At 51.5% G+C, this 142,633-nt stretch overlaps 1 protein-coding gene across 1 annotated transcript; it reads left to right on the top strand.

The window, feature by feature from the left end:
• The first annotated feature begins 42,499 nt into the window (after positions 1-42,499).
• LOC144817666 (sphingomyelin phosphodiesterase 5-like) lies at positions 42,500-127,069 on the top strand. Its single transcript, XM_078674396.1, has 8 exons — positions 42,500-42,669; positions 65,540-66,947; positions 83,553-83,625; positions 93,750-93,890; positions 100,012-100,101; positions 106,704-106,767; positions 125,207-125,360; positions 126,583-127,069. Exons 2-8 carry the CDS (start codon positions 65,727-65,729, stop codon positions 126,682-126,684), a joined length of 1,845 nt encoding a protein of 614 aa, XP_078530522.1. The 5' UTR covers positions 42,500-42,669; positions 65,540-65,726; the 3' UTR covers positions 126,685-127,069.
• Positions 127,070-142,633: the final 15,564 nt, after the last annotated feature.

Below are 142,633 nucleotides of genomic sequence, written 5' to 3'. Positions count from 1 at the left end.
TCTGTGTGTGTGTCTGGAGGGCTCTGTGTGTGTGTCTGGAGGGCTCTGTGTGTGTGTCTGGAGGGCTCTGTGTGTGTGTCTGGAGGGCTCTGTGTGTGTGTCTGGAGGGCTCTGTGTGTGTGTCTGGAGGGCTCTGTGTGTGTGTCTGGAGGGCTCTGTGTGTGTGTCTGGAGGGCTCTGTGTGTGTGTCTGGAGGGCTCTGTGTGTGTGTGTCTGGAGGGCTCTGTGTGTGTGTCTGGAGGGCTCTGTGTGTGTGTCTGGAGGGCTCTGTGTGTGTGTCTGGAGGGCTCTGTGTGTGTGTCTGGAGGGCTCTGTGTGTGTGTCTGGAGGGCTCTGTGTGTGTGTCTGGAGGGCTCTGTGTGTGTGTCTGGAGGTCTCTGTGTGTGTGTGTCTGGAGGTCTCTGTGTGTGTGTCTGGAGGGCTCTGTGTGTGTGTCTGGAGGTCTCTGGTGTGTGTCTGGAGGGCTCACTGTGTGTGTGTCTGGAGGGCTCTGTGTGTGTGTCTGGAGGGCTCTGTGTGTGTGTCTGGAGGGCTCTGTGTGTGTGTCTGGAGGGCTCTGTGTGTGTGTCTGGAGGGCTCACTGTGTGTGTGTGTCTTGAGGGCTCTGTGTGTGTGTGTCTGGAGGGCTCACTGTGTGTGTGTCTTGAGGGCTCTGTGTGTGTGTCTGGAGGGCTCTGTGTGTGTGTCTGGAGGGCTCTGTGTGTGTGTCTGGAGGGCTCTGTGTGTGTGTCTGGAGGGCTCACTGTGTGTGTGTGTCTGGAGGTCTCTGTGTGTGTGTGTCTGGAGGGCTCACTGTGTGTGTGTGTCTTGGAGGGCTCTGTGTGTGTGTCTGGAGGCTCTGTGTGTGTGTCTGGAGGGCTCTGTGTGTGTGTCTGGAGGGCTCTGTGTGTGTGTCTGGAGGGCTCTGTGTGTGTGTCTGGAGGGCTCTGTGTGTGTGTCTGGAGGGCTCGTGTGTGTGTGTCTGGAGGGCTCTGTGTGTGTGTCTGGAGGGCTCTGTGTGTGTGTCTGGAGGGCTCTGTGTGTGTGTCTGGAGGGCTCTGTGTGTGTGTCTGGAGGGCTCTGTGTGTGTGTCTGGAGGGCTCTGTGTGTGTGTGTCTGGAGGGCTCTGTGTGTGTGTCTGGAGGGCTCTGTGTGTGTGTCTGGAGGGCTCTGTGTGTGTGTGTCTGGAGGTCTCTGTGTGTGTCTGGAGGGCTCTGTGTGTGTGTCTGGAGGGCTCTGTGTGTGTGTGTCTGGAGGGCTCACTGTGTGTGTGTCTGGAGGTCTCTGTGTGTGTGTGTCTGGAGGGCTCTGTGTGTGTGTCTGGAGGGCTCTGTGTGTGTGTCTGGAGGGCTCTGTGTGTGTGTCTGGAGGGCTCTGTGTGTGTGTCTGGAGGGCTCTGTGTGTGTGTCTGGAGGGCTCTGTGTGTGTGTCTGGAGGGCTCTGTGTGTGTGTCTGGAGGGCTCTGTGTGTGTGTCTGGAGGGCTCTGTGTGTGTGTCTGGAGGGCTCTGTGTGTGTGTCTGGAGGGCTCTGTGTGTGTGTCTGGAGGGCTCTGTGTGTGTGTCTGGAGGGCTCTGTGTGTGTGTGTCTGGAGGGCTCTGTGTGCGTGTCTGGAGGGCTCTGTGTGCGTGTCTGGAGGGCTCTGTGTGTGTGTCTGGAGGGCTCTGTGTGTGTGTCTGGAGGGCTCTGTGTGTGTGTCTGGAGGGCTCTGTGTGTGTGTCTGGAGGGCTCTGTGTGTGTGTCTGGAGGGCTCTGTGTGTGTGTCTGGAGGGCTCTGTGTGTGTGTCTGGAGGGCTCTGTGTGTGTGTCTGGAGGGCTCTGTGTGTGTGTCTGGAGGGCTCTGTGTGTGTGTCTGGAGGGCTCTGTGTGTGTGTCTGGAGGGCTCTGTGTGTGTGTCTGGAGGGCTCTGTGTGTGTGTCTGGAGGGCTCTGTGTGTGTGTGTCTGGAGGGCTCTGTGTGTGTGTGTCTGGAGGGCTGTGTGTGTGTGTCTGGAGGGCTGTGTGTGTGTGTCTGGAGGGCTCTGTGGTGTGTGTCTGGAGGGCTCTGTGTGTGTGTGTCTGGAGGGCTCTGTGTGTGTGTGTCTGGAGGGCTCTGTGTGTGTCCTGGAGGGCTCTGTGTGTGTGTCTGGAGGGCTCTGTGTGTGTGTGTCTGGAGGGCTCTGTGTGTGTGTGTCTGGAGGGCTCACTGTGTGTGTGTCTGGAGGGCTCTGTGTGTGTGTGTCTGGAGGGCTCTGTGTGTGTGTCTGGAGGGCTCTGTGTGTGTGTGTCTGGAGGGCTCTGTGTGTGTGTTGGAGGGCTCTGTGTGTGTGTCTGGAGGGCTCTGTGTGTGTGTGTCTGGAGGGCTCTGTGTGTGTGTCTGGAGGGCTCTGTGTGTGTGTGTCTGGAGGGCTCTGTGTGTGTGTCTGGAGGGCTCTGTGTGTGTGTCTGGAGGGCTGTGTGTGTGTGTCTGGAGGGCTGTGTGTGTGTGTCTGGAGGGCTGTGTGTGTGTGTCTGGAGGGCTCTGTGTGTGTGTGTCTGGAGGGCTCTGTGTGTGTGTCTGGAGGGCTCTGTGTGTGTGTGTCTGGAGGGCTCTCTGTGTGTGTGTCTGGAGGGCTCTGTGTGTGTGTCTGGAGGGCTCTGTGTGTGTGTCTGGAGGGCTCTGTGTGTGTGTCTGGAGGGCTCTGTGTGTGTGTCTGGAGGGCTCTGTGTGTGTGTCTGGAGGGCTCTGTGTGTGTGTCTGGAGGGCTCTGTGTGTGTGTCTGGAGGGCTCTGTGTGTGTGTCTGGAGGGCTGTGTGTGTGTGTCTGGAGGGCTCTGTGTGTGTGTCTGGAGGGCTCTGTGTGTGTGTGTCTGGAGGGCTCTGTGTGTGTGTCTGGAGGGCTCTGTGTGTGTCTGGAGGGCTCTGTGTGCGTGTCTGGAGGGCTCTGTGTGCGTGTCTGGAGGGCTCTGTGTGTGTGTCTGGAGGGCTCTGTGTGTGTGTCTGGAGGGCTCTGTGTGTGTGTCTGGAGGGCTCTGTGTGTGTGTCTGGAGGGCTCTGTGTGTGTGTCTGGAGGGCTCTGTGTGTGTGTCTGGAGGGCTCTGTGTGTGTGTCTGGAGGGCTCTGTGTGTGTGTCTGGAGGGCTCTGTGTGTGTGTCTGGAGGGCTCTGTGTGTGTGTCTGGAGGGCTCTGTGTGTGTGTCTGGAGGGCTCTGTGTGTGTGTCTGGAGGGCTCTGTGTGTGTGTCTGGAGGGCTCTGTGTGTGTGTCTGGAGGGCTCTGTGTGTGTGTGTCTGGAGGGCTCTGTGTGTGTCTGGAGGGCTCTGTGTGTGTGTCTGGAGGTCTCTGTGTGTGTGTGTCTGGAGGGCTCTGTGTGTGTGTGTCTGGAGGGCTCACTGTGTGTGTGTCTGGAGGTCTCTGTGTGTGTGTGTCTGGAGGGCTCTGTGTGTGTGTCTGGAGGGCTCTGTGTGTGTGTCTGGAGGGCTCTGTGTGTGTGTCTGGAGGGCTCTGTGTGTGTGTCTGGAGGGCTCTGTGTGTGTGTCTGGAGGGCTCTGTGTGTGTGTCTGGAGGTCTCTGTGTGTGTGTCTGGAGGGCTCTGTGTGTGTGTCTGGAGGGCTCTGTGTGTGTGTCTGGAGGGCTCTGTGTGTGTGTCTGGAGGGCTCTGTGTGTGTGTCTGGAGGGCTCTGTGTGTGTGTCTGGAGGGCTCTGTTGTGTGTGTCTGGAGGGCTCTGTGTGCGTGTCTGGAGGGCTCTGTGTGCGTGTCTGGAGGGCTCTGTGTGTGTGTCTGGAGGGCTCTGTGTGTGTGTCTGGAGGGCTCTGTGTGTGTGTCTGGAGGGCTCTGTGTGTGTGTCTGGAGGGCTCTGTGTGTGTGTCTGGAGGGCTCTGTGTGTGTGTCTGGAGGGCTCTGTGTGTGTGTCTGGAGGGCTCTGTGTGTGTGTCTGGAGGGCTCTGTGTGTGTGTCTGGAGGGCTCTGTGTGTGTGTCTGGAGGGCTCTGTGTGTGTGTCTGGAGGGCTCTGTGTGTGTGTCTGGAGGGCTCTGTGTGTGTGTCTGGAGGGCTCTGTGTGTGTGTGTCTGGAGGGCTCTGTGTGTGTGTGTCTGGAGGGCTCTGTGTGTGTGTCTGGAGGGCTGTGTGTGTGTGTCTGGAGGGCTCTGTGTGTGTGTGTCTGGAGGGCTCTGTGTGTGTGTGTCTGGAGGGCTCTGTGTGTGTGTGTCTGGAGGGCTCTGTGTGTGTCCTGAGGGCTCTGTGTGTGTGTCTGGAGGGCTCTGTGTGTGTGTGTCTGGAGGGCTCACTGTGTGTGTGTCTGGAGGGCTCTGTGTGTGTGTGTCTGGAGGGCTCTGTGTGTGTGTCTGGAGGGCTCTGTGTGTGTGTGTCTGGAGGGCTCTGTGTGTGTGTGTCTGGAGGGCTGTGTGTGTGTGTCTGGAGGGCTGTGTGTGTGTGTCTGGAGGGCTCTGTGTGTGTGTGTCTGGAGGGCTCTGTGTGTGTGTGTCTGGAGGGCTCTGTGTGTGTGTGTCTGGAGGGCTCTGTGTGTGTCCTGAGGGCTCTGTGTGTGTGTCTGGGAGGGCTCTGTGTGTGTGTGTCTGGAGGGCTCTGTGTGTGTGTGTCTGGAGGGCTCACTGTGTGTGTGTCTGGAGGGCTCTGTGTGTGTGTGTCTGGAGGGCTCTGTGTGTGTGTCTGGAGGGCTCTGTGTGTGTGTGTCTGGAGGGCTCTGTGTGTGTGTGTCTGGAGGGCTGTGTGTGTGTGTCTGGAGGGCTGTGTGTGTGTGTCTGGAGGGCTCTGTGTGTGTGTGTCTGGAGGGCTCTGTGTGTGTGTGTCTGGAGGGCTCTGTGTGTGTGTGTCTGGAGGGCTCTGTGTGTGTCCTGAGGGCTCTGTGTGTGTGTCTGGAGGGCTCTGTGTGTGTGTGTCTGGAGGGCTCTGTGTGTGTGTGTCTGGAGGGCTCTGTGTGTGTGTCTGGAGGGCTCTGTGTGTGTGTCTGGAGGGCTCTGTGTGTGTGTGTCTGGAGGGCTCTGTGTGTGTGTGTCTGGAGGGCTCTGTGTGTGTGTCTGGAGGGCTCTGTGTGTGTCTGGAGGGCTCTGTGTGCGTGTCTGGAGGGCTCTGTGTGCGTGTCTGGAGGGCTCTGTGTGTGTGTCTGGAGGGCTCTGTGTGTGTGTCTGGAGGGCTCTGTGTGTGTGTCTGGAGGGCTCTGTGTGTGTGTCTGGAGGGCTCTGTGTGTGTGTCTGGAGGGCTCTGTGTGTGTGTCTGGAGGGCTCTGTGTGTGTGTCTGGAGGGCTCTGTGTGTGTGTCTGGAGGGCTCTGTGTGTGTGTCTGGAGGGCTCTGTGTGTGTGTCTGGAGGGCTCTGTGTGTGTGTCTGGAGGTCTCTGTGTGTGTGTGTCTGGAGGTCTCTGTGTGTGTCTGGAGGGCTCTGTGTGTGTGTCTGGAGGTCTCTGTGTGTGTGTGTCTGGAGGGCTCACTGTGTGTGTGTCTGGAGGTCTCTGTGTGTGTGTGTCTGGAGGGCTCTGTGTGTGTGTCTGGAGGGCTCTGTGTGTGTGTCTGGAGGGCTCTGTGTGTGTGTCTGGAGGGCTCTGTGTGTGTGTCTGGAGGGCTCTGTGTGTGTGTCTGGAGGGCTCTGTGTGTGTGTCTGGAGGGCTCTGTGTGTGTGTCTGGAGGGCTCTGTGTGTGTGTCTGGAGGGCTCTGTGTGTGTGTCTGGAGGGCTCTGTGTGTGTGTCTGGAGGGCTCTGTGTGTGTGTCTGGAGGGCTCTGTGTGTGTGTCTGGAGGGCTCTGTGTGTGTGTGTCTGGAGGGCTCTGTGTGCGTGTCTGGAGGGCTCTGTGTGCGTGTCTGGAGGGCTCTGTGTGTGTGTCTGGAGGGCTCTGTGTGTGTGTCTGGAGGGCTCTGTGTGTGTGTCTGGAGGGCTCTGTGTGTGTGTCTGGAGGGCTCTGTGTGTGTGTCTGGAGGGCTCTGTGTGTGTGTCTGGAGGGCTCTGTGTGTGTGTCTGGAGGGCTCTGTGTGTGTGTCTGGAGGGCTCTGTGTGTGTGTCTGGAGGGCTCTGTGTGTGTGTCTGGAGGGCTCTGTGTGTGTGTCTGGAGGGCTCTGTGTGTGTGTCTGGAGGGCTCTGTGTGTGTGTCTGGAGGGCTCTGTGTGTGTGTGTCTGGAGGGCTCTGTGTGTGTGTGTCTGGAGGGCTGTGTGTGTGTGTCTGGAGGGCTGTGTGTGTGTGTCTGGAGGGCTCTGTGTGTGTGTGTCTGGAGGGCTCTGTGTGTGTGTCTGGAGGGCTCTGTGTGTGTGTGTCTGGAGGGCTCTGTGTGTGTCCTGAGGGCTCTGTGTGTGTGTCTGGAGGGCTCTGTGTGTGTGTGTCTGGAGGGCTCTGTGTGTGTGTGTCTGGAGGGCTCTGTGTGTGTGTGTCTGGAGGGCTCTGTGTGTGTGTGTCTGGAGGGCTCTGTGTGTGTGTCTGGAGGGCTCTGTGTGTGTGTGTCTGGAGGGCTCTGTGTGTGTGTCTGGAGGGCTCTGTGTGTGTGTCTGGAGGGCTCTGTGTGTGTGTGTCTGGAGGGCTCTGTGTGTGTGTCTGGAGGGCTCTGTGTGTGTGTGTCTGGAGGGCTCTGTGTGTGTGTGTCTGGAGGGCTGTGTGTGTGTGTCTGGAGGGCTGTGTGTGTGTGTCTGGAGGGCTCTGTGTGTGTGTGTCTGGAGGGCTCTGTGTGTGTGTGTCTGGAGGGCTCTGTGTGTGTGTGTCTGGAGGGCTCTGTGTGTGTCCTGAGGGCTCTGTGTGTGTGTCTGGAGGGCTCTGTGTGTGTGTGTCTGGAGGGCTCTGTGTGTGTGTGTCTGGAGGGCTCTGTGTGTGTGTCTGGAGGGCTCTGTGTGTGTGTCTGGAGGGCTCTGTGTGTGTGTGTCTGGAGGGCTCTGTGTGTGTGTGTCTGGAGGGCTCTGTGTGTGTGTCTGGAGGGCTCTGTGTGTGTCTGGAGGGCTCTGTGTGCGTGTCTGGAGGGCTCTGTGTGCGTGTCTGGAGGGCTCTGTGTGTGTGTCTGGAGGGCTCTGTGTGTGTGTCTGGAGGGCTCTGTGTGTGTGTCTGGAGGGCTCTGTGTGTGTGTCTGGAGGGCTCTGTGTGTGTGTCTGGAGGGCTCTGTGTGTGTGTCTGGAGGGCTCTGTGTGTGTGTCTGGAGGGCTCTGTGTGTGTGTCTGGAGGGCTCTGTGTGTGTGTCTGGAGGGCTCTGTGTGTGTGTCTGGAGGGCTCTGTGTGTGTGTCTGGAGGGCTCTGTGTGTGTGTCTGGAGGGCTCTGTGTGTGTGTCTGGAGGTCTCTGTGTGTGTGTGTCTGGAGGTCTCTGTGTGTGTCTGGAGGGCTCTGTGTGTGTGTCTGGAGGTCTCTGTGTGTGTGTGTCTGGAGGTCTCTGTGTGTGTGTGTCTGGAGGGCTCACTGTGTGTGTGTCTGGAGGGCTCTGTGTGTGTGTCTGGAGGGCTCTGTGTGTGTGTCTGGAGGGCTCTGTGTGTGTGTCTGGAGGGCTCTGTGTGTGTGTCTGGAGGGCTCTGTGTGTGTGTCTGGAGGGCTCTGTGTGTGTGTCTGGAGGGCTCTGTGTGTGTGTCTGGAGGTCTCTGTGTGTGTGTCTGGAGGGCTCTGTGTGTGTGTCTGGAGGGCTCTGTGTGTGTGTCTGGAGGGCTCTGTGTGTGTGTCTGGAGGGCTCTGTGTGTGTGTGTCTGGAGGGCTCTGTGTGTGTGTCTGGAGGGCTCTGTGTGTGTGTCTGGAGGGCTCTGTGTGTGTGTGTCTGGAGGGCTCTGTGTGTGTGTGTCTGGAGGGCTCTGTGTGTGTGTCTGGAGGGCTCTGTGTGTGTGTCTGGAGGGCTCTGTGTGTGTGTCTGGAGGGCTCTGTGTGTGTGTCTGGAGGGCTCTGTGTGTGTGTCTGGAGGGCTCTGTGTGTGTGTCTGGAGGGCTCTGTGTGTGTGTCTGGAGGGCTCTGTGTGTGTGTCTGGAGGGCTCTGTGTGTGTGTCTGGAGGGCTCTGTGTGTGTGTGTCTGGAGGTCTCTGTGTGTGTGTCTGGAGGGCTCTGTGTGTGTGTCTGGAGGTCTCTGTGTGTGTGTGTCTGGAGGGCTCTGTGTGTGTGTGTCTGGAGGGCTCACTGTGTGTGTGTCTGGAGGTCTCTGTGTGTGTGTGTCTGGAGGGCTCTGTGTGTGTGTCTGGAGGGCTCTGTGTGTGTGTCTGGAGGGCTCTGTGTGTGTGTCTGGAGGGCTCTGTGTGTGTGTCTGGAGGGCTCTGTGTGTGTGTCTGGAGGGCTCTGTGTGTGTGTCTGGAGGGCTCTGTGTGTGTGTCTGGAGGGCTCTGTGTGTGTGTCTGGAGGGCTCTGTGTGTGTGTGTCTGGAGGGCTCTGTGTGTGTGTCTGGAGGGCTCTGTGTGTGTGTCTGGAGGGCTCTGTGTGTGTGTCTGGAGGGCTCTGTGTGTGTGTCTGGAGGGCTCTGTGTGTGTGTCTGGAGGGCTCTGTGTGTGTGTGTCTGGAGGGCTCACTGTGTGTGTGTCTGGAGGGCTCTGTGTGTGTGTGTCTGGAGGTCTCTGTGTGTGTGTGTCTGGAGGGCTCTGTGTGTGTGTGTCTGGAGGGCTCACTGTGTGTGTGTCTGGAGGTCTCTGTGTGTGTGTCTGGAGGGCTCTGTGTGTGTGTCTGGAGGGCTCTGTGTGTGTGTCTGGAGGGCTCTGTGTGTGTGTGTGTCTGGAGGGCTCTGTGTGTGTGTGTCTGGAGGGCTCACTGTGTGTGTGTCTGGAGGTCTCTGTGTGTGTGTGTCTGGAGGGCTCTGTGTGTGTGTCTGGAGGGCTCTGTGTGTGTGTCTGGAGGGCTCTGTGTGTGTGTCTGGAGGGCTCTGTGTGTGTGTCTGGAGGGCTCTGTGTGTGTGTCTGGAGGGCTCTGTGTGTCTGGAGGGCTCTGTGCAGAGTCGTTTGAGTGAATGGGCAAAGCGGTCTCTGGTCCCGGGCCCCAGCCTTCCAGGGGCCCCTGATAGGGCCAGCTCTGTCCTGCAGTCTGACCCGGGTGGCCGGAATCCCCCCACACTGATGGGTTTAAATACTATTTCCTGTCATTTATTTTTCATGTGTGTGTGAGAGTCTATTTCAGACAAATGCAGTCACGTTTGTTTATTTCATGCAAGATCCATACAAACTAGTTCAGTTTAGCTGTAAGCGGGACCGCACGTGATCGATAGGATGGGGGTGGGGGGGGCAGGGGTCCGAGAGGTTATTGTGAATCTGCCTTCTGCTGCATTCCTTATTTACACCCCTCTCTGCTGACGCTTTATGTTAAGTGATTTCCTTTGCGTCGATCTTAGTGCGACAGTGCCCGGTCCAAGAACCATGAATAGCGCCAAGTGTGACCTCGAGGCGCATTCTCCTCCCCTGGAATGAATCATAGTGGTACCTGCCCCCACCCTCACGCCACGCCTCGTCGGACCCCCTCACACTCCACAGACCTGACCCCCCCCTCACCTCACGCAGCTACAGCCCGCCGTGGAGCGACCCTCGCGGCATGTATGTGGGGAGTGTTTTGTAAACTCCCCCCACACACAGGTATGTGATGGTGACGTGAGAGCATGATCCCAGCGCTGTCCCCGTGCCCTATGTGTGATCGTCAGCAGCCTGCCTCTTTCCCATTCAATCAATCAATCATGGGTTTGTTGAGCGCGTCTACTCACCCGTGAGGGTCTCAAGGCGCTGGGGGTGTGGGGGGGTTCGCAAGTTCCAGTCCATCAATGAGGGGGTCTGTCGAAGAGCCAGGTTTTGAGGTTTCTCGTGAAGATGGGGAGCCATGCTGTTTATCTGAGGTGGAGCGGAAGGTTGATCCAGGCTCTGGCCGCGAGGAAGGAGAAGGAGCGGCCTCCCGATCTGGGCTTTCTGGTGCCGGGGACCACAGCGTAGGAGAGCTAGGATGATAGTAGGGTCCTCAGGGGTGCATGGGATTTGAGTCGGCTGTTCAGGTATGCTGGTCCGGTGTCATGGAGGGTCTTGTATGCGTGGGTGAGCATCTTAAAGGTGATTCTCGCCTCGACGGGGAGCCAGTGGAGTGTGTGCAGGTGCTGGGAGATGTGGCAGTGTTTTGGCAGGTTGAGGACCAGTCTTGCGGCGGCGTTCTGGATGTTCTGTAGCTTGCGGATGAGGTTTTTGTTTATTCCGGCGTAGAGTGCGTTGCCGTAGTCGAGTCTGCTGGTGACCAGGGCGTGAGTGACTGTCTTTCGGTGTTCGAGGGGGATCCATTTGAAGGTCTTACGAAGGAGGCAGAGGGTGTGGAAGCAGGAAGATGAGACAGAGTTGATCTGGCGGTCCACTTTGAGCTCTGAGTCCAGGATGATTCCCAGGTTGCGTGCGTGGTCCGTGGGGGTGGGTGGGCTTCCGAGGACGGGGGCCACCAGGTGTCGTTCCAGGCATCAGAGTTTGGACCCATGATGAGTACTTCTGTTTTGTTGGTGTTTAGTTGTAAGCAGCTGTTTTCCATCCATTTGGCGACAGCTCCCATGCCTTCTCGAAAGTTGTGTCTGGCAATGTTGGGTTAGTTGGATAGGGAGAGGATGAGTTTGGTGTCGTCTCCGTATGACACAATGTTGAGTCTGTAGGTTCTGAAGAAGGTGGCGAGTGGAGCCATGTAGAAGTTGAAGTGTAGGGCTGAGGGAGGACCCCTGGGGGACTCCACAGGTGCGAAGTGTAGAGTTCAAGAGGGAAGGGGGGAGTCTGACCCGCTGCGTTCTGACACAGAGGAAAGAGCGGATCCAGTCGAGGGCCTTGTCTTGGATCCCTGCCTCATGTAATCTGCGTATTAGGGTGCGGTGAGAGACTCTGTCGATCGCCGCTGAGAGGTCGAGGAGGATGAGGGCTGCTGTTTCTCCTTTGTCAAGTAGGGAGCGGATGTCATCTATTGCAGCGAACTTCTTGCCCAGGTCCTCCCATTACCTTTCCACCTGCTCCCTCACACTTGCACTGCATGTCCCAGCAGTCCTTGCACTGGGGCTTGGATTCTGCTGCAGCCCTTCTCTCTGGACACATTGCACAGACACTGTTGTTTCTCACAATGGTGCCTCTAACTTCAGCCTGTCGAAGGCTCAGAGTTCCTGACGTCTCGCTGCCCCACCCTGATCTCGGTGCATGAACCCCACGGGTCCAGCTAGGCTCAGGTGAGTTGGCTGCTGGGACTGTCATGTGAGCTCCCAAGGCTGCCGGACCTGTCAGGTAGAAGCCCCCTATGCCGGCCTGTGGGCAGTGCTGCGGCTACTGTAAGAGGGCACATTTACAGCCACCGATTGGTCCGAGTGGGGCAGTGCGTCTGATTGGCCCGAGTGGGGCAGTGCGCACATCCATAATGCAGCCCCAGGTCTGGTATTTGTAACTTTATCATTGGAAATGTGTCCAGAAAGTGCACATCTGTGTTTTGCTTTTGCATCCGGGCTTTTAAAAATAGTATCACAATAGTCATGGTTTTCTGTTTGTGTAAATGTGGTTTTACACATACATTAATTGGAAAACAATCTTTGATGCCTACATTTACTTCTGCAAATAAAAAAATGTTTTGTTTGAGGGTCTCGATGCTGTCACTTGTGTCTGGCAGGACGATAGCCTTCCAACCCGACCTTGTGACGCGGAACATTACATTTATCCTAGAGGTGTTTGAATAGCCACCAAGGTGAGAGTATTTGACTGGCTGAAGATGTGCAGGTGACTGACTGGCTGCAGATGTGCAGGTGACTGACTGGCTGCAGACGTGCAGGTGACTGACTGGCTGCAGACGTGCAGGTGACTGACTGGCTGCAGACGTGCAGGTGACTGACTGGCTGCAGACGTGCAGGTGACTGACTGGCTGCAGACGTGCAGGTGACTGACTGGCTGCAGACGTGCATGTGATGAACAAACCAAGCCTCCAGCAGCAGGGCAATCCAACGATGAACAACGCAAGCCTCCAGCTGCAGGGCAGTCCTCTGAGGAACAAGGCAGTACTTCCCTTTGCCATGCCTACAGGACCAGAAGTGTAATGAAAAGGTGCGCTGAACGTTCAATATTTACATCTGATACCAGTCTTTGAAGTGAGGGGTTCTTTAAGGATACTCCCTCATCTGGTTCTGGAGACAACTCTTTGGAGTGTAAGTGGGAAAGGGAACCGCTCCACCCCAGCCATCCTGGCCAGGGTAGCCCTCTCCCAGCTACACCCAGGTCCTATACTTCATTGTCTGGGTTCAATACGGGTTCCCAGTGGGGAGCCATTGACGGGCTCAGGCTGCTGGAAACACCTAGAAGGCTTCAGCATCAGCAGGAAAATACCAACTTTCTAAAAGCAGCATTTTCAAAATTGTAATCTAAAATCCTACTTTACCATTAAAGAGAATTTAAAATTAGAATTAATTTGCGTGTAAACAGGATACTTCTAGCCGCTCCTAATCCAAAGTTATCACTTACTAATTGTAATAAGGTAACCCAGTGTTCGTCAATGGGAGAGATAGTTCTTGCAGCAGTGAAAAACGGCTTTAGGAGTTTTTCACTTCTAGGACATTTAAAACACATGTAATATTTTCTAAGAACAATGCACACTACCCTATGAGCCTTAAGGGCCTACTTTAGCTTGACTCGTATGTATCAAACTGGAAGGAAGACATGCAACTGCTTGACTGCCTGCTGACGTGCAAGTGTTCGAATAGTCACAGAAGTGCAAGTGTTTGAGTGGCCGCAGACGTGCAGGTGCTTTAATGGCCACAGACATGCAGGTTCATGAATGGCCACAGATGTGCAGGTTCATGAATGGCCGCAGACGTGCAGGGGCATGAATGGCCGCAGACGTGCAGGGGCATGAATGGCCGCAGACGTGCAGGGGCATGAATGGCCGCAGACGTGCAGGTGCATGAATGGCCGCAGACGTACAGGAATGTCCTCAGACGTGCAGGTGCTTGAGTGGCTGCATACGTGCAGGTGCTTGAATGGCGGCAGACATGCAGGTGCAACAATGGCTACAGATGTGCAGGAGCATGAATGTCCGCAGATGTGCAGGAGCATGAATGTCCGCAGATGTGCAGGTGCTTGAGTGGCCGCAGACGTGCAGATGCATGAATGGCAGCAGACGTGCAGGTGCTTGAATGGCGGCAGACGTGCAGGTGCTTGAATGGCGGCAGACGTGCAGGTACATGAATGGCCGCAGATGTGCAGGTGCATGAATGGCTGCAGGCATGCAGGTGCTTGAATTACTGTAGACGATCCAATTCAACATCTCTACTGCCCCATTACCGGTGGGATGGTACGTAGGATCACACCATTAAACCTCTCTACAGCCCCATTACCAGCGGGATGATACCCAGGATCACCCTATTAATCCTCTCTAAAGCCCCATTAAAGGTGGGATGGTGCCCAGGATGATCCAATTCAACATCTCTGCAGCCCCTTTAACAGTGCAATGGTACACAGGATCACAACATTAATCCGCTCTACAGCCCCATTACAGGTGGGATGGTACACAGTATCACACCTTTAATCCTCTCTACAGCCACATTACCAACGGGATGGTAAAGACAGATACATTTGTGTTTGATGCTGTTGACAGCCAACATTTTGTTCACCACTTCTGAAATAAATTAAGCATTATTGTCAATAAGAACTGATTTGGGGAACCCTTTCTACTGGGAGACATCAAGAAGCTAATACCATTTTGGCATCGGCTCTGTCTACAGTTCAAATCTCTGGCCACCTGGAAACAAAAATCAAGCATTGCAATAATGTATTTGGAATATCTGTACTATTCAGTACAGATTCAGAATTTTATCCACAAGGCCTCCCAGACAGGGTCCATCAGGGCACTGCAACAGACTCAAGTGGGGTTTTAACATGACTTGGGGTTTGTCAGCACTGCCACACTCCATACAACTCCAAATCATCTTTCCAATAGACGCGTCCCTCGCAGGGTGCTAGTATCGGCCTGCACTCCTCCGTGCTTCTAATGATGCCTAAAGGACCCTCGTGGTTCATTTCCAAAATGTTGTCACACAGAATTGTGGAAGGTATTACACCTCAGCCTCACATTGAGACCAGGGCTTCTTCTGTTTACAACTAAACAGAATGCTGACGTTCACAGATCCTCTCAAACCATCACATATGATGTTTACAGCAGCTTCAGCCTCAGAATAACAATCCAGCCATTCATCCTTGGTGATCCAGTTCATGCACCCCCACAGAGGCAACTGAATACTTCTCCCACTCACCCTGTAGACTCTCATTTAAGGGCAGAGGAGCCCTGTGCAAGAAATCCCCTTGTCAGTCTCTTGTACCCGAACACCCCCCACTTTACAGGTGCAGTCCAGCAGTCACCTGGGCACCCTGGCGACGCACAGAGGAGCTCTCGCCAAACATCTGTCCTCAAAGGTTTAGGTAGCAGTTTATGATCAATTTATTTTATTTATTTATAAAGTTTTATATAGCGCTGTTAGAAAGGCGACCCCGGGGGAGGCAGAAGAGGTCTGACTGACCACCCCTAGGTCCACCCCTCCGTCGAGAAGTAGCCGAGCGTTACCGAGAGGCCTCCTGAATGAGGGCCCTCTCCTAGGATCGTACAGCAGAGTAATCACAACACTACAAACGGACACCACACAGGAGGTCAAGTTCTCAAGCTTTTATAAGTAATAAAGGTTGCGGGTTCTTGGCAGTATATATACAGGCGGATCGAGAGATCCGTAAAGTCTCGAAAAGGGGGGTAAGGTAGCGGGACAGTCTAGCTTCTGGGCGGAGGAAGGGATACCCTGCGCACAGCTCTCAATCCTCGAGCTGGGGGGTTCCGAGAGGTTCGAGCCGCGGCAGCGCCAGCAGGCTTACAAGGTGGTTCAGCGAGGTAGGCCGCGGCAGCGCCAGCAGGCTCTCAGATGGTTTCAGCAAGGTAGGCCGCGGCAGCGCCAGCAGGCTCTCAGATGGTTTCAGCAAGGTAGGCCGCGGCAGCGCCAGCAGGCTCTCAGATGGTTTCAGCAAGGTAGGCCGCGGCAGCGCCAGCAGGCTCTCAGATGGTTCAGCAAGGTAGGCCGCGGCAGCGCCAGCAGGCTCTCAGAAGGACGTCGGGTTACAGGAAGGATGAGTTCGTCTGGTGTCGGCCGTGACAGCGTCAGCAGGGCTTCCAGTCCAGGATACAACTGGCGTCCTACTCCGGGGCTGGCCCAGATATAGGACGGAGGTCCTTTTATGTCCGGACCCTCTCCCCTGGGGGGTCAGAGGGGCCGGGATGATGGTGTCCAGACACCCAGCAGGGGGGTGGAGCCAGCGCCCAGGGAGGCCGGAGGGCGATCGATACCAGGCGTCCGGGGACGGCTGGAGGGCCATCGAAACTCCTCTCCCTCCGGGATCTGTCGAGTGGCCACTCGACCACCTGGGTGGATCTTGGTGCCTCGATGTCGGGGCTTCGCTGGGGCCTGGGCCTGGGCTGAGGCCACGTGGTCGTGACGTGGGGGACCCAAGATGGAGTCGGGCACGGCCTCGTGCTTAGGTCGTGATGGGCCTACGCTGGAGCCAGGCCGGTGATGGGGATCCGGGATGGTAGCCGGATCTGTGGTGTTGGGGCGTGCAGGGTCGGGCCGAAGGGGCCGCCCGATTTCCGGAGGAGGGTTGATGTCGTCCTGGGCCCGCCATGCGGGAGGGGTAGGACCACGCCATGAGGCCGGGTCCAACACGCGTCCCCCCCCCAGCTGAAGGCAGGGGAGAGTCACCCATCTTCTTGGGGGTTCTCCTCGCCGAGGCGGAAGAATCTGGACAGGCCGTCAGCATTGGCGTGGTCGTTGCCGGGGCGATGCTCCACAGTGAAGTCCATCCCCTGCAGAGAAATGGACCAGCGCAGCAGTTTCGGGTTTTCTCCCCGCATCTGCATCAACCAACGCAGGGGCTGGTGGTCGGTCTGGACTCGGAAGTGGGTGCCGAAGAGGTAGGGCCGGAGCTTCTTGAGTGCCCACACCACGGCAAAGGCTTCCCTCTCGATGGTGCTCCACCGCTGTTCTCTTGCCAGGAGGCGTCGGCTGATGAAGGCCACAGGCCGGTCGATTCCTTCGGGGTTAACTTGGGACAGGACCGCCCCGATGCCGTGCTCTGAGGCGTCGGTTTGGACCTTCTGGGGTAATTTCTTTGAGGTCAGTTCTGTGAGGGGCCCCACAATGCTCCCGTAGTCTTTTTTATAAATCACCGATGGTATCCGGTGAGCCCCAGGAAGGCTCGGACAGCGGTCTGGGTGACCGGGGGCTCCCAGGCCCGGATGGCGTCTATCTTTGGTTGGAGGGGAGCTACTTGGCCGCTCCCCACTTGGTGTCCCAGATAGGTCACTGACCCTTGGCCTATCTGGCATTTGCTGGCTTTGATGGTTAGTCCGGCCCGCCGGAGGGCCGTCAGGACCTTCCAGAGGTGGGTCAGGTGCTCATCCCACTGAAGGCTGTACACCGCAATGTCATCTAGATAGGCGGCGCTGTATTCCTCTAGTCCGGCCAGCACCTGGTTCAGTAGTCTCTGGAAGGTGGCCGGCGCATTTTTCATGCCAAAGGGTATCACTTTGAAGTGATAGTGGCCATCAGGGGTCGAGAAGGCCGATCGCTCTTGTGCACCAGGGGTAAGGCCGATCTGCCAATACCCCGCCGTGAGATCGAAGGTGCTGAGGTATTTGGCGGCCCCTAGGCGATCGATCAGTTCATCCGCCCTGGGGATGGGATGGGCGTCGGTCCTGGTGACTGCATTCAGTCCCCTGTAGTCAACACAGAACCGGAGCTCGGGAGCTGTTCCGGGGGAGGCGGCTTTAGGGACCAGGACAACGGGACTGGCCCAGGGACTGTTGGAGGGTTCGACTACCCCCAGGGCCAACATCTTGGCCACTTCCGATTGGATGCAGGCCCGAACCCGGTCGGGCACTCGAAAAGCTCGGTGTTTTACAGGTGGGCTGTCTCCGGTGTCCACATCGTGGATACACCACCGGGTGACCCCCGGCGTGAGGGAAAACAGATCCGCAAACTGCCCCAGCAGCTTCCGGCAGTCTTGTTGCTGCTCTGGGGTCAGGGTAGAGGAGAGCCGGACCCCTTCGAAGGAGCCGTCTTTCTCGGTGGTGCTGAGGAGATCTGGTAGTGGCTCGGAGTCATCTTCAGCTCCGTCATCGGTCGCCAGCAGCAGACTCAGTTCAGTGCGTGCAAAGTGCGGCTTGAGCCGGTTAGCGTGTAGAACCCGGAGGGGGTTCCTGGGGGACTCCATGTCTACCAGGTAGGTGACGGGGCTCTTGCGCTCCACCACTTTGAAGGGCCCCGTCCATTTGTCCTGGAGGGCACACGGTTCAACCGGGGACATGACCCAGACTTGCTGGCCCGGCTCGAACTCGATGGACGAGGCGTTCTGGTCATACCAGCGTTTCATCTCCTCTTGACTAGCCTCCAGATTGGCCTCGGCAAGTTCCCGGAACTTCCGAGTCTGATTGCGGAGTGTCAAGAGGTACCGGTAGACATCCGGTGGGGCATCTCGAACTGCTGTCTCCCAGCCTTCCTTGACCAGGCTGAGGGGGCCTCGAACCGGGTGTCCGTACAAGAGTTCAAAAGGGCTGAACCCCAGGGATTTCTGGGGTACCTCTCGGTAGGCGAACAGGAGGCAGGGCAGCAGGACATCCCATTTGCGCCGGAGGGGCTCTTCTAGGCCCTTGATCATCCCCTTCAGTGTTCTGTTAAATCGTTCCACTAGTCCATTTCCTTGGGGATGATACGGGGTGGTGAACTTATAGGCGACCCCGCACTGTTGCCATAGGGATCGCATATGCTTCGAGATAAAGTTGGAGCCCCGATCACTCACGACTTCTCGGGGGAAGCCGACTCGGGAGAAGATGCTCATGAGGGCTCGGCCCACCACGGGGGCCGTGATGGTTCGGAGGGGGATGGCCTCAGGATAGCGGGTGGCATGGTCCACCAGGACTAGGATGAAGCGGTGTCCCTGCGAGGTGCGAGGGTCCAGGGGCCCTACGATGTCTATTCCTACTCGCTCGAAGGGGGTGGTCACCACGGGGAACGGCTGGAGCGGGGCTTTGACTTTCCCCCCGCTCTTCCCGCTGGCTTGACAGGTCGGGCAGGTTCGGCAGTAGTTATGCACATCAGTGCGCATTTTTGGCCAGTAGAAATGGGTCACCAGGCGGCTGTAAGTTTTGTCCTGCCCCAGGTGCCCGGCGAGGGGCACATCATGTGCTAAGTTCAGGAGGAAGTCTCTGAATCGGAGGGGTACGACCAGTACCCGGCCGGCCCCTAGCTCAGCAATCTTCTGCTCACTGTAGAGGAGGTCGTTGTCCCAATAGACCCAGTGGGACCCCGCGGGGTCTCCAGCGGCCTGAGTAGCGGCTTGCTGTCGAATCCCCTCGAGGGAGGGGCAGGTTTTCTGTTCCTGCCGGTACTGTTCGCGGGTGGGGCCACCTTCTTGGCGCCATTGAGCGAGTTCTGGGAGGTGGTTGAGCTCGGTGAGATCTTCTTGGTCGGGCCCTTGGGGGCCGTGTTCGGGGTCGGCGTCCTCGGGGACGACGGGTGGCGGAGGTGCGGGCCACTCTGGTTCCTCGGTCGGAGCTCCCCCCGCTGGGGTGGAGGCTCGGGCGGACATGGAGCGGGTGGTCGCACAGACCCACTCGGGAAGGCCTAGCATCCCCAGGTGCTCTCTTCGTTCGACGCCAGCCCATGGGGAACTTTCCAGGTCGTTCCCAAGGAGGCAGTCCACGGGGGCATCGTCGCGGACAGTCACTTTCAGCATGCCCGACACTCCTCCCCACTAGAAGGGGATGCAGGCCATCTGGCACAAAGTCTCTGAGTTATCTGCGGACCGGACTGGGCACAGGACGTTAGGAAGGATCTGTTCTGGGGTCACCAGATGGCAGCGGACCGCTGTCACGCTGGCTCCGGTGTCACGGAGGGCTTCGGTCCGGCGACCATTGATGGTGACCCACTGGCGGTATTTCTGGGTGTTGCCGGGGATCGGACCTCGAGGGATCAGGTCGTGGGTACCCAGGCATGCTAAGGTCATGGCGGCGGGCTCCCACTCGGCCTGTTCGTGGTCGTCGTCCTCTTCCTCACTTCTTTCTTCACCCAGGGCAGCTGCCGTGATCTGGCGGGCTGGGGGCCCGGTGGTGCCGGGTCGCTGGTTCATCAGGCAGAGGGGGTCATTCGCATAATGACCTTGTCGTTGGCACCTATGACACGTAACGTTTGGGCGGGGCCCCGGTCTGGCTGGGGGGCCCCCTCTCCGGCCCAGGGATGGCGACGTGGAAGTAGGGGAGGACCCCTGGGGGGCGTCCCGTCCCCGGCTCTGGCCTACTCCGCCGCCTCGTGGTCGGTGGGTCCCCGGGGATCCCCGGCCGTAGTCTCCCATCGTGCTCCGGGGTACTCGGGTGCTCGCCCATCGATCCGCCTCGACAGCGAGTTTTCGTGGCTCCGTCAATTTGCTGTCGAGGAGGTGCTGCCGGAGTTCGACGAAACAGTTATTGGACAGATGTTCCCATAGAATGAGGTCGACCAACTGCTGGTAGGTGGTGACCTGGCAGCCCCGAGTCCACCCCTCGAAGGCTCTACTGTAATAGTTCACGTATTCCACCCACGTGGTACCGGGGATTTTTTTGCAGTCTCGGAATCGCTGCCGGTACATCTCGGGGGTGAGTCCGTAGCGAGTGAGGAGGGCGGTCTTCATGTGCTCGTACGAGGTCATCTCGGTATCAGGGAGCTCCAGCAGGGCGTCTCTCCCTTCGTTGATAAACTTCCCCCACAGGCCGGCGCCCCAGTCCTTGAGGGGTACTCGATGAGCGGTCATGGCGACCTCGTAGGCTTTGAACCACTGTTGGATGTTGTCGTTCTTATAGTACTCTTTGACGACATCCTTGGGTATGTGCGCCTTCGTGTCCACCGGGGGGGGTGAGGTCTTGGCCCCGGCGGTGCCGGTCTCGTTTGCCTTGGCTTTAAGTTCCCTTTCTTTGAGGACGCGCTCGTGCTCGAGCATGAGTTTTTTCTCCTCGAGGGCTAGCTTCCTTTCTGCCAGTTGGATTTCTCCTTCTTGTCGGAGTCGAGCCAGATCCAACTCGTGGAGCCGGGTCCTCTCTCGTTCTCGGGCGTCTTCGTGGGAGAGGCCCGTGTTTGGGGTTGCGGGTCTCCCTCCCGCTGGGTTCACCTCAGCCTCCGGGCCTCCGTTCGGGCCCGGGTTATCTTCCCTCGGAGGTGGCGCCTCGCCAGCGTCCACCCAGGCCTGTAGGGCCGATTTAAAGTCTTCTTTGGTGCTTAAGCCAGTGGTAGCGATGCCTAGTTCTTTGCAGAATTGCTTTAGCTCCTTGTGACTGTAGTCTTCCATTTTCTCTTTCTGGAATTCTGTGCTCATGGTCGTAGTGGGTTTTTCTTGGTAGCGAGTGAATCACTCTCTGTACGATCTGCGTGGGCTCGGATCCCACCGCTGCCACCAATGTTAGAAAGGCGACCCCGGGGGAGGCAGAAGATGTCTGACTGACCACCCCTAGGTCCACCCCTCCGTCGAGAAGTAGCCGAGCGTTACCGAGAGGCCTCCTGAATGAGGGCCCTCTCCTAGGATCGTACCGCAGAGTAATCACAACACTACAAACGGACACCACACAGGAGGTCAAGTTCTCAAGCTTTTATAAGTAATAAAGGTTGCGGGTTCTTGGCAGTATATACAGGCGGATCGAGAGATCCGTAAAGTCTCGAAAAGGGGGGTAAGGTAGCGGGACAGTCTAGCTTCTGGGCGGAGGAAGGGATACCCTGCACACAGCTCTCAATCCTCGAGCTGGGGGGTTCCGAGAGGTTCGAGCCGCGGCAGCGCCAGCAGGCTTACAAGGTGGGTCAGCAAGGTAGGCCGCGGCAGCGCCAGCAGGCTCTCAGATGGTTTCAGCAAGGTAGGCCGCGGCAGCGCCAGCAGGCTCTCAGATGGTTTCAGCAAGGTAGGCCGCGGCAGCGCCAGCCGGCTCTCAGATGGTTTCAGCAAGGTAGGCCGCGGCAGCGCCAGCAGGCTCTCAGATGGTTTCAGCAAGGTAGGCCGCGGCAGCGCCAGCAGGCTCTCAGATGGTTTCAGCAAGGTAGGCCGCAGCAGCGCCAGCAGGCTCTCAGATGGTTTCAGCAAGGTAGACCGCGGCAGCACCAGCAGGCTCTCAGATGGTTCAGCAAGGTAGGCCGCGGCAGCGCCAGCAGGCTCTCAGAAGGACGTCGGGTTACAGGAAGGATGAGTTCGTCTGGTGTCGGCCGTGACAGCGTCAGCAGGGCTTCCAGTCCAGGATACAACTGGCGTCCTACTCCGGGGCTGGCCCAGATATAGGACGGAGGTCCTTTGATGTCCGGACCCTCTCGCCTGGGGGGTCAGAGGGGCCGGGATGATGGTGTCCAGACACCCAGCAGGGGGGTGGAGCCAGCGCCCATGGAGGCCGGAGGGCGATCGATACCAGGAGTCCGGGGACGGCTGGAGGGCCATCGAAACTCCTCTCCCTCCGGGATCTGTCGAGTGGCCACTCGACCACCTGGGTGCATCTTGGTGCCTCGATGTCGGGGCTTCGCTGGGGCCTGGGCCTGGGCTGAGGCCACGTGGTCGTGACGTGGGGGACCCAAGATGGAGTCGGGCACGGCCTCGTGCTTAGGTCGTGATGGGCCTACGCTGGAGCCAGGCCGGTGATGGGGATCCGGGATGGTAGCCGGATCTGTGGTGTTGGGGCGTGCAGGGTCGGGCCGAAGGGGCCGCCCGAGGTCCGGAGGAGGGCTGATGTCGTCCTGGGCCCGCCATGCGGGAGGGGTAGGACCACGCCATGAGGCCGGGTCCAACAAGCGCGAACGTGACCCACACGGGTATCCGAGCGCTTTAAAGTATTAGAACATAAATGGATGAGGTGGTATACATACATTCAAAAGTGTTAATTCGTACAAAAGAAATATAAAATATAAGAATAACAAACTTAGAGGCCTGTGAAACTGCAGGATGTAGTACAATAGACAGTTAATTGTTAGAAAGGCGACCCCGGGGGAGGCAGAAGAGGTCTGACTGACCACCCCTAGGTCCGCCTCTCCTTCGAGAAGTAGCCGAGCGTTACTGAGGGGCCTCCTGAATGAGGGCCCTATCCGAGGATCGTACAGCCGAGTAATCACAACACTACAAACGGACACCACGCAAGAGATCAAGTTCTTAAGCTTTTATGGGTAGTAAAGGTTGCTGGTTCTTGGCAGTATATACAGGTGGATCGAAGGATCCGTAAAGTCTCGAAAAAGGGGGGTAGGTAGCGGGACAGTCTAGCTCTGGGCGGAGGAAGGGATACCCTATGCACAGCTCTCAATCCTCGAGCTGGGGGGTTCCGAGGGGTTCGAGCCGCGGCAGCGCCAGCAGGCTTTCAGATGGTTCAGCAGGGTAGGCCGCGCCAGCAGGCTTTCAGATGGTTCAGCAAGGTAGGCCGCGGCAGCGCCAGCAGGCTCTCAGATGGTTCAACAAGGTAGGCCGCGGCAGCGCCAGCAGGCTCTCAGAGGGTTCAGCAAGGTAGGCCGTGGCAGCGCCAACAGGCTCTCAGATGGTTCAACAAGGTAGGCCGCGGCAGCGCCAGCAGGCTCTCAGATGGTTCAGGTTACCGGAGATGAGTTCGTCTGGTGTCGGCCGTGACCGCATCAGCAGGGCTTCCAGTCCAGGATACAACTGCTGTCCTACTCCGGGGCCGGCCCAGATATAGGATGGAGGTCCTTTGATGTCCGGACCCTCGCGCCTGGGGGCCAGAGGGGCCGGGTTGATGGTATCCAGACACCCAGCAGGGGGGTGGAGCCCGCGCCCAGGGAGGCCGGAGGGCGATCGATACCAGGCGTCCGGGGACGGCTGGAGGGCCATTGAAACTCCCCTTCCTCCGGGGTCTGTCGAGTGGCCACTCGCCCACCTGGTTGGATCTTGGCGCCTCGATGTCGGGGCTTCGCTGGGGTCGGGCCGGGACCGAGGCCACGTGGTCGTAACGTGGTGGGCCCAAGATGGCGTCGGGCACGGCCTCGTGCTTAGGTCGGGATGGGCCTACGCTGGGGTCAGGCCGGTGACGGGGGACCGGGATGGTAGCCGGACCGGTGGTGTTGGGGCGTGCAGGATCGGGCTGAAGGGGCCGTCCGAGATCCGGTGGGGGGCTGATGTTGTCCTGGGCCCGCCATGCGGGAGCGGTAGGACCACGCCATGAGGCCGGGTCCAACACGCGTCCCCCCCCCAGCTGAAGGCAGGGAAGAGTCACCCATCTTCTTGGGGATTCTCCTCGCCGAGGCGGAAGAATCGGGACAGGCCGTCAGCATTGGCGTGGTCGTTGCCGGGGCAATGCTCCACAGTGAAGTCCATCCCCTGCAGAGAAATGGACCAGCGCAGCAGTTTCGGGTTTTCTCCCCGCATCTGCATCAACCAACGCAGGGGCTGGTGGTCGGTCTGTACTCGGAAGTGGGTGCCGAAGAGGTAGGGCCGGAGCTTCTTGAGGGCCCACACCACGGCGAAGGCTTCCCTCTCGATGCTGCTCCATCGCTGCTCTCTTGCCAGTAGGCGTCGGCTGATGAAGGCCACAGGCTGGTCGATTCCTTCGGAGTTAACTTGGGACAGGACCGCCCCGATGCCGTGCTCTGAGGTGTCGGTTTGGACTACAAACTCTCTGCTGTAGTCGGGGGCCTGGAGCACAGGGGCGGTGCACATGGCAGTCTTCAGAGTTTCAAAGGCTGCCTGGCACTCGGGGGTCCAGTGCACCTTCTGTGGTAGGTTCTTTGAGGTCAGTTCTGTGAGGGGCCCCACAATGCTCCCGTAGTTCTTTATGAATCGCCGATAATATCCTGTGAGCCCCAGGAAGGCGCGGACGGCGGTTTGGGTGACCGGGGGCTCCCAGGCCCGGATGGTGTCTATCTTTGGTTGGAGGGGAGCCACTTGGCCGCTCCCCACTTGGTGTCCTAGATAGGTCACGGACCCTTGGCCTATCTGGCACTTATCTGATGTCGAGAAGGCCGATCGCTCCTGTGCACCAGGGGTAAAGCCAATCTGCCAATACCCAGCCGTGAGATCGAAGGTGCTGAGATATTTGGCGGCCCCTAGGCGATCGATCAATTCATCCGCCCTGGGGATGGGATGGGCGTCGGTCCTGGTGACGGCATTCAGTCCCCTGTAGTCAACACAGAACCGGAGCTCCGGAGCTGCTCCGGGGGGGGCGGCTTTAGGGACCAGGACAACTGGACTGGCCCAGGGACTGTTGGAGGGTTCGACTACCCCCAGAGCTAACATCTTGGCCACTTCGGATTGGATGCAGGCACGAACCCAGTCGGGTACTCGAAAAGCTCGGTGTTTTACAGGCGGGCTGTCTCCTGTATCTACATTGTGGACACACCACCGGGTGACCCACGGGGTGAGGGAAAACAGATCCGCAAACTGCCCCAGCAGCTTCCGGCAGTCCTGTTGCTGCTCTGGGGTCAGGGAAGAGGAGAGCGTGACCCCTTCGATGGAGCCATCTTTCTCGGTGGTGCTGAGGAGATCTGGTAGGGGTTCGGAGTCGTCCTCAGCTCCGTCATCGGTCGCTAGCAGCAGGCTCAGTTCAGTGCGGGCAAAGTGTGGCTTGAGCCGGTTAGCGTGCAGAACCCGGAGGGGGTTCCGGGGGGACTCCATGTCCACCAGATAGGTGACTGGGCTCTTGCACTCCACCACTTTGAAGGGCCCCGTCCATTTGTCCTGGAGGGCACAAGGTTCGACCGGGGACATGACCCAGACCTGCTGGCCCGGCTCGAATTCGATGGACGAGGCGTTCTGGTCATACCAGCGTTTCATCTCCTCCTGACTAGCCTCCAGGTTGGCCTCGGCAAGTTCCCGGAACTTCCGAGTCTGATTGCGGAGGGTCAAGAGGTACCGGTAGACATCCGGGGGAGGCTCTCGAACTACTGTCTCCCAGCCTTCCTTGACCAGGCTGAGGGGGCCTCGGACCGGGTGTCCGTACAAGAGTTCAAAGGGGCTGAACCCCAGGGACTTCTGGGGTACCTCTCGGTAGGCGAACAGGAGGCAAGGTAGCAGGACATCCCATTTGCGCCGGAGTGGTTCTTCTAAGCCCTTGATCATCCCCTTCAATGTTCTGTTAAATCGTTCCACTAGTCCATTTCCTTGGGGATGATACGGGGTGGTGAATTTATAGGCGACCCCGCACTGTTGCCATAGGGACCGCATATGCTTCGAGATAAAGTTGGAGCCTCGGTCACTCACGGCTTCTCGGGGGAAGCCGACTCGGGAGAAGATGCTCATGAGGGCTCGGCCCACCACGGGGGCTGTGATGGTTCGGAGGGGGATGGCTTCGGGATAGCGGGTAGCATGGTCAACCAGAACGAGGATGAAGCGGTGCCCCTGCGAGGTTCGAGGGTCCAGGGGCCCTACGATGTCTATCCCCACTCGCTCAAAGGGGGTAGTCACCACGGGGAACGGCTGGAGCGGGGCTTTGACTTTCCCCCCGCTCTTCCCGCTGGCTTGACAGGTCGGGCAGGTCCTGCAGTGGTTGAGCACATCGGTGCGCATTTTTGGCCAGAAGAAATGGGTCACCAGGTGGCTGTAAGTCTTGTCCTGCCCCAGGTGCCCGGCGAGGGGCACATCATGTGCTAAGTTCAGGAGGAAGTCTCTGAATCGGAGGGGTACGACCAGTACCCGGCCGGCCCCTAGTTCAGCAATCTTTTGCTCACTGTAGAGAAGGTTGTTGTCCCAATAGATCCAGTGGGACCCCGCGGGGTCTCCAGCTGCTTGGGTAGCGGCTTGCTGTCGAATCCCTTCGAGGGAGGGGCAGGTTTTCTGTTCCTGCCGGAACTGTTAGCGGGTAGGGCCACCTTCTTGGCGCCATTGGGCGAGTTCGGGGAGGTGGTCGAGCTCGGTGAGATCTTCTTGGTCGGGCCCTTGGGGGCCGTGTTCGGGGTCGGCGTCCTCGGGGACGACGGGCGGCGGAGGGGCGGGCCACTCCGGCTCCTCGGTGGGAGCTTCCCCCGCTGGGGTGGAGGCTCGGGCGGTCATGGAGCGGGTGGTCGCACAGACCCACTCGGGAAGGCCTAGCATCCCCAGGTGCTCTCTCCGCTCGACGTTAGCCCAGGGGGAACTTTCTAGGTCGTTCCCAAGGAGGCAGTCCACAGGGGCATCATCGCAGACCGTCACTTTCAGCACGCCCGACACTCCCCCCCCACTCGAAGGGGACGCGGGCCATCTGGCACAAAGTCTCTGAGTTATCTGTGGACCGGACTGGACACAGGACGTTAGGAAGGATCTGTTCCGGGGTCACCAGATGGCAGCGGACCGCTGTCACGCTGGCCCCAGTGTCACGGAGGGCTTCGGTCCGGCGTCCATTGATGGTGACCCACTGGCGGTATTTCTGGGTGTTGCCCGGGATCGGGCCTCGGGGAATCAGGTCGTGAGTACCCAGGCATGCTAAGGTCATTGCGGCGGGCTCCCACTCGGCTTGCTCGGGGTTGTCGTCCTCCCACTCACTCCTTTCTTCACCCAGGGCAGCGGCTGCGATCTGGCGGGTTGGGGGACCGGTGGTGCCGGGTCGCTGATTCATTGGACAGAGGGGGTCATTCGCATAATGACCCAGTCGCTGGCATCTGTGGCACGTAACGTTCGGGCGGGGCCCCGGTCTGGCTGGGGGGTCCCCTCTCTGGCCCAGGGATGGCGACGTGGAGGTGGGGGAGGACCCCTGGGGGACGTCTCGACCCCTGGCCTGGCCTACTCCGCCACCTCGTGGTCGGTGGTTCCCCGGGGATCCCCGGCCGTAGTCTCCCAGTGGACTCCGGGGAACTCGGGTGCTCACCCATCTATCCACCTCGACAGCGAGTTTTCGTGGCTCAGTCAATTTGCTGTCGAGGAGGTGTTGCCGGAGTTCGATGAAGCAGTTATTGGACAGATGCTCCCATAGAAGGAGGTCGATCAACTGCCGGAAGGTGGTGACCTGGCAGCCCCGAATCCACCCCTCGAAGGCTCTACTGTAAAAGTTCACGTACTCCACCCACGTGGTTCCGGGGATTTTCTTGCAGTCTCTGAATCGCTGCCGGTACATCTCGGGGCTGAGTCCGCAGCGAGTGAGGAGGGCGGTCTTCATGTGCTCGTACGAGGTCATCTCGGTATCAGGGAGCTCCAGCAGGGCATCCCTCCCTTCGTTGATAAACTTCCCCCACAGGCCGGCGCCCCAGTCCTTGAGGGGTACTCGATGGGCGGCCATGGCGACCTCGTAGGCTTTGAACTACTGTTGGATGTCGTCGTTCTTATAGTACTCTTTGACGACATCCTTGGGTAGGTGCACCTTCGTGTCCACCGGCGGGAGTGAGGTCTTACCCCCGGCGATGGCAGACTCGTCTGCCTTGGCTTTAAGTTCCATTTCTTTGAGGACGCGCTCGTGCTCGAGCATGAGTTTTTTTCTCCTCGAGGGCTAACTTTCTTTCTGCCAGTTGGATTTCTCCTTCTTGTCTGAGTCGAGCAAGATCCAACTGTTAGAAAGGCGACCCCGGGGGAGGCAGAAGATGTCTGACTGACCACCCCTAGGTCCACCTTTCCGTCGAGAAGTAGCCGAGCGTTACCGAGAGGCCTCCTGAATGAGGGCCCTCTCCTAGGATCGTACCGCAGAGTAATCACAACACTACAAACGGACACCACACAGGAGGTCAAGTTCTCAAGCTTTTATAAGTAATAAAGGTTGCGGGTTCTTGGCAGTATATACAGGCGGATCGAGGGATCCGTAAAGTCTCGAAAAGGGGGGGGTCAGGTAGCGGGACAGTCTAGCTTCTGGGCGGAGGAAGGGATACCCTGCGCACAGCTCTCAATCCTCGAGCTGGGGGGTTCCGAGGGGTTAGAGCCGCGGCAGCGCCAGCAGGCTCTCAGATGGTTTCAGCAAAGTAGGCCGCGGCAGCGCCAGCAGGCTCTCAGATGGTTTCAGCACGGTAGGCCGCGGCAGCGCCAGCAGGCTCTCAGATGGTTTCAGCGAGGTAGGCCGCGGCAGCGCCAGCAGGCTCTCAGATGGTTTCAGCGAGGTAGGCCGCGGCAGCGCCAGCAGGCTCTCAGATGGTTTCAGCACGGTAGGCCGCGGCAGCGCCAGCAGGCTCTCAGATGGTTTCAGCGAGGTAGGCCGCGGCAGCGCCAGCAGGCTCTCAGATGGTTTCAGGTTACCGGAGATGAGTTCGTCTGGTGTCGGCCGTGACAACGTCAGCAGGGCTTCCAGTCCAGGATACAACTGGCGTCCTACTTCGGGGCTGGCCCAGATATAGGACGGAGGTCCTTTGATGTCCGGACCCTCTCGCCTGGGGGTCAGAGGGGCCGGGATGATGGTGTCCAGACACCCAGCAGGGGGGTGGAGCCAGCGCCCAGGGAGGCCGGAGGGCGATCGATACCAGTCGTCCGGGGACGGCTGGAGGGCCATTGAAACTCCTCTCCCTCCGGGATCTGTCGAGTGGCCACTCGACCACCTGGTTGGATCTTGGTGCCTCGATGTCGGGGCTTCGCTGGGGCCTGGGTCTGGGCCGAGGCCACGTGGTCGTGACATGGGGGACCCAAGATGGAGTCGGGCACGGCCTCGTGCTTAGGTCGTGATGGGCCTACGCTGGAGCCAGTCCGGTGATGGGGATCCGGGATGGTAGCCGGATCTGTGGTGTTGGGGCGTGCAGGGTCGGGCCGAAGGGGCCGCCCGAGGTCCGGAGGAGGGCTGATGTCGTCCTGGGCCCGCCATGCGGGGAGGGGTAGGACCACGCCATGAGGCCGGGTCCAACACGCGTCCCCCCCAGCTGAAGGCAGGGGAGAGTCACCCATCTTCTTGGGGGTTCTCCTCGCCGAGGCGGAAGAATCTGGACAGGCCGTCAGCATTGGCGTGGTCGTTGCCGGGGCGATGCTCCACAGTGAAGTCCATCCCCTGCAGAGAAATGGACCAGCGCAGCAGTTTCGGGTTTTCTCCCCGCATCTGCATCAACCAACGCAGGGGCTGGTGGTCGGTCTGGACTCGGAAGTGGGTGCCGAAGAGGTAGGGCCGGAGCTTCTTGAGTGCCCACACCACGGCAAAGGCTTCCCTCTCGATGGTGCTCCACCGCTGTTCTCTTGCCAGGAGGCGTCGGCTGATGAAGGCCACAGGCCGGTCGATTCCTTCGGGGTTAACTTGGGACAGGACCGCCCCGATGCCGTGTTCTGAGGCGTCGGTTTGGACCACAAACTCTCTGCTGTAGTCGGGGGCCTGGAGCACAGGGGCGGTGCACATGGCAGTCTTTAAAGTCTCAAAGGCTGTTTGGCACGCAGGGGTCCAGTGCACCTTCTGGGGTAATTTCTTTGAGGTCAGTTCTGTGAGAGGCCCCACAATGCTCCCGTAGTCTTTTATAAATCGCCGATAGTATCCGGTGAGCCCCAGGAAGGCTCGGACGGCGGTCTGGGTGACCGGGGGCTCCCAGGCCCGGATGGCGTCTATCTTTGGTTGGAGGGGAGCTACTTAGCCGCTCCCCACTTGGTGTCCCAGATAGGTCACTGACCCTTGGCCTATCTGGCATTTGCTGGCTTTGATGGTTAGTCCAGCCCGCCGGAGGGCCGTCAGGACCTTCCAGAGGTGGGTCAGGTGCTCATCCCACTGAAGGCTGTACACCGCAATGTCATCTAGGTAGGCGGCGCTGTATTCCTCTAGTCCGGCCAGCACCTGGTTCACTAGTCTCTGGAAGGTGGCCGGCGCATTTTTCATGCCGAAGGGCATCACTTTCAAGTGATAGTGGCCATCAGGGGTCGAGAAGGCCGATCGCTCTTGTGCACCAGGGGTAAGGCCGATCTGCCAATACCCCGCCGTGAGGTCGAAGGTGCTGAGGTATTTGGCGGCCCCTAGGCGATCGATCAGTTCATCCGCCCTTGGGATGGGATGGGCGTTGGTCCTGGTGACTGCATTCAGTCCCCTGTAGTCAACACAGAACCGGAGCTCTGGAGCCGTTCCGGGGGAGGCGGCCTTAGGGACCAGGACAACGGGACTGGCCCAGGGACTGTTGGAGGGTTCGACTACCCCCAGGGCCAACATCTTGGCCACTTCTGATTGGATGCAGGCCCGAACCCGGTCGGGCACTCGAAAAGCTCGTTGTTTCACAGGGGGGCTGTCTCCGGTGTCCACATCGTGGACACACCACCGGGTGACCCCCGACGTGAGGGAAAACAGATCCGCAAACTGCCCCAGCAGCTCCCGGCAGTCTTGTTGCTGCTCTGGGGTCAGGGTAGGGGAGAGCCGGACCCCTTCGAAGGAGCCGTCTTTCTCGGTGGTGCTGAGGAGATCTGGTAGTGGTTCGGAGTAGTCTTCAGCTCCGTCATCGGTCGCTAGCAGCAGACTCAGTTCAGTGCGTGCAAAGTGCGGCTTGAGCCGGTTAGCGTGTAGAACCCGGAGGGGGTTCCTGGGGGACTCCATGTACACCAGGTAGGTGACGGGGCTCTTGCGCTCCACCACTTTGAAGCGCCCCGTCCATTTGTCCTGGAGGGCACAAGGTTCAACCGGGGACATGACCCAGACTTGCTGGCCCGGCTCGAACTCGATGGACGAGGCGTTCTGGTCATACCAGCGTTTCATCTCCTCTCGACTAGCCTCCAGGTTGGCCTCGGCAAGTTCCTGGAACTTCCGAGTCTGATTGCGGAGTGTCAGGAGGTACCGGTAGACATCCGGTGGGGCATCTCGAACTGCTGTCTCCCAGCCTTCCTTGACCAGGCTGAGGGGGCCTCGAACCGGGTGTCCGTACAAGAGTTCAAAAGGGCTGAACCCCAGGGATTTCTGGGGTACCTCTCGGTAGGCGAACAGGAGGCAGGGCAGCAGGACATCCCATTTGCGCCGGAGGGGCTCTTCTAGGCCCTTGATCATCCCCTTCAGTGTTCTGTTAAATCGTTCCACTAGTCCATTTCCTTGGGGATGATACGGGGTGGTGAACTTATAGGCGACCCCGCACTGTTGCCATAGGGATCGCATATGCTTCGAGATAAAGTTGGAGCCCCGATCACTCACGACTTCTCGGGGGAAGCCGACTCGGGAGAAGATGCTCATGAGGGCTCGGCCCACCACTGGTGCCGTGATGGTTCGGAGGGGGATGGCCTCAGGATAGCGGGTGGCATGGTCCACCAGGACTAGGATGAAGCGGTGTCCCTGCGAGGTGCGAGGGTCCAGGGGCCCTACGATGTCTATTCCTACTCGCTCGAAGGGGGTGGTCACCACGGGGAACGGCTGGAGCGGGGCTTTGACTTTCCCCCCGCTCTTCCCGCTGGCTTGACAGGTCGGGCAGGTTCGGCAGTGGTTATGCACATCGGTGCGCATTTTTGGCCAGTAGAAATGGGTCACCAGGCGGCTGTAAGTTTTGTCCTGCCCCAGGTGCCCGGCGAGGGGCACATCATGTGCTAAGTTCAGGAGGAAGTCTCTGAATCGGAGGGGTACGACCAGTACCCGGCCGGCCCCTAGCTCCGCAATCTTCTGCTTGCTGTAGAGGAGGTCGTTGTCCCAATAGACCCAGTGGGACCCCGCGGGGTCTCCAGCGGCTTTAGTAGCGGCTTGCTGTCGAATCCCCTCGAGGGAGGGGCAGGTTTTCTGTTCCTGCCGGAACTGTTCGCGGGTGGGGCCACCTTCCTGGCGCCCTTGGGGGCCGTGTTCGGGGTCGGCGTCCTCGGGGACGACGGGTGGCGGAGGTGCGGGCCACTCTGGTTCCTCGGTCGGAGCTCCCCCCGCTGGGGTGGAGGCTCGGGCGGACAGGGAGCGGGTGGTCGCACAGACCCATTCGGGAAGGCCTAGCATCCCCAGGTGCTCTCTTCGTTCGACGCCAGCCCATAGGGAACTTTCCAGGTCGTTCCCAAGGAGGCAGTCCACGGGGGCATCGTCGCGGACAGTCACTTTCAGCAGGCCCGACACTCCTCCCCACTCGAAGGGGATGCGGGCCATCTGGCACAAAGTCTCTGAGTTATCTGCGGACCGGACTGGGCACAGGACGTTAGGAAGGATCTGTTCTGGGGTCACCAGATGGCAGCGGACCGCTGTCACGCTGGCTCCGGTGTCACGGAGCGCTTCGGTCCGGCGACCATTGATGGTGACCCACTGGCGGTATTTCTTGGTGTTGCCGGGGATCGGACCTCGAGGGATCAGGTCGTGAGTACCCAGGCATGCTAAGGTCATGGCGGCGGGCTCCCACTCGGCCTGTTCGTGGTCGTCGTCCTCTTCCTCACTTCTTTCTTCACCCAGGGCAGCTGCCGCGATCTGGCGGGCTGGGGGCCCGGTGGTGCCGGGTCGCTGGTTCATCGGGCAGAGGGGGTCATTCGCATAATGACCTTGTCGCTGGCACCTATGACACATAACGTTTGGGTGGGGCCCCGGTCTGGCTGGGGGGCCCCCTCTCCGGCCCAGGGATGGCGACGTGGAAGTAGGGGAGGACCCTTGGGGGGCGTCCCGTCCCCGGCTCTGGCCTACTCCGCCGCCTCGTGGTCGGTGGTTCCCCGGGGATCCCCGGCCGTAGTCTCCCATCGTGCTCCGGGGAACTCGGGTGCTTGCCCATCGATCCGCCTCGACAGCGAGTTTTCGTGGCTCAGTCAATTTGCTGTCGAGGAGGTGCTGCTGGAGTTCGACGAAACAGTTATTGGACAGATGTTCCCATAGAATGAGGTCGACCAACTGCTGGAAGGTGGTGACCTGGCAGCCCCGAGTCCACCCCTCGAAGGCTCTATTGTAATAGTTCACGTATTCCACCCACGTGGTACCGGGGATTTTTTTTGCAGTCTCGGAATCGCTGCCGGTACATCTCGGGGGTGAGTCCGTAGCGAGTGAGGAGGGCGGTCTTCATGTGCTCGTACGAGGTCATCTCGGTATCAGGGAGCTCCAGCAGGGCGTCCCTCCCTTCGTTGATAAACTTCCCCCACAGGCCGGCGCCCCAGTCCTTGACGGGTACTCGATGAGCGGTCATGGCGACCTCGTAGGCTTTGAACCACTGTTGGATGTCGTCGTTCTTATAGTACTCTTTGACGACATCCTTGGGTATGTGCACCTTCGTGTCCACCGGCGGGGGCGAGGTCTTACCCCCGGCGATGGCAGACTCGTTTGCCTTGGCTTTAAGTTCCATTTCTTTGAGGACGCGCTCGAGCATGAGTTTTTTCTCCTCGAGGGCTAGCTTCCTTTCTGCCAGTTGGATTTCTCCTTCTTGTCGAGCCAGATCCAACTCGTGGAGCCGGTTCCTCTCTCGTTCTCGGGCGTCTTCGTGGGAGAGGCCCGGGTTTGGGGTTGCGGGTCTCCCTCCCGCTGGGTTCACCTCAGCCTCCGGGCCTCCGTTCGGGCCCGGGTTATCTTCACTCGGAGGTGGCGCCTCGCCGGCGTCCACCCAGGCCTGTAGGGCCGATTTAAAGTCTTCTTTGGTGCTTAAGCCAGTGGTAGCGATGCCCAGTTCTTTGCAGAATTGCTTTAGCTCCTTGTGACTGTAGTACTCCATTTTCTCTTTCTGGAATCCTGTGCTCATGGTCGCAGTGGGTTTTTCTTGGTAGCGAGTGAATCACTCTCTGTACGATCTGCAAGGGCTTGGATCCCGGCGCTTGCCACCAATGTTAGAAAGGCGACCCCGGGGGAGGCAGAAGATGTCTGACTGACCACCCCTAGGTCCACCTTTCCGTCGAGAAGTAGCCGAGCGTTACCGAGAGGCCTCCTGAATGAGGGCCCTCTCCTAGGATCGTACAGCAGAGTAATCACAACACTACAAACGGACACCACACAGGAGGTCAAGTTCTCAAGCTTTTATAAGTAATAAAGGTTGCGGGTTCTTGGCAGTATATACAGGCGGATCGAGGGATCCGTAAAGTCTCGAAAAGGGGGGTGTCAGGTAGCGGGACAGTCTAGCTTCTGGGCGGAGGAAGGGATACCCTGCGCACAGCTCTCAATCCTCGAGCTGGGGGGTTCCGAGGGGTTAGAGCCGCGGCAGCGCCAGCAGGCTCTCAGATGGTTTCAGCAAAGTAGGCCGCGGCAGCGCCAGCAGGCTCTCAGATGGTTTCAGCGAGGTAGGCCGCGGCAGCGCCAGCAGGCTCTCAGATGGTTTCAGCACGGTAGGCCGCGGCAGCGCCAGCAGGCTCTCAGATGGTTTCAGCAAAGTAGGCCGCGGCAGCGCCAGCAGGCTCTCAGATGGTTTCAGCGAGGTAGGCCGCGGCAGCGCCAGCAGGCTCTCAGATGGTTTCAGGTTACCGGAGATGAGTTCGTCTGGTGTCGGCCGTGACAACGTCAGCAGGGCTTCCAGTCCAGGATACAACTGGCGTCCTACTTCGGGGCTGGCCCAGATATAGGACGGAGGTCCTTTGATGTCCGGACCCTCTCGCCTGGGGGTCAGAGGGGCCGGGATGATGGTGTCCAGACACCCAGCAGGGGGGTGGAGCCAGCGCCCAGGGAGGCCGGAGGGCGATCGATACCAGTCGTCCGGGGACGGCTGGAGGGCCATCGAAACTCCTCTCCCTCCGGGATCTGTCGAGTGGCCACTCGACCACCTGGGTGGATCTTGGTGCCTCGATGTCGGGGCTTCGCTGGGGCCTGGGTCTGGGCCGAGGCCACGTGGTCGTGACGTGGGGGACCCAAGATGGAGTCGGGCACGGCCTCGTGCTTAGGTCGTGATGGGCCTACGCTGGAGCCAGGCCGGTGATGGGGATCCGGGATGGTAGCCGGATCTGTGGTGTTGGGGCGTGCAGGGTCGGGCCGAAGGGGCCGCCCGAGGTCCGGAGGAGGGCTGATGTCGTCCTGGGCCCGCCATGCGGGGAGGGGTAGGACCACGCCATGAGGCCGGGTCCAACACCAACTCGTGGAGCCGGTTCCTCTCTCGTTCTCGGGCGTCTTCGTGGGAGAGGCCCGTGTCTGGGTTTGCGGGTCTCCCTCCCGCTGGGTTCGTCTCGGCCTCCGGGCCTCCGTTCGGGCCCGGGTTATCTTCCCTCGGGGGTGGCGCCTCGCCGGCGTCCACCCAGGCCTGCAGGGCCGATTTAATGTCTTCTTTGGTGCTTAAGCCAGTGGTAGCGATGCCTAGCTCTTTGCAGAATTGCTTTAGCTCCTTGTGACTGTAGTCCTCCATTTTTTCTTTCTGGAATTCCGTGCTCATGGTCGCAGTGGGTTTCTCTTGTTAGCGAGTGAATCACTCGCTGTACCATCTGCGTGGGCTCGGATCCCGGCGCTTGCCACCAATGTTAGAAAGGCGACCCCGGGGGAGGCAGAAGATGTCTGACTGACCACCCCTAGGTCCACCTTTCCGTCGAGAAGTAGCCGAGCGTTACCGAGAGGCCTCCTGAATGAGGGCCCTCTCCTAGGATCGTACAGCAGAGTAATCACAACACTACAAACGGACACCACACAGGAGGTCAAGTTCTCAAGCTTTTATAAGTAATAAAGGTTGCGGGTTCTTGGCAGTATATACAGGCGGATCGAGGGATCCGTAAAGTCTCGAAAAGGGGGGTGTCAGGTAGCGGGACAGTCTAGCTTCTGGGCGGAGGAAGGGATACCCTGCGCACAGCTCTCAATCCTCGAGCTGGGGGGTTCCGAGGGGTTAGAGCCGCGGCAGCGCCAGCAGGCTCTCAGATGGTTTCAGCAAAGTAGGCCGCGGCAGCGCCAGCAGGCTCTCAGATGGTTTCAGCGAGGTAGGCCGCGGCAGCGCCAGCAGGCTCTCAGATGGTTTCAGCACGGTAGGCCGCGGCAGCGCCAGCAGGCTCTCAGATGGTTTCAGCAAAGTAGGCCGCGGCAGCGCCAGCAGGCTCTCAGATGGTTTCAGCGAGGTAGGCCGCGGCAGCGCCAGCAGGCTCTCAGATGGTTTCAGGTTACCGGAGATGAGTTCGTCTGGTGTCGGCCGTGACAACGTCAGCAGGGCTTCCAGTCCAGGATACAACTGGCGTCCTACTTCGGGGCTGGCCCAGATATAGGACGGAGGTCCTTTGATGTCCGGACCCTCTCGCCTGGGGGTCAGAGGGGCCGGGATGATGGTGTCCAGACACCCAGCAGGGGGGTGGAGCCAGCGCCCAGGGAGGCCGGAGGGCGATCGATACCAGTCGTCCGGGGACGGCTGGAGGGCCATCGAAACTCCTCTCCCTCCGGGATCTGTCGAGTGGCCACTCGACCACCTGGGTGGATCTTGGTGCCTCGATGTCGGGGCTTCGCTGGGGCCTGGGTCTGGGCCGAGGCCACGTGGTCGTGACGTGGGGGACCCAAGATGGAGTCGGGCACGGCCTCGTGCTTAGGTCGTGATGGGCCTACGCTGGAGCCAGGCCGGTGATGGGGATCCGGGATGGTAGCCGGATCTGTGGTGTTGGGGCGTGCAGGGTCGGGCCGAAGGGGCCGCCCGAGGTCCGGAGGAGGGCTGATGTCGTCCTGGGCCCGCCATGCGGGGAGGGGTAGGACCACGCCATGAGGCCGGGTCCAACACCAACTCGTGGAGCCGGTTCCTCTCTCGTTCTCGGGCGTCTTCGTGGGAGAGGCCCGTGTCTGGGTTTGCGGGTCTCCCTCCCGCTGGGTTCGTCTCGGCCTCCGGGCCTCCGTTCGGGCCCGGGTTATCTTCCCTCGGGGGTGGCGCCTCGCCGGCGTCCACCCAGGCCTGCAGGGCCGATTTAATGTCTTCTTTGGTGCTTAAGCCAGTGGTAGCGATGCCTAGCTCTTTGCAGAATTGCTTTAGCTCCTTGTGACTGTAGTCCTCCATTTTTTCTTTCTGGAATTCCGTGCTCATGGTCGCAGTGGGTTTCTCTTGTTAGCGAGTGAATCACTCGCTGTACGATCTGCGTGGGCTCGGATCCCGGCGCTTGCCACCAATGTTAGAAAGGCGACCCCGGGGGAGGCAGAAGAGGTCTGACTGACCACCCCTAGGTCCACCTCTCCTTCGAGAAGTAGCCGAGCGTTACTGAAGGGCCTCCTGAATGAGGGCCCCCTCCGAGGATCGTACAGCCGAGTAATCACAACACTACAAACGGACACCACGCAAGAGATCAAGTTCTTAAGCTTTTATGGGTAGTTAAGGTTGCTGGTTCTTGGCAGTATATACAGGTGGATCGAAGGATCCGTAAAGTCTCGAAAAAGGGGGGTAGGTAGCGGGACAGTCTAGCTCTGGGCGGAGGAAGGTATACCCTACGCACAGCTCTCAATCCTCGAGCTGGGGGGTTCCGAGGGGTTCGAGCCGCGGCAGCACCAGCAGGCTTTCAGATGGTTCAGCAGGGTAGGCCGCGGCAGCGCCAGCAGGCTTTCAGATGGTTCAGCAAGGTAGGCCGCGGCAGCGCCAGCAGGCTTTCAGATGGTTCAGCCAGGTAGGCCGCGGCAGCGCCAGCAGGCTCTCAGATGGTTCAACAAGGTAGGCCGTGGCAGCGCCAGCAGGCTCTCAGAGGGTTCAGCAAGGTAGGCCGCGGCAGCGCCAGCAGGCTCTCAGATGGTTCAACAAGGTAGGCCGAGGCAGCGCGAGCAGGCTCTCAGATGGTTCAGGTTACCGGAGATGAGTTCGTCTGGTGTCGGCCGTGACAGCGTCAGCAGGGCTTCCAGTCCAGGATACAACTGCCGTCCTACTCCGGGGCCGGCCCAGATATAGGATGGAGGTCCTTTGATGTCCGGACCCTCGCGCCTGGGGGCCAGAGGGGCCGGGTTGATGGTATCCAGACACCCAGCAGGGGGGTGGAGCCCGCGCCCAGGGAGGCCGGAGGGCGATCGATACCAGGTGTCCGGGGACGGCTGGAGGGCCATTGAAACTCCCCTTCCTCCGGGATCTGTCGAGTGGCCACTCGACCACCTGGGTGGATCTTGGCGCCTCGATGTCGGGGCTTCGCTGGGGTCGGGCCGGGACCGAGGCCACGTGGTCGTAACGTGGTGGGCCCAAGATGGCGTCAGGCACGGCCTCGTGCTTAGGTCGGGATGGGCCTACGCTGGGGTAAGGCCGGTGACGGGGGACCGGGATGGTAGCCGGACCGGTGGTGTTGGGGCGTGCAGGATCGGGCCGAAGGGGCCGTCCGAGATCCGGTGGGGGGCTCATGTTGTCCTGGGCCCGCCATGCGGGAGCGGTAGGACCACGCCATGAGGCCGGGTCCAACATTAATGAACATTAGGTGATTGTGCTAGCAAACATACATAGTATAACCACGATCGAATCACAATGGATATCATGTGAATAGATAACACCAAGAGGAACCCACCACCAGCTAACCTTTGCGCCACATACAGTTATTGAGCAGTAGGGGCTGTGGTATTAGTCTTACATAAAATACTCATCCATTCCACCTGAGATAGGCATTGGTATTCGGATCATAAAGATGACTCGGTGACATCCTCGAATTACAACTTAGGGCATGAATTTGTTCATTAGTAGTATTTTTACTTCTTTTTTGAATGTGGTAAAGGAAGTGATTCCAATCACTAGTGGAGGTAAGGAGTTCCAAATCTTTGGTGCAATCCCTGAGAAAGCTCTACAGCCAGTTCTCTTCTTATGAAAGGATTGAGGTTTCAAAAGGAAAGTGCTCGCACTTCAAAGTCGTCTACAGCCTTCAGACCTTTCCAACTTTAGGGCCAAGTAACTGGGTGTATTGTTGTAAATTGCTTTGTGTGTCATGCACGCCCCTTTAAGGTGTATTCTTGCCTCGTAAGGCAGCAATTCAGGGCTTTCAAGGTTTGGAGAGATGTGACGATTTCTTTTAGTTCCTGAAACCAGTCTAGCCGCAGCATTCAATGCTGCTCTCAGCGGAGCCAGCTTGTATTTAGGGAGGCCGCAGAGGGTGGTGCTTCCGTAGTCTAATCTTGGCAGTACTAAGGCTTGTACTGCCATTTTTAGATCAGCCTGAGGGAGGAAGGGTTTGAGTGTCCTTAATATACCCAACTTGTGATTAGCTCCCTTGGTGGCAACAGAGATGTGTGACTGTATATTCAGATGTTTGTCTGTGGTGATTCCTATGGATTTTGCTGAGTCAATGATGAGGGGGATGTTAGAAAGGCGTCCCCGGGGGAGGCAGAAGATGTCTGACTGACCACCCCTAGGTCCACCTCTCCGTCGAGGGGTAGCCGAGCGGTTGCTGAGAGGCCTCCGGAATGAGGGTCCTCTCCTAGGATCGTACAGCAGAGTACTCACAACACTACAGATGGACACCACACAAGAAGTTAAGTTCTCAAGCTTTTATAGGGAATAAACGGTTGCTGGTTCTTCGCAGTATGTACAAGCAGACCGAGGGGTCTGGAAAGTCTCTTAAAGTGGGGTAAGGTAGCGGGACAGTCTTACTCTGGGCGGAGGAAGGGATACCCTACGCACAGCTCTCAATCCTCGAGCTGGGGGGTTCCGAGATGTTCGAGCCGCGGCAGCGCCAGCAGGCTTGCAAGGTGGTTCAGCGAAGTAGGCCGCGGCAGCAGGCTTGCAAGGTGGTTCAGCGAAGTAGGCCGCGGCAGCGCCAGCAGGCTCTCGGAAGGTTCAGCAAGGTAGGCCGCGGCAGCGCCAGCAGGCTCTCGGAAGGTTCAGCAAGGTAGGCCGCGGCAGCGCCAGCAGGCTCTCGGAAGGTTCAGCAAGGTAGGCCGCGGTAGCGCCAGCAGGCTCTCGGAAGGTTCAGCAAGGTAGGCCGCGGCAGCGCCAGCAGGCTCTCGGAAGGTCGTCGGGTTACGGATGGGTTCGTCTGGTGTCGGCCGTGACAGCGTCAGCAGGGCTTCCAGTCCAGGATACAACTGAAGTCTTAATCCAAGGTTGCCCCAGATATAGGTCTGGAGGTCTTTGAAGTCCGGACCCTCGCGCCTGGGGGCCAGAGGGGCCGGGATGATGGTGTCCAGACACCCAGCAGGGGGGTGGAGCCAGCGCCCAGGGAGGCCGGAGGGCGATCGATACCAGGCGTCCGGGGACGGCTGGAGGCCCATCGAAACTCCCCTTCCTCCGGGATCTGTCGAGTGGCCACTTGACCACCTGGGTGGATCTTGGTGCCTCGATGTCGGGGCTTCGCTGGGGCCTGGGCTGGGGCCGAGGCCACTTGGTTGTGACGTGGCGGGTCCAAGATGGAGTCGGGCACGGCCTCGTGCTGAGGTCGTGATGGGCCTACGCTGGGGTCAGGCCTGCGCGGGTGGACCGGGATGGTAGCCGGCCCTGTGGGGTTGGGGCGTGCAGGATCGGGCCGAAGGGGCCGCCCGAGGTCTGGTGGAGGGCGGATATCGACCTGGGCCCGCCATGCGGGAGGGGTAGGACCACGCCATGAGGCCGGGTCCAACAGGGGACACACTCAAAGAAGTTTTGGTGTTTTAACCATAGGTCTAGCTTTGGTGTGTGGCTCGGTGGCGAGATGAGAATGAATTCCGTTTTTTGGGTATTCAGCATGAGGTGGTTGTCAGTGAGCCAGGTTTGCCTGTTCAGTAGAATAGTGCTGAGGGCAATGAAGTCATCAGGTGAGGTGATTTTCAGATACAGCTGGGTGTCATCCATGTACAGGTGATATAGAATGTTCGCTGATATCAGTGCGTTCGCCAAAGGCTCCATTAGGAGGTGGACAAGAATGGGTGATAGGGCAGATCCCTGAGGCACACCAAGTGTGACCATGGATGGTTGCGAGAGTGAATTCTTCATCTTGATTCTTTGAGTTCTGTTATTTAAGAAGGAGGAGAACCATTGCAACACTGTGCCCGAGAGGCCCATCCTTCGTTCCAATAGAGACAGGAGGTTGTCATGCTTGACCGTATAGAAGGCGGAGGACAGATCAAGAAGTATCAATAGGCAGGATTCATTGGCGTCAAGCATTTTTAGTATGTCATCCATAATACGTGTGAGTACAGATTCTGTGCTGTGTCCTTGGCGGAAGCCCGATTGGTGACTGTCTAAGAGGTTATAATTATCAATGTGATTGCATAATTGAATTTGTATACATTTCTCTAATAGTTTCACCAAACTGGGGATGTTGGTTATAGGCCGATAGTTGTTTAGATCAGATGGAGTGGTGTCAGCCTTCTTTAGTATAGGTGTTACCCGCCCTATTTTAAGGCAGTCCGGAATGACACCTTGACTCAGGGAGGCGTTTACAATTTTAGCCCATAGTGGTAGGATAGATGTTTTTAAAATTTTGAACAAGGCAGGAGGCAAGGGGTCAGAGAAATGATTGGAGGGGTTGATTGCTTGACAAGTGTTGTCAATAATTGGTTGAGAGATTGGCGGGAAGTTGTGCCATGAGGCTTTGTTTTTTGCGACTTCCCCTGGATTAATAAAATGTACTTTGAATGAATCTCCACAGTTAGAATCTTGGGCCATAGTTTGCGGAAGCGCCATCTTGGATTGTATGTCAAGCTCGATGGTCCTAGTCTTTTCGTGGAAGAAATTGGCAAGCACGTCACATGTAGGTGTGGCCAGGTCATTTAATTCCCTAGAGTTAGTTGTATTGCATGATTGATGCTTGATGATTTCAAAGAGTTTTTTGGGCCGGTTGCTAGCTTGGTTCAGCGGAGTTCTGAAAAAGTCTGCCTTTGCCTTAAGAATCTTCCTATTGTAAGAATTCCTTAACCTTCTCAGGTGTTCAAGATTATCAGTGGTAGGAGCCGATTTCCATAGATGCTCTGCAACTCTTAGATGTCTACGCTCCACGTTCAGGCCCTCGTTGAACCACGGTTTGGAAATCTTAGAGGAGACGTTTTTTCCCAATAGGGGCGCTGTGGAGTCCAGTATTTCGAGCAACGAGGGATTGTAGAAGGTTGCGAGGTCATGTATAGCAGTCATTTCCATCATGGGGGTCTGAGAGGAGTTACAACGGTTTACCAAGGTGATGGGATTGATATTTTTGTGAGTTCTTTTTCCATTGCCTTGTTTTTGATGGTTGACCCCTTTTCTGAGTAGCTTCGCTATTGATGGAAAAGAGGATGCAGTAATGATCAGACCAATCGCAGGGAGTGATGGATTCTAGTAGGACGATGTTTGGTTTTGCAATGATGAGGTCCCATGTCTCTCCCTTGTTATGAGTTGGGCTGTCACAGAATTGAGATATATCCCGTACTGACAGAAGCTCCTTAAGACAGCCTACAATATGATCGTTTGCGTTGTTCCAATGGAGGTTAAAGTCACCCATGAAGATATGATGAACTTGTGAGTTGGCGTTGGATGCCATGATCTCCATTATCTCGTCAATACAGGTCAAGTTATCGCCTGGGAGGTGTTAGAATATGTGTAGCTTTGCTGGCGATGCGCTTGGCATATTAATGCATAGATAATCACACGAGGATAGCCCAATGGAGTCCACTAGCTTGACTGATATTGAGTTACGATAAATGCAGGCTACCCCTCCCCCTAGTTTCCCAATTCTATCTTATCGGATTAGGTCATGGGAAGGTCGAGGATGGGTGAAGAGGAGCTATTTAACCAAGTTTCTGTGAGGACCATGATGCATTTTCACCCCCTCAAACCTGTGTCAAATCTTGCACAAGTTTTGAGAAGTATTCTGAGAGTCCTAGCCATGATCTGGCATCATCCTTGCATGCAGGAGGCAGCCGCTCTCAGCGCCTTTCACTCATTCTTTGTGGTAAATGCCCCGTTCTCACACTTCATGCCTAAAAATGTCACAGACCGAGCAGCAAACTTCCACTTTTTGAACTGAGCGTCAAAACCTTCATACTCAAAGCACCCCGCACCTTCCTCAAATGGCTATCGTCCTCCAGCCGTTACTTCCCCATGATTAGAAAGTCATTTAGAAAACTGCTGCTCCTTTACCTCCCTGGAACGATTGATTCATCAGTCTCTGAAAAACTGCAGCCGCCGACACAGCCCGAAGGCAGAGAACAAACTGTGAGCAGCCAAACTCTGTGATGCCAGCGGCTCGGCTCCAGCTGTTCGGATGAAGTGGTGTCTGGGGGGAGGCTGACACTAGGTCCCTTTGTCGTGGAAAGCAGCTTGTCAGTCTTAGGTAAGGCAACTTGTCACTAAGGATGCTATTTAAGTCCCTTAATGTATTACTGGATGTTGCTCTTGGCAGCCATGTGTAGCCTGGCTGCAGCAACCTATAGCCCGCTGCCAAGACTGTCAATATAACCCTTTCCAACCGGGGGAAATCTTGCTTTTAACTATTAATATTTCACAGCTAAGTACACCCTGCAGCCCACAAGGTAGGGAGCCTGATGTGTAAAAGTGGAACATATGTGACGCTGAATTTACCATGTGACTGGCAGGGCTGTAGCGGATGCTGGAAAATGTCAAGTATAGATTACAAACTTTAATGTATAGCGTTTGCCAGGAAACTAGTACAGTCATTCCAAGTCTAGTTTTTCATATTGATTACAATTCCAATCCATTGCTGAAGTAAGATTTTTATTAAATATATGGGGAAAGTAACTTGTAGAAAGTTATACTTTTCTTGCCTAAGCCCCAGGTTGACTAATTGGCATTATCCTGGCCAGCTGGCCTGCCAGTCTCTTCCCAACAGCACAGTGTAAAACTGCTACCACAGCAGAGACTATAGTCACAGTGGGGGGTTGTGTTTTTCTTCACCTTGCAGGAAGGGCAGGTGGGAGGGTCCCAGGAACTTTATTATCTTGTAAAGGACTGAGGCGTGGCCTGTACTTTCACAGCCAGATAAAAAGCGACACCCATAAGAGGACAAGCCTTTATTCCCCTGGTCCACAACCCCCAGGCTGGCTCCGAACCCAGGATGATGGAAGTTGCCCCCCACAAAGCTTGGAGTGGACACCGGGGAGGGAACTGCGCATTTCTCTGGCCACACCTGTGTGTTGACAGAATGGTCTGCAACAGGGGAGAAGGGTTCTTCCATCTTGTAATTTAGGAGTAAGATGCACTGTGGGATTGTTTGCAGTCTACTTCAACTGGCCAGTGCACCCAGTAAATGTGGAACCTCGTGGAATCCCTCCACACTTTCTTGACCTGTAGAAGATCGGAAGAGGGCTGGATGCGGATTGTTCTAACATTAGAGGATCTGAAGGACTGGATCTGCTCCCTTGCACCCAGGACAAGGACGTTGACTCCAGGGGTCAGTGGGGCTACAGGGGCACAAAAGCAGAAGAACTACTTTTTATCTGGATTCCCAGTTGCCCAGTTCCAACTTCACTGGTACAGTACTTTGCTTAAGGCCTTTGTTGGATCAGGCCCTAAAGTTCTAAGAGCCTCCCCCGAAGTCTGGGAGCCTTAGGTGAAGCTCGAGGATAAGGAGACATACCTCAGCAACATTTTGAGACTTGAAAAAATTCCAATTTCCAGCCGCCAGAAGACCACGAGAGATGATCCATCAAAGGCGCATCTTCGTTGGGCTGAAGAAACCGGTTCATCCTGTCTGGAGCTTTGAACCTTCTCCAGAGCAACAAATCTCTTTGTGAGTGTTCTCAGCGAGGAGGCTTCTGACCTCGCGGAGCCTTTGTCAGACACAACCTGCTGCCTTACCCCACTGGGAGAAAATTACTTCCATTTCGGAGTCTCAACTCCCCATGAGAAAATCTTGACCTCCCGAAGTGCGTACAGTATCCGGGCACCAGATGGACATCAACCGGTGGGAAATCCACATTTCTCCAACACGAGTCACCAAGACTCTGCCACTATGCACTGTTGCTAATGGTAGTTACCAACTGAGTTGCATTTACATGAACAAAGAACCTTTTCGCACTGTGTTCTAATTCATTGTTCTATTCGTGCACTTCAAAATATGAGCACAACAATCTTCAAAGCTTATACATCAGCTTTACTCGTGTTCAAATATAAATGGTCCACAAAAATACATATTCATAATTTTCAACATAAAGTTTTAAACAATCCTGAGTTCAGGAATTTGTTCAGATCTTTCGTGTGTACCCAATGCATTTCGGCCCTTCATCAGGGGCCTTCAATACTGAGGGCAAATGCAACTCAGTTGGTAACTACCATTAGCAACAGTGCAGTGTCAGAATCTTGTTGACTCGTGTTAGGGTGGCTGATTTTGGCCTTGTTGGAACCTGGGATGTCAGGTCACCTAGGGTAGCCTGGCCTAGGGTAAGACATAAATTCCAGAGGCACAAGTGTGAAGGTTGCAAACCACCCAGCAGTAAATCCACGCAATAACACACAAAAATGACACTACACCAAAATATGGGAAAATATGAGCTGGTTTATAAAAATAATATCTCTGCTCTTTTGTTTTCAGAAACACAACTTAATTCATTACAGCTTGTCAGGACATAAATCACATTACTATCGAAATTGTTAAATCATATCAATACTCCGCTTCAACAGCACATTCTTTTACATTAAACTCCACTTTACTGGTTTTGGCTTCATCACAGTGTCTTAACCTTTAATCACAACAAGAGCGCACACCCAGCGAGAAGTGTAAGAATTACACAAGTTGTATGTTACCACCCGTGTGCTGTATGAGGAACTTATTACTTCCCTCAAACCAAAGGTACTTCAACACCACATTAGTAGATGCCTCTTCTAATAACAATTGTTGAATGGTTACTTCACTTGTTTCTTTCCTTGACCCCCCCTGCAAAGGAAATCAGGCATCACACTCCACAGTATTGCTAGGGTTACTGACTTGACGACTCGCCCTGCCCTAATGACCAATGAGGCTTTCCTGTGCAATGCTCGAGTACATTGGGTGAGTTCCCAGTCTCAATGTCCTCAATTAGTCAACTCTGCCCCTCGGGTCCACACTAGAGACTTGTGTGGGGAACTCCTAACTGTTGGACCTTCCAGTACTATGATCCGGTCCTTCACCAACCCAGATTCCCACCTTACTTGTGACTCGTTGTGGGAAGTTGAAGGTAGCTGGAGCTCACCGCCGATCTCTTGCACACCAGCGTCGCCTCCCTTCCTCACCAGCCAGGCCACTCAGGAGTAGGGCCCGTGCTGAGGAGAGGTCGCGCTGGCCTGATCTCGTCGTTGGGAGCTTTCGTGTCCCGCCGATCCCTCGTCAGGAAGCCTCCGTAGTTTGTAGGGCGACTGCACCCCGGGGCATGCGCAGAGATAAGCGGTTCCGTCGAAGCGCCGCCCCTCTCTACACACTGCGGTCTCCTCACGGGGCCTGCGCGGGGATTAGCGGCTCTGTAGCTCTTCCGCCCCAGAGTCACTGCAGCCTCCGGGCGCCCTCTTCCCTCCTCAGCAGGAAGGATTGAACACCCCCGGTTACACTACCAGGGTGAGGGCTGCGAGTCCGGCAGCTCTCTCGCGACGTCCACGTCACCTTCCTCCCGCGCCTCAAGAGGATGAGGCGAACGCCTGACAGCAATCGCAGGTGAGGGGGCAGGTAGTGAAATGGGAAGGACAAAGAGAAAGGAGGGGTGACAAGAACCCTCTGGCACACACCAACCCCTGGGGAGCTTCTAACAGTTCTTGAGCAGTTACCAGTCACAGGACAGAGGCTGGGGACAAGGGGGGGGGGCACGCTCCTCCAAAGTCTCTCCGACTGGGCAGAGGACTGCGCTCCGCAGCGCTGCAGTCTCCTTCTCCTTTTTACACCCCAATATTCCTTAAAGCTAGGGGTTAGTCAGGCGCCCAGGGTCTCCCTTAACCATACACAGCGGGGACAAGACAAGGATCCCAAAGGAGGAGTAGAGAAGTGAATCAATTAGGCTGCTTCCAAGTCCAGGAGGTCAACCCTTTCACTAGCCTCCCCCCACCTTCCAAGATAGCCTGTCCTCCAGCTGACTCTCTCTGGTTAGACAAAATGGCTGTCCAGCATTCCGCCTTTTATAGGCTGACCCTCAGGAGTCCAGAAGGGACCAGAAGGTTCTGGAACGCCCTATACTACTCTATGGGGCAGGTTCTGGGTTTGGCAGTTAGGGCAGTTGGTAGCCACCATTTTGTGGCTCCAACTATTTTCCTGTCAAAACAGGCCTCTAGGCCTGAGGTGAAAAACTATGAGGGGGGAAAAGAACACCTATCCCCTTGACCAACACCTAGAAAAAGTTAGTGGACACAAAAAGTATTAAAGGTATGAGGGGCAAAAAGGGGACAAAATAAATAATAAATTGGAGGAACTACGCAAAAAGCCAGACAGGTCTAACACGCGTCCCCCCCAGCTGAAAGTGGGGAGAACTACCCAACCCCTTGGGAGTCCTCATCACTAAGGCGGAAATACCTGGAGAGACCGTCTGCATTGGCGTGGTCCACTCCAGGCCGATGTTCCACCCGGAAGTCCATTCCCTGTAGAGAAATGGACCACCTCAACAGCTTGGGATTTTCCCCCTTCATTTGCATCAGCCAACGAAGGGGTCGGTGGTCAGTCTGAACCAGGAAGTGCGACCCAAAGAGGTATGTCCGCAGCTTCTTCAGAGCCCACACCACCGCAAAAGCTTCCCTCTCAATTGCACTCCACTTCTGTTCCCGGGGAAGCAGTCTCCTGGATAAGAACACCACAGGCTGATCCAGGCCCTCTTCATTTAGTTGCGATAACACTGCCCCAATGCCATGTTCTGACGCATCTGTCTGGACAATGAACTCCTTGGAGAAGTCTGGGGCCCTCAGGACCGGTGCTGCACACATCGCCTGCTTTAGTTTCTCAAAAGCTTGCTGACAAGCTCCCGTCCAAACTACCCGTCGAGGTTGTTTCTTTGAGGTGAGCTCTGTGAGGGGCGCCACAATAGTGCCATACCCCTTCACAAAGCGACGGTAGTAGCCTGTGAGGCCCAGGAAAGCTCGGACCTCCGTCTGTGTCTTGGGGGGTTCCCAGGCCATGATTGCCTCAATCTTCGCCTGCAGGGGCTGCACAGTCCCCCTACCCACCAAGTGTCCAAGGTACACAACCGACCCCTGCCCAATCTGGCATTTGCTGGCCTTGATTGTCAATCCAGCTTGTTTCAGGGCCTGGAGAACTGCTTGCAAATGTTGCAAATGGTCCTCCCAACTGCTACTGAAGACAGCAATGTCATCCAGGTAAGCCGCAGAGAAACTCTCCATTCCAGAGAGGACCTGGTTCACCAGCCGCTGAAATGTGGCAGGGGCATTCTTGAGCCCAAAGGGCATCACGCAAAACTGGAAGTGTCCCTCAGGCGTGGAGAAGGCTGACCTTTCCTTTGCTCCATCTGTCAAGGAGATCTGCCAGTACCCCGAAGTGAGGTCAAAGGTACTCCGATATTGGGCAGCTCCTAGACGGTCAATTAATTCATCCGCCCTAGGGATCGGATGAGCATCAGTCTTTGTCACTGAGTTCAGTCCCCGGTAATCCACACAGAACCTCAGTTCGGGTGTGGTGCCTGGTGGAGCGGCTTTTGGCACTAGCACCACCGGACTGGACCAAGGGCTGTTGGAAGGTTCTATGACTCCCAGCTCTAGCATCTTGGTAACCTCTCCATGGATGCTAGCCTTCACCTTGTCGGACAGCCGGTAGGTCTTCGACTTCACTGGTGGGCTGTCCCCTGTGTCCACATCATGGGTACACAGGTGAGTCCTTCCGGGACAAGGGAGAACAACGTAGAGTACTGCTCCAGTATCTGGCGGCAGTCCTCCCGCTGCTCAGGAGTTAGAGTGGGAGAGAGGATCACTCCCTCCACTGACCCATCCTTCTCTTGAGACGAGAACAAGTCTGGGAGAGGTTCACTTTCCGCTTCCTCCTCCCCATCAGTCACCATCATCAACATGACCTCGGGCCTCTCATGGTGGGGTTTGAGTCGGTTGGCATGCAGCACCCGTAGGGGCTGTCGAGGGGTCTTAAGGTCCACCAGGTATGTGGCCTTACCCTTCTTCTCCAACACTTCAAATGGGCCTGTCCAGCGATCCTGGAGGGCACTAAGCTCTCCAGGTTCCATCACCCACACTTTCTGGCCAGGCTCCAATTCCACCTGGTGAGCATTGTGGTCATACCACTCTTTCATGACTGCCTGGCGGGCCTCCAAGTTGTCAGAAGCTTGCTTCCACAACTTCGCCATTTGGCTCCTGAAGGCCAGCATGTAGCTCACCACATCCTGGGGGGGTTTCCGGGGAGACTTCTCCCAACCATCCTTCACCAGGCTGAGAGGACCGCGTACAGGGTGCCCATATAGAAGTTCAAAGGGGCTGAAGCCCACTCCCTTCTGTGGCACTTCCCTGTAAGAGAATAGCAAACAGGGTAGGAGGACGTCCCATTTCCTCCGCAGGCTTTCGGGCAGACTTCTGATCATGCCCTTCAAGGTTTTGTTAAACCTCTCAACCAGTCCATTTGACTGGGGGGTGATAAGGAGTGGTGAACCGGTAGGTTACTCCACACTCCTTCCACATCGCCCGCATGTAAGCTGACATGAAGTTGGTCCCCCTGTCAGACACAACCTCCTTGGGGAATCCCACTCGGGTAAAGATCCCCATTAGGGCCCTAGCCACCACAGGTGCAGTGACTGTCCTCAGAGGAATTGCCTCTGGGTACCGTGTGGCATGATCCACCAGAACCAGGATGAACCTGTGACCAGCTGTTGTTGGTGGATCTAACGGCCCTACAATGTCGATGCCCACCCTCTCAAAGGGGGTGCTAACGACTGGAAGTGGTTCCAGGGGAGCCTTCAGCTTCACCCCTGTTTTCCCACTGGCCTGGCAGGATACACATGTCCGACAGTAAGTGTTGGACGCCACTTTCATCTGAGGCCAGTAAAAGTGGAGGACAAGCCAAGCAAAGGTCTTGTCCTGACCTAAGTGTCCTGCCAAGGGTATGGCATGAGCCAATTCTAGCAGAAAGGCTCGGTATTGTTGCGGGACTACCAAGGCCCCTGATGAACCAGGTAAGGGTACCTTGGGTTCACTGTAGAGGAGTCCATCCTCCCAGTAAATATGGTAGTGTCCCGTAACATCACCTGCTGCCTGGGCTTCAGCCTGTCGCCTCAGTCCCTCAAGGGTAGGGCACTCCCTCTGCCCCCTACAGAATTCCTCTCTGTTAGGACCTCCCTCCACATGCCACTCAGCAGGGATGGGTAAGTCCTCCAGAGAGTCTCCTTCCCCCTCCACGGACTCCTGGTCCACCACCGCAGGTGGCCGATCTGTCACATGGGGTGTGGAAGCTGAAGCAGGCTCTTCCTGTCTCCGGGTCTGTCCCTTTTTGGCAGTGGGTTGGGCCATTGTTCCAGGCTCCAACCCAGGCGAACTCCCTCTCCGGGCAGTCGCAGACCGTGTGCTCACACAGGCCCAGTCAGGTGTACCCAGCATCGCAGAGTGCGTCCGGTATTCCACCTTTCTCCAAGTGTTGTGCTCCATGTCATTCCCCAGCAGACAATCAACTGGCACGGCAGGGCTTACGGCAACTCGAAGTGAACCTGCAACCCCCTCCCACTCAAAGGGAACCTCAGCCACTGGATAGTGGCCCATTCTGCCATCAGCCATCGCGGCGGGGTGGAGTACATTGGGAACCACCTGCTCTGAAGACACCAGTTGACTTCTCACCATAGTCATACTGGCTCCTGTATCTCTCAGAGCCTCCCCTCTCTGGCCATTGATGGTGACCCACTGCCCATACTTTGTAGTATTTGGGGGCACCTGGATCTTTGGAACCATCTCCCGCTCTCCCAGGGACACTAAGGTGACACCCGCCCACTCACCCCCCTTATCCAAGGGCAACTCCTCCCCGAGCGCTACACTAGCTACTCCCGGTGGTTTTCCTCCGGTGGGAGGGGGTGGTCTCTTTGGGCATCTGACATCTCCCTTATAATGTCCAACACCACCACACTCAAAACAGTGGAGAACTCTTGGCTGCTGGCTTTGGCCAGGATTAGGGTTTCTGGGCGGGTTTACCTTAGGGGTGAAACCTGTTCCCTTTCCTTGGAAATTGTTTTGGGGACCTTTAGAGAACTCCCTCTTTTTATCTCCCCCCTCCTTCTTCTGAGGGGCGCCCTGTCCGGCCTTTTGGAAATCCCCTCCAGTCCCCTTTGAGGACACCCGGGTACTTGCCCAGATGTCCGCCTCCTCTGCAAGCTTCCGGGGATTGGTCAGCTTGCTGTCCACCAGGTGTTGGCGCAGCTCGGGAAAACATTTCTCGAGGAGGTGCTCTTTCAAAAATAGATCATACAACCCCTCATAGTCCTTCACCTCACTGCCCTTTACCCAGCCCTCCAATGCCTTTCTTGCATAATCAAGGAAGTCCACCCGGTTCTGGGTGCTTAACTTGTGGCTCCCCCTGAACTTCTGGCGATACCTTTCTGGGGTAAGCCCAAACTTCCTGACCAATGCTAGCTTCATGGTGGGGTAGTTGGTCTGCTCCTCTGATTCCAAGGCCAGCAAGGTGTCCCGACCAGTAGGAGGCATGTACTTATACAACCCACCCCCCAGTGCTTCTCCTGGATCCCATGGGCTCTTAAGGAGACCTCATAGGCTGCCAGCCACTTGGCTATGTCATCCCCCTGACTATAGCTGGCAATTATATCCTTAGGCAGGTAGGGTCTGGACTCCCTGGTTGGTTCTCTGGTTTCGCTGCCACCATTTGGAGTTGGAAAGGGTCCCCGTTGCAGGGCCTGGAGTTCTAACTCTTTTAGTTTGAATTCATGAGCCATTCTCCGCTCTTCCTTCTCCTGTTCTAACCTCCTCCCCTCCCTCTTTTCTTCCAACTCCATTTTTGCTATTTCCCACCTTAACAGTCTATCCTCTCTCCTGTCAGCTAACTCGGTTTCTGACAACCCTCTCGATGACACACTGCTGCCCTCCCGTGAGGTTGCCTTGGGGCTGATTGACATCTCACCAACCCCCGGGGAACATTCCGCAGTCCTATCAATGACAGTACCTCTGTCCGATCCCTCCTCTTCCACCGTTCCCTTCTCATTGCGCGCTTCCACCCAAGCCCTCAAACTGGTCTGGAGTTCCCCCTTCTTGGCACCACGCTTAAAGAACACTCCCAATTGTTGACAGAAATCTTTTAGCTGGGCCAATGAATAAGTGTCCAGTTTTTCCAGTGCAAATTCCATTTTGCAAAAGGGCAACACAAGGTTAAGCACACAAAAAGAATAGAGTGGCAAGGGCAACCTGAAGCTACCTCCACCCCACCACCAGGAACAAATTTGGAAAAATAAAAATTAGGAGGGCCTCTAGGAGAAAACTCCTGGTGTAGGCTAGTGTATTACGTTTAATTACTACTGAGTAGCTGCAACCACAGTCAGGATCCCACCGCTAGACACCAATCTGTTGGAACCTGGGATGTCAGGTCACCTAGGGTAGCCTGGCCTAGGGTAAGACATAAATTCCAGAGGCACAAGTGTGAAGGTTGCAAACCACCCAGCAGTAAATCCACGCAATAACACACAAAAATGACACTACACCAAAATATGGGAAAATATGAGCTGGTTTATAAAAATAATATCTCTGCTCTTTTGTTTTCAGAAACACAACTTAATTCATTACAACTTGTCAGGACATAAATCACATTACTATCGAAATTGTTAAATCATATCAATACTCAGCTTCAACAGCACATTCTTTTACATTAAACTCCACTTTACTGGTTTTGGCTTCATCACAGTGTCTAAACCTTTAATCACAACAAGAGCGCACACCCAGCGAGAAGTGTAAGAATTACACAAGTTGTATGTTACCACCCGTGTGCTGTATGAGGAACTTATTACTTCCCTCAAACCAAAGGTACTTCAACACCACATTAGTAGATGCCTCTTCTAATAACAATTGTTGAATGGTTACTTCACTTGTTTCTTTCCTTGACCCCCCCTGCAAAGGAAATCAGGCATCACACTCCACAGTATTGCTAGGGTTACTGACTTGACGACTCGCCCTGCCCTAATGACCAATGAGGCTTTCCTGTGCAATGCTCGAGTACATTGGGTGAATTCCCAGTCTCAATGTCCTCAATTAGTCAACTCTGCCCCTCGGGTCCACACTAGAGACTTGTGTGGGGAACTCCTAACTGTTGGATCTTCCAGTACTATGATCCGGTCCTTCACCAACCCAGATTCCCACCTTACTTGTGACTCGTTGTGGGAAGTTGAAGGTAGCTGGAGCTCACCGCCGATCTCTTGCACACCAGCGTCGCCTCCCTTCCTCACCAGCCAGGCCACTCAGGAGTAGGGCCCGTGCTGAGGAGAGGTCGCGCTGGCCTGATCTCGTCGTTGGGAGCTTTCGTGTTCCGCCGATCCCTCGTCAGGAAGCCTCCGTAGTTTGTAGGGCGACTGCACCCCGGGGCATGCGCAGAGATAAGCGGTTCCGTCGAAGCGCCGCCCCTCTCTACACACTGCGGTCTCCTCACGGGGCCTGCGCGGGGATTAGCGGCTCTGTAGAAGCGCCGCCCCGCTCTAAAACACTGCCGTCTCCTCACGGGGCCTGCGCGGGGATTAGCGGCTCTGTAGAAGCGCCGCCCCGCTCTAAAACACTGCCGTCTCCTCACGGGGCCTGCGCGGGGATTAGCGGCTCTGTAGCTCTTCCGCCCCAGAGTCACTGCAGCCTCCGGGCGCCCTCTTCCCTCCTCAGCAGGAAGGATTGAACACCCCCGGTTACACTACCAGGGTGAGGGCTGCGAGTCCGGCAGCTCTCTCGTGACGTCCACGTCACCTTCCTCCCGCGCCTCAAGAGGATGAGGCGAACGCCTGACAGCAATCGCAGGTGAGGGGGCAGGTAGTGAAATGGGAAGGACAAAGAGAAAGGAGGGGTGACAAGAACCCTCTGGCACACACCAACCCCTGGGGAGCTTCTAACAGTTCTTGAGCAGTTACCAGTCACAGGACAGAGGCTGGGGACAGGGGGGGGGGCACGCTCCTCCAAAGTCTCTCCGACTGGGCAGAGGACTGCGCTCCGCAGCGCTGCAGTCTCCTTCTCCTTTTTACACCCCAATATTCCTTAAAGCTAGGGGTTAGTCAGGCGCCCAGGGTCTCCCTTAACCATACACAGCGGGGACAAGACAAGGATCCCAAAGGAGGAGTAGAGAAGTGAATCAATTAGGCTGCTTCCAAGTCCAGGAGGTCAACCCTTTCACTAGCCTCCCCCCACCTTCCAAGATAGCCTGTCCTCCAGCTGACTCTCTCTGGTTAGACAAAATGGCTGTCCAGCATTCCGCCTTTTATAGGCTGACCCTCAGGAGTCCAGAAGGGACCAGAAGGTTCTGGAACGCCCTATACTACTCTATGGGGCAGGTTCTGGGTTTGGCAGTTAGGGCAGTTGGTAGCCACCATTTTGTGGCTCCAACTATTTTCCTGTCAAAACAGGCCTCTAGGCCTGAGGTGAAAAACTATGAGGGGGGAAAAGAACACCTATCCCCTTGACCAACACCTAGAAAAAGTTAGTGGACACAAAAATTATTAAAGGTATGAGGGGCAAAAAGGGGACAAAATAAATAATAAATTGGAGGAACTGCGCAAAAAGCCAGACAGGTCTAACAGGCCTGCTTTAGGCAATCATGCCACCACTATAGCACGCTTTAGTTAATTTTTTTTCCATTTAAGTCTTAGTCTTCTGAACAAAAGAATAAATAGGAGTGCTTCTCCGACTGATTGATTTCTTAAATCCACATTTCTGCCACTTGAAGCATTTCCTGCCTGAGGCATTTGCTTCAGTGGGACCTCACCCCATGGCTATCGACTTTGCATCGACTTCAGCGGATACAGTCTACGGCGTTGCCCCGCTGAAAGACTTTTCCCTCCATTCTGCAGACTAAGTTTGAAGATAAAACCATTGACCGGGCACTGGGTGTATTTGATCCGAGGATCCATTGCAGTCAGACTCAAAGAGACCTTCCTAATCTACCGTGACCATAGACTATCATTGGCGCTCAGGGCTTTTTGACGCTATTTGTACTTGATAAAATTAAAAAGTCAAATCTTCGGTTCCCCTTATTCAATTTCTGTTGTTTTGGTGTCATTTTGTGTATTAGATTTGATACTATTTTTTTCTATATTGGAGTGAGATTTTTATTATGTGGTGTCATTATTATTTTGATGCTGCATATGGCCCTAAGTTAAGCCTTTCTGCTCTGTGACGGAGCTACCAGGGGCTGCGCTCAGCTCAATGTATAGACTTTGGGGGTTCACCATGGCACGTTAGTGTTATTATTCCCTGAGGTGAATCCACTTTCGTACAGTAACATGTTGAATCAAATGTTTTTAAAAGCAGAAAACAATTTTTGTCCATATTGAAGGGATTATAAGCAGCAGGGTGAACCTTCTAGGAGGACAATGTAAATGCAAAGCTTGGGACGCCGGGGGCCTGCAGATCGGGTGAGTATTGAAATAAAGTAAATAGGGGGTTGTTTAACACACTCTCTTCCTTTTGGTGATATTATTATGTGTACTTTGTGGTTTTCCACTGTTTCTGGCAGATATCCTTGGATAAGGCACAGCTTTAGGACTCGGGGTTACTCAGAAGGATGCGTCTTGCTATGCAAAATGTGGGAGGAGCTGCCTGAGTGTAGGTGGGATGGGAGCAGTTCTCTCTGTCTAAACTCCTTGTAAGTTTCTCTCTCCGCAGACTCTCTCGTCTCTGGGTCTCTGCTTCGATCTGAGTTGGGCGGTCTCTATTTCTAGTCACTCGGTCTGTAGTTGATGAGCGCTTGTCTGCATTGTGGGTTTCCCCTGATACTAAACCAGCCCTTGCACCATTAACCACTCGCTCAGAAGAGGAGTCTTCTGAGAGCTCAGCCTCGGGGTCGGCAGACGCTCTGGAAACCAATCTCCAAACTCCTGGAGAACGCGCATGCGCTTTAAAGTGCACCCAAGCGGCGAGCCTCATGGGGTGGCCACAGCCTGGGCTTGGCATTCTCGTGTTATCTCGACCTCCGTTTGATGTCCCAACAATGCTGTCCTTGTTAGGTCGAGCCTAGCGCAGCACGCATACGCTACTTTGGAAAATGACCTCTTGGAATCACTCCAGCTTTTCAGCACACTCATGCGTGTGGTTTTTTTTTTGCACACATTGTATTGGCTATTGTGTGTGGCTTTCAAAAATGAAAGCACGCAATTGGCCAAAGGCAGGTGCATGTCCTACCTTTCCCAGTACATTTTTCCTCCCACGGGAGCCAGCAGCGTCCGGCAGGGTGCCATCTGTTGTGGGTCATATTACAAAGGTCGCTTTTTCTTTCACGGCCGCGCTTGTCTTCCTTACAGCGCGTTCGCACCACTTGCGGGATACTGCAGCTGCAATACTCGCATCCCATGCGTTTTGCCTGTGGGAGTAAGCAGCTGCAGTGCCTCCTTGTTTATGAATGTGCTCAACATATGCAGCCTTTGGCCACCTTGAGTGCTCGTCCCCTTCTCAAGCTCTCTATTCGCCCACACTTTCCTGTTATTGGCTGCTTCTGTCAGCTTTCATCCACTTCTGATCCACCTGCCTGGCTACCTCTGTTTAATCAAGCCCCTGCCTTGGTCTGCCCCTTGTGTCCCTACCACCCTCCCTCCTGTCATCACTTCTTGCCCCCTGTCTCTGTGTCCCTCTGCACTGGCCTTTTTCTTTTACGATCAATAATCTTCCTCAGTCTTTCCCTCACTCACCCCACACCCCAAGCATTCTAACCCTCAGCCTGTTTTTTCCGTTTCGGATTTAAATATGTATTATTCAGCAGCACTTCCTCCTTTTTACCTCTAAGGTTTAAGTGGACCGTAATAGTATTTACAGCTGACATTGAAGAAGGGGATTCCCATGTACTATGGATTTTTATTTATTTTGACATAAGTAGCTAGAACGCCAGATAGACGGCCATATTTGCTTTTCCTTAGGGTAGGAGTATAGAAACAAGTGTTCCCCTCTATTTGCAGAGGCTCCTCTAGCCATGTTTCCTGCAGGAAAACAACTTCAAAGGATTTTAAATACTCTAGGAGTTCGGCATCTGCGTCCTTGCTGTTCAGCCCATTAATATTCCAAGAACAGCCTCAGGGGTGATTTGTTGAGAATTCCACGATTCCTCTGACCATTGATCTGTCATTGTGGATGGCTGACTGTATTAATAGTTCTAACAATCTGAATGTGATCAGAAACACTGGGATTGTGATGTTGTATGCTTGTTTGTGTATTTGACGCCTGTTCCCATTGGGGTGACCATCCTCGAGCTCCCCTGAGTACAGAGGAGGTTTTGTCTCTGTTGCAGAATGTTTCTTCTCGTCTTCTGGCAAGCAGGGGGAGCGGATATCCAATGTTGTGATACACAGAGGTTCATATCCCCCAGGCTTTAAAGGTTTCCTGTTCTTCCAAAACTTTATTTGCAATTTGAGTGGACCCCCAGGTAGCCTTAGTGGATTCCCTACCTTGTGCTTTGTCTACCTTTATGAATTCTATCGAAAGAAGGTCAGTTGAGTTAGTGCCTTTTATTGTTGATACTGCACCTCGTAGTTGGAGGATGTTCCCTCTATTCAGGATGTGGAAAGGACCTTTCGAGTCCTACTCGGGCGGAAAGAGTGTAATGTCTGAGTTCATTGTTGGTTGATGAAGGAGGTCTTACTCAGTTTGTCCCCTAGTGGTTTTCTCCAGCAGAGTTGATGGGCTACTGAGTTGGCCCACTGGGTTTGTCGTGAATTAGGGATTCCTGACACCTAGGGCCTAAGACTGCTTTGGAGCCACAATCTGTGTTTTTTAGTTTGGTCTCCCATTGCACAGGGGCCCAGGTGCCCGTTTGTTGTTGTCGTCGGCTCCTGAAGGGCTCCCTGCGCCTCCGTGTGGGCTTTGCTGGTGTTATTGTTTTTTGGTTTAACTATTCCTGAGACCTGAGTTGGAGCTTGAATAACCCTTTGGATTAGAGGCTGATTTAGCGTGGTTATTATATTGTAGTTGACGCTCTGTTGGTGCGACAGGGGTAGGTCTGAAGTAGAAGCCGACACCTGATTTGAGCCATGCGTGGAAAGGCCTCTCTTCCCTCAGTTGGTAGAGATGGTCGGCTGATTATGCTGTCTTCCTGTTTCCATCCGACTTTGGATTTTCTAGTTTGGCAGATTGGTGACGTCAAGACTGCCCCCGGAGAAGGTGTTGCCACTTCTTCCGTGTTTAATCTGCCATGGAATGGTTCCATTGGCTGGGTTGTTCTTCCGTCAGCTGCTGGGGCATGTGCTGTAATGACTTGTGAGGGCACCGACAGCTGTGATGATTTTGTAGCAAAAAGAGGATACACTCTTGTAAAGCTCAGGGACGATATTTTGTTACAACATTTTCTCCGAAGTTGGCGACGTTGCTTGGCATTTTGAGTTAAAGTTTGCTCCTCGGGTGGTGTAGGGGTTCTGAAGGTCGGGCTGACCTCTTGATGACTTAGGGAAGTGAATAACAACCCTTGGAATGATGTGTGTGTGGCTGGAAATATCAATATTGGAGAAGCCAAAAGTTTAAAAAAAGATGAATGGATAGCAGCGATTGAATTAGAAGTGGCTGAAAAAGTGGATACTAAATCCATTATTAAATTCTTGAATGAAATATTTTTGAGAGAGGTTATCCCTTCATCTGTACTTTAGAAGAAATGAAGAAGTTCATGGGAATTGCTGGTATTACAGACATTCACTGCACTTTATCATCGTTGGGGTAATGCTGTTGTGGACAGGGCCAACAGAAACATAAAGGGTATTTTGCAGCTCGTTAGTAAAGGAAAAATAAATTGGGGGAATGAATTGAAGAGAATGGTATGGACACATGGAGTCACCGTTCACAAGTCAGTGGATGAGCAGAGATAAAGTGTCATGGAATGCTGAGGAAGTTAGAAAGTGTACTCTTACATCCAAAGAAAGGGATGGGACATATTTCAAAACTAACCATGGAGTGTGTAGTGTTGGCTTGACGCTGGGTCAATGGGTAGGGGTGAAAGCTGTTAGAAAGGCGCCTAAAGGGCAAAGTATGTTCACTAGTCTGGTTAAGGTGAAAGTAATGAAGAACCCAGTGAATTGGCAGGATGGCAGTATTGCCACAGGAGTAGGTTGGCTGGGGTTAGAGAAAGTGGTCATGGTGTGAGGAACCGGACCTAGAAGGAAAACAGTTTATCTGTAGTAGGTACTGGCGGATTGATCTTGTTGCTGATGCTGAGTAAAGTGTCTCAAATCAAGAGTTACAAGAAGGAGAGGCAGGCGGTATCAAGAGACTGTGGGGATCGAGGAGGTCTGACTAGTGAAGCCTCGGACGGCAGTGATCAGAGTGATCAGTGTGTGAAAGACTATTGACTTTGGCAGAAGTATAAAGAAACATAAGAAGTTAGAAGATTACATGTGTAGTGTATAGATGTGTTGTTTTTAGTTGATTGTAGAAATGCTTATTTTTTTCTGGTTATAGAGTCTATCCGTGTTTCCATAAAGTGTAATGCAGTTATTTTATTGTTTGATATTTTGTTATGTCTGAAGAGAAGGGTTGTGTACTCATGGTGTTTCTCGTAGATGATATGAGTAGAATATGGGGGTGGGATTGGATGGTGTTTCCACTCTGGGGGCCTCGGAGGAGGATTCGAATGTTTGGTCAGAGATGATGCCAGACCTCACCTGTGCCGCGACAGGCTCATGAAGCGCCATGAGATCGCTCAATAAGGCACTCCTCAGCTAATCTGGGGTCCTGGAGGATTACTACTGCAGTATGGATGAAATGACGCTCCAAGCAAGGTAATTTACCACATAGATTTATTAAGGTGGTAAGTTAGATACAGAGAGGTAAAGTCAGAGTCTCAGTAGGGGCCCCACCAGGAGCAGCTTCCCTGCTGCTCAGCCCTTCATCCGACTGATTCTCGCACGCACACATTCCAAACACTAACATTCCATCAGGCAGTCTATCTGGCTGAGCAGCAGGAGATCACACCTACGCTTCACCAGCTGTCTCTGATTCCACCAGCCTTTACCTTCAAGCAAAACTGCCCCTTTATTAACCTTACGCACTCTTACAAGTACCGAAAATGTAGATTCACCCTTTCTGACCCTGACCGGACTTTTGATCAACAGCAGTTATATTCTTCTCACACACATTTTGCTTTTTTATCAAAGTCACTTTCATTTTTGTTTGACCAAGGACCACTTTTGAAGCAGCCTCTTCAATGGTTTTGTGTATGCCAGCATTGTCTCTCTGCCGCTGTTTCTCCAGTTAGGCAGGAAACAAACCAGTGTGAACTTCCTTTCCCCTAAGTAGGAAAAAAGAGTCACACCAGTTGTGTAATGTGGTGATGTACTATAACTCCATACTTCTGTTTCATGACATTATACACATTATGGCCTAGCAGTATGTATTCCTTCTTTTGTAAGCTTGTTCCCTCTCTGCACCAAACCATTTGAAGATGATAAGTATGAGCCACTTTCAAATGTTTGAGATCATGAAGTGACAGAAAGGTACACATACGTTCAGAAATGAAATGTGTACCGTTATCAGACACTATTGTCCTTGGCGAGCCTTCCAGCAAACATACTTGTTTAAGAGTTTATGGCAACATCAGTGCTTGGTGAATCCACAAAAGACAAATCCATCCACTTTGAAAAGTAATCAACAAAAAGGATCAGACACTTCTATTGCTTTCAAGTATTGAGTATGGACCAGAGAAGTCCAGACCTAGTTTGTCCCAAGCACCATCATAGAGAGGGCCCGGGTGCGAGGCTGTCTGATTGGTCTTCCAATGTTTGTCTGACAGCAAGCATCAGAGCACGTGTCCATGACCAGGTTGTCTAAAGAAGGCTGCCAGTAGTGCTGTTCTGGCAGGTTCACCGATAAACTTTTTGCTTTTAATGGTGACCTGGTGATGGTGATTTTGGGTTCTGCGCACTTTCACTGTGTCCCAGTGGAAAGTGCGTGCGCACTCTGAGTGCATGTGGTGAGATAGGCCTGCCCTTCCATAGGAATGCATGGGGAATGCATGTGTCCCTGGTAGTTCCTGATGCGTGGGGTGTACAGGCTTGAGTCTGGTATGTGCGGACTCGAGTGATTGAATGCTGCGAAATTATGTATACGGCGTGTATGTGTCTAGTGTGGAAGTGCCTCTTCCAGACATGGCTGTGCGTGTGCTGTAAAGGTGCTGGCGTGTGATTGGCTGGAGCTGGCTGGGGTGCCTGGCTCCATGAGTCATGATGGGTCTGCCCGGAGGTGAGTGTGGAGATTAGCATGCTGATGGCTGGGGAGGAGTGCGCCTGGATCCTGAATAGGGCTGGGCTTTCCCCACACAATGCTGGCTCCACCCCCTGTGGTGCGTCTAATGACCCTAGCCTCCCTAGTGAATAGAAAGGGTGGTTGAGCACATCAAGGGTGCTCCAAAACCAGCTGTGACTGGTTTCTCCCCTCACCCTGAAGCCAGACAAAGGTTTCCAATGTATAAAAAGGGGCTGTGTCCCCTTGCAAGTTGTTCTCTTCCAGGATCCTATCTAAGGGGGGCTGCTGCTGTTGCTGGGTGCCAGGAGGACCGCCACTTGGATTGCCTCCCTGCCTGGAGACCCAGTGAGCTGGCTCTGGGCCCAGCCTTGCCCCCCTGCCTGCCTAAAAGAACTTTGCTGGACTTTGGTTCCTTATAGCGCTTGGGAGCGCTGGTTATTTCCTTCTAGTGCTTGGGAGCCCTTCATTTCTGCCCTAGCGCTGAGAGCGCTTTGTTTGCCAAGCCGGTGCCCACCCGGCATTTGCCCAGGATTGCTGAGCCTATCGAGTGCCCACCTCGATTTATTGGTTATTTTAAATAAGCCGGTGCCCACCCGGCATTTGCTGCTCTGTCCCCCCGCCGGGCCGCCGCACTGCCTGCGACGACCCGGAAGCACCCTCCAGAAACTCGTAAGTCCCGCCCTCGGGACCGCGGCGCGAGGAGCAGAGTGGCTGCAGGCGCAGGCGGGGCTCCGGTGTCGTGGAGAACCCCGCGCTGCCCAAAGGAGAGCCCAGCAGCAAGAAGAGAGGCAGCGGGAGGTGCAGGCGGGGCTCCGTTGTCAGAAGGAGAGCCCCGCCGCCAAGGAGAGAGAGCCGCCGCAGAGCGACGAGATCGATGAGTGCGTTCAAACGAGAGGGGGGACGTCGGGGCACATTGCCGGTGCTCGCCCCTCCCCTCCTTGCGAGGCCGGTGGTGCTGAGAGGCCTGTGGGGCCTTCCTTGATTCTGAGTCCCCCGTGCGGGACTCCAACGACCTAAGGGCACTCTTGTTTGGCCCACTAGGGCCCCGGGGGCATATCTTGGCTTACTAGTCCCCCGAGAGGGACTTTCCCCCACCAAGGCGGCAATCCGTTCTTTAGAGCCCCAGAGGTTTCAACGCAAAGGGGCATTTCTTGGCGATTGCGAGCCGGCGAGACTCTAGGGTGCAATCAGCTTGTTATGTACGAGCCCTGAGAGGCTAAAAGCCCCCATTGTTTGTTTAGAGCCCAGCGAGGCTTTGGAGGGCCACATTCATTTCTTAGGGCTCAGAGTGCTATTCTGTTATTTAGAGCTACGAGGCTCTTGGAGGATACAGTCAGTTGGTTCAGAGCCTTTGAGGCTCCCACGTGGCCCCCTCATTGTTGTTACAGCTGCCCAGTACTGCGTGGGCAGCTGCTACGTTTAGGCCCCCCCTGACTTTGGGACACAGGGCGTCCTAGCCCTAGGTAGGCCAGTTGGCCTAGGGACAGTCACAGGTGGTGACTAATGTGAGTTCTGCGCTATTGTGTTTTCCTGCACCTCTGAATGTGTTTTAATGCATCATGTGCCATGTTCTTACACCGCTGAATGTATGTTATGCATCATGTGTTTTCCTTCCCTGCACCTCTGAATGTGTTGTGATGCATCATGTGTAATGTGCCTATGCCCATACAGGTATTGTGATACTTAGGTGGTTGTTTTTTTCTCCTAGTGCAGGTGTTGCTAGTGAGGTCCTGGTTCCCTGCACAATATTCTCCTAAGGTGGTTAGGGTTGCGTAGGTGGTACTTATCTGGTACCAGTAGTTACTGGTTGTGTGCTTTATGTTCTATTTTGTGCTACAGTGATTATTATTATGTTCTAAGTGCTAATTCTAACAGTATTTCTAGTTCTAAAAGTGCATATCCCTGACAGTGGGCCAGGTGGCCCAGTCTTGTACATATCCCCTGTAAATTCTGCCCATGCCTGTTGGCACATTGTAAAGTGTGTGTTTTTTTATCTAATGTGTTTTGGTGTAACACAAAGGCTATTTTTACATAAAACCTTGTGTGGAGTTTCCTTTGTGGTGTGCCTTTGGGTGTTGTTGCTGGGGTGCGCGCGCAAACACTTAACTCACATTGCCTCCAAGTTTAGCCTTGCTGCTCGCGCCACGTTACCTAGAGGGTGAGCAGGGGTTATCTTGGTGTGTAACTCCCTTGCCCTGACGTGGAAGTGGTGGTCTCTGACTGACTTTGGGTCAAGCCCTGGCTAGCCAGGGATCCCATTTCGAACACTGTTTGATTCTCATACAAGTCTTAGCTGCTTCCAAATGTACCTGTTAAACAAAGAGCAGTTTTCCTCTTCTGTTGCAAGTATGAGCTTGAGTTAATGAAGTTTGATAATGAACTGGTGTGGACATTAGGTATAACAAGAGTTCCTCTTGTTTTTTTCTGTTGTCAGGCTATTGTAATAAATATTTGTTGTCTCGATGGCCATGCGTCAACACATCGCCCAGCCATCTCCGTGTTGGTCATGTCCTGGAAAGCCTGCCATAAAGTGGTCACAGCGGTTGAAGCTTTTTGACAATCCTTTGGTTGTGATTGGATCCGCTGGTTGTAGCCCTGCGCGTCCTGTAGTGACCGTGGGTGGTTTGTTGAGACACGGCCCTCTAAACAATCAGTATTCACTCAAGGAGCCAAGCACCCAAGGGAGGAGATGTTCTACGCTTCTTTTTGGGGTTCACAGAATACTTTGCCGCTTTTGTTCCGGGTTATGCCCACGCTGTTGACCCTTTAGGAGTATTGCTCAGGAAAGGTCAGCCATGTTTGGTGACTTGGATGTTGCATTTGACAATGACAAGACATTGATTTACAAGCACCGGCTCTGAGTGCATTTCATGCGGACAGCACTTCTATAATTCTGGTTGACACCAGCTTACACAAGCTCGGTGCGGTACTGAGGCAGTGTGTGTCAGGAAGGGAACAGACTGTGGCGTTTGCATCTAGATCACTGAAGCAAAGTGAGAGTCATTACAGCACCATAGTGCGTGAAGCACTAGTGTGTGTGTGTGGGCAGTGCAAAAGTGCCAAATGCGTGTGTGGTGTTACAATCTGCAGTTGCATACAGACCACAACCTTTGGTGCTCACCCTCAGTGGAACTAGCCTGAATAATGACGCGATTGGATTGACCAGGCTGATTCCCAAATTACAAGAATATCATTTTGTGGTTAAAGATCTGTCTGGAGGTAAATAGTTCAGTGCGTGTTGCTGGTCGTGTGTGCCGCTGGCAGATACTGAGGAGGGGGAAGGCGTGGCGCTATTGAATATGTTGTGGTCATCAGAGATGTGTCATTCGAGGATAAAAATTACCAGCTCACGTACAAATCCATAAGTACAACAAAACACCAAAACACCAGGGACACAGATGTTACTTGGCTCAGACTGTCTCCCTGTTACGTCAACTTCCCAAGACATGGAACACTCCAGGAATTACAACAAAATCCCACCCTGAAAGGGCAAGGAACACTGAGACAATGACCTCACAGCACACCCCACTCTCACAGAGCATGGAACACTGAGACAACACTCCAACAATGACATCACAACACACCCACCCTCTGTGGCCTGGGATATATGGCACTTATGAGGCCCAGTTTATGGTCTCTGACATCGACACATTGTACGGGTCTCTGGATGATGCATCTGGTTGTTGGGGTTTGTTGGAGAAAATCGAACGTCAGGGGGATGCTGAGCTGATGTCTCTTTCGATGTCGTGAGCAGTGGCCCGTCGTTACGTGGTACTCAAAGACTGGCTTACTGTCTCAGCCCGGAAGGCATCTGATGTCAGGCGACCATTCCAGGGTAATCAGCTGTTTGGGGTGGAGTGGGAAGATACATTCCACAAGTTGTTTAAAGAAAAGAAGACTTCCTCCTGCTTGAGACTGACTTCTTCTGAGAAGCAGCCTGTGAAGTCCCCCTTCCGTCAGCCTTCTCTCAGGCAATATCCATGTTCTCAAGTGAGGTTTCAGGCTGATAGGGGAAGTGACAAAAAAGCCAGATCTTGCCCAAAACCTTGTTCCTGGCTATAGGGTGGAGAGTCAAGGGTGTGTGGTCAGATCCAGCAGTTTCTCCGGGCCTGGGAGGCTTCTACCTCAGATGCCTGGATGTTGGCCATCCTGAGAGATGGTTACAACATAGAACTTGTGGAAATACCTACTTCTTCAGGAGTCCTGAGTATGTGGCCTTCCGGAAGGAGAAGAGGTTGGCTCTGGTCAGGGAATCATCTCTTTTCTGCAGAAGGAAGCAATCCTGGCAGTCCCTCAGAGGGAGGGGGACAAGGGTTTTTATTCCATCATATTTCTTGTGGCAAAGTCTACGGGAGGTTTCAGAATTGTTCTGGACTTGAAGGCGCTCAACAAGTTTGTCCAGTCCCTGCCCTTCAAGATGAGAGCCCTGCAGCGAGTAATTCCATTGGTGATCAGAGGTCTTCTGATGTGCACGCTGGATCGTCAGGATGCATGCTACCATGTTCAGATTCATCCTCCGTTCCAGCAGCATCCGAGAAATGACGTGACTATCTCTCCACTTTCTATACCGTGTGTGCCATAGGGTGGCTCTGAATAGGATGAGTGTTCAGAATCTGAGAGTGGCATTCTACCAGAGGGTTCTCAAGCTGAGCCCAGGTGCCTGATTGCTTGTTGACCTTTTCCACGGGTTCCCGTGTCAACAGATCTGGAACCTTGAAATCCATGTAGTGATGTTTGGTGCATGTCTGGGGTCCCACTGAGGCCCCATGGTGCTTGTAAAACAAGATCTCTGAGGGTCCTAGGTCACACCTTGCTATGTTTGTTCCTCTTTCATTGATGCAGCTCTCTTCATGCCAACAGACTTTTGTCTCATGTGCTGTCTTCTGGTCTTCTTTCAGAGTCTCCACTTGAAAACGATGACGAGGGATGTCCGCCTCAACAGACCACCTCTATGAATCCTCAGGAACCTGCAGAGTGACTTTGCCCCACCTCCTCCGACGGCATGCTGGTCCAGACCGGTCACTGAACTGGAAACCTTGTCCTCCTGAAGGAAGCCCATAGCCGCTCTTGGCGTCCAGCACACGTATGAAGGTTGCCCGGCCACCTGACCAGTGTCGGCCACTTCTCGTTGCAACCATGGTCCTTCGGCAGTCTCCGTTCCCCAACGGATGTCTCCATGGCTTGCACGGTGTGTCCTGGGCCCTCATTTTTCCATGCTACTGGTTCCTGGAGCGCTTCCTCTCCTCCTTCAAGGAGACCACCTTAGAGAAGAAGCGGCGGCAGAGCCGGCGATGCTCTCTCCACCCACTGCCAGTCGTGTTGGGCACCACGGCCTTTCTTGTGCTCCTTGTCCTCTCCATGCCCATTGCCCTGGTCGGCTTCATCTTCTGGCTTCCCCTGCAGGCTGTCCGCAGGCCTTTCAGTTACAGACACAACCAGCCCCAGGATGCCCCGAAGGAGTGGTCTGTGCCAGAGAATGGCCGGCCGTTCATCTTTGTGAGTGCCAATCTCTGCCTTCTACCTGATGGCCTGGCCAGGTTCAGTAACTTGTGCCACACGCAGAGGAGGTCGGCTGTGATAGGCAAAAGCATTGTGCAAGGGGTCACTAGGGAGCAGGCACAGACCAGCTCTCACTCTCCTAAAGAGGGCATCCTGAACCAGGGCATGGCGGGCACCCCGCAGTACGGCGCCATAAACACCTCCCCAGACCCACCATGGAGGGGGCCGGACTCGCCATCGAATGGAGGTGATGCAAGGGGAGTGGGAGAAGAAACCCAACCGGTTGACCCAGTGGTCATCGCCATTGACCTGGATGAGCAGCATGTTGCGGGGGATGTGGGCTTCTCCAGGGAAGAAGAAACCATGCAGGAAGGAAACCATCTCGAGGAGAACATTGGCGAGCCCAGGGCTCTGTCTTATAGCAACCCCTGCCTGGACTCTGAGGACTCTGCCCATTCTACAGGGAACCATGCAGTGCCAGAGGGATGGTGCAGCGGCGATGCCAGCGGCGGTGCCGTTCGCTGCGACATCAGCCCACTCGTGCCTGCAGGGGCAGATTTCGTCTGCCTTCAGGAAGTGTTTGACAAAAGGGCGGCCAACAGGCTCTCGGTTCTCCTCAGTCCAGTCTACGAGCACATACTTTACGACGTAGGAGTCTACGGCCCTCTTGGCTGTTCGGACTTCAAGTTCTTCAATAGCGGGCTCTTCCTGGCCAGTCGCTACGCCATCCTGACGGCCCAGTACCGCCATTTTGCTAACGGAAGTGGAGAGGACGCCTTGGCTGCTAAAGGACTCCTATGTGTGAAGGTAAGGGGGGCAATGACTTTATTCTGTTGGTTTAAAAATCTTTATCAATGGGCAACTCTCTTAGCCTCTACTAGGGGGCTGGCGAAGTCCCACTCCGACTGTCTTCTGAGAGCCCTTTATCTTTGCGGTATTGACCACTTCTGTGTCCGGTGCTGGACAGTTAATTATTTCAAGGTCTTGTCTGTGGTTCCTGTTCTTGGTAGTGGGCGGGCAGTTTCTGGGTGATCTACCAGCCATTTGGATGCTTTCTGGACTCCAGAGTCAGTCCTGGGGGAGCCGAAAGCCCCTGTGTAGACACCCCTGATCTTGCTTAGAAACATTATGTGTAATTTGTCACCTCCACAGCCATTCAGCATGACCACAGACCCAGGGCTTGATTACAGGTGGATCTAAAGCTGTTTATGGTTTATTTTAATTGCTGGGGTTTGTACCAAAATACTGAAATACTGCTCTGATTAGCACTGAAAGTGCTAAAAATTCTTGATAAATTGTGGCAAAGAAAGGAAATTTCTTTGGCGGTCTGTGACCCTCCCCAGTGGGGCTCATCAGACCGTGGACATTCCTGTTCCTTTGGCTTCACTTTAACGAGGACGCTGCATGTGTCCGCTCCACCCCCAGCCTCCATGCGCTGCTGTCTACGGGTCCCCTGGGCTCTCTTCAGAGATGGTGTATATGGGCCCCCACACGCTGGCTCAGCTCTGCTGAAGGTTCTATTTGACCTCTTGCTAGACATCTAGATCTCGTATGTGTTGCTAATGTGTGCCTATTACGGCGCTATTTTGCATTTATAATATTCCTGAGACCATTGACTACCAATATTATCGAATCGCTGTACCCCTGCCTAACCTCCCTGATGGTACCAGCTGCTCCTCTGCCAGAGCTCTTCAAGGCCTCTCCAGAGAGCCGTCTCCCCTGCATAAGGATCATTCCAGCCTCAAGGCTGCTCCCAAACATTCACGGCCCCAAGGTCTGTCCACAGGGCCTCCTCCGTGACTCCTGATCCATAGGGATAGTGTCCTCCCAGCCTCCAGGTCTGAGCAGAGAGCCATCTTCCTGCCTCAGTGTCCATCCAAGCAGCTTCTACCCCACCTAAACCTCCTTCCGGGCATCAAGAACTATCCAGAGAGCCTCGTCGCTGATTCCCCAGCCTCACGATCCACCTGTCAGCCTCCTCCCGAAATGCCCTGAGAGATTCCTCCTCAGCATAAAATCTGTCCTGAGAAACTTCTCCCTAGTCTCAAGATCAGCGCCAAGCGCCTCTTCCGTGCCTTAGTATTAGTCAAGAGGGTCTCCTTCATGGCCTCAGGACCTGCCCCGAGAGACTCCTCTTTGCCTTCGTATCCTTCCACGAGGGTCTCCTCCATGGTCCCTGGACCTGCCCCGAGAGTCTCCTCCTTCCTCAGTATCCTTCCAAAGTGTACAATCCATGGTCTCAAGATTTGCCCCCAGCGCCTCCTCCATGTCTTAGGATGGACGCCATCTCTGGGAAGATACTAAGTCAAGTTCCATCCAAACAGCCTCCTAGCTTCAAGATCTGTTTAGAGTCTTGAGGTGAGGGGCTACTTTTTGTCTTTTTCTGATTACTTTTATTTGGCTGAAGACAGCCAAGTGCTGACACTTCAGATCTGGACTGCCCTTCTGTGAGAAGCATCACTCTACTCAACGTTCGTGCCTGGGGAGCTGCCTGGAAAGGACATTTGAAAAGAGAATCATCCCACACCTGGTCTGAAGTTGCAGATAGTGGATCCATATTTCCTATCTGATTTTACTCTATAAAAGAGGAACCCCACTACCCCTCTTGCTGATACAGTCTCTGTTAGAATCTGAGGTCTCTGGTTGGCACAGGTATGCACTTGTGACAAGCAGGGGCCCTCTCCTCTAGTCAGGGCAAGGGAACTACTCCGTCAGAATAACCCCTGCTCACCCTCTAGGTTGCGTGGCGCGAGCAAGAAAGGCTAATCCTCAGGGCGCTAAGTCATTTAAGCATTTCTGACCACCTACAGTAACATCAAAGACCCACCACAAATGGACACCAGGCGTAAGATTTGTATAAAAAATACATAGGCTTTATGTAAAAATATACTTCATATGCAGGATTACTTACAAGATCAATATAACGTTTAGCGGATGAGGACACAAGATTTAAATAGGCAAAAGTTCTTTATTGTTCTGTCAGCAAGGTACGCTAGGGGTCGATGTGCGCTTCGCGCTGGTGAAGTGACCCGTTGGTAAGTGAAGGACGACAGGAAAAACAAAAGTTGCGGACCATGGATCCGATGCGAACTCAGGGTCGAGTTAGAGTGTACCTTGCTGCTGGTGTCCGAAGCGTTTCAGGCGCGGCCACAGGTGAGGGCGGACCCGGGATGGGGCCGGCGGTTCTCCGAGGAACTGTCCGGCTCGAAGCCCCCTCGAGGTGCGAGGCGGGTGAGCGGGACGATGTGGAGAGGTGCGGGCGGGCCGGGTTCTAGAGCAGCTCACGGGGCGAGGCGCCGTTCAGGCCTGCGGGGCGTACTTCTTCTTAGTACATAGGAAGATGCGCGGCGAACTCTTCTCAGTATGCATTGCAGGTTCGTATCTGTGGGGGCGTCGCGTTCTCGGGCAGGCAGGTGCAGCACGGGGCCTCCGGTACGGGACGTACTAGAGGCTCTCTTGAGGTGCGGCATGGACCTCTGTATACAGGAGGGCAAAGCGGGGCGGCCGGGTACGTGTCGACATACGGGCCCTCCGGGGCTATCCGATGCGCTCCGTGCAGATTCTGGCGGGAGAGAGTGAGAGGCGCACAACGCGCTCCGTGGCAGGCGAAGTGACAGAAGAAGAGCGGGCGGCCCGGCACAGCGTGGAGAGAGTGGCTCGAACTCAAGCGGGGCTCTCAGCGGGCAGGGGCGGCCAGGCTCCGGGCTGTCACGACCTTAGGAGGGGCGAGGGCACCAGAAGTCACGATTCCGGCGAAGGAAGAGAAAGCAAGGGCCCAGCAGCAGACTGGCACAGGCAGGATTGAGCCCACTGGTACTGGGGTTCAGTTCAGGGGGCAAGCTCGATATCAAGCCCTTGGAGATCGTTTCAGGCACAAGTCTTCAAAGTCCTCTCTGGTCTTTTCCTCTCCTTTCTCAGAAAGGCACCAACAGCAGGCCAGTCCCCTAGGTCAGGGACAGGTTTCCTCCTTCAGCTTCTCCTGGTCCTTCTAGTCGGGCAGAGGTTCGTCGTGGTCAAAACAGGAACTAATGTCTAGGAGCAGGGCTTCTACTTTTAAACAGTGTTTCCTTTGTCTTTGCAGGCCAGGGGGCCTGAGCCTGGTTCAACCCAGTTTTGGAGCACTTTGTTGACAGGAAGCTGCCGTCTTCTTTCAGGGTGCAGAGCAGGGACATCAGACGCTCCGCAGGAGGTGGAGCCAGCATTGTGGTGGCAGAGCACAGCCCTATTCAGAGTCAAGGGCTACTCCTCCCACCCATCCTGGTGTAATCTCTCTATTCACCACCGGGCAGCCCAGACTGTCCCCTGGAATTCCCCAGCCCAGTCACTCACACAAACGAGACAGCAGATACACATCCTGGCAGAGACGGGCTGAAATAGTCAGGCGAGCAAATGCTAACTTTCTGAAAGTAGCATTTGCAAACACAGGATATTAAAATAAACTTTACTAAAAGAAGTATTTTATTATTCTGAGTTCAGGCATACTAAACTTGACGTTCTACCGTGTTCCCTGAGCCCGCTGGGATTATAGAGTGTAATAATTCCAGCAGCTCATTCTGGCCTATGAGAACAGGTAGCCTTACAATAGTGAAAAACGAAAAGGGCTGTAATTCACTATTAGGGCATGCCACACACATCAGGGCTTGTCCTATCTTAGGCTTACAATGCACCCTGCCCTGGGGTCTACCATAGGAGTGACTAATATGAAGATAAGGGAAGGTTTAGGGACTGGCAAGAGGGTGCACTTGCGCAGTCAGCATTACAGTACCAGACTGCATGCAGGTTCTGCAATGGCAGACCTTAGACACATCTTATGAGGCCGCTTCTGTGGGTGGCGCAACCAGCGCTGCAAACCCACCAGCAGCATTTGTATTTACAAGCCCTGGCACTCCTGGTGCACGTTACTGGGAACTGACAGTAAACCAAATAAGCCAATCATGGAAGTCAATTATATATACACTTTTCATCAGGAGCACTTGCACTGTGGCACTGATTGGCAGTGGCACAGTGCCCTGAGCCGCTAACGCCAGCAAAACATCTGAGGCACATCAGCAAAAAGTGGAAGGGAGACTCACGCCAAGGTGCCAGGTCTAATACAGAGAGGGGAATGCTCTGCAGATGACTCCGAGGACTGCTGGGTAGTCATTGAAGCCCAGTCTCCCTGAGGTCTGACCTCTTGTCCGAAGGGCTGCATTCCTGCCGAGGATGGCAGAAATATGCGAACAATGCATTTGGAGTGTCCTGAGTGTCTGTGGGGCATCCAGAAGAAGAAGACTGAGGACCCTGTGTCTGTGGGCTGCAGTCTCTCTGGGCTGTCCAGGTGTCTGTGGGCTGCAGTCTCTGCGGGATGATTCCAGGTGTCTGTGGGCTGCAGTCTTTCCTGGGTGGTTCCAGGTGTCTGTGGGCTGCAGTCTCCCCGGGGCGGTTCCAGGTGTCTGTGGGCTGCGATCTTCCTGGGGCAGTTCCAGGTGTCTGTGTGCTGCAGTCTCCCCGGGGCGGTTCCAGGTGTCTGTGGGCTGCGATCTCCCTGGGGCAGTTCCAGGTGTCTGTGTGTTGCTGTCTCTCCGGCGCGGTTCCAGGTGTCTGTGTGCCACAGTCTCTCCGGGGCAGTTCCAGGTGTCTGTGTGCTGCAGTTTGTCTGGGGCAGTTGCCAGTGTCCGTGGGCTGTGATCTCCTCGGGGCAGTTTCAGGTGGGCACCACAGAGACTCCTACTATGATTGTTGAGGCATGGCCCGGCTGTGATTGAAGCCAGCGCGTTGACCAGTTGCTTTGTTTAGATTCCCTTGCTCGTTGTGCTCTAAATACCAGAATCTGTGTTGCTATTTTTTAAACTTTGTTGTGGAAAATGAATGCTTTTTAAAACTATCTGTAAAATACCTGGCAACCCACTAATTTACTAGAGAGGCAGGACCGGCTGCTCTCAGCTGACATCTTAGCCAATCACAGTGCAGGCGGGCGGATCATAGGCTGCCACCGCCTACATAATGCCGATCACATCGCGGGAGTGCAGCGGGCGCGCCGGCAGCGCCCTGTCTGCGCCTGTACAGAGTAAAAAAAAAAAAATCTGCTACAGCACCACTGAATTAGTAGCGCTGCATAAATTGCCCACCACTCTCAACGCCCTGACTTATTCCAGCTTGAAGTTACAGGGGATCTTGCTGCCTAGAACAGAGTTCCCTGAATTAGGTACCTTCCACAGAGCAACTTCTACCCAGACTCAAGAATGCAATGGCACTCGAAAGCTTTCTGTCATGTATTTGAATACCCGCTCACTGGTCAAGCACCAAATGAATATCTTCTTGTTGCTTAAATTTGAGCAACCAGATTTCCTTCTGCTTACGGAAACTTGATTATCTCATGAATCCTCTCCTGACATCTTCGCTGCTCTCCCCTCTGACTATCACGTCATCCAAGCCAACCGCCCCCAGGGGAAAGTGGGTGGAGGAGTAGCTATCATCTCCCGTCACGATTGTAAACACTCTACGCTTACCTCTCTAGATTTACCCTCAGTGGACAATCTGGTGCTCACATTTGAATTTGAACCGATCACTACCCCGCTTGTGTGTGTCCTGCTTTATAGGCGTCCTCAAAGGAGGCCCCTGTTCCCTCATTATTTAGGTGAACAGGATGCGCACCTAGTTACTACCCATGGGAAGGTCATGCTGATTGGTGACTTTAATTATTGGGCCAATGAAACATCAGGTGGTCCCCAACCGGCCGAACTTAGTGAGCTACTCTCAGGACTAAACCTGGTACAACAAGTTACCACTGCCACTCACATCAAGGGACATATCCTTGATCAGATCTGGACAATGAATATATCTATGTCCCCTGTATCAGTATCGCCGTGCACCTGGTCAGGCCACCACATAATTACATTTACTATCCTTGACAATGTTCCTATTAAATCACCTTGCCAAGGAGCAGGTGCCCGCAGAAATTGGAATAAATGTGAGAAAACACTATTTTTTGATTCACTTGTTAACTCTCTCCCCCTGTTAACTCGTCCATCAACCAGGCTGATGAACAGTTAACCAGTTGGCTGTTGGCAGCTAGCAATAAATTTGCGCCTCTCAAGAAAATACATGCTCTCCGTCGTCACGACGCCCATAAGTGGTTTTCCGACGAGCTGAAAAAACAGAAAATAGCCTTACGGCAATTGGAGAGAACATGGAGACGTCACTATCTACCTGAAGACAAATGTCTCTATATAAAAACCATGAAAACGTACAAAAAATCTATCTTGGCCGCCCAGGCAGCATACTTCTCCTCAAAAATTGTGTCTACAACTAATCGCACAAAAGATATTTTCTCTATAGTAAATGAGCTGTCCAATCCCGACAGAATCTCTATCAAATCTGACCCTTCCCAAAACTTCTTTTTCATTTATAAAATTGTAAAAATAAATTCCAGCTTGTAAAAATCTGGCTTCCAGCCTGACCCCTACCCAAAATCAAAGCACTTTTATGCAAATTCCAAGAATGAATGAGCCTACCTTTGCGGACTTGCTCTCTAAGGTTGAAACGGGCTCTCCCACGGACTGTTGCCCTCCTAGCATCTTGAAAGAAATTTTTACTGCCCTTCCCAGCCTTGCACTTAATCTCCTGAATCAGTCATTATCTCAGGGCATTGTCCCCGCTACCTTCAAGGAGGCCATTGTCATTCCCCTTTTGAGGGGGGCAGATCTTCAAATGTTAACGAATTATCGCCCAATCTCTCTTCTTCCGTACCTCGCGAAGGTCCTAGAAGCCTATGTCACGAGATGACTCACTGACTTTTTGGAAGAATCTGAATTTCTTGATTCTCATCAAGCAGGGTTCTGCCCGGCTCACTCCACCGAGGCGGTGATGCTCACAGTATTAGACACTCTTCGTGACAAGGTCGATGGTGGCTCCCCGCAGGCTCTTGTCTCTCTGTGGCCTTTGACATGGTCGACCATAATCTTCTGGTCGATCGTGTCGACCATAATCTTCTGGTCGATCGTGTCAGAGACGCGGGAATCACGGGACCTGCCCTTGGCTGGATCATCTCCTTCCTGGAAAACCGGTCGCAGGCAGTTAGTACAGCGCCGTTCACCGCTCCCAGGATAAGCATCTCCTGCGGAGTCCCTCTGGGCTCTTCGCTCTCTCCCCTGTTATTTAATCTGTACCTCCTCCCTCTTGTCCGAGCTCTGAAAGAGCATCGAGTCTGTACATTCAACTACACTGACGACTTTCAACTCCTTTTCCCTATCATTAACTCCCCGGGGTCGGTCCACACCTTTCAGTCCAGCCTGCTGTTCATTAGTCAGTGGATGAAGAGCAACCACCTTAAGCTCAAGCCGGAAAAGACGGAGTTAGTTCTTACTGGCGGCATTACTAAGAATCCCCGGGGCCCTCACTTTTGGCCCAGGGAGCCAGGCCAGCCTCCCTCCCCATCAAATTCGTCCAAGAGCCTTGGGGTAATCATCAGCCAGGATCTCACGATGAAGCCTCAGATAGGATCAGTGATTTCTACCTGTTTCTTCCAACTCGGGAAAATAAAAAAGATCTGTAGGTTTCTCACCTACGAAGCTCGGATTCAGGTGATTCTTGCTATGGTTATGTCTCACATCGACTATGCCAATTCACTTTACTTGGTTATTCCCCTTTATCTCTCCAAACTTTTACAATTGGTTCAAAAGCAGGCGGCTCCTTTGCTTATTCATCAACCCAGACACCTTCATGTCACTCCCCTCCTGAAGCAACTTCATTGGCTTCCGGTAATCCAGCGTTGCGCCTTCAAGTTTGGATGCCTCATTTTTATGTCACTCAATGGGAAAAGTCCTAAATTTGTGAACAACTTGATCCACAAGCACGTTCCTACGCGAAATCTTCACTCCGCATTCAAGCTACTTCTGTCCACCCCCTCTTTCGGATTAAAGCGCACTGGTGGTGCCAGGTTTGCCATTCTGGCCCCCATGTTTTGGAATTCTCTTCCCTCCGAAGACTTGGGTTCTAAGCATAGTAGCGCCAGGTAACCTCCACGGTGTAAGTGCGCTCTACAAATTTATTTTAACATAACATAACCAGTGCTTGGCTGTGTTGCCACCAGAGGCCCACCCTGCTCCCACAGAGAGTGGAGTGCTGAAACAGATGTATCGGTCAAGGCTGGAGAGCCACAGAAGGACAGACCTCCCACCATCAGAAACAAACAACCTGTGTCCTCACAGTTGGGGCCCAGTGGCCCTCGCCTGCCTCGTGTTCCCTAAATGGTTTTGACAAGCTTCTGAGTCAAAACTCTGCACTTTTCTGCAACTGTTTGAAGCCATCCTTTCTCCTTCCATGATCTGAAAGCAGAGTTTATTGTAAGAAACAAACACGTAGCCATTCTCAAACCTTGTGTGAATCGGAGATTATCTTAATCACTCACACCAACGGGCGCGTTTGCAGATATCTGGGTGTCTTGGGCATTCGGGTGTCTTGGGCATTCGGGAACGTAAGGAAGCACTCAGGATTCTGAGATACGACACATGCAGGTTGTCAATCTTTGCTCTTTCTCGTTTTCTGATGAGTGTGTGGAGAATAAGGTGCACGTTGAGTCCCCCTCAAAAGACACTTGTGTAGTGGCGAACAGTAACATGGCGGCTGTACAAACTTTGAAGATAGGAAGGCTCTTACTCCTTGTATAACAGGATCAATTTGAGAGTTATTATATTCTTTTGAACCTTTTAGCAGGTGATTAACCTATTTCGTTGCCTTGAAAGCTATGCTTGCTTGGCTTCAGGATAGTTATATTTGCAATTATGTCAACAATTATTTGAAGTCTAGGGAGGTGCCAGGTGCTCCCAGACAAATTGCATTAAACCTTAGGCTGTGGGAGTCCGCTTCATAGCAAGGAGTCGTAGGTTGCGTCTTTGGTTATATTATTGGACAGAATTTTGCACATTTATACTGTAAATGCCACATGGTTTCTGTGTGTTTTATTCCATGTGCTTTTATGGCTTACAGCTGAAGTAAAGTTTAAAGTTTGCAGATACCTGGGTATCGGGTTGTTTGGTGCTTAATTTGAGCCGGTGGCTGGAGGTGGTGCCCACTGGCTCTTATTTTTATGCACTGCTACAGAATATTTCTTAATAAACTTTGATCCAGAGCAAGAGAGAGAAACACATCAATGGGAGAAAGTAGTTGGAAGAACAGGATGGAAAAACAGAGATAAAGGGAGTAAACTGTGATAATGAGATAAAGCACCGGGGTGTCTGGTGGGGATTAATGAGGCGTGGGGTGGTATCCAGACGTATCCGGCACCCCGACCTTCCATAGCACTGTTCACATGCTCCCGTACAGACCAAGCATCGAGGGGGCGGCTGGTCAGTGCCACAGTGTTCAGGGCACAGGGGTGGGACCCTACAGGATGGGCACAACACACAGGATGGAGTGGGAGGTCACAGTCCACCCCCACGAGGGACTTGAGTGTACACGAGCTGTAGTCTATGTACACACACACACATATTCTCCCTCTCTCTCTGTCTCCCTCCCTCCCTCCCTCCCTCCCTCTCTCTCTCTCTCTCTCTCTCTCTCTCTCTCTCTGTCTCTCTGTCTCTCTGTCTCTCTGTCTCTCTGTCTCTCTGTCTCTCTGTCTCTCTGTCTCTCTGTCTCTCTGTCTCTCTGTCTCTCTGTCTCTCTGTCTCTCTGTCTCTCTGTCTCTCTGTCTCTCTGTCTCTCTGTCTCTCTGTCTCTCTGTCTCTCTGTCTCTCTCCCTCTCTTCCCCTCTCTCTCCGTCTCTCTCTCACTTTCTCTCTCCCTCTCTCTCTGTCTCTCTGTCTCTCTCGCTCTCTCTCTCAATCTTTCTCTCTCCCTTTCTCGCCCTCTCTCTCTCCTCCCCCTTTGTCTCTCTGTCTCCTTCTCTCTGTCTCTGTATGTCTCTCTCTCTCTCCCTCTCTCTCTCTCTCTCCCTTGCTCTGTCTCTCTCTCTCCCCTCGCTCTGTCTCTTTCTCTCTCACAGTGTTTTCTCATTTTCAACAATGGTGCAATATTAAAATGCAAGCTAACAAAACTCTTTCTCCCATTACGAACAAATGGAAAGATCTGCTCAGCTGTCATCTTTTTTTAATAATTGGATTAAGGGTGCAGTACCTCATGTGGCAAAAGAGGTCTGTCTACTACTCCACAGGGACATCTAGTAATACCCCTTGCTACTGCACCCTTTACTTCCTTTGTGGATTTGTGGCTGCCATTGAAGGCATTTCAATGACCATTGTAAGCTTAAAACATTTCCTTTGCGCAGTGTGTGGTTCCTCTCGCTCTCTCTCTCTCTCCTCGTCTGTTCCACTTTGGCACAGCGGTGGGATAAAATATGAATGAGTCTTTAGTAGGGGAAGTTGAGCAGTGGTAGTCTCTTTTGTGCATCCTCCACAAAGCAGCCACCCTCTCCCTTAGTCCTCTATCTCACAACAAGGGTTTTGTGTGTAAAGACTGTGCTTTGTGCTGTTTTCAAGCACTGTTAGCACGTGCACTTTCCATAGAACTCCACAAGCAGGGCTTTAAGTGAGATGAAAAAACTGGGGGGGGGGGGGCAGGGGTCTCTCATAGGGGTGTGGCCGATGTAATTAAGGGTGTGTCTTAAAACACTTCAGCTAATAATCTGTACCTAGCATAGCGTGTTGCCCTTTTGGTATTTTGCTGCTTCTGTCCATTCATCCAGATATATAACACAATAAGTAACATTACACCTACAACAAGCCAGGGCCACTGGCTTTGTCAATGGTTGTAATTTGCTTTAGATAAGTAAGCAACAACTATGACTTTGTCGTATATAATATTGAAAATGCTTCTGTTCTTGCGGGTGAGGTTGTGGTGTGAGGCTTGAGCTGCTGCTTTTCGAGCTGAGGAAGCAGGTTCGAGCCTCACGTCCGCTCAACATCCTGTGATTCAAAACATGAATATGTCCTGGTGTAACGTAACTTCTTTACAGTAAATAAAAGTGAAACATGACTCTCTTTGAAGTCACATCAAAAGCAGTGACGGATGCTACTATTGCAGAGTTCAACTTTTTTTTCCCCCACCTTTCCCACCCTGAAGTTAAAAATGGAGAGCCCGATAGGGACCCGGCTCAGCACCTGCTTTTAAGAACTGCTGGTGCCGAGCACTGGCAGAACCCGGCCCACTTCAAGCCCTGTCTAAAAGCATAGGTTTTACAAGATTAGCCAATCATTACAAGAAAATAGCACTTAAAATGTATCCTGTTGTTTGGATGTGCACTGAAATGAAATTTGTCTGGGAGAAAAAGCATCTAAAACAAGCACTTCCAATGCACTAGGTCTCACATGACTGAAAGTTTGAGCTATTGGTGTTGCAAATAATAATGCTATGCCAATAGCTCAAACTTTCAGTGATGCGAGACCTATTGCAATGCAAATGCTTGTTGTTCTATACAGATCAATCAATCAATCAGTACATTTATAGAGCGCGCTACTCACCCGTGAGGGTCTCAAGACACTGGAGGGAGGAGGGGTGTCACTACTGCTCGAAGAGCCAGGTTTTGAGGTGTTTCCTGAAGGTGAGATGGTCTTGGGTCAGTCGTAGGTGTGAGGGGAGGGAGTTCCATGTTTTGGCTGCTAGGTAGGAGAATGATCTTCCTCTGGTGGTGGTTCTGCGGATCCGTGGGACGGTGGCAAGGGCGAGGCTGGCGGAGCGGAGCTGGCGGATGGGGGTGTCGAACGAGAGGCGGCTGTTGAGGTATTTGGGGCCCATGTCGTGGAGCGCTTTGGTGTGCGTGGGTGAGCAGCCTGAACGTGATCCTCCTGCTGACGGGGAGCCAGTGCAGGTTTCTCACTTGAGTGGATATGTGGCTGTGGCGGGGGATGTCGAGGATGAGTCATGCGGAGGCTTTCTGTATGCGCTGGAGTCGTTTCTGAAGTTTGGCTGTGGTTTCTGCGTATAGGGCGTTTCCGTAGTCCAGTCGGCTGGTGACGAGGGCCTGGATGATGGTTTTTCTGGTTTCGGTGGGATCCACCGAAAGATCTTATGGAGCATGCGTAGGGTGTTGAAGCAAGATGACAAGATGGCGTTGACTTGCTTGGTCATTGTGAGGGAGGAGTCCAGGATGAATCCCAGGCTGCATGCGTGGTCCGTCGGTTTTGGTGCGGAGCCCAGCGCAGTGGGCCACCAGGAGTCGTCCCAGGCGGAAGGGGATTGTCCGAGGATGAGGACCTCCATCTTGTCTGAGTTCAACTTCAGGCGACTGAGTTTCATCCATTCTGTGACGTCTTTCATTCCTTCTTGGAGGTTGGTTTTGGCGGTGGCTGTGTCTTTGGTGAGGGAGAGTATCAGTTGAGTGTCGTCGGCGTAGGAGATGATGTTGATGTTGTGTTTGCGTGCGATGGCGGCGAGGGGGCTCATGTAGATATTGGAGAGGGTCGGCCTGAGCGAGGAGCCTTGGGGTACGCCGCAGATGATCTATGTGGCCGCTGAGCGGAAAGGAGGTAGGCGGACTCTCTGGGTTCTGTCGGAGAGGAACGAGGTGATCCAGTACAGAGCCTTTCCTTGGATCCCTGTGTTGAAGAGGCGAGATATCAGGGTGCGGTGGCACACGGTGTCGAAGGCGGCCGAGATGTCTAGGAGGATGAGAGCGGTTGTTTCTCCGTTGTCAATCAGGGTTCTGATGTCGTCGGTGATTGCGATGAGGGCGGTCTCGGTGCTGTGGTTGGCTCGAAATCCGGACTGGGACGGGTCGAGCGAGTTGTTTGCCTCGAGGAAAGCAGTCAGCTGTTTATTGACGGTCTTCTCGATGACTTTAGCCGGGAAGGGAAGAAGAGAGATGGGGCGGAAGTTCTTGAGGTCTTGGGTTCCGCTGTGGGTTTTTACAGAAGGGCGTTGATCTCTGCGTGCTTCCAGCTCTCAGGGAAGGTGGCTGACGTGAAGGAGTTGTTTATGATGTTCCGGAGGTGGGGTGCGATGATGATGTCGGCTTTGTTGAAGATGTGGTGGGCGCCGGGATTCAGAGGGGGAGCCCGAGTGGATGGTGTTCATGATGTGGGTGGTGTCTTCAGTGCTGATGGGGGCCCAGGCGCTGAGGATGGTGCTGGGGGTCGGTGGTCCGGTGTCTGGCGGCGGAGTCTGGGGTCCGAAGCTGTTGTGTATGTCTGTGATTTTGCGGTGGAAGAACGTCCCGAGGGAGTTGCAGAGGTCTTGTGATGGTGTGATGTCATTGTTGCTGGCGCTGGGTTTGGAGAGTTCTTTGACGATGCTGAAGAGTTCCTTGCTGTTGTGGGTGTTGTTGTCCAGCCGCTCTTTGAACGATGGCCTTTTAGTGGTGCGGATCAGCTGGTGGTGTTCGCGAGTGGTGTTCTTGAGGGCAGTCATGTTTTCGGTGGTCTGATCGTGGTATTCCTTTTTATTCTTTCTTTATTCAATTCCAATTCTTTACATCCATGCACAATAAACAGGCAATGCGTTTTTGTTCAGTTAAAATTTGAACTTCATTAGGGCTTTGAAGTATAATTTCACCGAATTATCCAGATAACATCAAAAATTCTTCATGTAGATCGCAAACATTTATTTGCTCCCAATGGATTGCTCCTCCACGCCCAACAAAGGCAAATTTCAAAGGGACATGGCCCAATTATAGGACTGCGGGTTTGATAACCCTTCAAGTGTGCGGTAAATCCACAGCAAGCTGTCACTTCACTGGTTGGAATTGAATAAAGAAAGTATAAAAAGGAATACCTGTCCTCACATTTACTATCACTTGTTGTGGATGAGGAGCTTAATGGTGCACCATTCCAAAACTCAAAATTACTGTCTAAAAAGGCATCTGTGTCCCAGGGAGCCGACGGTGTGTCCCAAGCGGTGTGTGCAGTGCTGAGAGTCTGCATGCTTTGTGCTCCTTTCCAGGCAGATTGGTCGCCACTATTTTAGATTAAGCATGTGGCACGTCTCGTTCCTTAACCATTGATGAAGAAGCGCACACACAGCTCTTTTGAAAAAAGCATGTAAATGTAGTAGTGCGAGCCACGCGAAAAGAAAGAAAGGCACGCGGCCACCATTATTTTGGAGTGCGCATGAGGTACACCACACTGCTTAGATTTTGATGAAGAAGAAGCACTGAGCTTCTGAAAATACATTTATTATTTAAAAAATTTAATTGTGCAAACCGCGCAAAATAAATGAAAGGTGCACGGCCATCATTATTAATGAGTAAGTGTGCAGCATTAAAAAAGCATAGAGATACCATTTGCAGCCGGACATGGATTGTGCCTGTAAATAAAACCAATTAAGTTACAACACATGTAAGAGGGGCTGTCCAGAAGGGAAGGAGGTACTAAAGATGGGCAAGGAGGGACTACTGAACAAATGAACCAATGAAATATAAACAATTCAAAGAAACACACTCAGAGGAGCCAATACATGGGCAGGGCATAGGTGGAGCCTAAAGCCCATATCCTGAATACAGCATGTCTCGAAGAGACTGCTCAAGTGCTTCCTAAAGGAGACCTAAAAAAGCACAACAGGGAAGGAGGCTCTAAGAAAGATTATTGTTTACTAATATGTCTTAATATGTCTTCTAGACTTGTGGCATCTGCTTTAGTATGCTTGCAAATCAGGATGATTGTAGTTCTTACGTAAACAAATCCGTGTAACCAACTCCAGACAAACGGACAAAAAAATGCTGCTTCCAAAGATAAAAATTAACTTACTCACGTAGTTGATTTTGGGGATTTGTGCTCCAAGTCTTATAAATACCATTTCTGCAGCTGCGGAGCATACTGTAAGAATGCTGCTTCCCTAGAATCTATGCATGTTCGTAGCACAGACACCATTGTGGCAAATGAAAACTGCAGCCACTACCTGTGTGCGCCTTCATCACTGTTTGCCTTCTGACACGCCACTTGTGAAACTGCAGCTATGGAGGCTTCCGGGCAAAAATAGACTATCCGCCCAAACCCACTTGCTGTATCCACTGCTGCCCCTGATTGACGAGTGGCCATCATTTTTCTTATTAAAATACGTTTTTTACAATTTCTTCATCAAAGTTATTCACTGTAGAATACAGATATTCTGTTCAGTGATTAATGTGAAGCCTAGGGGTGCAAATGGGTAACCCTAGCGGGGGCGTTGGTAGAATAGCATTGAGTCGGACACCATCCCGCTCCTTCTAACCAATGCAATCGGTGTTTATAGGTGATCTACGACTGGTTGCTTGTATCCTGCGCACAACTCCAGGGCTGAGGCTCATCTGCAGAAGAACCACCTCCGTGAAGCCCCAGAGAGTCGAGGACATCCCCCTGGGTCTTTGAAATCGTAAATCTGCCTAAATCTTTCACAGGTGTCAGCAGGTAGTCTAGTGGTGACAGAGTGCATTTACCTTGAATGAAGGTACATTGATGGGAGTCCCCCGTGAACAACTGCAGACCCAGCGGTATTTGGTTCTATCACAATTCCTCTTCCCAGGTGTGCGTATGGGGCAGTCAGGAGGCATATTCTCTTAGGCTTCGTAGCGAACCGGCTCGAGGACCCCTACGTTTCTGAGGCTCATGAGGCACTGAAATTGATTCATAACAGTCGGCTGAATAGCGACAAAAGAAATCACTTTTGTAAATAAATCACATTTTTAAGTAGAGAAACGTGAGTAAAGTGGGGATTTGTGTACCCCGTCCTGAAGAAGGAGTTCTGACTCCGAAACATGTTGACACACACATACAGGAGGTGATGCACATTGCCCGGCATACCACACCTCCACTTCTTTTACCTTTTAATAGCGCCAGCCCAGGGACCCATTAAAATTATTTTTGAGTCTACCCCACGAGCCAGGCCCTTTTAAACATCACTCGCCGATAACCTCACCACTCACGCACATAAAACAAATACCCTCACATACACCACACATAGTCATCTAAAAAAGTGCTCCCGCGCAGTCGTAGGTCGCAGCACGCCGCATCGCATAGAGGGGTGCGAAGACCCCAATGATGAAGCATGACACCAAGGGTCCTTTTGGTGTGTGAGGGGTATTTTACCAACACTGGGTGCTCCCAACCATTGTAGGGAAACCCTTCCATTGTAATAGTGGATTCCTATTGCTTATGCATAATTTATTAGGGAGAACATCCATCTAAATACTCTCTCTCCCCTCCGTGTTATTTACGTTGTTGTAAATAATTACCAGCAGACTTCTCATACCTGCTCGCATATGACATGTGGTATAGGGCAGCGTTTATGTAGTAAAATCACTAAAGTTCACTGCAAATTAGTCAAATGGGTTTATTTCTCTTGCCTTGTCTCCGCAGTGCAGTCTCCCTGGTCTTGGAGACGATGCACATTTTGTTGAAAATTAAGGGGAGGCCAACCCCCGCCTGGTTGACACCCCTGCCCTGCCGGGCACTTACTCTTACACACCAGTCAAGGCTGTGTCTCAGGTGCGTGAGGATTTCTCTCACCCTCCTTCTGCTTGTGTTTCAGGTTCTTGTTGGGGTAATTGGAGAGAAGAGGATTGTGGGATACATGAACTGCACCCACCTGCACGCGCCAGAAGGTAGGAGGCATGTCTGCGGAGTTGAAGCATGAGTAGTGTTAAATTATTTCTACCTTAATGACATCTTAGTAGTACCTTATGCTACATAAGAGGACAGCCCTGCGGACGAGAGGTAATGTAATGTACTGTAAAGAGATACTTGTAAAGCACTGACTGCCACTCCGAAAGGAGCATCCTGGCGCTGGTTGGAGGTGAAAATGAAACCCAAGGGGTACTAGATGAGTGAGAGACAACATTCGTCTGAGGAGCTGAATATCCAGGATTTCAGTAACTTCTTAAATTGGGTTTCTGTTTTCAGCAATCTCAGCTGAGTTGGCAACAGGTTCCAAGCCTTGGTTCCCAAGGCGGTCACCCTTTTTTCCTCCCTTAGTTTTACATCGGAAAGTGGGGAGTTTGATGGGATTGGCTGACACGGACCTCAGGGTCCTAATTGTAATGTAAGGAGTGAATCTCTCCGAGAGGTACCTAGGGCCCAGTTTGAGAGAGGCTCTGAAGGTGATAAGGAGGATCTTTAAAAGTATTCTCTTATGCAGTGGGAGCCAATGAAGGGCTTTTAAGGCTGCTGATGTCGTGGATCTACATGGAAGTTTTAGTACCAAACGCGTAGCAGCGTGTTAGACCACTTGGAGCCTTTTTGGTGTTAGTTTTTTTTGCTCCTGCCAGGAGCTTGTTTCAATAGTCTAGGCGCGAGAGAATTAGGGCAACTGCCACTGATGTCCTTGCGGTGAGTGGGTCTGGTTCTACTGTGGGTTGCAGTGTGTAGCACTGAGTTTGGTTCCACTGTGGGTTGCAGTGTGTAGCACGGAGTCTGATTCCACTATGGCTTGCAGTGTTTAGCACGGAGTCTGGTTCCACTATGGGTTGCAGTGTGTAGCACTGAGTCTGGTTCCACTATGACTTGCAGTGTGTAGCACGGAGTCTGGTTCCACTATGGCTTGCAGTGTGTAGCACGGAGTCTGGTTCCACTGTGGGTAGCAGTGTGTAGCACGGAGTCTGGTTCCACTATGGCTTGCAGTGTGTAGCAGTGAATTTGGTTCCACTGTAAGTTGCAGTGTGTAGCACGGGGTCTGATTCCACTGTGGGTTGCAGTGTGTGGCACTGAGTCTGTTTCCACTGTGGGTTGCAGTGTGTAGCACTGAGTCTGGTTCCACTATGACTTGCAGTGTGAGGCACTGAGTCTGGTTCCACTATGGCTTGCAGTGTGTAGCACGGAGTCTGGTTCCACTATGGCTTGCAGTGTGTAGCACGGAGTCTGGTTCCACTGTGGGTTGCAGTATGTAGCACGGAGTCTGGTTCCACTATGGCTTGCAGTGTGTAGCACTGAGTCTGGTTCCACTATGGCTTGCAGTGTGTAGCACGGAGTCTGGTTCCACTGTGGGTTGCAGTGTGTAGCACGGAGTCTGGTTCCACTGTGGGTTGCAGTGTGTAGCACTGAGTCTGGGTCCACTATGGCTTGCAGTGTGTAGCACTGAGTCTGGTTTCACTGTGAGTTGCAGTGTATAGCACTGAGTCTGGTTCCACTGTGAGTTGCAGTGTGTAGCACTGAGTCTGGTTCCACTGTGGGTTGCAGTGTGTAGCAGCGATTGTGGTTCCACTGGGGGTAGCAGTGTGTAGCAGTGAGTGTGGTTCCACTGTGGGTAGCAGTGTGTAACAGTGAGTTTGATTCCAGTTCAGTTTGCAGTGTGTAGCAGTGAGTATGGTTCCACTGTGGGTTGCAGTGTGTAGCACTGAGTCTGGTTTCACTGTGAGTTGCAGTGTGTAGCACTGAGTCTGGTTTCACTGTGAGTTGCAGTGTGTAGCAGTGAGTCTGGTTCCACTGTGGGGTGCAGTGTGTAGCACTGAGTCTGGTTCCACTGTGGGTTGCAGTGTGTAGCAGCGATTGTGGTTCCACTGGGGGTAGCAGTGTGTAGCAGTGAGTGTGGTTCCACTGTGGGTAGCAGTGTGTAACAGTGAGTTTGATTCCAGTTCAGTTTGCAGTGTGTAGCAGTGAGTATGGTTCCACTATGGCTTGCAGTATGTAGCACGGAGTCTGTTTCCACTGTGGGTTGCAGTGTGTAGCACTGAGTCTGGTTTCACTGTGAGTTGCAGTGTGTAGCACTGAGTCTGGTTTCACTGTAAGTTGCAGTGTGTAGCACTGAGTCTGGTTCCACTGTGAGTTGCAGTGTGTAGCACTGAGTCTGGTTCCACTGTGGGTTGCAGTGTGTAGCAGCGATTGTGGTTCCACTGGGGGTAGCAGTGAGTGTGGTTCCACTGTGGGTAGCAGTGTGTAACAGTGAGTTTGATTCCAGTTCAGTTTGCAGTGTGTAGCAGTGAGTATGGTTCCACTATGGCTTGCAGTGTGCAGGACTGATCCTGGTTCCACTGTGGCTTGGAGTGTGTAGCACGGAGTCTGATTCCACTGTGGGTTCCAGTGTGTAGCAGTGAGTTTGGTTCCACTGTGGGTTGCAGTGTGTAGCAGGGAGTGTGGTTCCACTGTGGGTTGCAGTGTGTAGCTCTGAGTCTGGTTCTACTGTGGGTTGCAGAGTGTAGTACTGAGTCTGGTTCCACTATAGGTTGCAGTGTGTAGCACTGAGCCTGGTTTCACTGTGGGTTGCAGTGTGTAGCTCTGAGTCTGGTTCGAGTCTGGTTCCACTATAGGTTGCAGTGTGTAGCTCTGAGTCTGGTTCTACTGTGGGTTGCAGTGTGTAGTACTGAGTCTGGTTCCACTATAGGTTGCAGTGTGTAGCACTGAGCCTGGTTCCACTGTGGGTTGCAGTGTGTAGCTCTGAGTCTGGTTCTACTGTGGGTTGCAGTGTGTAGTACTGAGTCTGGTTCCACTGTGGGTTGCAGTGTGTAGCACTGAGTCTGGTTCCACTGTGGGTTGCAGTGTGTAGCACGGAGTCTGGTTCCACTGTGGGTTGCAGTGTGTAGCACTGAGTCTGGTTCGACTGTGGGTTGCAGTGTGTAGCACGGAGTCTGGTTCCACGGAAGAAAATAGATACCTTCTCAGGAGTCCCACTGATACCTGGTCCTTTTAAACCAACAAAGAAGAAATTGGCACAGAAGCTGTAATATAAAAGTAACATCTTTAATACCCTCAAATGAGGGAGACTACGTCATACAGAACCCTTAGCAAATGAATGAGGCAGTCTAAAGAGTACAGAAAACAGAGGCCTCATATGTGCTTAATAGTCAGCGTAAGACCAAGGGGAGGTCCTGGCACATGTAAGCATGAGTCTGGTTCCACTATAGGTTGCAGTGTGTAGCTCTGAGTCTGGTTCTACTGTGGGTTGCAGTGTGTAGCACGGAGTCTGGTTCCACTGTGGGTTGCAGTGTGTAGCACTGAGTCTGGTTCGACTGTGGGTTGCAGTGTGTAGCACGGAGTCTGGTTAAACGGAAGAAAATAGATACCTTCTCAGGAGTCCCACTGATACCTGGTCCTTTTAAACCAACAAAGAAGAAATTGGCACAGAAGCTGTAATATAAAAGTAACATCTTTAATAACCTCAAATGAGGGAGACTACGTCATACAGAACCCTTAGCAAATGAATGAGGCAGTCTAAAGAGTACAGAAAACCGAGGCCTCATATATGCTTAATAGTCAGCGTAAGACCAAGGGGAGGTCCTGGCACATGTAAGCATGCAAAATGCCCAATATGGGCATGCAAGATCTGCTTACTCAACAAAGTGGGAGGAGAGTTACTTCTCCATACTACAGCAAAATAGCCTGACAGTTCTATACTAGGAGCAGGTGCATTCTACTTGCTAGGCCCTTCTGAGCATGTGCAAGGCTCTGAAGAGGGAAACCGCACATGGCGAGCACCTGGCTACCTAAAAGGGCTGCCAAATACGAAATGGCTTTCAGCTCATACTAACAAATCCGTCCAATCTTTAACAGATGGTTCTTTTAGCATAAGCTAAAGACATTCCTATGATCCAGTAGGAACACGGAAAATATTTGCACATTAATTTTCATAAATTTATCAATATCCTAATTCATTGCTAGGTGGGCATTTTCCATTCTAAACATTTCATTAAGCGGGTACATATGAGGTAGAAGCAGGAATACAAAGAGAACGGAGCATCGGGTCATAACTAACATACAGTTAGCAGGAGAGCGTAATGACCACTATTACAAACAGAATTATCATTTTCTAGTCCCAAGCTAAAGCAAATCCCAAAACCGTCTAGTAAAAACATTTTCAGGACATCTCTAATAAAAAATTTCACTATACTTGTCCATTTTCCTTTTATGAGGGCTAGAACATCAATTTAATAAATTCAAGGAAAGGGCAAAGTCAAATTTTTCAATTGCTCAGAATTTTTTTTCCGTGCATAATAAATATAACTAATGCAAATATTAAAGCAACTAAACAGATTATTACAAAAACAATCCTGGCTCCAAGGGACCAGGAGCACCACACAGGGTCATAGGAATTAGGACAAAGGGCTGCTCCTCCTTAAAAATGGGACATCCAAAGGGGTACATTATTGACAAAAAGAAGAAGTCCTTGGGGAAATTGAAGCCGCTGTACAACCAATCCAGAGGGGAGTCTTCTCCCTGTGTCTATTTGAGCCTCACAGGCAGGCTCTTGTTGTTTCCGCGGTGGAGCTGCACAACTCGCAACTCAAGAATCACAGCCCAGTTTCAAGGGAAAAGTCTCTTCTTTCAGGATAGGGCAGTCACCCACCAGGGCAAATGCTCTTCGCGATCCTGTCCAGTGTCTCAGGCAGTGCACCAGTTTTCTTCACTTCAATCTAACAGGCACCAGAGACACAGCACCTATACCCTACACTCAAGTCCTTCCCTAACTCCTGTATTGCTCTGCTGGTGCACTGCTCATTCGTTGGGGCCACACATTGCATCCAGTATACCCAGGTATCTCATGACCAACAAACAAAGGAGCAAACTTGCATTCACTTTAGGACCAGGATTCAGAGGCCTGATGCTGGGATCTCTGAAGCAACCCTTGTTTCAAAAGGGGTGACCTCAAGCAAAGCTTCCTCGCCATTCTGGTCGGTTTTTGACTCTCAGCTGGGTATCAAAAACTTGATCCACAATTTCCCATTTCTGGTTTGTGACCCCGTCTTTCGCCCAAGACAGTGGCAGTGGTACACAATTCATTTCAGGGCTTCCGCCTTCACTGAGGTCCTAGTTGCCAGCAGCCTGTGCTGGTTACCTTCACTTTGGCTTCAAGCTGGACTGGTGCTGACGCTGCCTCCCCAGGCTGAATCTGATGTCCGGGCCCCTCTGGCAATGGTTGTACGGCAGCAAATATCTATTGGTGGACAGAACAACAGGTCTTTAGACAAGGCACAGAAACAGTCTATCAATAGAGGATAGTCTCAGAATACTTCCTAGTCTTGGGACGCCCCATATATTAGCAAGGCACCCAAGAACCACTTCATCTATCTGAGAGTAAAAAAACAACAGCCTAGACCTATTGGCAAGTATAAAAGAAACTCTTTGGTGAACTGACCAGAGTAATACATCACCCAATCTCAAGCAGCCAAGGAAGTCTGTGTTCATTTACTAAACTCAGAGGAAAAGAGAAAAACAACACAGACATACCCTCAATCCTTACATTGGTGTATTCATGTCTACTAATCTGAAAACCCTCAAGAAAGAAAATATTCTACACTTTTGCTCATTAACTTTACATTACTTGTACAGGACTGCAGACACTTCTAAAATGATTCTTCTTAATTAAAGCACCTACATGGTACGCTTAGGACCATGCTCTCATATTATAGGAGCAGCAGGAAAATCTAAAACTGCTAATTGAACAGGGTTTCTTATCTATAAAACAATATTTCCTTCAAAACATTTCCTGCTAAGGATCACATGGGCATCTTCCCTGCATTCTGCTTTTCATGATCCAAACTATGCAACATCAGCTCTAATAAGGACTGTCAGCTTATTTATACGGACTAGCTAATAAAAACTAGCGATGCCCGTACAAAACTATGTAGCATGAGAATAACATACAATAATGGTGTTAACAACTTAAGACTTGTAGAACAAAAACTACCCACATCTAGATCCCCTTAAAGATTAAAATAAGGGAATAGCAATCTAGACTACTGATCCTGTCATAATTTCATCAAACAGGATTGGCAGTAACATAACATATATACTTATTCATTTTATTAATGCTAACAATGTTTAAAACAGTATTACTGAATAGCCAATTAAATGTCTCATTGCTATTTCACAGACAGCTTAGATAGGCTAAAATAATATTAAGAAAAGGAGAGAGTAACATACATTTTTCATACCCTTAATTTATAGAGGAGCCAACATCCTTCTCCCATTTTGACAGTAGGAAACATGAAACAGGTTTCACTTCTGTCAACACTATCAACCCCTATTTGTAGCAACTGGGCATAAACAAAGTTATAGGAGGTACATAGTACGTTGAAGCTAAAAACACGAATACCCAACCTCAAATCCCTTTAGTAAGTATACTAGTTGTAATATAAGGGCAAATGAAGTCAAAATAAATCCCATTGGCTCAGCCCTAGTAAGCGCCAAACTAAAAACATTAGTGCTGTATATATGGCCAAGCTCACATATACAATTGTATTGTGCTATATTCATATGAGTGCATTAAAAACTTGCTTTTGCCAACAAAAATAAGCACAACTCCTCCTTCTTTCCCTGCGCTGCCATCTTATCTTTCAAAAAGTTTCAGATGTCAAAATGTCAAAGCAGACCTTGCTCTGGGAGCCTTGCCAGGCTTCTAAATATAGAACTGACTTTTAAATCTTCCCAGCTGTCCTATTCTGTATGCAAAGGTTCCCATGCGGTTCCCTAATTCAAAGTCACCCTTAAGACAGAAAGCTGGAATGCAGACCCCTTCCCCTGTTTGTCAGTTTAGAGTTAAGAGAATAACTTCTGCTGGTTTTTGATACATATTTTTAATTATAAGCAGTGTGCAGCAGACTTTTCCAACAATATAAAGGTCGGCTATTTGTATTGTACCTAAATGTATGAATTTACTGACGCCTAAGGCAGTTTAAAAGCTGCTCTGAATGGCAGAATTTGTTTTTAAATTCGTGAATTTTGCCCAATTTCGACTTTGATATTTGGGGCACTTAAAAATGAATATCCTATACTTTTTTTTGCATAATAGGAATCCTCAGAATGTTCTCTAGATATTCCAGAGATTGGACATCAGAAATATCTCATGTATACCCTTATAAAAATGAGTTTTTTATGCCTGCACAGAGTGATATTTCATATGCAAATTTCCTCATTATGCGGTACAACACATCTTAAATTAGATTTTGATGCTAGAAGGTCACAGTATGAGTATTAAGCTTCATAAATATAAAAAAACGAATTTAAAAGCACTTATTTTTTAATAATTTATTTCCCATAATTATTATAATTTTTTTTTTTAAATAATAAAACCAATCATTTTGATAAATCCACATAAGAAGAGCAAGCTTCATTCCTTGCCTATTAAATTTAGACGCATTCATTCATAAGCCTAAGCACAGAAGCCTAACTTGAAACATAGCAAATTTTGCACCACTTTTTAAAAGGACAGTCATTATTTAACATCAGAACCATGGATATGCTTATGTAAAAAGGGTTTAAGAAAGGAAATCCTTACTTTAAATGTGTTCCTGTTATCCAAAATAATGAACCTGATTTTTGTAACTTTTTAAAACATCAGTGTGAAATGCAGGGTTTTACACCATGTTCGCACTAACAAAATCCTAGCTAAGTCAACATTCCTGTGTCTCTGTGGCCTACAATCAAAACGACAGCTGCTGCTCAGCAGCAGTTAAAACACAGCTATTGGAAAGCTTTTTTTAGTGTTGAAATGTAAGCACAGTGACAGTTATTTAAAACGGAGGCATTTCAAGTTCTATAATGTGTGTTTAGTTCAGAAACATCCAATTTACTCAGATAATGTGTTTGCCTGTTAATATCTAATACAATGTATCTAAGGAGAATGTTGTAACATCTCATAATTGTTTATTTATTGCAAAACACACAATTTCGTTTTTAAGGCCTATTTTATTCCTATTCAATGTGAATTCTAATTTTATCTTTTAAGCATTAGCAGTTTGTACATGTGCATAGTGGCTTACTCTTATCAATTTAATAGTAACATGTAGTTATTTAGCATATCATATGGTTCATTTCTGGATTTTTATTTAATATTAATTTAATGACATTTTGCATAACAGACTGATGACAGCAAAAAAACACAAACACACACATTGAGCTCATTCCAAACATATACAGAAGGGGTCATACACTCAGAACACATAATACAGTGCGCTTAAGGCTAGCCATTATTTCACAAAGAGCGCATTCGCTATTTACTCACAGAAGTACTAATGGGAAAACCACAAACCACATGGACATTACAGCACACGATTAACCCACAGATCAACACTTAGAACAGGAAAAAAAGGACAGCCAACAGACTGTACTTAAACCAAACCATTTGTAAATACTAGTTGTAAGTCATATTTACAAGAAGAGCTTCTCAATAGTATTCCAAAAGACTGCAAAAAACAGCCCAACAGACTGTTTTATTTCCAAGAAGCCAAAATACACTCAATTCACTAGCTTTGGGTGACAGAACACCAAAAAATCGCTCTGCATATCTCCATTTTTAAAAGTACGCAGAAAAGGATCCTTGTTTGTTTTATGTCCATATTTGAATTCCATGGGGATACAGAATCACAGAGGAAGAAATATGTTTTTATACCTAAATCTATTTTGGTATTCCCTCTAGGGGAGCCGGCTAATTCACTTCACATCTCACTATCGTACCTCAAAAAAGCAACACATTATTCGATGTGTGCTTGAAACAGGCATGCCAAAAATATTGCAACATATGCAAATATTATAACCAGTAGCACTTAAGGTACTCTTGTACTATGTGCCGTTCAAATCAATTCAAAACAGAGAAAATTCTCCTCATTACCTGCCTCCATAAATTGTAATTTATATATTACAAATTCCAAATACAAATATTGGCCAATCATACAAATCCAAAGGCACAGTAAACATTACTAAACTACCTCACCAATCCCAGGCATCAAAACCAACAGCAAGTGTTGCATCAAAACAACCCTTACCAATCACTTGGTGTCCAAATTCTAACTGCCAAGTTCTGAATGACCTAACGGTCGTTTTTTAAAATGCTCATGCCAAAAAGGTTCTCAGTCAGGAGCGGTAAACATGTGGAGGATCAAAATCAGGAAGATCAGAAATATACTGGGCTGCAGAGACAGAGAATCCCCAGAATCTCCGTGCACAGAGTACCTCCTTAGTAGAATCCTAGCCTGCCCTCCTCAGTAGATTCTTGTCTCCTGACAAGATCACTACCTTGGATAGCCACTTCTCTGATGAGGTCCACGTTGGAGAGCCATTTGAAGAAAATAGAAACCTTCTCAGGGGTCTCACTGATACTTGGCCCTTTTAAACCAACAAAGAAGAAATTGGCACAGAAGCTGAAATATAAAAGTAACATCTTTATTAACCTCAAATGAGGGAGACTACGTCACACAGAAGCCTTAGCAACTGAATTAGGCAGTCTAAGGAGTACAGAAAACAGGGGGCCTTATATATGCTTAGGGTTACAAAGTCAGCATAAGAATAAGGGGAGGTCCTGGCACATGTAAGAATGCAAAATGCCTAATATGGGCATGCAAGATCTGCTTGCTCAACAAAGTGGGAGGAGAGTTACTTCTCCATACTACAGCAAAATAGCCTGACAGTTGTATACTAGGAGCAGGTGCATTCTACTAGTTAGGCCCTTCTGAGCATGTGCAAGGCTCTGAAGAGGGAAACAGCACATGGCGAGCACATGGCTACCTAAAAGGGCTGCCAAATACGAAATGGCTTTCAGCTCATGCTAACAAATCCCTCCAATCTTTAACACCACTATGGGTTGCAGTGTGTAGCACTGAGTCTGGTTCCACTGTGGGCAGCAGTGTGTTCCTCCAGGAAGCAGGAATGAGTGCAGCTCACTTGTAGATGAAGTAAGGGTGACCCTATGGTACCTCATGTTGTCATTGACATGAGATTGTTACGTTCCCTTTAAGATGTTGTGGGCTTCAGTATTGGTTTTATCAATGGTAATTTTCAGTGCACCACCCTCTTCTCTCCTCAGCGGATGGTCACATACGCTGTGCCCAGCTCACAACTCTGCTCACGTGGATCACCGATTTCCAGGAGAAGAACACATCCCCCACTGACCTCGTCGCCTTCGACGTCCTTTGTGGAGATTTCAACTTCGATAACTGCTCTACGGGTGAGGCTTCAGGATAACCACCACACTGAACTACTAGAATGTGGTACAACCTTTCACTCACACTCTTACCACACCCTAGACAGTATCACACTCTCAGCTATCAGAATGTGGCACAACCTCCCTCCCACTCTCTTACCATACCCATTCACCATCACATTCCAAGCTACCAAAATGTGGTACAACCTTCCTCTCTCGATTCTTCCACACCGTAGTTATCAACATGCTCCAAGCCATGAGACTGTGGTACAACATTGTCACTGTCAAGCCACACCATAGACACCATCCCACTCCGAGCTACCAACATGTGGTACAACCTTCCTGTCACTCTTACCACATCCTTAACACCATCACCCTCTGAGCTACCAGAAAGTGGTACCACCTTCCTCTAAATCTCTTACCACACTGTAGACACCATCACACTCTGAGCTACCAGAGTGAAGTACAACCATCCACTCACTCTTTTACCAAACCTTAGACAATATTATACTCTGAGCTACCGGAATGTGGTACAACCTTTCTCTCACTCTCCTACCACACCATAGACCCCATCACACACTGAGGTACTGGAGTGTGGTGCAGCCTTCCTCTCACTCTCGTGCCACACCTTAGAAACCATCATGGTCCGAGCTACCAGAATGTGGCACAAACTTCCTCCCACTCTCTTACAATACGCCAGACACCATCACATTTGGAGCTACCTGAATGTGGCACAATCTTTCACTCTCCTACTCCACCTAGACACCATCACACTCCGAGTTACTGGAGTGTGGTGCAGCCTTCCTCTCACTCTCATGCCACACTGTAGAAACCATCATGCTCTGAACTACCAGAATATGGTTCAACTGGCCCCTCACTCTCTTCCCACACCCTAAACATCAACACGCTGCGAGCCACCAGACTGTGGTACAACTCTGTCACTGTTGTACCACACCGTAGACACCTTCACACTGCAAGCTACCAGAATGCAGTACAACCTTCCTCTCACTCTTTTACCACACGCTAGACACATCACATTCCAAGCTACCAGAATGTGGTACAACCTTCCTCCCACTCTTCTACCACACCCTGATACCATCACATTCCAAGCTACCAATATGTGATACAACTGGCCCCTCACTCTCTTCCCATACCCTAGACATCAACACGCTCAGAACCACCAGACTGTGGTACAACATTGTCACTTTTGTGCCACACCATAGACACCTTCACACTGCAAGCACCCAGAATGCAGTACAACCTTCCTGTCACTCTTTTACCACACCATAGACAAATCACACCTGAGCTACCAGAATCTGGTACAACCTTCCTCTCACTCCCTTACCACACCCCAGATACCATCCCACTCTGAGCTGCTAAAATGTTGTACGTTATAGTAAATGGGTACACCCAAACTAGTCGCTGGCACCTGGGTAGCTACAGGTACAAAGAGAGAGTGGTCCCATGATGTATACAAAGAGTATAATAGGGAATGGAAAAATTTGAAACAATAAACAACAATGGAAAGTACGATTGTTATTTATTCACAAAGTACTGCATGGTAAATTTTGCACACATAGCACAAATGCACAGATCAACATATTGTGTCTCACTCTGTTACCACACCCCAGGAACTACCATGTTCTTATCTACCAGATTGTGGTAAAATCTCCCTCTCAATTTAACACACCATACACACCCTCACACTCTGAGCTACCAGAATGTGGTACAAATCTCCTCCCTCTCTCTTACAATACGCTAGATACCATCACATTCTGAGCTAGCTAAATGTGGTACAACCTTTTTCTCACTCTCCTACCACACCCTAGACACCATCACACTCATAGCTACTGGAGTGCGGTGCAGCCTTCCTCTCACTCTTGTGCCACACCGTAAAAACCATCATGCTCTGAGCTACCAGAATGTAACACAAAGTTCCTCCCACTCTCCTACAATACTCTATACACCACCACATTCCGAGCTACCAGAATATGGTGCAACCTTTCTCTCACTCTCTTACCACACCCTAGACAGCACCACACTCCAAGCTACCAGAATGTGGTACAACAGGCTCCTCACTCTCTTCCCACACCCTAGACATCAACACGCTCCGAGCCACCAGACTGTGGTACAACTTTGTCACTGTCATATCACACCATAGACACCATCACACTGCAAGCTACCAGAATGCAGTACAACCTTCCTCCCTCTTTTGCCACACCCTAGACACATCACACTCTAAGTTACTAGTTTGTGGTACAACTTTCTTCCCACTCTTTTACCACACCTTAGACACATCACACTCTGAGCTACCAGAATGTGGTACAACCTTCATCTCACTCTCTACCCACACCCTAAACACCATCACACCTCGAGCTACCAGAATATGGTACAACATCCTCTCACTCTCTTACCATACCCTAGACACATCACACTCAAGCTTCCAAAATGTGGTACAACCTTCCTCTCACACTCCTACTGCACCCTAGAAACCATCACACTCCAAGCTACCAGAATGTGGTTCAACCTTTCTGTCACTCTCTTACCACATTCTAGACACCATCACACTCCAAGCTACCAGAATTTGGTACAACCTTCCTGTCACACTCTTGCCACACCGTAGACACCATCACACTCTGAGCTTCTGGAGTGTTGTACAACCTTCCTGTCACTCTCCTCCCACTTCCTATACACCACCCTAGGCACCCAGTAGAATGTTTTTCCACTATACATCAAACACATTATGAACAATACCTGTGTTCATTGCAACCAGGGCCTGGCTTCTTCTGGTTGGCTGTCTCTGTGTACCTCCTGCCAACTCCCAAGCTTCTTCTAGGATCTTCTAAGCTCCAACCCCTCTCTCACCCACACACATATGTGCACTCTGGGCCCCTCACACACACACACACACTCCGATCCTCCCACACATGCACACTCTGACCCTCCCACACACACACACTCTGACCCTCCCACACACACACACTCCGAACCCCCACACATGCACACTCTGACCCTCCCACACACACACACTCCGATCCTCCCACACATGCACACTCTGACCCTCTCACACACACACACTCTGACCCTCCCACACGCACACACTCCGATCCCCCACACATGCACACTCTGACCCCTACACATGCACACTCTGACCCCAAAACATACATGCACATTGACCCCCCCCACACACACACACACACTGATCCCCCACACATGCACACTCTGACCCCTACACATACATGCACATTGACCCCCCCCACACACACACACTCTGATCCCCCATACATGCACACTCTGACCCCTACACATGCACACTCTGACCCCTAAACATACATGCACATTGACCCCCCCCCACACACACACACACTGATCCCCACACATGCACACTCTGACCCCTACACATACATGCACATTGACCCCCCCCACACACACACACTCTGATCCCCCACACATGCACACTCTGACCCCTACACATGCGCACTCTGACCCCTACACATACATGCACATTGACCCCACACACACACACTCTGATCCCCCACACGCGCACACTCTGACCCCTACACATACATGCACATTGACCCCCAGACACATACACTCTGATCCCCCACAAATGCACACTCTGACCCCTACACATACATGCACATTGACCCCCCACACACACTCTGATCCCCCACACGCGCACACTCTGACCCCTACACATACATGCACATTGACCCCCAGACACACACACTCCGATCCTCCCACACATGCACACTCTGACCCTCCCACACACACACACTCTGACCCTCCCACACACACACACTCCGATCCCCCACACATGCACACTCTGACCCTCCCACACACACACACTCCGATCCTCCCACACATGCACACTCTGACCCTCCCACACACACACACTCTGACCCTCCCACACACACACACTCCGATCCCCCACACATGCACACTCTGACCCCTACACATGCACACTCTGACCCCAAAACATACATGCACATTGACCCCCCCCACACACACACACACTGATCCCCCACACATGCACACTCTGACCCCTACACATACATGCACATTGACCCCCCCCACACACACACACACACTCTGATCCCCCACACATGCACACTCTGACCCCTACACATGCACACTCTGACCCCTAAACATACATGCACATTGACCCCCCCCCACACACACACACACTGATCCCCACACATGCACACTCTGACCCCTACACATACATGCACATTGACCCCCCCCACACACACACTCTGATCCCCCACACATGCACACTCTGACCCCTACACATGCGCACTCTGACCCCTACACATACATGCACATTAACCCCCCACACACACACTCTGATCCCCCACACGCGCACACTCTGACCCCTACACATACATGCACATTGACCCCCCACACACACACACTCTGATCCCCCACACACACACACTCTGATCCCCCACACACACACACTCTGATCCCCCACACATGCACACTCCAACCCCCACACATGCACACTCCAACCCCCACACACACACTCTGAACCCCATCACACACGCACACTCTGACCCCCACATATACACTCCGATCCACCACACACACACTCCAATCCCCCCCCACACACACACACTTGACTCCCCACACACATGCACACTCCAACCACCCATTCACACATGCACACTCTGACCCCCCACATGCATACTCCAATCCCCCACACACACACTCCCTCACCATCTTCCCTCTCACCATCTTCCCTCTCACCATCTTCCCTCTCTCACCGTCTTCCCTCACTCACTGTCTTCCCTCTCTCACTGTCTTCCCTCTCTCACCGTCTTCCCTCTCACCATCTTCCCTCTCTCACCGTCTTCCCTCACTCACTGTCTTCCCTCTCTCACTGTCTTCCCTCTCTCACTGTCTTCCCTCTCTCACCGTCTTCCCTCTCACCATCTTCCCTCTCTCACCATCTTCCCTCTCTCACCATCTTCCCTCTCTCACCATCTTCCCTCTCTCACCGTCTTCCCTCTCTCACCGTCTTCCCTCACTCACTGTCTTCCCTCTCTCACTGTCTTCCCTCTCTCACTGTCTTCCCTCTCTCACTGTCTTCCCTCTCTCACTGTCTTCCCTCTCTCACTGTCTTCCCTCTCTCACTGTCTTCCCTCTCTCACTGTCTTCCCTCTCTCACTGTCTTCCCTCTCTTACCATCATTCCTCTCTCTCGCTCTATTCCCTTTCTCACCGTCTTCCCTTCCTTATGACTTTCATCTCCCACCATCTTGCATCTTTCCTCTCTCACTTCTTTCCCCCTCACCATCTTCCCTCACTCATCCATCTTTCTTCCTGTGTCCCGTTTTATCCTCATTTGTCTTGTCCCTCACTTCCCTCACTCATCCATCTTTCTTCCTGTGTCCCGTTTTATCCTCATTTGTCTTGTCCCTCACTTCCCTCACTCATCTGTCTTCCCTCCCGTGTCCCTCCTATGCTTCTCAGATGCTTCTCTTCCCTCCCCCAACCATCTTCTCTCATGTTTCTCCATCCTCCTCTCTTATGTTTCCCTCCTCTATCCCTTCTTTCAACCTCTCTTGAGTCTCTTCCCTCCTCTGTCCCTCCTTTCCTCCATACTTGGCTCAAGTCTCTCCCCCTCACTCACCCATCTTCCCCCCTTTCCTCCTCCCTTGATTCTCTTCCCTCTTTCTCCCATCTTCCCTCTCCTGTCCTTCCTTTCCTCCCCCTTGATTCTCTTCCCTCCTCTGTCCCTCCTTTTCTCCTTCCTTGATTCACTTCCCTCCTGCGTCGCTCCTGTCCTCCTCACTCGAGTCTCTTCCCTCACTCTACATGCCTCTGTCCCTCCTTTCCTCATTTGAGTCTCCCCCCCACTCTCCCCTCTTCCCTCCTCTGTCCCTCCTTTCTTCCTCCTTTGAGTCTCTTTCCTCAATCACCCCTCCTCTGTCCCTCCTTTCCTCCTCCCTTGATTCTCTGCCCCTCACTCTCTCCTCTTCCCTCCTCTGTCCCTCCTTTCCTCCTTACATGAGTCTCTCCCCTCACTCTGCCCTCTTCTCTCCTTTCCACCCCCTCGTTCTCTTCCCTCCTTTCCTCCCTTGATTCTCTTCCCTCCTCAGTCCCTCCTTTCCTCCCTTGATTCTCTTGTCCTCCCTCCACAGATGACCACCTGGAGCAGAAGCATGAGGTCTTCGGCTGCTATAAAGACCCGTGTCGAGCCGGACCTAGGAAGGACCAGGAGTGGGCCATCGGTGAGGAGGGGCGGCGTCCAATGGGGTGAAGGTGCTTCCTGTACCTGTGTGTGGCACTAGCGCCGAGGGGGGGACACCAGGGCCCCCAGAGAAGGGCCTTGACCAATGGTGGGGCCCCCAGCAGTCCAAAGGCCCCAGGTGCCCCCTGCGCAGATGAGGGCTCGCATGAAGTGAGGGGCAGAGATGGGACAAGGCCTGCAGTGGCCACAAGACACAGAGCACTCTACATGCAGAGACCACCCAAGAATATCAGGGGCCCGGGGCCAAATGTATTCAGGGGCCCCTGTTCGGTGTAGGTTTGAAGGATATCAGGGGCCCGGGGCCAAATGTATTCAGGGGCCCCTGTTCGGTGTAGGTTTGAAGGATATCAGGGGCCCGGGGCCAAATGTATTCAGGGGCCCCTGTTCGGTGTAGGTTTGAATTTATGATCCAGTTTCAGCTCTTTCATGCCCCCCCCTGGGCGGTCACTGGCACCTGGGGCAGATTGCAATGTGTTTACATCCAATATTCAGGGGCAGTGACGTGTTTCAGTATCACAGCAGCGGCCCCTCAAACCATCTCTGTGACCCCCCAGTTCTCATATGTGGGGTCCTCTTTTGGTCTAAAAGAAACTTTTTTATGCATGTTACATGAAAATAAAAAAATGAATTCTCTGCAAAATGTCTGTAATAGACTCTCACACATTAACCACATTACATATTCTATTTATTTATTTATTTAAAAAGTTTTATATAGCGCGAACATGATCCCGAAGGATATCAGAGCGCTTTAAAGTTGGAGGGAAAGGAAGGTAACAATTTCAGTGCAGGCATGAAAAGGAATACCAACCCAAACACATATCGAACAGGCACCCAACGAGAAGGTTAGTCGAAAGGGGTCAACAAGGCATAAGATAATAACTAGTACCTGGTGAACTGGGAGGGCGGCGCAAATGATTAGTAGAGAAGAGTAACCCCTAGCGTAGGGCTTAGGGTGTGAGTCCAATGCATCAGAGCAGACGACCCGAGACCCTTTTAAGGTGAGAACTTGTTCATTAGGAAGCTTTTTACTTCCACTTTGAAGGCAACCTTGGAGGAGATTCTGCGTATTTCCGGTGGGAGAGAGTTCCAGATCTTCAGCGCAGAGCCGGGAGAAAGCTCGGTGACCCGTCCTCTATTTGCGAAAGATCTGTGGTTTCAGGAGGAGGGAGTTAGCACTCCTAGAGGGTCTACCCCCCACAGATAATTCCAGCGTTTGCACTAGATAACTGGGGGTTTTGAAATGGAGGGCTTTGTGAGACAGGCAGGCAATCTTTAGCTGTATTTAAGTTAAAGGAAACCATATTTAAATCAATCTGTTTAGGAATGACTCCAGGTCATCAGGCAAGACTCTGCCAGCAGAGCTGGCTCTATCAGGGGCCCCTGAAAGGCTGGGGCCCGGGGCCAGAGCCCATTTTGCCCAGCCTTAAAGCGCCTCTGCTATATGCAGTGAAGCATTCAGAACACAAACGCAGGGGGTCAGAGTAGGTTCTTATTGTTGAGAATTGATGAGAGTAGGTTGAGCTCAAGGATCCCAAGAGCTTGAAACAAACCATGGAGATGTGAGACGGGGCAGCCGACGTCTGGGCGGGAGGGGTGGGAGGGGTGCACGAGAGGTCTGTGGCTGATGTGAAACACTGATGGGAGATTCCAGAGCAGAGACTGAAGAAGAAAGACCAGAGTCACAAGAGAGGACTTGTGCTGAGAAGACCCCTGGCTTGAGGGCAGACACAGTGGGGCTACTGGTTCTACACCTCAAGAACCGCGGACACATAGCTCCTTAGCTGCCCACTGTCCGATAATTTTCAAGGCGCTATATATTGGTAGATCCTTACCTGGGCGTTCTCCCTTACCTGTCAAGATGCTATGCATTGATAGCTCCTTTCCTGCGTGCTCTCCATTACCTGTCCAGGCGCTATGCACTGGTAGCTCCTTAGCTGTGCACTCTCAGTTACCTCTCAAGGCGCTATGCATTGGTAGCCCCATAGCTGTGCGCTCCGTTACCTCTCAAGGCGCTATGCACTGGTAGCTACATAGCTGCCTGCTCTCCGTTACCTGTCAAGGTGCTATGCTTAGGTAGCTCCAAGCTGCACGCTCTCCATTGTCTGTCTTTTCAAGGCTCTATGCATTGGCCATTGAGCTCTTCATCAGACCGACCCTGCATGCATCCAGACATCCACCACTGTGTGCTCCTTCCATCCGCCCTCATCAGTCAGAACTGGAGTCAGAAGTTACTGCCCATGTCATGATAGTGCTGTCTGATCGGCCTTGACTCACCACACATGTTGTGATATTGCTGACTGAGTGGCCTTGACTCACCGCACTTGTCGTTATAGTGCTTACTGAGCAGCCTTGACTCACTGCACATGTTGTGATATTGCTGACTGAGCGGCCTTGACTCACTGCACATGTTGTGATATTGCTGTCTGAGCGGCCTTGACTCACCACACATGTGATACTGCTGACTGAGCTGCCTTTACTCACTGCACATGTCGTGATAGTGCTGTCTGAGCGTCCTTGACTCACCACCCATGTCGTGATAGTGCTGACTGAGCGGCCTTGACTCACCGCACATGTCATGATACTGCTGTCTGAGCAACCCTGACTCACCATACATGTGACACGGCTGTCTGAGCGGCCTTGACTCACCGCCCATATCCGTTGCTTTGGGCACAGTATTGCAACTTACTGGTTCTCCCATCCGGTGCCCCCTGGGGTGGGGGACTGTACTCAGACAGTCTCTCCTCCGCCTCCAGCCTGAGGTAAAATCTGCCTCTTGTGAGGTCCCTCAAGGCGCCGTACTCAGTCTTTGACTCTCCACATGTCGTGATACTACTGACTGAGCGGCCTAGACTCAGCGCACATGTTGTGATATTGCTGACTGATCGGCCTTGACTCACTGCACTTGTTGTTATAGTGCTTACTGAGGAGCCTCGACTCACAGCATATGTTATGATATTGCTGACTGTGTGGCCTTGACTCACCGCACATGTTTTGATACTGTTGTCTGAGCGGCCTTGACTCATCACACATGTGATACTGCTGACTAAGCGGCCTTGACTCACCGCACATGTCGTGATAGTGCTGTCTGAGCCCCTTGACTCACCGCCCATTCGTGATACTGCTGACTGAGTGGCCTTGACTCACTGCACATGTTGTGATAGTGCTGTCTGAGCGTCCTTGACTCACCGCCCATGTCATGATAGTAATGTCTGAGCGGCCTTGACTCACCACACATGTTGTGATACTGCTTACTAAGCGGCCTTGACTAACCGCACATGTCGTGATAGTGCTATCTGAGCAGCCTTGACTCGCTGCACATGTTGTGATATTGCTGACTGAGCGGCATTGACTCAATGCCCATGTCGTGATAGTGCTGTCTGAGCGGCCTTGACTCACCACACATGTGATATTGCTGACTGAGCGGCCTTGACTCACCGCACATGTCGTGATGGTGCTTACTGAGCAGCCTTGACTCACTGCACGTGTTGTGATATTGTTGACTGAGCAGCCTTGACTCACCACACATCATGATAGTGCTGACTGAGCATCCTTGACTCACCGCACATGTCGTGATGGTGCTTACTGAGCAGCCTTGACTCACTGCACGTGTTGTGATATTGTTGACTGAGCAGCCTTGACTCACCACACATCATGATAGTGCTGACTGAGCGGCTTTGACTCACCGCCCATATCCGCTGCTTTGGGCACAGTATCGCATCTTACTGGTTCTCCCATCCGGTGCCCCCTCGGGCGGGGGAGAGTAGTCAGGCAGTCTCTCCCCCACCTACAGCCCGAGGTAAAATCTGCCTCTTGTGAGGTCCCTCAAGGCGCCACACTCAGTCCCACCCTCAATCTGTGAGCGGCTCGGCCTCTGTCCTTATCCATCCTTCAGTGTGACCTTTCTCTTATATTGATGACTTTCACCTCATTCTCAGGTTCTCTCCAGTCTCACCTGCCCACCTGGCCACGGCTCCATTCACCCGGGCCAAGATGACTCAATGCACACCCTCAGGAGCCCTTCATTCTGCCCTCCAATGGCTGCTGAGAACTGTCCTCCTGCCCCCACGACCCCTTGTTGCCATGCCTACCTTGGATAAATACATTCTTAGGTTATGCAGAGGCTACTGCTATGATTCTGCTCAGTGTGCATAGGTTAGTGATGTGGTTCTGCTCAGTGTGTATAGGTTAGTGCTGTGGTTCTGCTCAGTGTGTGCTCAGGTTAGTGCTGTTGTTCTGCTCATGGTACACTCCGGTTAGGGCTGCAGTTCTGCTAGGGTGCGCACAGGTTAGTGCTGTCGTTCTGCTTAGGTTATGCAGCGGTTACTGCTATGCTTCTGCTCAGTGTGCATAGGTCAGTGCTGTTGTATTGCTCAGGTTGAGCACAGGTTAGTGATGTGGTTCCGCTAATGGTGCACATGTTAGTGCTGTGGTTCTGCTCACGGTGTGCACAGGTTGGTGCTGAGGTTCTGCGCATGGTGTGCACAGGTTATTGCTGGGTTTCTGCTCAGTGTGTACACAGGTTAGTGCTGTGTTTCTGCTCATTGTGTGCACAGGTTAGTGCTGTGGTTCTGCTCATTGTGCACAGGTTACTGCTGTGTTTGGCTCATGGTGTGCATAGGTTAGTGCTGCAATCAATCAATCAATCAGGAAATTGTAAGTGCTCTACTCACCTGTGAGGGTTCAAGGCGCTGAAGGGGAGGGGGAGGGTCTGCAGATCTGTTTAGCCAAAGAGCCAGGTCTTAAGGATCTTCCTGAAGGTGTTTAGGGAGGGGGCGCGTCTGATATCTGCCGGTAGCTCGTTCCAGGTCTCGGCTGCAATATGAGAGAAGGATCTTCCGCCTGCCCAGGCTCTGTGGAAGCGCGGGGTTTTGGCCAGTGCGAGGTTGGAAGATCGGAGGTTTCTTTTGGGTAAGTGGAAGTTGATTCTGTCGTTGAGGTATTTGGGTTTGTTGTTGTGTAGGCATTTGTAGGTGTGAGTGAGGAATTTGAAAGTGACTCTTTTCTCTACGGGGAGCCGGTGGTGACTTCATAGGTGTTGGCTGATGTGTTCGTGTCTGGGGATGCCAAGGAGGAGTCCCGCAGCGGTGTTCTGTATTGTCTGGAGTTTGTGGAGTAGGGACTTGTTGATGCCGGCGTAGAGTGCATTTCCATAGTCCAGTCTTCTGGTGATGAGTGCATGGGTGACTGTCTTCCTTGACTCAGGGGGATCCACTTGAAGGTCTTGCGGAGGATGCGGAGGATGTTGAAGCAGCTGGAGGCGACGACGTTGACCTGTCGGTTCATGGTGAGTGTTGAGTTTGTGTAGTGAGACGTCTTTGCGTTGCAAGCCGTCTTTGCATTGCGAGCCGTCTTTGCATTGCGAGCCGTCTTTGCATTGCGAGCCGTCTTTGCATTGCGAGCCGTCTTTGCATTGTGAGCCGTCTTCGCGTTGCGAGCCTTCTTTGCGTTGCGAGCCTTCTTTGCGTTGCGAGTCTTCTTTGCGTTGCGAGTCTTCTTTGCGTTGCGAGCCTTCTTTGCGTTGCGAGCCTTCTTTGCGTTGCGAGCCTTCTTTGCGTTGCGAGCCTTCTTTGCGTTGCGAGCCTTCTTTGCGTTGCGAGCTGTCTCCGTGTTGCGAGCTGTCTCCGTGTTGCGAGCTGTCTTTGTGTTGCGAGCTGTCTTTGTGTTGCGAGCTGTCTTTGTGTTGCGAGCTGTCTTTGTGTTGCGAGCTGTCTTTGTGTTGCGAGCTGTCTTTGTGTTGCGAGCTGTCTTTGTGTTGCGAGCTGTCTTTGTGTTGCGAACCGTCTTTGTGTTGCGAACCATCTTTGTGTTTGTGTTGCGAACCGTCTTTGTGTTTGTGTTGCGAGCTGTCTTTGTGTTTGTGTTGCGAGCTGTCTTCGTGTTGCGAGCCATCTTCGTGTTGCGAGCCATCTTCGTGTTGCGAGCCATCTTCGTGTTGCGAGCCATCTTCGTGTTGCACAGAAGTACTTCCGTTTAGGACGTTATTGGGAATTCAGTTTTTCTTCCCTTTACGATGAAGTGTTTTTGTAGGAGAGGTCTTTCGAGTACCAGGGTGCCGAAGGTTTTGGCTGCACTGCTGTGTTTTATTTGGGGCCTGAGTGCTCACAGGATTTCTTACAATCAATACAGAGCTGGGAGTGGAAAGGACCGCTGCAGAACTGTGTTCCGGCAATGATTCATTGGCTGGAACTTAGATTCTCTCAAGATTTTGTAAATGCAGAATGTCTTGCAATGTCTAATCGTCTCTATAAAATTATTGAAAACTAATTACACTGCTAGGTAAAAGCTGGAATAAATCAGAATATTCAGTTATATTGATGTTTGGTGCAGCTGCCTCGCAGGGGCTTTGTTGGTATCTCCACAGGTGGTGAGGTCCTAGAGTAAGTTACTTCCATGACCACTACTTTGTAAATGTGATTATGAAATGCAGTTTACTAATGTTGTTGCGACAGAATTTATAAAGCATATCCTGCACAGATGAGGGTTCAGTTGTGCGCTCCACGTCACTACTGTAGTTGCTCAGTGAACTGAACTCCTTTAACCCTGTGTCTTCTTAAGCAGTTTCTGACTGTGGTTTCTTCACAGGGACCCTGCTTCAGCAGCAGATGCTCTACGACGATGCGGTGTACTCTGCACAAAGCCTACAGCGGTGAGTGTTTCACCAGTGTGCCATGCACTCTTGAACCATAGGTATCCTGGTGTCTGAGGGTGTAGCTGCAGACTCACGGGGGAGGTGGAGGCTGAGAGGCAGTGAGGACACTGAAGGCTGCTGGTCACTGGTATGAGTGAGTGAGACCACGTGCTTGGGTAGGTGAGTGTTAAACCAGTGTGCAGTTTGGTCTAGAACCACAAGTATCCTGGTGTCTGAGGGGGCAGCCGCAGGCTCTCAGGAGGGAGGTGGGGAGGCAGTGAGGATGCTGAATGCTGCTACCTGTTGGCCATGAAGCCACATGCTTGGGTGGGTGATTGAAGGGGTAGTCTCTTGCTGGTAGGGCAACCAGTCCTTGCAAGCGACGCAGAGGTTAAGTCAGGTGAGAAGTCGGGTGACATCCTCACTGTTTGTGAACTGTGTGAAGGTAATATCTTTAAGTTCATCTGAAATATGTGTGAAGTTTAAACATCTACACTGAATGAAAAATGGCTAGCAGCATTGAACAAAAGTTGGAAAAAACAGTCACGTGCAAATAAACTCTAAGAAATAAAAGTGTATAACATAATGTAAAGTAAGAATAAAAAAGTAAAACTTTACCTCTGCCTACCTTTGGGGATCTACTGGACTCTGTGCACACTATACCTCACTTAGGTTTAGTATATACAGAGCCAGCTTCCAACATGTATACACCTATGTTACCATCTTTAGGGGAGAAGCATATGCAACTTCGCACTGGTTAGCAGTGGTTAAGTGCCCAGAGTCCTGAAGCCAACAGAAACAAGTTCGGGAAAGGGGTGGAGGAAGGCAAAAGGTTTGGAGTATCATTCAGAGACGGCCATTTTCCAGCAAATTCTTATGACAGTGTGTGGGTCTGAGAAAGCATAAGGGTGTGTGGGTGGTTATAAATTACTATTCTAAATGGATTGAAGTCAGATTTGTGCATGAACCCATGCCTCTGGTGGTAATAAATTCCTTTGGGGAGGTGAACAGCTAATAAGGGACCTCCAACAGTGTTGATATCTGACAGTGGTGTGCACTTTGTATCAAATGAGAATAAGCAACGTTTCCATAACTATGGCAGAGAGCATAATACCTGCAGTCTTTATCATCCCCAAGGAAATGCTTTAGTGGAGAGAGCTAATGGGTTCAGTGGAAGAGAAACAGTGGATGTCAGAAGCATGTTGCAAGTGCAATCATGGAACATTTGAGAAAAGTATAAGAGAAATTGTGGTATGATGAGTAGCAATTTGTGAAGAAGTTGGATATGAATGTAGGTGATGAAGTTAGGGTCAAGTTACATAATCGGATAAAAATCTAAGATATGAACGGTGCTGCATAAGAGAATGAAACCCGGATTCTAGAGGAAGTTTCTCAGGAATAATTTGTATGTGGTGGAGGCGTATAAGTTGTAGCCCCTCCCTACTAAAACTATTCAATTCCTTCGCTACAAAAGGTGGTGTCACTAATTTGATGGGCGAAGCCACTATAATCGTCATCCCGAAAGAAGATAAAGATCCCCCTTTAACAAAAAACTAGTGCCCTACCTCACTCATAAATCTGGATTGCAAAATATATGCAAAGATCCTAGCCAACAGGCTCAATACAGTCCTACCAAAATTGATTAGCAACTCTCAAGTGGGGTTTCTTAAACACCGTATGTCCAACGATAATACGAGATTACTTTGCCATATCTTGTAAAAAGCCAAAATAACAGCCTCTCTCTCTGTTGCCATCGCCCTAGACGCGGAGAAGGCGTTTGATAGGGTGTCATGGTCCTTTCTAAAACAATGTATGATATCTTTTAATCTGGGGAAGTCATATATAGACATGGTTATGACCCTCTACTCCTCTCCGACCGCCCGAATCGCTATTAATGGCTCCCTTTCAGAACCATTTTGCTTGCCACAAGGCACCAGACAAGGCTGCCCTCTCTCTTCTGCTCTATTTCTTCTGGCCCTTGAACCCCTCATCTCTGATATAAAACCGAATGACAATATCAAGGGCGTGGAATTCGGTGATCTACAAGTAAAATTGGCCACTTATGCCTATGCCATCCTGGTGGTCACAGAACATCCAGATTCCTCCATTGAGGCTCTCATGACCACCATAGACGGGTACTCTCTCCACTCTGGCTACAAGTTGAACCGTGACAAGTCTTAAACCCCTGAACGTGTATGGCTCAAAAGACATGCTGAGTAACTCTGGCCTCTCCTGGCAGACCGGCTTCATTAAATACCTTGGGATTGAATTTTGAAAGCACCCTTCTTGAAACTCTCCAGCGCAATGAGAAAACCACATTGGACAAAATTAAATCGCAATTAGATGGATGGTCTCCACACTTCATAACTTGGTGGGGGAGACTTGAGACCATCAAGATGATGATCCCCCCTCTGGTGAACTACCTCATCACGATGCTGCCCCTCACTCTATCCCCGGAATTTCACCACAAATTAGACACCCTACTCACAAAATTGCTTTGGAAATGGAAAAGAGCAAGGATTAGCATAAAGAAACTCTGCCTGGACAAGTCCCTAGGGGGGGTCAACATAGCGGACTTTAAGCTGTACCAAACAGCTTTCCTAGCCAAACAAGGCTCTTACTGGTTGGCTCCTCCGACTGATTACACCCCCGTTTGGCTGGAGATGGAAAAAGCCCTTTTTGGTAACCTCGCCCCTGCAGCCGCTCTAACCGCAACCCTGAATGCGACCATTTGCTCGAAACCCATTCTGCAGAACACAAAAATAGCTCTATTAAAAATTGATAAGCTACTGGACGCTAGTATTAGACGCTCTAGATGGGAATCGATCTGACATAACCGTACAGTGCTGTATAAGGGCAAACCAATACACAATGACCTTTGGATCAAAAAAGGGATTTTTTTCCCACACCAATTATATAAGGACTCATGAGAACAACTGTGCCCCTGCACTAACACAATACATTAGAAGGTTTCAAAGTTTGAATTAGGTTGTATACATGTAATAGTATAGCTTAGCACATCAATCTAAACAGATAGTAGAGGTACATGACTCAGTGGGCAAGAACAGAGTGAAAAATGTAAGTCAATTGGTAGTCTGTTCATAGAGTATCCATTTTCTGTTTATTGTTCCATTTCATAAGCCAACACGTGTTTCATCGCAGGGAACAAATGCGAATCTTCAGGGCTAAACAAAAAATACAAATTGTATCTTAACTAAACATGTTCTGTTTGTAGAGTTATTTCAAAACCGGGTGACTCTTAGTGTGCACCGTAGTGACACGTGGCATGCTAAAAAAGTGGGGGGGTGACTTAGTGTCTGTGTGATGAACAGTCATGAGTATGGTGACATATGTGACAAGGTGGAGTGTAGGGTGACAATCAATATTTATTGATGCAATTGGTATGACTAGTTATTGTGCATTTAGAACACTGGCCGGTCTGAGAAGTGAAGTGGTGAGGTAAAAAGTGTGTCTAATAGAAAGGACGATATCCCCAGTGACTCGTAAGTGACGTACGGAAACATAATGTATTCAGAAAACACGAAATTCATGGAGGTGTTCCATATATGTGATAGTTCGTCTAATCTATTGATGAGCGTGCAAAATTTTGAAATGTTGAGGCAATTGTGCAAAAATTATCCTAAGGAAGTCTATCCTAATTAGATCAGAGTGCCGACTTCTAATGTCAGACATACCTGGAAGAAGTGGCTTTCCCGATAGGATGTGCTTGTTCGACGAGAATACAAGAAAGAGGGGGAGAGGGCCGGTCAGTGCGTAGACTCTGGTTGTGTCATAGACAGGATTTCATAACAAAAAGAGAAGAGACAAGGACGAAAAAAATAGAATAAGTAAAAGAGTAAAAAAGTAAAAAAGTGAAAAAGGTAAAAACACGCTGGGCGTTAAGTTTCATCGTTCAAAGAAAATAACTTTGAAATTTTACCAAAAGAAAGAGACGGAGGAGCAGTGTTTAAATGCTACATGATATGTTAAAAAAGGACAGGGCTATATGAGATCTATAGGCCCGTGGTGAATATAGGCATGATTTAGACTGACGTTGCTATCCAAATCTGTAAAGACTCACCGGGAAAACCAAAATTGTGTTTTTGATTTATGTTAAAGGGTATTAGCCACGGTCGGGGCGAAGTAGGGAATCCCAAGTATCGGAATTTCGAACAGTAGTATCTTGAGTGTAGAGATAGATCTGCAATAGAGCAAGTTTTACAGCGTGATATTAATATCACTTTTAATTAGTAGACAAATCGTCATGGACGTAGGCAGAGAGGGAGCTTGAGTAAACAATAACACCTACCTCGATAAGTCACGAGTAAGGTGAAAACCGGGAGGAGAAAGGTCTTCGTGGTCGGGCGGGTACGCTTGTAACCACGGAAAGCCTTGTCTTAAAGAAAAAGGAAAAAAGGAGGGATTTAGTCCACGCGGACTACGCAAGCTCCAATGCGTCTTTCAATTGTGGTCGCCATCCTACATGAGGCTGCAAATGTCAGGGGACGCAGAGCGCTTACCTAATTGACGAAGTTCTCCCTCTTTGAGTTTCCCGGCGCCGTGTTCCAGAGACGGATACGTGACAGGAAACTCAGTTCACTTAAATACTAATGCGTATGGTTGGGCAAAAAAGACTAGAACGTAGCCATTGATCCCTAATGCAGAAAGTTGACAGCAAAAAGAAGAAATACTACACTGATTTGTTGGGTAGAAAAAATATCTCTATGTTTGGAGGATAATATTTTCCCGTAAAACAGGGGGTTAACCTGGCGAGCACAAAACTGGTGTAAGATATTTTTGTCTCTATCATAAGTAAAGTAAAGAAAAAATTAAGTGATAAGACAAAAAGTATATCATTCAAAAATATCTTAAGTCAGTGAAAAATATCGGAAGAGTAATCCACGTTAATGGTTTGAAGCCCAAGGGGCCTCAGACATATAAGAGTTTCAAGGGTCAGATTTGGACGAAAAACAGGTGAAAGAACACCCATCAGGGTAAAGATAGACAACGTAATAGAAGCATGCTAGTATATAGATATGTCGATGAGTGGATATACCTCGAGATATTCTCGGTAAGAAGAGATGTAAGCGAGACACGTTACAGGTATCTGCCCGGGTAGGGGCAAACTAAAATTATTATCTCTGATAAATTGCGACTCTTGTTTTAGTCGTATCACTAAGGATTGGAATTATCCTGAGTTGACACTTGCGTTTGAGTAGAACACATGGTCAATCACATAGAAAAATAAGTACAAAAGCTAGTTTAGAACGCAAATGAGAACAACAATTAAGTACTGTTGACACATAGTTGCTTATATCAATGCATATTCATATTAGAGTTCTTAAAGGGGAAGGGAAAGGACATCAAGAGAGAAACAGTTCAGAAAAGGGTGCATCATTAGTCACCCAAAAAGAATTGCAGTTCTGGGTCATAATTTAAACCACACTCTATGCTACGAAGGCGCATGATCCAAGTCGCTTCTTTGCGTCTCAAAAGTAGTTCTCGGTTACCACCCCTCACATGGATAGGCACAGTTTCTATTCCATAGAACGAGACTTGAAAATCCTCTATGTTCGGTTGACATTTGGCTACATGTAGAGCCACTGGGTATTTAGGATCTTGCTTAAGAATGGCTCTCATATGTTCAGAGATTCTTTCTTTCAAAGATCTTATTGTGCTACCAACGTACTTCTTACCACAATGGCATTCGATGATGTAGATCACGTATTTAGTGGTGCAATTTATGTTGGTTCTGAAGTCGTATACTTCTTCTGAGGGGCCTATAAAGTGTTTGGTTTTGTGTTTAGCCCACTTACACATTGGGCATAGCCCACATTTGAAGAAGCCATTACTACGTTGGGTTAGCCAGGTCGGGTTTCTATCTGAACGTGGCACTGTGGGACTGAGCCTATTCCTCAATGTTCTCCCTTTGCGAAATGTGATTTGAGGGGTAGTTGGGATCATTTCTTCAGTGTGGAGTCATCTCTTAACAAATTCCAATGCTTGGTCATGCTGGTCCTGATTGAGTTGTGAAGAGCATTATATTCTGTGATCATTCTCACTGTACTCTCTTTCTTTTTTTGGTGGTCTTTCGTCTTCAGAGTTTCCTCTCTCTTAATATTGTTTAGTTTGGATTTTGCTTGGGACAAGATTGCTTTTGGGTAACCTCGTTTGGTGAATCTCAAATTCATATCCCTAATTGTATTGTCAAATTCATCATCATCGCTACAATTTCGTCTTGCACGAAGAAATTCGCAGAATGGTATGGATTTGATCTGATGGAAGGGATGAAAACTATCCGCTCTCAGAATTGCATTACAAGATGTGGGTTTCCTGTATAGTTTGCTTTGTAGGGTGTTGTTGATTACATAGAATTCCAGATCAAGAAATTCAATGTGTGATTTGCTCTGTTTCATAGTAAAACTAAGTTCCCAAACATTATTGTTGAGATAGTCAAAAAAACATTGTAGTAAATCATCAGTTCCGGTCCACAGCAAAATGCAATCGTCTATATAACGACCCCAAAACAGAATGGAGTCAGTGTATTGACTGCCATGCGTACCCCAAAGATGGTCCGCTTCGAACGCCCCCATGAAGAGGTTAGCGAAGGAGGGTGAGAATTTCTAACCCATGGCTACTCCTCGTTTCTGCTGGTACCATTTTTTGTTAAAAATGAAAAAGTTGTTATTCAAGATTAATTTCATCATAGAAACAAGCATTTGTGTATGTGCCCAAAGCGAGGCCGGCCGTTTGGATAAAACTCTAGTAATTGCTTCAATGCGTAGTCTTGGATTGATGCTAGTGTAGAGAGCAACCACATCCATAGTGACTAATGTCGTGCCTGGTTGCCATTCCAAATCACCTAGCAAGCTGAGAATGTGTTTAGAGTCTTGAATATATGAGGGTAAGTTTTTGACGAGTGGGCCCAGAAATAAATCTACATATTCTGCTAGTCTTTCAGTAGGACCTCCGATTCCTGAGACTATCGGTCTGCCAGGGGGAAATGGGAGATCCTTATGAATCTTAGGAAGGGTGTAAAGCCATGGATATGTTGGTTTCAATACTTTCAGATACATGTATTCTTCTTCATTTAAGAGACCATCCTCTTTCCATTTCAGTAGATGGTCGTTGACGGTCTTTGTGAGTGCACCCATGGGGTTAGATGCAATGGGTTCATAGCAAGAAAGGTCTGCTAGTTGGTTCATTATTTCATTGTTGTAGTCTTCTGCGTTCATCACCACAATATTACCTCCTTTATCGGCCTCACGAATAATAATGGAGGGATTCAGTGTCAGTATAGTCAAAGCGTTACGCTCTCCTTTGGTTAGATTGTCTTTAAATATGAATGTTTCATGTAGTTTTTTAGTGTTGATTTTGTTAAGGTCTTCCAACACATGTCTATGAAAATTGTCAATACTATTACCGCCTGGTAATGTGGGAGTCCACGTGGACTTGGACTTAAGACCACTGGCTACTCCAAAGTCCATGTCTATGTTAAGTTCTTCTAAGAGTTGCCCCATTTCCATAGGGCTGTCTTCTCGTTCAGTAATTGACAACAGTAGACGGACTGCTTGTATATCTTTTATTGTATGTACAACATTGTCATCCAATACATCAGGAATGTTTTTGATATTCTTCTTAGCAGGGGTTTTACCTGCGAAATACTTTTTTATTTTTAAATTCCGGACAAATTTGAAGAGATCTATTTTTGTTTGACAAATATCACCGGTGGAGTAAGGATTAAAACTCAAACCCTTTGCGAGTAAATTTGTCATGTCAGGGGTGAGGGGGAAAGAGGATAGGTTGATAACTTGCACCTCCTTATTGATGTTATCTAATTCTTTGTTCTCCCTGACCTTAGTTTTTTGCGATATTCGTCGTTGTCCCCCCCTGGTCCCTCTGTGGGTTTTGGAGTTAGAAGGCCTCTTCGGGATTGCGCCCTGTTCCCCTTGCGAATGCGTTCCATTTCTACTAAAAAAGGACTGCTATTAGCGTCCAGATTGTCTTCAATTTCTGTTTCTGGTTCACTAGTACCCACAGTGTTTAGGGATGTAGTACTTGATGAGATGGAGCCAGGGGCAGATGTGTTGCCCTCCGGTTTTTTGGACTTAGTAGAGGGAATCAAGGCATCATATTTTCGATCAAAAGTGAAAACTCTACCGTTACGGTAGTCACCATCGTCTCTTTTAATTTGTCTCGCTTTCCTATTTTTAATTTCTTCCTGATGTTTTAGTAAAACCTCATCCAGAATAGTATAGTTTTTTACAGTTGGTTCTGGCAGGTTAAGGTCTTTTATTTCTTGTTCAAGAATAGTGATTTCTCCCTGTAGTTTTAGGGTTTTGCGGTCCGCACTTTCTATTAAAATGTCCATAAGGACAAAAGAGTTGTTATTAACAGAGTCTTCCCATTTTTTCATTAGATCTACATCTAGATTGTCATAGGTCGGAAAGATTTGAGAGCGCAAGCCTCTGGGTATTTGCTTGAGGCGCATATATTGCTTTAAAGTGGTGGCATCCCACCATCGTGAGTTCTCTTGCATCTTCAATTTTTCAAGTTTTTTGAATTTCTCTTTAAGGCCCTCCACTCGCGGGGGACCAGAATTGGCTGCTGCTGTATGAGTAGGCATGCCTTTTGCTAGATTTTCAAACAGGTCTGCGGCTACTTTATCTCTATCCATGTTGTGAGGAATGCGTTTAGATTGTTAGACAGTTAGTCGGTACAATTTAAGGAGTACTGGCGGGGGGGCAGCCCACTCTGGCAATCTGTTATAATGATACACAACTGCTGAAGTCTTTTGATGATCCAGAGTTACTGGGCGCACACCTGGGTAACCGCTAGATGATGGAAAACAGGAGTAGATGGTGTAGGCAATGGGGCGAGTGGTAATACCTCACAACCACTCGAAAAGACCAGAAAACTGGTCTGCAATGAATGAGAACAACTGTGCCCCTGCACTAACACAATACATTAGAAGGTTTCAAAGTTTGAATTAGGTTGTATACATGTAATAGTATAGCTTAGCACATCAATCTAAACAGATAGTAGAGGTACATGACTCAGTGGGCAAGAACAGAGTGAAAAATGTAAGTCAATTGGTAGTCTGTTCATAGAGTATCCATTTTCTGTTTATTGTTCCATTTCATAAGCCAACACGTGTTTCATCGCAGGGAACAAATGCGAATCTTCAGGGCTAAACAAAAAATACAAATTGTATCTTAACTAAACATGTTCTGTTTGTAGAGTTATTTCAAAACCGGGTGACTCTTAGTGTGCACCGTAGTGACACGTGGCATGCTAAAAAAGTGGGGGGGGTGACTTAGTGTCTGTGTGATGAACAGTCATGAGTATGGTGACATATGTGACAAGGTGGAGTGTAGGGTGACAATCAATATTTATTGATGCAATTGGTATGACTAGTTATTGTGCATTTAGAACACTGGCCGGTCTGAGAAGTGAAGTGGTGAGGTAAAAAGTGTGTCTAATAGAAAGGACGATATCCCCAGTGACTCGTAAGTGACGTACGGAAACATAATGTATTCAGAAAACACGAAATTCATGGAGGTGTTCCATATATGTGATAGTTCGTCTAATCTATTGATGAGCGTGCAAAATTTTGAAATGTTGAGGCAATTGTGCAAAAATTATCCTAAGGAAGTCTATCCTAATTAGGTCAGAGTGCCGACTTCTAATGGCAGACATACCTGGAAGAGGTGGCTTTCCCGATAGGATGTGCTTGTTCAACGAGAATACAAGAAAGAGGGGGAGAGGGCCGGTCAGTGCGTAGACTCTGGTTGTGTCATAGACAGGATTTCATAACAAAAAGAGAAGAGACAAGGAGGAAAAAAATAGAATAAGTAAAAGAGTAAAAAAGTAAAAAAGTGAAAAAGGTAAAAACACGCTGGGCGTTAAGTTTCATCGTTCAAAGAAAATAACTTTGAAATTTTACCAAAAGAAAGAGACGGAGGAGCAGTGTTTAAATGCTACATGATATGTTAAAAAAGGACAGGGCTATATGAGATCTATAGGCCCGTGGTGAATATAGGCATGATTTAGACTGACGATGCTATCCAAATCTGTAAAGACTCACCGGGAAAACCAAATTTGTGTTTTTGATTTATGTTAAAGGGTATTAGCCACGGTCGGGGCGAAGTAGGGAATCCCAAGTATCGGAATTTCGAACAGTAGTATCTTGAGTGTAGAGATAGATCTGCAATAGAGCAAGTTTTACAGCGTGATATTAATATCACTTTTAATTAGTAGACAAATCGTCATGGACGTAGGCAGAGAGGGAGCTTGAGTAAACAATAACACCTACCTCGATAAGTCACGAGTAAGGTGAAAACCGGGAGGAGAAAGGTCTTCGTGGTCGGGCGGGTACGCTTGTAACCACGGAAAGCCTTGTCTTAAAGAAAAAGGAAAAAAGGAGGGATTTAGTCCACGCGGACTACGCAAGCTCCAATGCGTCTTTCAATTGTGGTCGCCATCCTACATGAGGCTGCAAATGTCAGGGGACGCAGAGCGCTTACCTAATTGACGAAGTTCTCCCTCTTTGAGTTTCCCGGCGCCGTGTTCCAGAGACGGACACGTGGCAGGAAACTCAGTTCACTTAAATACTAATGCGTATGGTTGGGCAAAAAAGACTAGAACGTAGCCATTGATCCCTAATGCAGAAAGTTGACCGCAAAAAGAAGAAATACTACACTGATTTGTTGGGTAGAAAAAATATCTCTATGTTTGGAGGATAATATTTTCCCGTAAAACAGGGGGTTAACCTGGCGAGCACAAAACTGGTGTAAGATATTTTTGTCTCCATCATAAGTAAAGTAAAGAAAAAATTAAGTGATAAGACAAAAAGTATATCATTCAAAAATAGCTTAAGTCAGTGAAAAATATCGGAAGAGTAATCCACGTTAATGGTTTGAAGCCCAAGGGGCCTCAGACATAGAAGAGTTTCAAGGGTCAGATTTGGACGAAAAACAGGTGAACGAACACCCAGCAGGGTAAAGATAGACAACGTAATAGAAGCGTGCTAGTATATAGATATGTCGATGAGTGGATATACCTCGAGATATTCTCGGTAAGAAGAGATGTAAGCGAGACACGTTACAGGTATCTGCCCGGGTAGGGGCAAACTAAAATTATTATCTCTGATAAATTGCGACTCTTGTTTTAGTCGTATCACTGAGGATTGGAATTATCCTGAGTTGACACTTGCGTTTGAGTAGAACACATGGTCAATCACATAGAAAAATAAGTACAAAAGCTAGTTTAGAACGCAAATGAGAACAACAATTAAGTACTGTTGACACATAGTTGCTTATATCAATGCATATTCATATTAGAGTTTTGAAAGGGGAAGGGAAAGGACATCAAGAGAGAAACAGTTCAGAAAAGGGTGCATCATTGGTCACCCAAAAGGAATTGCAGTTCTGGGTCATAATTTAAACCACACTCTATGCTACGAAGGCGCATGATCCAAGTCGCTTCTTTGCGTCTCAAAAGTAGTTCTCGGTTACCACCCCTCACATGGATAGGCACAGTTTCTATTCCATAGAACGAGACTTGAAAATCCTCTATGTTCGGTTGACATTTGGCTACATGTAGAGCCACTGGGTATTTAGGATCTTGCTTAAGAATGGCTCTCATAAATGATCCCAACTACCCCTCAAATCACATTTCGCAAAGGGAGAACATTGAGGAATAGGCTCAGTCCCACAGTGCCACGTTCAGATAGAAACCCGACCTGGCTAACCCAACGTAGTAATGGCTTCTTCAAATGTGGGCTATGCCCAATGTGTAAGTGGGCTAAACACAAAACCAAACACTTTATAGGCCCCTCAGAAGAAGTATACGACATCAGAACCAACATAAATTGCACCACTAAATACGTGATCTACATCATCGAATGCCATTGTGGTAAGAAGTACGTTGGTAGCACAATAAGATCTTTGAAAGAAAGAATCTCTGAACATATGAGAGCCATTCTTAAGCAAGATCCTAAATACCCAGTGGCTCTACATGTAGCCAAATGTCAACCGAACATAGAGGATTTTCAAGTCTCGTTCTATGGAATAGAAGCTGTGCCTATCCATGTGAGGGGTGGTAACCGAAGCGCCTACGCCCGCAACACTCCAAGCTTAATAAACACCTCACACAGTTTTGGGAATCGCATGCCTCGTTCCCTATCTCTGACGCAGACTGGGCCAAAACCTGGGAAACCAGACAAAATTTTGGCTGCTCCATAGAGCCTTCTGGACACCTGCACGCCTTCTCGCTCACAACATTAGGGACGATGCAATCTGCTGGAATTGTGAAGACAGTGACGGTGATCTTGAACATCTTACTCCAATGCGCGTGCGTAGTCCTCTTTTGGGATAAAGTCTTCGAATTTATCACTAAGGTCTTCTCTTCTCCCCCCCCCCCCTCCAGAGGAACCTCCTCCCTAGTTTTTTTGTTTCCTCAAAGCCCTGTCCCTCACTGACAATGATAGGGCCTTACTAGACCTGCCCCTCATGGCTGCAGTAAAAGTTGTCCTCAATAACTGGAAAGACACTAGAAAAGCCTCCTTTGCCTGCTGGTTAAACTGGGTAATTAACCTAAGGGGAGCTGACAATATATCACTACAAAACTCACCATGGTGCCCCCCTCAGAGACGAATGTGGCCCACCCTTGACAACTACTTCAGCGCTCACAAACCACCATGAACCACTCACACTGTGACTTCAATTCCGGTCACCTTAGCTTCATCTTAGCTCTGCCCGTGATCTCCATGACATCGAAGTGGTTGACTGTACTTCACCGACAGTGGCTTCATCACGTTGAGCCAAGACACTATACTACTATTTTTATGTATGCGACTTATAAATTTACTCGTACATTTTCTTAATTATGTTTAGTTATGTTATAGTATGCTCCTGATTGTTGCTTAAGGTCACTCATCTAAATGTCACTTGTACAGTCATTACCTTAAGCTAATGTACCTCAACCATATGCTTTTCGTTTTTATGTTCTCTTGGTCTGTATTATCCCCTTTCTTTTTACTTTCTTGGAAACTTTCAATAAACACTTTTGAAATTAAGTTGTTGTCCTTTTTTGGAGGTCACAATATGTGGCAACTTCCCCTGCCACTACAGAAAAATGTACTGTTTCCAAGGTGTCTGGTCTTGTTCGAGGTGTGTTGTTTCCGGTGTGTCTTGTCTCTTAGGTGGTGTGTTGTATCAGGTGTATCTTGTCTTTTAGGTGGTATGTTGTGTCCGGTGTGTCTTGTCTCGCAGGAGGTGTGTTGTTTCCAGTCTGTCTTGACTTATAGGAGATGTGTCTGGCGTGTCTTATCTCGTGGGAACTGTTGTATCCAGTGTTTCTTTTCTCATAGGAGGGGTTTTGTTTCTGATGTGTCTTGTCTCATAGGAGGTTTGTTGTTTCTGTTGTATCTTATCTCATGAGAGGTGTGTTGTGTTCAGTGAGTCTTGTCTTGTGGGTCTGGTCTTGTGCATCTGTCTGCGGTGCTTTCTATTACAAAGCGTTTTTACAATGTGAAGCTGTTTACGTCTGTGGGCCCTTGATTCAGTGACTGTTGGGGGCAGATTAGAAGCACGCCAAGAGGTGGGCTTTTGCTGCACCTTTAGGATTCAGAGTTATTTTGGACAATTTCTGTTATTTTGTACATCCTATGAATACCTTGGCTACTGAGACACCATTGTTTCCTAAGGACACTTTTTGTCTCTTCTTTATAGAATGTAGAACCCCTTAACCTCTTTCTTTTTAATTTAGTATAATCTTTTTGTAATAAAGTGTATTCCTTTTTACTAAATTGGGTTGTGAATTTTTAAGTTTGATTTCTTGACTTTATTGCTGTTTGGGTCGTACCAAAGTACTTTACAATACTTTTCTGTGAAAGGAGCTTGTCGTTGTCCGCTCCAGCAACCCGTGGTAGCCCCAGAATGTCTCACGCCTAGGGTACTACACCTACTGCTCGCCCTTCCAATTAATAATATGGTCATACAGTTTACTATTAATGAAAACTGCACATACAAGAGAGTTTGTCAATGAAATAAAAGGATAAGAAAAGAGAAGGTGACAGATTTCCGAGACTGAAAGTGATGAAAATGTGTTGACTTCAAGCAAATCCGTTATTACAGGAGGGGGAAGACCGTTGTTAGAAATGGGATTTCTGGTTGGCTAAGGCTTGCGCCAAAGCCAGGCAGAAACCACCACTCTAGTCAGTGCAAGGGAGTTACACGCCAAAGATAAACCCTGCTCACCCACTTGGTAGCTTGGCACTAGCAGTAAGGCTTATCCCGGAGGCAATGTGTAAAGCATTTGCCCACGCACCCACCAGCAACAACATCCCAGGCCCCCCACAAAAGGAACTCCACACAAGGTTATATCAAAAATAGCCTTTGTATTCTCAAAACACATTAGAATAATAATCACATGAGGTACCAAAATAGGTCATAGAACGTACAGTCAGTAAACACTGATAATCACTGCACTTGCAACAGACTGTGCCATGAATGCTATCATACACAGTATCCCACCAGTCTAAGTACATCAGACCCTCCCCACCTAAGTAAAACCTTACACTAGGGGCGGAAATCACACAGGGAAGTACAATCTTTCTAACATAAACCTAAACAGGTAAAACAACCTCCTATGCATACATCATATCTAGAGGTATCAAGACACAGGGTGCGCAAAACATACTACACACAGTACATTTCCTAACACCCAAAGCATTAGCACATAATTCACATCAAGGTCCAGGTTGCGCCACTGCGCCAGAACCTAAACGTTGCAGCTGCCCACTACTTGCTGGGCAGCGGAGGACAAGAACAGGGCCTAAACGCTGCAGCTGGCACGAAGTGCTGCGCAGCTGTGGAAGGCCAAAGTAGGGCTCAGGAGTGCATCCCACTCCTGAGTTCACAAAGAGCAAGTCCCAAGGAAGAAAAACCTAAATGGTGCAGCTGCCCACTACTTGCTGGGCAGCTGTGAGGCAAACTGCGACAGGGGCCCTCACTGGCCCTTAGGACAGAACGGCGCCACAGGTTTGGAGCCCTCTAGGCTCGGGAATCATACTGTGCGCCTTGGAGCCCTCTAGGCTCTGAAAATCAACATGGGCCAAGTATTGGAGCACACAGGGCTCAGTGCATAATTAACCAACCGTTGGAGCCATCTGGCTCATGAAACAACTAATTATGCCCCCTCAACAACCAGGCATGGGCCTCTGTGGCCCTCAGGACAAAAGGGGCCAAATGTTAGGGTCACGGGCTCAAGAAATTAAGTATGCCCCCTAGCACTGGAGCCCTCAAATAGATGTGGCCATTGTTGGAGCCCTCGGGCTCGGAGAATCACTGGGGCTTGACACTGCCCCGGGAAGTCCCACTGCCATCCGGGGCCGCCCTAGATGAAGCCCCTGCCACGGTGCCTTTCTTCGGCACCAACATCAGCCACTCCGGAGACCCCCCAGCCCTTCTCACTTACCGGGTTGCTTTTACCCTGGCGGGGGCTCCTCCGGGCGGCGGTGCGGGCAGGGCTCTCTCTCCGCACGAGAGCCCCGCCTTCCTCTTCACCCGTGCCTCCTCTCGGGGCCCGGGACTCTGCAGCAATGCTCCCGGAGGTGGGGTGGGCTCCCGTTCTCCCGTATCAAACGTCTCGGGGCTCCCATCAACTCACGGGAGCCCCGCACCGGGGACAGGCAAACACCGGCCGCTGCGTCACTTGCGCTTTTGTCCTGCAGCCCCGCTCACAGTCAGACGGGCCGCGGGCGGCGTCCTTTGGGGGCAGAAATTGAAGGGTAGGCTCCCGCGGGCAGGAAAACTATAACGACCCGGTGGTCTCGGGATCGGTATCTCACACTTGCAAGGAGGACACAACACGTAAGTAAGTAGTAGGGGTTTTAATGACGGTTAAACAAAACTTCTATAAACCAAGTAAATGTTACTGGATCTTCCAGCCTTCTACGTTACCACTCCTTCGTAGAAGTTCTGAACCCCCAAGCCTGTGCAGGGCACTGTTGTACTGTGGTGGCACCGAGGAAACAGGGAGTCACCCAGCCGGGGTCTCTACCTGGAGGGAGCAGCCGCTCGACCTCTTCCTCTGAATACTCAAGGCTCTTTGTCACCCGCCTTATGGAAAGTCTGACCGTCCTCTGCATATACGCCGGTCCCGGCGTATGCCAACAGAGGGCAGGGATCCCAGTGGCCGACAATACCACTCGAGAGATCGCGGGGGGATCAGATACCCAAATTTAGGACAGAGGAGACTGGGAGACCACCAGCCGGAGTCTCCACCCGAAGGGAGCAGCCGCTCAACCTCTTCCTCGTTTACCCTGGAACTCTGAACACCGCCAGGTGTGAATTATCAGTTGTTCCCCACAATTCTGCAGATCAAGGCGAGAGCAGCCGCTCGATCAGCCTTGGACACCCAGTGGCTGTGACGCGGCAAACACCTCCCGGTGTGCGTCACAGCTGGTTTCGCTTTGATGCCGGTAGGGCTGGGAGCCACGGCTCCAACCAGCGCCCGATATGTTGAAGCCTGGGATCCGCCGCTTGCTACGGCGGCTGTAGGCAGAGACTCGTGTGAACGTCTAGGCAGACACAGGTTAGTTCGAGACACGGCCCAGGGAGTAACGACTCAACCTACCTCCGTTCTCGTAGACAGCTTCTCTGCTTCGCTTCACTCTGAACGCCTCTGACTCAGCTGCATAACGTGCCGATACTAAACTCAATATCCGACAGCGTTTCTTCCTCGGAGTTCCTCCTTTATGGGCGTGACTGCACCATGTGTTATGCAACGGCTCCTGTTTGCATAACTACTCCCGCTAGGCGTCCTGGGACTTGTAGTCCGACTTCGCTGATCACGGCGTTTTTCTCCCGCTTGACGGGAAATCCTGACAGTAACAAAGTTTAGGAGTGGGGTGGGCACCCGCCAGGGCTCTAAAATCGAGTAACGTCCATACTCGGGGTGGGCACCCGAATGTAAATAATTAAATAAGCGGGGTGGGCAACCGCGAGGCCGGTAAGATCGGGGGAATCCCTACGTTGGGGTTCAATCGAGGAGAAGATCGGAGCACTCCTCTTCAGCGGCAGAAATGGCAAACAAAAAGGGGCACAGCGTTTCCCTGCTTCAGAAAAGGAGCCAGGGGCTCTTAAAATAAAAGCAAGGTCCTGTAGAGTGCAAGAGTACAACAGACAGGGTTTCACAGCAAGAAAAGGGAGCAGGCAGCTCTCAGCAAAGCAAGTCCATCAGGCATCCAGGGCCTGGGCAGGGCCCAGAGAGGCAAGCCTTCCCCTAGGCCCCAGCAGCTGCACGCCCCTGTTAGATTCAAGTAGGAGAACAAGAATATTTTACATGAGTTCACAGCCTCTTTTTATACACACATTTCCTTTGTTGTCAAAGGTGCAGGCAAGGGGCGAATCAGACACAACTGGTTCCTGAGCACTCTGTTGTGCTCAGCCTCTCTGCCTATTCACAGGATGGGTCAGGGACATCAGACCCACCACAGGGGGTGGAGGCAGCATTGTAGAGGGAAGACCCAGCCCTATTCAGGTTCCAGGTGCACCCCTCCCTCACATCAGCATGCCGATCTCCCATTCACCACCGGGGCAGACCCATCCTGACTCCTGGAGCCAGGCACACCAGCCAACTCCAGCCAATCACAAGCCAGACAGTCAATCACATTCACTGCACAGACAGGCCAACTTCTAGAAGTGGCACTTCCACACTAGACACAATAAATCCGCGCACATCATCGCGCAGCATTTAATCACACAAGTCCGTACATATCAAACTCAATCTTCCACTCCCCACGCATCAGGAATTACCATGGACACACATATTCCCCATGCATTCCTATGGGAGGGCAGGCCAATCTCACACACGCACTCAGGGAGCGCACGCACTTTCCACTGCGCCACAGAAATCATTATACTAATGTAGCATTAAAAAGGCAAAAAGTTCAGAGGTGAACCTGCCAGAAGGGCCAAGTCCAACAACCATGGTATGGATTTGTTGAGGGAGGCGGCTTTGTGACTCTGACAACCATTACTAAAGGTTGTACGTTGGTTGCCACAGATGGGTTGCTGTCCATCTTGATTAAAAGAACACCCTGAAGTATGGACAGAGGTTCTGTGTAAAGTGATCCTGCTCTGATGTAGAATTGATCCTGAGCATGAAAAGATACTCATCTGGAAGCTGAGCAGCTCCAGGACTTTCGCCGACACTGCCTGGGGTCCTCTCTCCACAGTGATGTATTGGTTCTTGAAGTCGCATCCACTCCTCACTCTGCGAGCTCATGTCCGCGATCTCATGCGTTGACAGATAATGTTGGATTTGAGCAGTAATGGCTATACAGGTCAAGCTTTACCAGTCTTTTGCCTCTGAACGATTGTTGTCTGACAGTTCCTTCCCATGGTGGCAATCCAGCTTGTCTCACTCGTTTCTCTCTTTGGCTTCTCAGGACTCTGGAGAAGGAGGAGGGCAGGCGGAAGTATATTGCACCTCCCATTAATCCTGACGGGACTCCAGACGACTCGGACACTGGAGCCACATGGACTGGACGGAGAATTGATTATATCCTGTACCGTGAAGGCCGCAGTTCGAGTCTAAAAACTGTGAGTATTGGGAGCCCAAAGGAGCATCTTGTGAAGTAGATGAAATCAATAAAAGCCAAATATCAATGGAGATTGGTAGAGGAGGGAACCATATGGTGACATTTATGGGGCCCCTGCTGAGGGTAAATTGATACATTTATGTCTTCCCCAATCAGATCCATTTTTTGCATCCTTCCAAATATTATCCCATGCACCACCTTCTGTGCAAACCCAGTGGGTCTCTCACAGGTGCCCTCCTATAGAATCACAGAGGCTTCCACAGGCCTCCTCATAAAGCCTCTCCATACACAGGCTCTCCCAGTACCAGAGCAGATCTCGATAGATCTAATACCGTACTGTGTATTTGTTTATAAAAAGCCTTTCACAGTTTGCTGTGTCTTTAGTTATCAAAAGAAGAATTGTCTTAATGCACCAGAGCAGGTCTCGATAAATCAAGTTCAGTCACTAGCCACTGGGTTTAGGGTCGTGTCAACTATTTTCATGAAGCGCACTAGTCTACAGGCTAGTTGGATGTCTTCTCCCTTGAAGCTAATTAGCAGAGCTTGACGACGAGTTTGCACACAACTTTGGTTCCAGAGCTGTGTTAGTTGGCTCCTTCTGGCTCTATCTAAAGCCTTGCAGCTACATAACCAGTGCAGAACAGTAGTTTCCTAGGGTAAGTTGTCCCATACAAGCTCTTCAACATGTCTCATCTTTTAGAAGGTCTTCCTAATGTCTTCCTATATAAGAATCTCCTCCATGTCTCCTTCTAGAGAGGCTCTCTCACTTCTCCTATAGAAGCACTGTCACATGTCTCCTCCTAAAGAAGCCCTTCTACTTGTCTCCTCCTAAAGAAGGTCCCCTCCATGTCTCATCCTTTACAGGCTCTCACACTTCTCCTTCTATAGAAGCTCTGTCACATGTCTGTGCCGTCTCTCATCCTGTGGCACCTCTTCCATGTCTCTGCCTATAGTCTCTCTCATACTTTCTTTTAATGCCCTTGCAGGTGCCACTTCTTTCTGCCCCTTTGCTCCACATCATGACGGTCTTCTGCCCTCTCGCCTGCCTGGACCTGCTGCCTTCTGCCTCCTGCCTCTCTTCATCTCTAGATCTGGGCCCTCTCTGCCATTTTCATCTGCAAAGGTCTGTCTTCTCCTCCCCTCTTCCTCCCTGGCCATTCCTTCAAAGGCGCCGTTTACCAGCTGTCTCCCAGTGTCATCCTTGCCCTCTTTCTCTCTTCCAGGAGGTGCAGAAGTTCACCTTCATCACACACTTGGCTGGACTCACCGACCACCTGGCAGTGGCACTTCGTCTGCTCGTGACGTTTCCATCCGAAGACCCTTAGGAGCCTTCAGCAGGACATTGCCTGTAGCTCTGCAGCCTCGCCCCGAGGAGTGACATGGGACCGGGGGGAGGGAGAGAAGCCAGTGAGGAACCAGGTCCACCGGGTCCACCCCAAGCCTGGATGCATGGGGGTCACTTCATGGCCAGGGCCCTGGTGCCCCTGTCCAGTGCCTGTGTGATGGGCAGTGCCATTGAAGAGGGCGCAGACTGCGCCCCTCGTGCCAGTAGCGAAGGCACCAGGACTGACTTTGGGGTCCATTGTAAGACTTTCCGTTGGGTATCGGGTATTGGGCCGTACTGTAACTGTGACAAGATGAAGGCCGTGCACACTGTGCCCTGTCTGGGGGCTGCCAGTGGCATTATGCTATAAAGGTTATTGCGGGTCATTTACTTCTCCTGGTGTGTCTGTCTATTCTAATAGCCAGCTGCATGGACATGGTTTGGGGGTGGCCATACACCCATTCCCCCCACCCCGCATGGGAATGGAACAAACAGCTGCAGTGACCAGGTGTGCAGGAGACCAGAACCACCCAGGCATAGGGAACAAAGAGCTGCGGTGACAAGGTGTGCAGGAGACCAGACCCTCCCAGGCATAGGGAACAAAGAGCTGCACTGACAAGGTGTGCAGTAGACCAGATCCACCCAGGCATAGGGAACAAAGAGCTGCAGTGACAAGGTGTGCAGGAGACCAGACCCACCCTGGCATAGGGAACAAAGAGCTGCAGTGACAAGGTGTGCAGGAGACCAGACCCTCCCAGGCATAGTGAACAAAGAGCTGCAGTGACAAGGTCAGCAGGAGACCAGACCCTCCCAGGCATAGGGAACAAAGAGCTGCAGTGACAAGGTGTGCGGGAGACCAGACCCTTCCAGGCATAGGGAACAAAGAGCTGCAGTGACAAGGTGTGCAGGAGACCAGACCCACCCAGGCATAGGGAACAAAGAGCTGCAGTGACAAGGTGTGCAGGAGACCAGACCCTCCCAGGCATAGGGAACAAAGAGCTGCAGTAACAAGGTGTGCAGGAGACCAGACCCACCCCGGCATAGGGAACAAAGAGCTGCAGTGACAAGGTATGCAGGAGACCAGACCCTCCCAGGCATAGGGGACAAAGAGCTGCAGTGACAGGTTGTGCAGGAGACCAGACCCTCCCAGGCATAGGGAACAAAGAGCTGCAGTGACAAGGTGTGCAGGAGACCAGACCCTCCCAGGCATAGAGAACACAGAGCTGCGGTGGCAAGGTGTGCAGGAGACCAGACCCTCCCAGGCATAGGGAACAAAGAGCTGCGGTGACAAGGTGTGCAGTAGACCAGACCCTCCCAGGCATAGGGAACAAAGAGCTGCAGTAACAAGGTGTGCAGGACACCAGACCCACCCCGGCATAGGGAACAAAGAGCTGCGGTGACAAGGTGTGCAGGAGACCAGACCCACCCAGGCATAGGGAACAAAGAGCTGCAGTGACAAGGTGTGCAGGACACCAGACCCACCCAGGCATAGGGAACAAAGAGCTGCAGTGACAAGGTATGCAGGAGACCAGACCCTCCCAGGCATAGGGGACAAAGAGCTGCAGTGACAAGGTGTGCAGGTGACCAGACCCTCCCCGGCATAGGGAACAAAGAGCTGCGGTGACAAGGTGTGCAGGAGACCAGACCCTCCCAGGCATAGGGAACAAAGAGCTGCAGTAACAAGGTGTGCGGGAGACCAGACCCTCCCAGGCATACTGAACAAAGAGCTGCGGTGACAAGGTGTGCAGGAGACCAGACCCTTCCAGGCATAGGGAACAAAGAGCTGCAGTGACAAGGTATGCAGGAGACCAGACCCACCCAGGCATAGGGAACAAAGAGCTGCAGTGACAAGGTATGCAGACAAGACCCTTCCAGGCATAGGGAACACAGAGCTGCGCTGACAAGGTGTGCAGGAGACCAGACCCACCGACGGCATAGGGAACAAAGAGCTGCAGTGACAAGGTGTGCAGGAGACCAGACCCACCCAGGCATAGAGAACAAAGAGCTGCAGTGACAAGGTGTGCAGGAGACCAGACCCTTCCAGGCATAGGGAACAAAGAGCTGTGGTGACAAGGTGTGCAGGAGACCAGACCCTCCCAGGCATAGGGAACAAAGAGCTGCGGTGACAAGGTGTGCAGGAGACCAGACCCACCGACAGCATAGGGAACAAAGAGCTGCAGTGACAAGGTGTGCAGGAGACCAGACCCACCCAGGCATAGGGAACAAAGAGCTGCAGTGACAAGGTGTGCAGGAGACCAGACCCTCCCGGGCATAGGGAACAAAGAGCTGCAGTGACAAGGTATGCAGGAGACCAGACCCACCCAGGCATAGGGAACAAAGAGCTGCAGTGACAAGGTGTGCAGGAGACCAGACCCACCGACGGCATAGGAAACAAAGAGCTGCAGTGACAAGGTGTGCAGGAGACCAGACCCTCCCGGGCATAGGGAACAAAGAGCTGCAGTGACAAGATGTGCAGGAGACTAGACCCTCCCAGGCATAGGGAACAAAGAGCTGCGGTGACAAGGTGTGCAGGACACCAGACCCACCCAGGCATAGGGAACAAAGAGCTGGGGTGACAAGGTGTGCAGGAGAACAGACCCTCCCAGGCATAGGGAACAAGGAGCTGCGGTGACAAGGTGTGCAGGAGACCAGACCCACCCCGGCATAGGGGACAAAGAGCTGCGGTGACAAGGTGTGCAGGAGACCAGATCCACCCAGGCATAGGGAACAAAGAGCTGCCGTGACAAGGTGTGCAGGAGGCCAGACCCTCCCAGGCATAGGGAACAAAGAGCTGCGGTGACAAGGTGTGCAGGAGACCAGACCCTCCCAGGCATAGGGAACACAGAGCTGCGGTGGCAAGGTGTGCAGGAGACCAGACCCACCCAGGCATAGGGAACAAAGAGCTGCAGTGACAGGTTGTGCAGGAGACCAGACCCTCCCAGGCATAGGGAACAAAGAGCTGCACTGACAAGGTGTGCAGTAGACCAGACCCTCCCAGGCATAGGGAACAAAGAGCTGCGGTGACAAGGTGTGCAGGAGACCAGACCCTCCCAGGCATAGGGAACAAAGAGCTGCAGTGACAAGGTGTGTAGTAGACCAGACCCACCCAGGCATAGGGAACAAAGAGCTGCAGTGACAAGGTGTGCAGGAGACCAGACCCACCCCGGCATAGGGAACAAAGAGCTGCAGTGACAAGGTGTGCAGGACACCAGACCCACCCAGGCATAGGGAATAAAGAGCTGCAGTGACAAGGTATGCAGGAGACCAGACCCTCCCAGGCATAGGGGACAAAGAGCTGCAGTGACAAGGTGTGCAGGAGACCAGACCCTCCCCGGCATAGGGAACAAAGAGCTGCGGTGACAAGGTGTGCAGGAGACCAGACCCTCCCAGGCATAGGGAACAAAGAGCTGCAGTAACAAGGTGTGCGGGAGACCAGACCCTCCCAGGCATAGGGAACAAAGAGCTGCGGTGACAAGGTATGCATGAGAACAGACCCTCCCAGGCATAGGGAGCAAAGAGCTGCAGTGACAAGGTATGCAGGAGACCAGACCCTCCCAGGCATAGGGAACAAAGAGCTGCAGTGACAAGGTGTGCAGGAGACCAGAGCCTCCCAGGCATAGTGAACAAAGACCTGCAGTGACAAGGTGTGCAGGAGACCAGACCCTCCCAGGCATAGGGAACACAAAGCTGCAGCGACAAGGTGTGCATGAGAACAGACCCTCCCAGGCATAGGGAGCAAAGAGCTGCAGTGACAAGGTATGCAGGAGACCAGACCCTCCCAGGCATAGGGAACAAAGAGCTGCAGTGACAAGGTGTGCAGGAGCAGAGCCTCCCAGGTATAGTGAACAAAGACCTGCAGTGACAAGGTGTGCAGCAGACCAGACCCTCCCAGGCATAAGGAACAAAGAGCTGCAGTGACAAGGTATGCAGGAGACCAGACCCTCCCAGGCATAGGGAACAAAGAGCTGCGGTGACAAGGTGTGCAGGAGACCAGACCCACCGACGGCATAGGGAACAAAGAGCTGCGGTGACAAGGTGTGCAGGAGACCAGACCCACCCAGGCATAGGGAACAAAGAGCTGCAGTGACAAGGTGTGCAGGAGACCAGCCCCTCCCCGGCATAGGGAACAAAGAGCTGCGGTGACAAGGTGTATAGGAGACCAGACCCACCCAGGCATAGGGAACAAAGAGCTGCAGTGACAAGGTGTGCAGGAGACCAGACCTTTCCAGGCATAGGGAACAATGAGCTGCGGTGACAAGGTGTGCAGGAGACCAGACCCACCGACGGCATAGGGAACAAAGAGCTGCGGTGACAAGGTGTGCAGGAGACCAGACCCACCCAGGCATAGGGAACAAAGAGCTGTGGTGACAAGGTGTGCAGGAGACCAGACCCTCCCAGGCATAGGGAACAAAGAGCTGCGGTGACAAGGTGTGCAGGAGACCAGACCCACCGACGGCATAGGGAACAAAGAGCTGCAGTGACAAGGTGTGCAGGAGACCAGACCCTCCCAGACATAGGGAACAAAGAGCTGCAGTAACAAGGTGTGCGGGAGACCAGACCCACCCAGGCATAGGGAACAAAGAGCTGTGGTGACAAGGTGTGCAGGAGACCAGACCCTCCCAGGCATAGGGAACAAAGAGCTGCAGTGACAAGGTGTGCAGGAGAGCAGACCCACCGACGGCATAGGGAACAAAGAGCTGCAGTGACAAGGTGTGCAGGAGACCAGACCCATCGACGGCATAGGGAACAAAGAGCTGCAGTGACAAGGTGTGCAGGAGACCTCACCCTCCCAGGCATAGGGAACAAAGAGCTGCAGTGACAAGGTGTGCAGGAGACCAGACCCACCGACGGCATAGGGAACAAAGAGCTGCAGTGACAAGGTATGCAGGAGACCAGACCCTTCCAGGCATAGGGAACAAAGAGCTGCAGTGACAAGGTGTGCAGGAGACCAGACCCACCGACGGCATAGGGAACAAAGAGCTGCAGTGACAAGGTGTGCAGGAGACCAGACCCTTCCAGGCATAGGGAACAAAGAGCTGCAGTGACAAGGTGTGCAGGAGACCAGACCCACCGACAGCATAGGGAACAAAGAGCTGCAGTGACAAGGTATGCAGGAGACCAGACCCTTCCAGGCATAGGGAACAAAGAGCTGCGGTGACAAGGTATGCAGGAGACCAGACCCACCGACGGCATAGGGAACAAAGAGCTGCAGTGACCAGGTATGCAGGAGACCAGACCCTTCCAGGCATAGGGAACAAAGAGCTGCAGTGACAAGGTGTGCAGGAGACCAGACCCACCCAGGCATAGGGAACAAAGAGCTTAGTGAAAAGGTATGCAGGAGACCAGACCCACCCAGGCATAGGGAACAAAGACCTGCGGTGACAAGGTGTGCAGGAGACCAGACCCTCCCAGGCATAGGGAACAAAGAGCTGCTGTGACCAGGTGTGCAGGAGACCAGACCCACCCAGGCATAGGGAACAAAGAGCTGCAGTGACAAGGTGTGCAGGAGTCCAGACCCACCGACGGCATAGGGAACAAAGAGCTGCGGTGACAAGGTGTGCAAGAGACCAGACCCACCCAGGCATAGGGAACTAAGAGCTGCAGTGACAAGGTATGCAAGAGACCAGACCCACCCCGGAATAGGGAACAAAGAGCTGCAGTGACGAGGTGTGCAGGAGACCAGACCCTCCCAGGCATAGGGAACAAAGAGCGGCAGTAACAAGGTGTGCAGGAGACCAGACCCTCCCAGGCATAGGGAACAAAGAGCGGCAGTAACAAGGTGTGCAGGAGACCAGACCCACCCAGGCATAGGGAACAAAGAGCTGCAGTGACCAGGTGTGCAGGAGACCAGACCCACCGACGGCATAGGGAACAAAGAGCTGCAGTGACAAGGTATGCAGGAGACCAGACCCTTCCAGGCATAGGGAACAAAGAGCTGCGGTGACAAGGTATGCAGGAGACCAGACCCACCGACGGCATAGGGAACAAAGAGCTGCAGTGACAAGGTATGCAGGAGACCAGACCCTTCCAGGCATAGGGAACAAAGAGCTGCAGTGACAAGGTGTGCAGGAGACCAGACCCACCGACGGCATAGGGAACAAAGAGCTGCAGTGACAAGGTATGCAGGAGACCAGACCCTTCCAGGCATAGGGAACAAAGAGCTGCGGTGACAAGGTATGCAGGAGACCAGACCCACTGACGGCATAGGGAACAAAGAGCTGCAGTGACAAGGTATGCAGGAGACCAGACCCTTCCAGGCATAGGGAACAAAGAGCTGCAGTGACAAGGTGTGCAGGAGACCAGACCCACCCAGGCATAGGGAACAAAGAGCTTAGTGAAAAGGTATGCAGGAGACCAGACCCACCCAGGCATAGGGAACAAAGACCTGCGGTGACAAGGTGTGCAGGAGACCAGACCCTCCCAGGCATAGGGAACAAAGAGCTGCGGTGACAAGGTGTGCAGGAGACCAGACTCACCCCGGCATAGGGAACAAAGAGCTGCTGTGACAAGGTGTGCAGGAGACCAGACCCACCCAGGCATAGGGAGCAAAGAGCTGCAGTGACAAGGTGTGCAGGAGACCAGACCCACCCAGGCATAGGGAACAAAGAGCTGCAGTGACAAGGTGTGCAGGAGACCAGACCCACCCAGGCATAGGGAACAAAGAGCTGCAGTGACAAGGTGTGCAGGAGACCAGACCCATCCAGGCATAGGGAACAAAGAGCTGCAGTGACAAGGTGTGCAGGAGTCCAGACCCACCGACGGCATAGGGAACAAAGAGCTGCGGTGACAAGGTGTGCAAGAGACCAGACCCACCCAGGCATAGGGAACAAAGAGCTGCAGTGACAAGGTGTGCAGGAGACCAGACCCACCCAGGCATAGGGAACAAAGAGCTGCAGTGACAAGGTGTGCAGGAGACCAGACCCACCCAGGCATAGGGAACAAAGAGCTGCAGTGACAAGGTGTGCAGGAGACCAGACCCATCCAGGCATAGGGAACAAAGAGCTGCAGTGACAAGGTGTGCAGGAGTCCAGACCCACCGACGGCATAGGGAACAAAGAGCTGCGGTGACAAGGTGTGCAAGAGACCAGACCCACCCAGGCATAGGGAACAAAGAGCTGCGGTGACAAGGTGTGCAAGAGACCAGACCCACCCAGGCATAGGGAACAAAGAGCTGCAGTGACAAGGTGTGCAGGAGACCAGACCCTCCCAGGCATAGGGAACAAAGAGCTGCAGTGACAAGGTATGCAGGAGACCAGACCCACCCCGGCATAGGGAACAAAGAGCTGCAGTGACGAGGTGTGCAGGAGACCAGACCCTCCCAGGCATAGGGAACAAAGAGCTGCAGTGACAAGGTATGCAGGAGACCAGACCCACCCCGGCATAGGGAACAAAGAGCTGCAGTGACGAGGTGTGCAGGAGACCAGACCCTCCCAGGCATAGGGAACAAAGAGCTGCAGTGACAAGGTGTGCAGGAGACCAGACCCTCCCCGGCATAGGGAGCAAAGAGCTGCAGTAACAAGGTGTGCAGGAGACCAGACCCACCCAGGCATAGGGAACAAAGAGCTGCAGTGACAAGGTGTGCAGGAGACCAGACCCACCCAGGCATAGGGAACAAAGAGCTGTGGTGACAAGGTGTGCGGGAGACCAGACCCTCCCAGGCATAGGGGACAAAGAGCTGCAGTGACAAGGTGTGCAGGAGACCAGACCCTCCCAGGCATAGGGGACAAAGAGCCGCGGTGACAAGGTGTGCAGGAGACCAGACCCTCCCAGGCATAGGGAACAAAGAGCTGCAGTGACAAGGTGTGCAGGAGACCAGACCCTCGCCGGCATAGGGAACAAAGAGCTGCGGTGACAAGGTGTGCTGGAGACCAGACCCTCCCAGGCATAGGGAACAAAGAGCTGCAGTGACAAGGTGTGCAGGAGACCAGACCCACCCAGGCATAGGGAACAAAGAGCTGCAGTGACAAGATGTTGAGGAGACCAGGCCCTTCAATGCATAGGGAACAAAGAGCTGCAGTGACGAGGTATGCAGGAGACCAGACCCTCCCAGGCATAGGGAACAAAGAGCTGCGGTGACAAGGTGTGCAGGAGACCAGACCCTCCCATGCATAGGGAACAAAAAGCTGTGGTGACGAGGTGTGCAGGAGACCAGACCCACCCAGGCATAGGGAACAAAGAGCTGCGGTGACAAGGTATGCAGGAGACCAGACCCACCCAGGCATAGGGAACAAAGAGCTGCAGTGACAAGGTGTAAAGGACACCAAACCCTCCCAGGCATAGGGAACAAAGAGCTGCGGTGACAAGGTGTGCAGGAGACCAGACCCACTGACGGCATAGGGAACAAAGAACTGCAGTGACAAGGTGTGCAGGAGACCAGACCCACCGACGGCATAGGGAACAAAGAACTGCTGTGACAAGGTGTGCAGGACACCAGACCCTCCCAGGCATAGGGAACAAAGAGCTGCTGTGAAAAGGTGTGCAGGACACCAGACCCTCCCAGGCATAGGGAACAAAGAGCTGCTGTGACAAGGTGTGCAGGACACCAGACCCTCCCAGGCATAGGGAACAAAGAACTGCAGTGACAAGGTGTGCAGGAGACCAGACCCACCCAGGCATAGGGAACAAAGAACTGCTGTGACAAGGTGTGCAGGACACCAGACCCTCCCAGGCATAGGGAACAAAGAGCTGTGGTGACAAGGTGTTCAGGAGACTAGACCTTTCCAGGCATAGGGAACAAAGAGCTGTGGTGACAAGGTATGCAGGAGACCAGACCCACCGACGGCATAGGGAACAAAGAACTGCGGTGACCAGGTGTGCAGGAGACCAGACCCTCCCCGGCATAGGGAACAAAGAGCTGCAGTGACAAGGTGTGCAGGAGACCAGACCCACCCAGGCATAGGGAACAAAGCGCTGCGGTGACAAGGTGTGCAGGAGAACAGACCCAGCGACGGCATAGGGAACAAAGAACTGCTGTGACAAGGTGTGCAGGAGACCAGACCCACCGACGGCATAGGGAACAAAGAGCTGCTGTGACAAGGTGTGCAGGACACCAGACCCTCCCAGGCATAGGGAACAAAGAGCTGCGGTGACAAGGTGTGCAGGAGACTAGACCTTTCCAGGCATAGGGAACAAAGAGCTGCGGTGACAAGGTATGCAGGAGACCAGACCCACCGACGGCATAGGGAACAAAGAGCTGCTGTGACAAGGTGTGCAGGACACCAGACCCTCCCAGGCATAGGGAACAAAGAACTGCAGTGACAAGGTGTGCAGGAGACCAGACCCTCCGACGGCATAGTGAACAAAGCGCTGCGGTGACAAGGTGTGCAGGAGAACAGACCCACCGACGGCATAGGGAACAAAGAACTGCTGTGACAAGGTGTGCAGGAGACCAGACCCACCGACGGCATAGGGAACAAAGAGCTGCTGTGACAAGGTGTGCAGGACACCAGACCCTCCCAGGCATAGGGAACAAAGAGCTGCAGTGACAAGGTATGCAGTAGACCAGACCCTCCCAGGCATAGGGAACAAAGAGCTGCAGTGACAAGGTATGCAGGAGGCCAGACCCTCCCAGGCATAGGGAAAAAAGAGCTGCAGTGACAAGGTGTGCAGGAGAACAGACCCACCGACGGCATAGGGAACAAAGAACTGCTGTGACAAGGTGTGCAGGAGACCAGACCCACCGACGGCATAGGGAACAAAGAACTGCGGTGACCAGGTGTGCAGGAGACCAGACCCTCCCCGGCATAGGGAACAAAGAGCTGCAGTGACGAGGTGTGCAGGAGACCAGACCCACCCAGGCATAGGGAACAAAGCGCTGCGGTGACAAGGTGTGCAGGAGAACAGACCCACCGACGGCATAGGGAACAAAGAACTGCTATGACAAGGTGTGCAGGTGTCAGAGTCTATTAAATAAAGGATACGTCTTGTGCTGCACAGGAACAGAGATGCCTTATTTCCGAATCCCCCTTGAGCAACCACCCAGAGCTAGTATCACTAGTCTCCAAGGTCCTTACCCAAAAGGGAAGGGGAATTGGATAAAATAATAAACAACAAGAGAAGAGATTTTCTTGGCTGGCTCTTCGTGTAGTCCGACCTGCAGACCTTCTTTCACCAGAACCCTGGAATGTAAAAACACAATTATACCTTACTCTGATCTACTCTACTCTATTTAGCCCTCCCGCCTGAACTCTCACCTACCATGTATTACCAAGAATTTGGCCTTTTTTTCTAGTTTCTTAAATGGTTGTGCTGCAGAACTTCTTGCTCTTTCTTTTCTGTAATATATAAATAGCACCTCTCTCATTAATGTGTTCCTACTCTATGTCTCTACTCTGATAAACGCTCTGACCCCATCACTTACTTATTACTGTCCTGCTCTCCTCTTTCTTCTTATTAATTCTTAATTCTATTTCCAACTAGTCTTGTTTTCAGACTGATCTCTTTTGCTGTGCTTCTTAGGGTGTCATCTGTGTTTCTTAGCAATTCTTTATCATTTCTATCTGAATGCTGCTGTCAAATTCTCACTCTCCGTTTTAATTAATACATTTACTAGTAATTGCTCTGGAGTGTTCTCAAGATAAGTATCATTCAGACTCAGTACATTGCAGTTCATTAATCTGAGTATTATTGGTTGTTGCCACTTATCGTCTCTCTTCACTCAGCAGGCTCCGTAGGCAGATTCAGAACGAACTCCGTTTCCTCACCGACTCTTCCCACAGACGTCGGCGCTCAATTTCTGGATACGGGGACTAGAAGTGATTGGCAAGGAATCCTAACAGGGTACAAGGGAAAGGGGAGCTAAGTACTTGACTACGCACACTAATGCGTTCGCTGGGAAAACGAGAAACGGGTTCTCAAACCCGCGCTGTCACACCGGCTACAGCGTGACAGGAAATAACGAGCGGTAAATGCTCAAACTCCTTCAAAGAAACTCTCCGGACTCGTTCTCTATCCAGAAGGATAAGGAACTTGGATAAACTCAAACTACTGGCCATAAACGCTAATTCCTGTGAGAGATTCAAATGGGCGCTCCTAACAGGGTTCGTCGTCAGGTGAAGTGCGCAGAGCTTCATCATCGCGCGCTTCACCAGAACTCCGCTGAATGACGTCAGCGGGAAAACTAGACCGCAAACCCCGGCATAGACCTGGCGGCCTTCCGTGAGTTCCATCTTTGAATTCTCTTTGTCCATGTGTTTCTGTTGGCATGTCGTCTCATTCTCTGACATGCCATATGAGAGATTACTGCCACTCCTGGGTTTAGATTCCTGACAGTACCCCCCAACAAGGTAGATTCCTTCCGTCTTGGTTTCAACGGGAATTGCTGATGAAATTTCCTGACCAATCTGGGAGCATGAACGTCTGATTCCTGTTCCCAGGACCGTTCTTCTGGACCATAACCTTTCCAGTCTATTAGATAAAACAGTTCCCCCTTGACTCTTTTTGAGTCCAACACTTCCTTCACCTCATATTCTGTTCCTGTTTCCAAATTAAGAGGTTTCGGAGGTAGATTTCTCCGTAGATTTTTTGGAGTCTTCTTCAACAGGGAAATGTGAAAAACAGGATGAATTTTTAATTTGGAAGGCAACTGGAGTCGGTACGAAACTGGATTAATCTTTTTCTCTACTGGGTAAGGCCCAATAAATCGGGGCTGGAATTTCCGATTACCCTTTAGTCTAAGATTTTTGGTACTTAACCAAACTGCATCCCCTTTTTCCAAGTCAGGCCCTACTCTCCTTTTCTTGTCTGCGTAGTTTTTATACCTTTCCTTTGCTACTCTCAAACTTTCCGTGGCTGTTAAGTGAATTTGTTCTAGATGTGAAACTATGTCCCCGACAGCAGGAACTGTGACCTCAGTTTGTCTAAGTGTGGAATTAGGATGTCTACCATAGTTCATATAAAAAGGAGAGAAGCCTGTGGATACATTTACTGCATTATTGTAAGCAAACTCTGCTGCCCACAAATACTCTGACCAGTTTCCATCCTGTTTTAAAAGAAACAATCTCAAGTATTGTTCCAGTTCTTGGTTCACCCTCTCCGTCTGACCATCAGTCTCTGGGTGGTAACTGGTAGAGTATCTCACTTCGGTTCCTAAACTCTTCATAAAGGCCTTCCAGAAATGGGAAATAAACTGTGACCCTCTATCGGAAATCACCACTTTTGGAATTCCATGTGTCTTTACTATTTCAGTGCTGAAATGTGTAGCTAGTTGTTTGGCTGTTGGGAGTCCCTGTAATGCCGTGAAGTGTGCCATCTTGGAGAAAGAATCTACTACAACTAATATGGTGTCCTTGCCCTGACTAATGGGTAAATCCACTATTAGATCTAAGGTGACTGTGTGCCAGGGGAAAGGTGGTGTAGGCAGTGGCTGCAACAACCCCTTCGGGACCTGCCGTTCAGATTTTCCCTGTGCGCAAATCTCACAAGTCTTAACATAATCTTCAATGTCCTTAGTCATAACTGGCCACCAGTAATGGCGTTTTATTAGTTCTTTAGTTTTTGCTTCTCCTTTATGTCCTGCTAGCTTGGCGTCGTGGCATTCCTGCATCACTTGTTGTTGCAGTTCTTTGGTAGGGATATACATTTGGTCTTGATAGTAAGGAAGTTGATTAATTATCTTTCTATCTTCTTTTTCTTGAGCCCATTCTTGCATTGCTTCTGGACTCATCACTTCTGAAATACCTGTCTCCAGACTCACTGAGGACGTCACCCCTATTATCTTTTCTTCTGGAATGATTGCCTGGTCCTGCACTGGTGTCTTTTGATTTTCTGTATCAATCCTTGATAAGGCGTCCGCCTTCCCGTTCTGTGCCCCAGGACGATATGTGATCACGAAATCGTAATCGGCAAAATACAGAGACCATCTCAACTGTCTTGGAGTTAGTGTTCTGGCCGTCTTCAAAAACTTCAGGTTTCGATGATCAGTAAATACCGTTACTTGGTGTTGAGCTCCCATGAGGTAATGTCTCCATTCTTTGAAGGCATCTTTTATTGCCAACAATTCTTTCTCGGTGATGGTGTAATTGCACTCAGCCGGGGATAACTTTCTTGATCTGTAAGCTACAGGGTGCAATTGTCCAGTGACCTTGTTCCGCTGGGAGAGTACCCCTCCTACTGCTTGATCGGATGCATCTGTTTCCACATAAAATGGTTCTGTCGGATCTGCATGTTGAATAATTGGGGCGGATGTGAAATCTTGTTTCAACAAACCGAAAGCCTTCTCAGCTTCCTCTGTCCATTCAAATCGGATCCCTTTCTTTAATAGTTTCGTTAATGGCAGGATCTTGTGAGAAAATTCACTTATGAATCGTCGGTAAAAGTTTGCAAAACCAATGAAGCTTTGGACCTCCTTAACACTCTCTGGAGACTTCCAGTTTGTTACTGCTTCGATTTTTTGCCGGTCCATCAGTAATCCAGTTGGAGAGATGATAAAACCCAAAAACTCCACTTTTGTTACATTGAAGGCACATTTTTCCAATTTGACAAAAAGTTTGTTTTCTCTTAATTTCTGTAAAACTCCTCGTACTTGATCTGGGTGTCTCTCCTTATCCGCCGAGTAGATAAGTATATCATCGATATACACAATAGCGCACTGGTCAATGTATTCTTTCAGCACATCATTGATGAAATGTTGGAAGGCTGCAGGGGCATTACAAAGACCGTAGGGCATTACCTGGTATTCAAATAGACCGAATCGGGTTCTGAAGGCCGTCTTCCACTCATCGCCTTCTCTCATTCTGACTAAATGATAGGCCCCTCTTAAATCAAGCTTTGTATATATTTGCGCTCCTTTGACTTGGTCCAATAACTCTGATATAAGAGGCAAAGGGTACCTATTCTTCTTAGTGATCCGATTAATGGCTCTATAATCTATGCAAGTCCTCAGATCGCCTTCCTTCTTTGGCACGAAAAATAAAGGCGACGAGACGGGCGACTGCGAGGGCCTGATAAATCCATTAGCGAGGTATTTGTCCAAATACTCTCTTAAATGACTGTGTTCTTTTTCAGTCAAGGCATACACTCGACTACAGGGCAACGTGGCGCCCGCCTCCAATTCGATTTTGCAATCATAGTTTCTATGTGGAGGTAATCGCTCCGCTTCTGCCTCGTTGAACACATCTTGGAATTCTGCATACTCTTCAGGAATTTCTGGGGCATTTATTACACACAGCGATTCCCCATTATGGCACAAGGCTTGGGCCAGGTTTGGTTCTTGCATCTTTTCCTTGTTTCCAAAACAGTTTCCGGCGCAATATTCTGAATCCATCCTAATGGTCCTGTCGCTCCAATTTATCGTTGGGTTATGCTCAGTGAGCCAGGGTAAGCCAAGGATCAATTCGAATTGAGGGGCATCAATGAGATTAAATTGAATTCTCTCCTCATGACCATTGTTTGAAATTAAATGCAGAACTTCGGTATGACTCACAATTGGGCCCGAAGATAGGTTGGTGCCATCCACAGCTCGCACGGGTTCACTTTTGCTCTTCATAATGGCTTGGATTCCATTCCTTTGTGCGAATTTCAAATCGCAAAAATTTCCCGTGGCTCCGGAATCAATCATCACAGACACCCCCGTTAAGGTTGAGTTTCTGTATCTCACTTCCATGGATAAACTCAAGTGAGGAGCCGCTGACTGTAGGGTGTTAGCCACAATTTGCTGCTCAGGAGTTTCTTCTTCTTGAATCGCACCCACCTGTCCAACTCCAACAACAGGTGGTGCAGTCAGTTTTCCTTCGGCTTATAACTTGTCTTGGGTTTTTTAGGGCAATTTCTGACGAAATGGCCCCCAGATCCGCAATACAAACACAGATTACTGCTTCTCCTCTTTTCTTTTTCTTCTTTTGTTAAAGGACCCCGTATGGTTCCAATTTGCATGGGTTCAACTCCTGAGACCCCATCGGTTGTTAGACTATGATCAGATCTGACACGATCAAATCTCGGAATCGTTGGTCTGAACTCCTTTCTTTTTTCTCCTCTCCGTTCTCCCTGTCGGAAGTCTATTTCTAAGACCAGATCAACCAATGCTGATATCTCGGTGGGTCGATTAGGTATTCCCGCCAAGGCGTCTTTCAACTCGTCCTTCAATCCACGATAGAACACGGCTGCTCGCTTACTCTCCGGCCAATCTGTCTCTACCACTAGTTTGTTGAACTGCGCCAGATATGATACTAGGTCTCGATTTCCCTGCTTCAGGTCCAGTAGTTCGTTGTCCACCACTTGAGAAATCCTTCTTCTATCAAAAATTCGTAGAAATTCGTGTTTAAATTCCTCATAATTTCTCAGAATTGGATCATTTCTAGTTATGAGTGGCTGCGACCAAGCTGCTGCATCTCCACTAAGGTAGGATAGTGCGAAGGCGACTTTGGATTGCGCATCAGGGAATATTGAAGGGCGACACATATAATGCAAAGAACATTGAGTCAGAAATATTTGCGCCTTTTGGGGATCCCCACTGAATCGCTCTGGGGCTGCCAAAGGAATTACCGGGGACAGTGAGTGTATAACCTGGGTCGTCATTCTATTAGTGCCTTCTGTCTCGGGGGTTTGTGTACTCTGACCTGCACCATAAGAGTGTCTAATTCGCTGCGCTAAATCTGCTGTCTCCTTTCTAGAATTTACTACCTCTAATCTTAGGTTTTGATTTTCTTCTCTAACTGCGCTTAGTTCCTTTTGGATTGTGTCTAGGATTGCCCCTAAATTCTGCAAGTTTATTCCTTCAGTCATCTCTGTTCGGGTGCAAAGTGCAACTTGGGCACTTCACTCTGTCAGAGTCTATTAAATAAAGGATACGTCTTGTGCTGCACAGGAACAGAGATGCCTTATTTCCGAATCCCCCTTGAGCAACCACCCAGAGCTAGTATCACTAGTCTCCAAGGTCCTTACCCAAAAGGGAAGGGGAATTGGATAAAATAATAAACAACAAGAGAAGAGATTTTCTTGGCTGGCTCTTCGTG

The sequence above is a fragment of the Lissotriton helveticus genome, chromosome 2_1 (assembly GCF_964261635.1).
Source record: "Lissotriton helveticus chromosome 2_1, aLisHel1.1, whole genome shotgun sequence".
NCBI classification, from domain to species: Eukaryota; Metazoa; Chordata; class Amphibia; order Caudata; family Salamandridae; genus Lissotriton; species Lissotriton helveticus.
This window is presented reverse-complemented; position numbering and strand designations above follow the sequence as displayed.

Bases quoted from the DNA above. Each gene is read 5' to 3' on its own strand.
- LOC144817666 (XM_078674396.1), top strand. From the start codon at position 65,727: ATGAAGGTTGCCCGGCCACCTGACCAGTGTCGGCCACTTCTCGTTGCA. The intron at 83,626-93,749 runs GTAGGAGGCATG...TTCTCTCCTCAG, and splicing joins CCACCTGCACGCGCCAGAAG to CGGATGGTCACATACGCTGT. The intron at 106,768-125,206 runs GTGAGTGTTTCA...TTGGCTTCTCAG, and splicing joins TCTGCACAAAGCCTACAGCG to GACTCTGGAGAAGGAGGAGG.